At 45.9% G+C, this 121,658-nt stretch overlaps 3 protein-coding genes across 8 annotated transcripts; all 3 read left to right on the top strand.

Moving 5' to 3' along the window:
* Positions 1-19,600: 19,600 nt before the first annotated feature.
* SMARCAL1 (SWI/SNF related, matrix associated, actin dependent regulator of chromatin, subfamily a like 1) lies at positions 19,601-87,822 on the top strand. 3 transcript variants are annotated; one of them, XM_045033163.1, is made up of 17 exons: positions 19,601-19,707; positions 25,387-26,382; positions 29,066-29,116; positions 30,254-30,514; positions 31,565-31,615; positions 37,487-37,670; positions 40,281-40,431; positions 44,463-44,621; positions 46,105-46,170; positions 62,560-62,700; positions 71,005-71,223; positions 72,787-72,857; positions 76,668-76,770; positions 77,889-78,071; positions 82,016-82,116; positions 86,490-86,586; positions 87,513-87,822. In XM_045033163.1, exons 2-17 carry the CDS (start codon positions 25,476-25,478, stop codon positions 87,720-87,722), a joined length of 2,955 nt encoding a protein of 984 aa, XP_044889098.1. In that variant the 5' UTR covers positions 19,601-19,707; positions 25,387-25,475; the 3' UTR covers positions 87,723-87,822. The 3 variants fall into 3 exon arrangements, with proteins under 3 accessions (XP_044889098.1, XP_044889099.1, XP_044889097.1); XM_045033164.1 differs by lacking the exon at positions 19,601-19,707 and adding an exon at positions 23,997-24,098; XM_045033162.1 differs by lacking the exon at positions 19,601-19,707 and adding an exon at positions 25,138-25,193.
* Positions 87,823-96,467: 8,645 nt separating this feature from the next.
* On the top strand, positions 96,468-102,440 carry RPL37A (ribosomal protein L37a). Its single transcript, XM_045031752.1, has 4 exons — positions 96,468-96,620; positions 98,136-98,264; positions 99,506-99,588; positions 102,280-102,440. Exons 1-4 carry the CDS (start codon positions 96,618-96,620, stop codon positions 102,341-102,343), a joined length of 279 nt encoding a protein of 92 aa, XP_044887687.1. The 5' UTR covers positions 96,468-96,617; the 3' UTR covers positions 102,344-102,440.
* Positions 102,441-109,053: 6,613 nt separating this feature from the next.
* On the top strand, positions 109,054-120,104 carry LOC123378247. 4 transcript variants are annotated; one of them, XM_045031808.1, is made up of 7 exons: positions 109,054-109,187; positions 110,495-110,577; positions 111,179-111,279; positions 111,596-111,745; positions 115,923-116,092; positions 116,321-116,378; positions 117,678-120,104. In XM_045031808.1, exons 2-7 carry the CDS (start codon positions 110,503-110,505, stop codon positions 117,679-117,681), a joined length of 558 nt encoding a protein of 185 aa, XP_044887743.1. In that variant the 5' UTR covers positions 109,054-109,187; positions 110,495-110,502; the 3' UTR covers positions 117,682-120,104. The 4 variants fall into 4 exon arrangements, with proteins under 4 accessions (XP_044887743.1, XP_044887740.1, XP_044887742.1 ...); XM_045031807.1 differs by lacking the exon at positions 116,321-116,378 and adding an exon at positions 109,601-109,776 and having other exon boundaries at positions 109,061-109,187; positions 117,678-120,099; XM_045031806.1 differs by lacking the exon at positions 116,321-116,378 and adding an exon at positions 109,601-109,780 and having other exon boundaries at positions 109,061-109,187; positions 117,678-120,099.
* The last annotated feature ends 1,554 nt before the right edge of the window (positions 120,105-121,658 follow it).

Here is a 121,658-nt window from a genome sequence, read left to right as displayed (position 1 = left end):
TTGGCGAGGAAGCGGGGGGAGGGCGCTTAGTACCTGCCCAGCTGTTATTCCCCTGGACTAAAAACCCGTAGACATCGGACCTAGTCTTTGCTTGTAATTGACCAGGCAAACGTGGCTCTTACATGGGCACGTTTCCTTTCCCCTTTCCCCAAGCAGGGACGTCATCAAACGCCTTGGCAGCCTGCACCGCCTGTACTGAGGATGGCAAGGAAGGTTCTTTCTGCAACTGCAGGAATCTCCTTTGGATGCATAGGACGAGGCTCCTTCCTTTTCTCCACCACCAAACTCAGCTTCATTTTCCTCTTCTCTCCTCCTCCTCTGGCTGTTGTTCTCTCTCTCTCTGGCATAGACATTCAACCATTGCAAGTGTCTCTGGCACACACACAAAAAAATCTCCTCTCCGTCTAAGAGCCTCTGATGAAACACAATGCACCAGACACACGGGGATGCATGGGTTATTTTGCCTGCAGCTCCTACCGTGTTGGCAGCAGCGAGCTGTCTCTCTCATCAGCCTCCTCTCAGCTCTCCCATCCGGCTTGCAGTGATGATGCTGCTGTTGCTACCTCCCTTGGATGCAACGGGGAAGGAGGCTTGTGTGCAGTGCAAATGGGGATTTTGAGGAGGGGAGGGGGGCGTAACGTGGGTCTCTCTCCTCCCCTCCCCCCTGAAAAAAAATAAGAAAAAAGCAAAGAGGAAGGAGGCATAGATGCAAGAATTCGGGCTGCCCCAGCCTTTGGTTCCCCTCCGCCTAGGTTGCCGACCGCTTTCAATAGACCATCTTGGGAGGAAAAAGAGAAGAAAAGATGTTGGTGGGGTGGAAAGTGTGTCTGGGAACCCAGCAGCTCCTGGAGCAGCAGCAGCAGCAGCAGCAGCAGCAGGAGGAGGAGGAGAAAAGGGGCTGGCCAGTGCTGCTGCAGTTTCAGCACCACGAGCCTCTGGACAGCTCCCTCCCAGGCCTGGCACGTCAGGCAGCTGGGGGACTGACGCAACCAGCCAGGGAAGGGAGAGGGGAGGAGAGACTGTTCTGCTGGGTAGGCAAGCGCCTCCGAGCTGCACTCCAATAAATTATTCGTTCCTGGAGGTATTATTCTGATACGGTGGGGTTAGTGTTTGCATACAGCCTGCCTGTGAAGCTGTCTCGGTTGGGTGTTTTCATACAGCCCGGGTGTGTGTATAAATGTGTGTGTGTGTGTGTGTGTATAGGCATGTCTGTGTCTGCATGAACTTCTCTCTCTGTGTGTGTGGATGTCTGTGTGGAGGCGTACAAATGTGTGTGGCTGAATGTCGGTGTGTACGTGTGTGAATGTCTGTGTATGAATGTGTGGGTGTCTGTGTGTATGTGTACAAATGTATGTGTGTATGAATATCTGTGTGTGCGTGAATGTCTGTGTGTGTATAGGTGTGAACGTCTGTGTGTCTGTGTATGAAATGTGTGTGCATGGATGTCTGCGTGTGTATGTGTACGAATGTCTGTGTGTGCATGAATATCTGCGTGTGTATGTGTATGAATGTGTGGGTGTCTGTGTGAATGTGGGTACAAATGTGTGTGTGTATGAATGTCTGAGTGTGTGTGAATGTCTGTGTGTATGTGTACAAATTTATATGTATGAATATCCGTGTGTGTATGAATGTGTGTGTATAGGTGTGAATGTCTGTGTGTCTGTGTATGAAATGTGTGTGTATGAATGTCTGTGTGTGTATGTGTGTGACTGAATGTGTGGGTGTCTATGTGAATGTGGGTACAAATGTATGTGTGAATGTCTCTCTCTGTGTTTGAATGTTTGTGTGTATGTGTATGAATGAATGTGTATGTGCATGAATGTATCTCTGTGTGAATGTCTTTGTGTATGTCTATCAATGTCTAGGTATCTGTGCATCTGTGCACACATGTCTGTGTCTATGTTTTATGTGTGTCTGCATTTATATGTCTGTGTGTGTTTGTATCTGTATATATATAGCTCCTAAGTGACAGCATTTTAAACTCTGGCTTTCATGAACCCTGCAAAAAACAAAACAAAAACAACTAGTGACACAAGTATGATCACCTTTCAGAAACAGAGAACTACGGAATTAATTCCTTCTAAAAAGGAATGAATGAAGACAGTGCAGAATCAGATCATTATTAAATAACTAGAAGACCATGTGCCTCAAGGTGTGAAGAAATCCATCTTGTCTGAGTCTAGTTTTACTTCAGACTAGTATTTCATTCTGTGATGGGACCTATGAAATAATGAGTGGAAACTTTCAGGTGCAGGTGAAGTCACGATGTATATTATATGTGACAGATTTATTCTGTAGCAGTTATTCATTTTAGAGATGTTCAAAATGAAAAAATGCCACTGATGAACTTTTCCCTAGCAGATGAGTTAGTTGCAGAGGATTTCCTGGTTTAACAGGTATGATAATCAATATTTTTAATTTCATGCCAGGAGGGTTTGCTCATTAATAGATTTATTCTTTTCAAGTGTGTTGTTATTTAAGTATCCTTTACTATAAAACACAGCTTCTGGTGCAGAGTAAATACATTTGAACTCATCATTCTATCAGGTATTTGCTAAAGATAATTGACAACATTGGCAATATAGTGGCTAGTTTTGTAGTCCCTGCTTCATCTGCTTTGAAAACTCTAGATAAGGTTGCTGTGCCCACTCATCAGCTGGCTTGACAGCAATAGATACTGAAGTCCATTAGCTATCCGCCTTCCGAGTATGTCAATTGCATCAGCAGTGATCATTTTAAGCCATGTTCTCCCACCAATGGCATCCATCTAGATATGGAGAGACCACCTATAAAGAAGAGAGGGAAGGCAGCAGTCCCTTTAGATTCCGTCTTTGGCTTCACTGCTGAAGCCATGAACAAAGGTGCCAGTTTTGACGTGGACAAGAAGGATCAAATTCTTGCATGATTTAGAGTTATACAACCTTCACCATCCCATTGCAGTCAACAGACTGACTCATTTTGGAGGCCACTGAGCAGCTGTTGAAGTAGTCATCAATGACTTTTGGTGACAACAGATGACAACAGATGATTTTGATATCTCTGCCCCCTTCCAATTTGGTTCTTCCACCTACCCAACAAGGTGTTATCAAACCACAGAAGAAGGGGGGAAAATGACTACTTTATTGCGATTTCAAAGCTTGTGAAACCTTTGGTAATCCTAGGCAGCTCCTCTAGCCACTCCTTGCATAAAACTCCCTCCATCAACAGGGTTTCAATACCTACAACTGATAGAAAAAGAATACCAGTGTCACTCAAAGGTTATACTGGGTCCTGGACAGGGTTCTGAGATTGCCTTCTTTGGAATAAGTATAATAAATGAGTAAATGGTAGCACCACAATCAGTAGAAGATCCGATAGTGTTATCTAATTAAGACTAGAGCGAAACCGATTATTCACCACAGCAAAATGAAAACAGCAGATGCAATTAATTTGCAGCAAATAAATGACACATCAAAATGCTGTAAAGTTAAAGCATTCATCACTGCGGTCTGCCATGCCTTTCAAAAGCGAGTCTTTTACAACAGAACAAATTGGCCTTCTAGGACCTCCAAAAGTATATTAATGCTTCTCTGAATTTCAAATCCTCCTATTCTATTAGGGTCATTGGATAAAAATAATGTAAAGAGCTTTTTAGAGACTTTCTGAGCTCCAGACAGACTGGCGAGAGGTTGGCTTCTCCATGCCTGCATCCCAGAATGATTCTCCATCTCCTTCCCTTTACTGCCCTATTCAATTGTTTTAATGTCACCAATATTTTCAGAATGCCTCGCCCAATCATAGAATTGAAACAAACCCAACCGCCTTATAATAATAATGTGGCTATCATCTTTCCCCGTCCTCAGGTTTTTTCAAAGGGAGCATTGATGGGCAGCCAGTTATATTATATTGTGCATTTTAATGTACGGGCTATGCACCTGGAGCACAGGTTGGCTGCCCATAGATAGTTTTATAAACGTGAAGAAATAAATAAAAACATAGTAAATCGGAGGCTCTCGGAATGCTTTACAAAGACAGACATATTATTATCACTGTTTTACAAATGGGGAGAAAAGAGGCTATAACAGGGTATACCGGCCCTTGAAGAATAAAGGGGACCAGAAGACCCCATTCCAGGTGTTGGAATGAACAAAGGCCTAGAAAATGGCCTTGTAGCAGAAAAGAGGAAGTGGCCCCAGATAATTAAGAGTTGGATGGGGGGGGGAACCCAAGTCACTGTTTCTTTAAGGCCCAGGGCCAGGAGCACTGTTGTGTAGGGTGGGGTGGGGTTCCCATCTCTTCCAGCCAATGGGAAGGAGCTCTCTTGGAGCCTGGCAGTATATAGGCTGCTTTGTGTCTCAGAACAAGGGAGACTCTGGAGGAGAAGAAAGCCAGGGCCAGAGCTCCAGTCAGAAAGGGCTGAGACTGGCAGCTTCAGGTAGAATACATTGACAGAGAAAGAGGCCTGGGTGTGGCAGAAGAACCAAAGCTAACTATGAACTGTTGAATTATGATTTGGGACTTTAGGTTGGGGACTTTTTGAGGACTGTTTGGATTTTTTGAGTAAGGAGTCTAAGGACTGTGTGAACTTCATTTGATATTAAACCAGTCCTAGAAAGGATGCTGTGAGCCGCAACAGAGACTGTCTGGCATGCTTATGTGGGGGCTTACGGGGTGCCTGCAGTGACATCTGGCCATGAGAAGGTGCTCAGTAAGTGACCACCCTGCTACCAAGCTTAAGCCAACATTTTCAAACAGCGTTTCGGTTCCTAACTATGGATTTTGTGGCCTAACTTAGGGCACTCAGATTTGAAGCTGTTGGGCTAAATTACTTCCTAAAAGTAAAGAGTGAGTCAGTGGCAGTCAGGAATACAGCCTTGGCTCCCTCCCCACGTTACAGCACACAAAATCAATGGGAGCCATTCGTCCTGCAGTGAGAGGACCTGTCTTCGGGAGTCCTGACGCCTCGTCCCTTGCTCTAACCACTAGACTATAAGGGATTATGCTTGTTAGAGGCATAAACATGAGCTTTTGGGGCCTTCAGAACCTGCTGTGCAATTAATTCTTTTTAATGAAACAGTTTGTTAGATTTTCTCCACCCCCCGAAATTAAACCAATATGCTGATGTGATAATCTCTCTCCCCCTTAACTATTATTGATAAGACTAATAATAACAATGATGATCCTTATTAGCACTATTGAGCTTTTTATCCTCTTTACAGACATACTTTGGTCAGGGGGCCTTTAGAGACCTTGAGACAATTAACTAATCTGCTGATAAGGGGGACAAGGAAGACAGCTGGGATGCGGAGGGAGCTGGGATGCTACCATTCAATTACACACCAGGGTCTTCAAAAACCCTGATCAGAGAACAGTGGAGCAGAGAAATTCCACACTGCTTTGGGCCGAATCCTGGCTCGAGAGCACCGCCGGAAGAATCATGCTGTGTGCTCAGGAGCTCTGTGGAGTTGGAGGGAATCATCTGGACTAGTAACTTGTTTCAGTAGCCAAAGGCCCATCCCTTATTCTCTGTCACAGCGCAAACTGGGATTAGCCTCCGCACCTTATACATTAGCAACAGCGGCTGCATCACACTTGCAAAACCTCCCTGCAAAGGGGCCAGCCTTCAGCGGAGAAAACAGCAGGGAAGGAGAGAGAGCTTTGACCAAAATTCACAAGTAAACCCTCACTATAATCTCTCTGTATATTTGGACTGCACCTGTCTGTATGTACCGGAGTGCTCACTATCGAAAAGCCCATTTAAACCCTGGTAGGTCAGAGACAAAATTCAAAAGGGAAAAAATAATAGGTGTTAGAATGAATGAATGAATGAATGAATGAACAGCAGTGAACTGATTGAAACACAACCAATTCAAGTGTGTGTATGTGTGTGTGTGAGAGAGAGAGAGAGAGAGAGAAAGAGAGAGAGAGAGAGAGAAATAATATGCTGTCTGGGCAGCTAGCATCAGACAGCCAGAAAACAGCCATAGAAACCTCCCTTTGTATTCTCCATCACTCAGAAAGTAAACAGTCACCTAAGCCCATTTTGCCGCCCACCTACTCAGTCAATAGCAACACAGCGCTTCCTATTCTGCTTCAGGCTCCTTAATGGTGCAGCGGCAGCTTTGATTGCCTTGTTGGCCACATCCCTCTGGCAAACCATTACTGACGGCCTATTCACTGAAGTTTCCTCCTGCACTCTGAACAATCAGGAGCTGCTCATCAGCTAAGTACCCCTGTGAGTGCATGGCACAGCAAGACTTCCCGTATCTTTTCCTGAATGGAGATAATATTGATATAATTAACATAAGCTTGCTGTTGAAGCCAGTGGACAGATCCAGCCAGGGTTTATGGTGGGTTCTGTCCATGACGTTGAATGTCTGCTGAGGAGAAGGATGCTGCCAGCTAGGATGGCTGGAGGATGCACTGTTTCAGAGAACCCTAACAATAATCTGTCTGTTGAGTTAAATGATCTTCTCAAAAGCCCCTTCAGTTAATTTTGTAACTCTGTTTGCACCGTGCCCGTGTTGCATTTAGACCGTGGTGAGTAAGCCGTTAGCACGTTTCCATGGATTCCTTTTGGTCAGGCAAGATGGCGGCAGCTTTTGCAATTCTTCTCTCTCCCACCTCTGACACCTCCCCCGAACTCTCTCTAGTGTTCCCAAGTATGCTTTGCACTTACTTCTGTCCCATGCCGTTAGCATTAGGTATCACAGCCCGCTTTGGGCTGACACAGGGCACTCGCTTTCTGTTTGGGCAGGGGGAAAGGGGTGTTAAAAAATGTTGTGCAAATACTTTTATCATCAATTCCCACGATGGAGAATAACGCTCCCGATCTCACTGTATTTATATAACTACGATACTGAAAAGAACCCAAGTTCCTTTTCCCACTATAACCCATTTACTATTCTCTTTACGGGTGTCCTAGGGACAACTTCCTCCCTTTCTTCTTCTTATTTAAAATTCAAAACTGCAAGCTGAGAGCATGCCACTGCCAGAACCATCATTCCAAAGCATGGGGTTTTCTGCTTTCAAGCCCTAAGCCAATACCTGCCTAGAAATTTTGAAAACGATGGGTGACTCTGGGTAGATCTGTGACTTTAATTAAGCAATCAGACATGACAGATTGTGTATTTTAGGGGGATTATAACCAACCCTTGAGTAGCTTTAGAAGGCACCAGGCCAAAGGCCAAGCAGTTTTAACTACTCAAGAAGTGCAGTAATCATCTTGAAATGCAGAGCCTAGAGGGGCCTGGAGTTTAGACATTACAGAAATAACATGTTGAGCCCTTTGGTATTTCCTGAGCATTATAGACATGGTTGTACTGTCCTGAGTAAGGTCAAGTTTGATCCAGGGTTCTAACTGCACATACTGTATTTATAGCCTGTTTTAGTCAGATTGTAGTGAGGCAGAATGGCCTCCCTCTAAGCCTGAGACGGAGGGATCACTACACTCTCCCTGGTGGGCGGAGCCAAGCCAGCTCCGCCCCACACTCCAGAAGTGGGGGGGGGGACAGGAAGTATAAGAGGAGAGCCCTTCAGCTCAGTTGGGCCAGAGCCAGCGAAGGAGACAGACGTCTCTAGCCTGCTGCAGGATTCTGGACCAGACCTTGAGCTGTGTAACGCCCTGCCCCTGGAGGAGGAGACCGAGAGCGGAGATGAGCTGCTGGGAATGCCATCTGCCACTTACCTGGAGGAGACTGAGGACCCGCAAACTATGGAGCTACGCCAACGGATTGGGGTAGGAAGTTGCCCAGCAGAACCGGATATTAGTCAGGTTGTGCGGTCGCAGTACGAGTCAGTGTGCTTTGGCAAGATCGCTGCTGACCCAGTGGTGGGATCTCCCCCGCCACACACACACACACACACGCACACTGTTAGGGCCCTGGGCTGGGACTCAGTGGAGTAGGGGGAACTTGGGTCCTCCTGCCACCAACTCCAACCCTGATGTGGTGGCCTACTCCCACTAGGCCGGGAGCTTTCCGGCTTGCCCCAGTCGGAAGGCTGCAAGCCCCTAGACTGTGTTTGCTGTTTGCCTTAGCCAGGAGGCTAAGGTAAAGGCTGCTTAATTATTTATTGCTCAGGGCCAAGGGTGCTGGAACAATTTTTATAGCACGGGTGCTGATGATGGAAACCATGTATTTGGTGTTGTTATTACTACTTCAAGCCAGGAGGTGCAGCAGCACCCCTAATTCCAGCCCCACTGCTCAGGGCATCAGAGTCTGATCTGTATTTACTGCCTGCCTTAACTAGGAGGCTTGGGCCCAAAGACGGCTTATTGCTCTGTCCCACCCAGAAGGTTGGAGCCCAGACTGTGAGTACTGTCCGCTCTAGCCAGGTGGCTCGGGCTAAGGACTTCTAATTAACTGTTGTTTATTGCCTGACGCAGCAGGTCAGAGTGGCTTCCCTCTGAGCCTGAGACGGAGGCATCACTACACAGATCTCCTGTTCCTTGAACAAATGCTCATGTTGTAATAGTCTGATGTGGGACGCAGACCAGAAACAGTGCTGGGCCTGATCCTGAGATACAAGCCGCACCCTCAAAACCAACAGGCTTTGAGAAGGCTCAGCACTTCAGACATTCAGCATTTAGCAAGACTAGGCACAATAATCCACAGATTATTCCTGCTAGCAGCATGGTATGTGAGGGTGCTGTATAATTGTTTTAGCGGGCCAAGGACAGCACAAGTGTGCTGTTATACTGGAAAGTTTTAATGGCTGCAATCAAGCATATCTTTGACCTATCGAGCAATCGCAGACCGGGTTAAAGCTGTTGGATGTGCTAACCAACCTTCATTCAGGCTAAATTGAAGGAGCAATTAGGCCCATTTTATAAAGTGATAGTTAGAAGCAGTCGAAGCCACTGTCCAAGGCACTGGGTCACATGACGACTTGAGCAGACTTAAGCTGTGGAGTCGGGATTTCCCTGGGACTGAGGGGCTTGATTGGCTAGAGTTGTATGTCTGTCTGCATGTGAGAGGCAGAAAGCAAGAGAAGCAGTGGTGAGCATGATGCTAGGGGGAATCCCAGAAACAGATCTCCAGCACAGTACCCACTGGAAGGGCAACCTTGGATTTCTGAGCAAGGAAACTGCCTGCGCTTTGTTTCTACTGTGCTCAGAGAAACAGGTCTGTGTGTCCATTCTTTGTAAACAAACAGGCCTGCACCAAAGAAACACCTGACTCAGATCATCAATTTCTCGTCCTAATAAAAAAATGTGGCAAAGCCTCAGATGTTAGCTAATTTCTGGGGCCAAAAGGGGCATCAATCCATTAGCAGACCACACCACCTGTTATCCAAACCCCACTCAGCAATGCCCCTTGTGCATCCTCTTGCAGAAGTTCCCCAAGGTATTTTGGGTTACCAGAATCAAGATGGAAAATGCACACCCCACGTTCCCCCTCTGTCCACTAGTTTTCTGGAATGTGCCTATGCCCAAGGGGAAGCATGAAATCATCTCTCTGCATTATAACACTATTATAGCACAATGGAGGGAGAAGAGCCTGGACATGGACAACTAGAATGTCGGATGCTGTTTCCCAAAAGCCTTGCAGATCCATATACCAGGATTTTGCATCTTGGACTGCCCAGAAACCTCCTGAGCAGGGTAGCCGTGTTACTCTGGATCTGTAAAGGCAGCAAAGAGTCCTGTGGCACCTTATAGACTATGTATTGGAGCATGAACTTTCGTGGGTGAATACCTACTTCGTCGGATGCATGTCCTGAACTGCGTCATCTCATTTCTGGAACGGTAGACAAATATGCACACTTTGCATAAACGCAATACGTGCAGAGCCGTCATTTACAAGGCAGATAATCTTGTTCGTTTCATCACAACAATAGATGAGCTCTCCAGGCTGGCAGAGGCAGGAAGCTCTGTGGGGGCAGAGCTCTCAGTCCCAGGCACTAAGAGGGAAGCGCATGTCATGTCACTCAAGTGACTCCAGCTGGAGCATTTAGGGGAAAGGTTGGTATAGTGCAGTGCATTTGAGGGTGGTGGGAAGGGATGTACAATGGGGGATCCTCAGTCTGCAAAAATAGGTAACACTCTCAGGGACATGTATGCTCACACATGTTGGCTACCCATAATTCATGCAGCAGGATTGCTTGGTAAATCCTACTGATAAAACCTGGTTTAAAACACAGGGTACAAATTGTTGAGCTAACAGGTTGATGATGGCTAGGGTACCAAGATAAGCAGTTGTCTCAAGCCCTTTTCTTTGTAGGTGTTATAAATGCAGAGATGTATAGAATGCTAGTCAACAAATGAAAGGTGATTTTAAACCAACATGTATTGGTCCTTCTGATTATTTCTCTGTGCACCTTAGCATGAGGACAAATGCTATGTCTGCTGAGGAATGAGCCCAGGGTTCATATCAGAAAGAGAAAGATACCTATCTTATACAACTGGAAGGGACCTTAGAAGGTCATTGAGTCTAGTCCCCTGTGCCTTCACAGCAAGGCCAAGTACCATCCCTCACAGATTTTTTGCACCAGATTCCTAAATGCCATCCTTAAGGATTGAACTCACAACCTTGGGTTTAAACAGGCTAATATTCAAACCATTAAGCTATCTTTCCCCCTAACACCAGCTATGGAGGAAGAGGATAGAGTGGATTTAAATACAGTGGTGCCATAAAGAGTACTGCTGGAAACGACCACAAAAAGACACGCAAGCACAGTGAGCAGGACATGTTAGTGAATATACACCAGTGTCAATGAGAAGAGATTTTTGACCCTTGAGTTGCTGGTGGTCTCACCAGGGCATATTGTTGGCGGAAGTTTGTACTGACAAGGCCTGGGCTGTCTTTCAGTGGGGCTCTGTTAGGGGCATCAATCTGGCACATGTCAGAAGTACTACATTCAAAAGAGAGGGCAAGAACCACCACAATACAAACCAGTGGTGCATTAGAAACATGCGAGGGAGGAGACTCTCTTGCCTCCAAGAAATGCCCTAGATCAGTGATACTCACTCACATTAAGACTCGTGAGCTGCAAGTGTCTCCTGTGGCTCTTTGCAGCACATGATTTTAAAACACTGTGTGATTTAATTAGTGACCAATCAGGATGCTTTTACTATGATATTAACCAGTTGTAGACTACTTGGTCAGTCATTTTGCTGTGAGAATTCTAATATATTAGGACTGTCAAACAATTAGAAAAATAATTGCAATTAATCATGAGATTTTAAAAAAAAGTCTCAATTAACACAGTTTTAATTGCACATGGAAGCATGTCCTCTGGAATGTTGGTCGAAGCATGACGGTCATATGAATGTTTAGCATATCTGACATGTAAATACCTTGCAACGTCAACTACGACAGTGCCGTGTGAACTCCTGTTCTCACTTTCAGGTGATACTGTGAACAAGAAGCAGGCAGCAGTATCTCCCATGAATGTAAAAAAACCTTTTTTGTCTTAGCAATTGGCTGAACAAGAAGTAGGACTGAATGGACTTGTAGGCTGTAAAGTTTTACATTGTTTTGTTTTCGAGTGCAGTTATGTAAAAAAAATCATTCTACATTTGTAAGTTGCACTTTCATTATAAAGAGATTGCACTACAGTACTTGTATGAGGTGAATTGAAAAATACTATTTCTTTTGTTTATCATTTTTACAGTGCACATATCTGTAATAAAAAATAATATAAAGTGAGCACTGTACATTTTATATTCCATGTTGTAATTGAAATTAATGTGTTTGAAAATGTAGAAAAAATCCAAAAATATTTATAATAAATTTAAAACTGCATTTAATTGAAACTTTTAAAAAATCTAGTTAATCTGTTTTGCATTAATCGCTTGCGTTAACTGTGATTAATTGATAAGCTTAATATATATGAGTAAATGAAACAATTAATTCACACTATTGTGACTCTTTCAGGTAATGTTGATCACAAAGTTGGCTGCTGAACTTCTGAGATCTGAATATCACTGCGCAAGATTGACCATTTACTAATGGACCTATGTTAATTAAAGAGAGAGTTCAAAAGCATATATATTTTCCTGTCCAGATAATTAATTGATTTAGAATAAGATTTATGTAGTTAAGGGGTTTTTATAATTACATGTTGCACAGAGTGGAAAATGAAACCATTTAATAGACTACGGCTGTGATACTGCCAAGTGCTGAGCACCTCCAGGGAGGACTTAAGCAGCTTGATCTCCCAATGAGCCAACTTCTCTCTGCTGCTGACAGTCTGCAGAACTTAGGTTCCCAGTTGCAGTTGCTCAGCATCACTCAGAATTTGGCCCACTGAACTGAGGGTTCTCAGCACCACACGGGAGTGGGTCCTAAGTTACTTCAGAAAGGATTTTGTCAAGGTAACAGCATTTATTTTTCACTACAGAGCTGATTTTGCACAAGCAGTTTTGTATGCCATTAAAGGTGAGTCTTCTTCTTATTGGCTTTTAGCTTAGATCAGACTCAGGTCACTGTGGCACTGGGCCGGCTGTGATCTTATCCCTCAGCTCTATATTATTAATGAGATTTTTCCTTTAGGTCCAGATCCCTGAATTTTCATTCGAAGATGAACATCTGAACCCATTCAGAAGAGACCAGGGGAGGCAGAACATTAGCCTGGGAGTCTGTTTCTTTTTCAGATATTCATCAAAATCACAAAACCCTTACGTAAGAACCCCATTCTTCAGGCCGCATGCTCACACAGGAACTTCCACTGTAGTATCTACCTACCCGGACTGGATGTGTCATCGAAAGATCTTAAAGCACTTAACAAAGGTGGAGAAGAATCACTTGTCCAAAGGCAATAGTAGATCAGTCCAAACAAGCAACTTGTGGCAAAGGTAACAGTAACAAAGCCAGGATTAGAATCCATTTTGCCTGGCGCCCAGACCTCTGCTTCTGTACCAAGCCATCTTTGAAGATGGAGTTGAGTGAGGACACATCATATATATAGTTTGATACTATAATTCTGTTTGTTCCTTCTCTTTTATTAGTAGAGATGGTTGTGTGAAAACAGGATCTTTGTTTCTTAGAAGTTCATCAGCTCCTGCTGCTGATTGTCCCCTAGAAATCTGATTCGAAATCCTCAGTGTGGGGACATCATTTCCACAGCAACTAGTGAAGAAGCCCAAACCCCTCTGGGAAGGAATAAACTGCAAGAACTGATGAAGCTCCTAAGCAACCAAAATCCTGGATTTGGGTGAAAGTTTGCAATAAGAAGAAGAAAAGAAAACCCCAGAGAGTTTCTCTGGGCAGAAGGAAGGCTAGAAATGTGTTTTGGTTTTAATGAAAGTTGAGATTCCAGTGTACTCTCATAACGCTGGGATCTGGGGCTTTAAGAAAACCAAAGATCGTGAGACTTGGGATAAAAATCATAAGAGGTGGCAATGCTGAAAATCGGAGCATACTAATGGACCTTATTATGATGATCATTTATGGTTTGTATTACTACAGCACCTGGGTCCTGGTCTGTCTCACCCAGCCTGTCTCCCCCTTGAACTGCTGGGCCTCTGCTTTGTCCACTGCTGGCAAGGCCCTGAGAGCACCTCTTCCTCCTCGCCTAGCTGCTCCAGTCTGTCCACTGTAGGGTGGAGTCATTGCAGGCTACACCCTGCTCAGTCTCTGCAGCCCTGCTGAGTGCGTGAGAAAGACTTTAGCTACAGCGGGAACAAGCACGCAGGGGATCTCAATCCTCCCACCCCTTTCCTTTGAGAGGCAGACTGTTCATCCAGTCAGTAGCTAAAGGTATCCGATCCTGGTGAGACTGCTGGCCCAAAGAAAACACAGAGTCAGGTCCTGGCGTGCTAGAAGAAATTGATTTTTCCCTTTTTCTCTTTCCCGCGTGTTACATCCCCGTATTTTTTCTTTTTGATTCATTTTCTGTGCTATGAATAAATGACTGGTTTGCATGATCTTCACCTACTGGCAGACATATGTGCCAGGATGAGAGTGGGCCAGTACAACCCAGTATATTGTACTGACACTTCGATAGAGCTAACTTGTTTCCCTCCTGCCCGCGCTTAGCTCCATGTGTGAGCTGGGGAGGGTGTGACACTCACACACAGCTTGCCACGCTTGCCCCTTTCTCTTCCAGGGGTTGGTTCTCCCACTTCCCACCCCCGCTCTTATCCAGCCACCTTCCTCTGCCTCCAGGCCCCACGCTAAAGTTGTGCTCTTGAAGGGATTGTAGCACTGATGAATGGTGCCAGCCAGGTTGACAAGCCTGGAGACCGGAGCAGAGTCACTGGTCTATTCCCAGCAGTCATGCCAGGGTGATGGCTTCCATCTTGCCCAGTGCTGGAGATCTCAGGAGCTATGGCTGATGAACATCCTCTGTGGATGAGGCATAGGGGGGCACGTAACACACGCTGGCACTTCTCCCCACTGTCAGTATTGCTTAGCCCCAACCCCAGGAGGCCACTTCTAGAGATCACTAGAGCTGAGACTGGAATTCATTTTGCAAGGGCCATGTGGTCCTTGGCCTTCTTGCTAAGTCTGCTGGTTAAGGCCAATTTTTGTGTGTGTGATGTGTTTGCTTGCCCATTGTTATCATCACAGCACCTGAACACCAGTCATAGACCAGTACCCTACTGTGCTAGGCACTGTACAAACACAGGGGAATTGGACTGAGACCATCTACTTTTTGTCACCTAACCTACAATCAGATGCAACACCCTTCAGCCACACCTAACCTGGGATCAGTTTGAATCACCAACCTAGGAGGTGAAAGGGTCTGAGGGCTGTTAATTCCCTGAGTGTCTGTCTGTCTGTCACACACACACACACACACACACACACACACACACACACACACACACACACACACACACACACACACACACACACACACACACACACACCCCTCTCTCCATCAGGGGCTTTTTCTTGATCTCTTCCTTACAAGATCAAATGATTTACAAAGCAATCCTTTTTTTGCCCTGGGGACTAAACCTTGGCAAATCACTACTCACAATGTATATGACATCTGTTTGCAAAAATAACAGTGCACATGCAAAATGCCTTCCTTTCATGAGCAGTTTATCTTTAGCTAAGCTTATTCCTGGAACGAGTGTTACTTAATAGCTGTCAATATCTTAATCTAATTCATGCAAGCTGTCCTCCCGCTCCCTACACCAAAATCAGCCCTAACAATTTCTGATCTTGGAGTATTCCCGGGTAGCAGGATAACTGCAGTGGAAACACATTGTTGGTGAGTCTGGGGCTGGAGGTGAGACTACAGAAAATGTTTTTTCTAGGTTTTTTTTAAATTTTGCTTGTAATTAGTGGTGCTGCCTGTCTGAGAAACAGGTATAGATATCTAAATGACCTTTTAGATATTAATTGGTTCTAGTGATGTTTGTCTTTGTAAATTAATGAAATTCTAGAAAATCTGTAAAAAGTGTGCAGTTTGTATGCATATTAACTAAGTGGAGATCACTAACACCACATGACATTGTGGCCAGAAATAAAATCTGAGAGTATATGCAAATTTAGGAGAAGCTTCCTTTCCACTGATGTACAGAACAATCATTAATCCTTAGCTGGAGATCAAGGCTAAGTTACCTGGAGTGCTTTTTCAAGTGACTCTGAAATCTGCTTTAGCACCGGAGAATTTTTGTAGCGCAGATGAGGGCTTAGTCTTTGTCCTCCAAGACAAAGTTGTCACATTATGATTGTCTAAGTATGTTACATTGTATATCATAGACATGAGCGGCATTGCTTTTAGTCTTACAGTTCTCTCTGCATGATGGTGTACTGTGATGGAATCGTAATGCAACAGCATGCCTTGCTGATGCCACATTGGTTCTAAATACATTTGAGGACTGTTTTAGGCCCTGATCCTGCAATGAGTAAAGTTACTTACGTGAGTATTTGCAGTATTGGGCCCTTAATACCTAGCCAGTGTTCCCAGGATGTGAGGGCAGCCTTATCAAAACTGGCATAGTCTTGTGAAAACTGAGACGAGTACTGCACCTATGTGACCTTGGAGAAGATGTTTGATTTCCTTGTGCTGCAGTGAATCCAGTTGGACAACAGGGAAAGAGTCGGAGAGTTTAAGGCCAGAAGGGACGAACAGGTCCTCTAGTCTGACCTCCAGCACCCACACACCAAACCCAACAACCAAAATATCACAGCCCATAGGAGACTAGACTATGATGTGCTCCAGGCAGAGGATAGGAGGGACCAGTCTGAGCATCTCTTGTGATTGTTAAATAATTGTCCACTACAGGTTCGGGCTTTCTGTGTCTTCATTTTTGCATCTTCCACTTGAACAAGTGGGGAGGGATAGCTCAGTGGTTTGAGCATTGGCCTGCTAACCCCAGGGTTATGAGCTCAATTCTTGAGAGGCCCATTGGGGGATTGGCCCTACTTTGAGCAGTAGGTTGGACTAGATACCTCCTGAGGTCCCTTCCAACCCTGATATTCTATGGTTCTGACCACTATTGGCAATACCATAGGGAACTTGCTGGAATCCTGGTCTGGATCAGTATAGCTATTCCTGTAGGACAAATGCATATCATTATCTTTTACTGTTGTAACCTTTGTCTTTTCAATGCCTCTGTTACAACCTAGCTCTGTACCCCTTTGTATGGAGACCAGCCTGTTACAAGTGAATCTAGCCTCTAGATCCCACATGCTTCAAAGCCAGCTGGGCAGACTCTAGTCTCTGTGTCTAGGTCTGGGTCTGTCAGTGCACTCCCAGGCTCAGACCTTTTGTCTAAGAATTTCCTTGGGATCTGGGACACCACAGTCCAGCCACCCTAGGTCCTGAAACCAGTGCCTTAGACTTCCTAAGCCTCCCCAGTCAGGTACATGTGCTTCCCTCCTGAGGTTCACTGAGGCTGTGAGTGCTCTGGTCTCCTAGCTTAACCCCTTTGGGGACTACATGTCAGGAAAGCAAGGAACACAGGCTGAGCAAAGGAATTTCTTAACCACAATCACGTTACTCTTAAAATCATGTCAGAGTTACAGCTCTCTAAAAAATAACAAAACTCCAGAGACGTCCCCCTCCCTGTATCTGATTGCACCCCACTTGTCAATCTGGGGGCTGTTAGTGTTTCAGGCCAGGCTTAATTGGAAAGCTACAGCCCCACTCCCCAATCAGAAAACCCATTGTTCCCCAGCAGGGGTGTGACGGTAGCTGAGAGTCATTCAATGTCGCTAGCCCAAGGTTGTAGTCTTGATGGCTTCTCCAGGATAGACCTTCAGTGAGGTGTCACACTCCTTTCATTGGTGGCTATCTATAATACAATTGAACAGGCGGCCCTCCGGCTGCCGTCAGCACGTAATACAAAATGGAGTTCACAATACAAAATGGAGTTCAGTCTGATACAGATGTATCCCACTCTGTCCCAAAAAACCCCTTCTCTGATGCCCAACATATAATGTCCATCACAGACCGTAAACACTCTGGGGAAGACACCAATCTTTTTATTTGTCTGTAGAAAGCCATGTGCACCTGTTCCACCAGAGGAATAAAATAATGGCATTAATCACATTACCAATCCCCTGAGCTATCATATGCACTACCCCTCCCCCACCCCACTTCAGGCTTTTAAAACCTGAAGTTGCCGTAAATCTTTCTAACCATTAAAGGTTCATTTTGCTAAAACATCTTAACATCATGCTTGATTTCTGAATGAGATTGACTTAGTAGGAGCAGGCCTATAACTCTTATGGTTTCTCATTTCCTGAAGCACTGGAATTGTGCTTCCCCCAATGTTATTTTATTAAGATGTGATTTGTCATCATATTGCTGAAAACAAGATAAAATGCAGGGTAATTAAATTCCTTATTTAACTCGACAAGCATCTGCTTTCCGTAGTCACATTTCTAAACAGCACCTTTGTAGCTGTTACTCAGTAGCTGGTCATAATAATATTTATTATGCTCAACATGCGAAACTAAAATACCATAAACAAATGAATAAATTACTCCATATTGCAGATATACCCTACTACTTATGATACATTACAGTTACATAGCCCTGTCATGGGTGATTGGCTCTCTGAGGTTGACAGGCTGAGAATAAGCGTTGTAGCTGAGAATAAGCCTCTCAGCCCAGGTAGACAGACTTGCATTACGAGGGCTTGCACTAGCATGCTAAAAATAGCTCTGTGGATCCTGCAGCTTGGGCTAGCTCCTTGATCTTGGAGCCTTGAGGCCAGGTGGGCTTGAGCTTGGGTGGCGAGCCAGACCCTTCGCCGGTGCTGCAACGTCCACACAGCTATTTTTTAGCATGCTACTGTGTGTCTGTCTACCTGGGCTGTGAGGCTCACCCACAGCTGCAGTGCAGACATACCCCCATGACAGGCTCTACGAAGGAGAATGAGCCAACCCAGATGCACATGTGGATGGTAAGTAGCTGGGCAGTAGGAACAGGGCCTTGTAAAGGGTTATGAGGGCTCAGGCTGGAGCCTAGAACACACAGGAAGCTTCTGGAGAGAGTGCGTCCCAGGGGAGCCAGGTAAGAAGCTACTCCCAGTGGTGTCTCTCTGGAGAGCAGAGGCTCCTAGAGAGTGGAGGGTCCAGAGGAGAGCAACTACAAAGCTTTCCAGGAAAGGAGGCCTGGAAGGTACCCCAAGTTAGCAGAGGAGAGACTGTAGAGTTCCAGGCAGTGGGCAAGCCTGAGGCCTTACAGCAGATGGAGAAGGCTTGTTTACAAACCATGTTTGATAGGGTGGATTAAATAAACTAGACCCCTGCAGGGGCATTGTTCACTGTTACAAGCTATGAATGCTCAGAGTTTCCAAAAAAAACAGAATTTTATTGTGTGCAACAAAAGTAAGGTGCAAAAAACAAAACAGAGTAAAAAGAATCTAGTAACAGTGTCACGGGGCGAACCATACTTTGAACTCTCTAGTTCAAAATTAAACGAAACACAAGTAGTTCCGAGCCTGTGCGTTTCACAGGTCTATATATGTGTAGCTGTGGTTCTTCTTGTTTTCCCCTAGCATGGAGTGGTAGAGGTATAGGTGCACACCATGATGCCAGCTGGTGTGTTGGTGGGGAGAGGGTAGACACCACTGAGCATGGGGAAAGCTTCAGATCAAGGGTTCCAGTTCGAGCTATGGGAAAAGAGTAAAAGTGTGAACCTGTACAGCATTACTAAACACTAACAGGGAACATAATTGTCTCCAAGTATGTCAAAGGTGTAAAGGAATCATGCAGGTCGATCCAATGAATAGTGAGATGAAATGAGGAAAGGAAAGTTTAGGTGGAACAATATCCTAAAAGCAAAGTCAACTAGACTGCAGAACATCTCTAAAAACACATTTCAGATAAAGAAGAATCGCCCTTAGCTGCTAGCTGTATAGAACCTCTGACACACAGATCAGCAGTTCTCATTCCAACCAGTAGAGGGCAGTGGCAACGCACATGCACCAGCTGGCTCATTACATTATAGTGGTAGCTCAAGCCACTGTGCAAACACACTGCTGCATTCTGAGTAGCCTCCAAGTGATGCAGCAGCAGGCACCCTAAATGAGAGTTATACAAAGAGGGAATGACTGAGCCTTGTGATCAATGCTGCTCTTTCATCAACCAGAGAAGCTGCTGCTAATGACTTGGAGATCTCCTCCCACCTTGGCAGGCGGTGTGTCTCAGCTGACCCTGCTGGGCTTCCAGCTTTCTGTTGTTGTATCTGTGCTCCATAAACTTATAAATGGAGGTGGGAGAGTAGCTGGAAGCTGAGCTGAAATCTCCAAGGGAAAGGCTGCCTGAGAGCTACCAGCAAACTGCTTGCAAATGGCAGTTCATTTCACAACAGGTCTGTTCCTTGCACTCTCTGTTTGTTTCTCGTGCCTCACTGGAGATGCCTCATACAGAGTAAATGTCTTAACGTTTGACTGTATCTCTGCTTGACACTGCAACCCCAAGCAAATGCTCCTGTTTGGATCTGAACATTTTTGCAAATGACACTCGTGTCTCAAGTAGACATCACCCTCGGGAGGTCAGAGAGAGCCTCCTCCCCCACAAATAAGGGCTTGTTTTCCCTTTCCCAAGGCCTCTTTCCACCACTGACACAACCTTAAGTGCCCCTCACTAGAGAACTGGAAACAAGTAGCCCCATGAAATGCCAAGGTGGCTGGGTACTCTCAGGCTCTGCTCTCGCTCTGGCCCATAGGTGGCACTGGGATACAGCCTTGCTTAGGGCAATAAAAAGGTCTAAGGCTTGAGCTGCATGAGACAAAAAGAGTGTCTGTCATTTGCCTCTTTCTTCCTCTGCAATATTGCCACCAGGAATCTGCCAGCACACAGCTGGGGGTGCAGTAATTATAGATGGGCTAGAACCAAGTCCCTAGCTCTGAGCATCCTTTCCCGCCACAAAACAGACAGACAAAACCCCAGAGAAAGAGTTTGGAAGCTGGAACCAGATCCAAATTTTGCAGTTTGGGTTAATCTATTATGTGTATCTCTGTGTGTACATTTGTGAACAGGCAGATATGTATGTATCTCCATGTGCATGAACATATGCATGCAAAATGGTGAGTCATCATGGGGTTGTGTGTGTACACATATTCCGTGTGTGTTATCTAAGGGATAGTGCATCGTGTATAGTGCATTTATGTTTGTGCAGAGAAGTGTGTGTGTGTGTGTGTACACACACTGCCAAATGGATGAGTGAACTCCTATGGCTTGTGTTATTTGTCATGCTGCACCTTATTGTTGTTGATTTCCCCGCTTTTTTCAGGCTGACGAGCTCCTGACTATTGATGGCCGCTTCTTTTTAATCAAGAAGTAATTTAAGGTTTAATTACAAGTAGGGAGATGAATGAATAGATAATAATTTATAAAACTGCCAGCTGGCTTCCCTGCCCCCATCCTATGGGCCTGCCAGGTGGGAGAAAACTGCATGTGGAAACATGGTGGATCATGGGCCTCACGCTCAGCATTGTGGGACAGAGACAGGGGGCAAGGTGAGAAGGGCTGAGATTAATGGAATCATTTAGTGTAGTTCCCATGTTATATGCCCACGTTAGTCCTGCTAAGAGGACACAACATAGGCTATTCAGTATTGGTATCCCCACTCAATCCAGTCCTCCTACAGGAACTGCTTCACTGGGTTCTCATGCATAACGAATACAGTGAAACAATGTTTCTCTACTTTTTCACACCGGGGATCCTTTATTCAACATCCAATGTTTTTCCAGCTTCCATGGCTCTAGGGTTAGAAGGGACCACTGTGATCATCTAGTCTGCCCTCCTGCATAGCTCAGTCCATGGGACTTCCCTGAATTAATTCCTGTTTGAACTGCTTCAGCACTTCACGCTGGGATACAGACTCCCTTATACTTTCTTTTCTCCAGTGTGAGTTTCTCTCTGTGTCCTCCTTTCCTTCCCACATTCCTACACTGTTCTCTCTCCTTACCATGCATGTTGGCAAATACGTCATTCAGCCTTATCTATAGCCTCAGTGCTATACAAGTAAGAGTTAAAAATGTGTCCAGGATCACAGTGCTAACACCATATACGGTAACTTTTGTGTGTGTGTGTGGGGGGGCTGATTCCCCACTCTGACACTTTGAGTGCTGAAGGTGGGGGCCTGCAAAGATTCTAAAAATTAATACTGGCCACCAGCTAATTAAACAACATGTGCACAAACGTCTTAGGACACAAAAATTCAATCCTGTTTTTAAAAAAGGTAAATTTTATTAAAAACAAAAAGAAAGAAAATACATCTGAAAACTCAGGCTATTGCTAGATTTAAAAAACCCAACCACTTACAAGAATTAAGCATCAAGAATAACTTGCTTGAGGTCCAGCTTAAAGGTTACCAGCAAAACAAAAGCACTTGGGGTTAGCACAGAGGAGTCCACAAGCCATAAAAAAATAAGAGATAAACCTAATTGCGTTTTCCTAGACACTTCCTGATCTACTTGCATTTCTGGGGTTGTAAATAAGTAGTTTCTAGGTATGATTCTGATGATTTTTTCATACCTGACCCCAAGCTTCTTACACCATAGTCTCTGCCCTTTTCACCTCTCCCCAGAGAATAACAACAGACAGACAAAAGGGGAGTCTTTATTTCAATTTTAAAAAAGTTCTAGCCTTTCCATCAGGGCTGGCTCCAGGCACCAGTGCAGCAAGCAGGTGCTCGGGGTGGCCAACGGAAGGGGGCGGCACATCCAACTCTTTGGCCGCAATTTGGCGGTAGGTCCCTCTGTCCCTCTCAGAGGGAAGGACCAGCCACCGAATTGCCGCTGAAGAATGAAGCTGCTGCCGCCGATCATGGCTTTTATAAAAAAAATTTTTGCTGCTTGGGGCAGCAAAAACACTGGAACCAGCCTTGTGTCCCATTGGCTCTTTTGGCCAGATGCCCATTCACTTCCTTTTATCTATGCATAGCACCAAGACTTTTTAACCCTTGACAGGTAAAGCAAGTAGTGAACAGCTACTAAGAGGGATTTTATAGCTAACTGGCTGGATGGGTGTCCATAAAAGGAAGCTATTACTGCCTTCCCCCACCCCCTTCATTTATCACAGTGCGTTTTGAGAGGTTGACAGAGGGTGCTTGACCTTGAAGGGTCAGGGTGTGCCAGGAGTGGGGGAGTGAGATTTTCTTTGCTTTAGATTGTAATTTGCAGTGTTGTCCTAGCTGTGTTGGTCCTAGCATATGAGAGAGACAAGATAGGTGAGGTAACCTCTTACTGGACTAACTTCTGTTGGTGAAAGAGACAAGCTTTGAGCTACACAGAGCTCTTATTCAGGTCTTCTGGTGAGGCCTCGGGTGAGGCTGGCTGCCAGGGCCGGCTCCAGGGGTTTTGCTGCCCCAAGCAGCAAAAAGAGAAAAAAAAAATCCACGATCGCAATCTGCAGCTCTGTCGCCGCCGCTTCAGTCTTCGGCAGCATTTCGGCGGCTGGTCCTTCGCTCCGAGAGGGAGTGAGGGACCTGCCGCCAAATTGCCGCCGAAGACCCGGACGTGCCGCCCCTCACCGTTGGCCGCTGCAAGCAGCTGCTTGCTGGGCTGGTGCCTGGAGCCAGCCCTGCTCGCTGCCAGAGAGCTGGGGGTGTGCTTCTGAAAAAAACCTGACAAAAGCTGTGTGTGTAGCTTGTAAGCTTGTCTCTCTCACCAACAGAAGCTGGTCCAATAAAAGATATTACCTCCCCGACCTTGTCTCTTAGATTGTAACAATATTTCCAAAGCTTTGCAACCCGCTGATTGCCTTTCCTTCCCCCCGGGGAAATGTTATGATCTAAGAGACAAGGCGGGGGAGGAAATATATTACTCTTATATTTGCACTAGGGTGGGGTGGGGTGGACATTACACACAATTCGCAGGGTGAGGAAGGCAGATCCCATACTGTTATTAGCAGGGCCGGCTCCAGGCACCAGCGAAGGAAGCAGGTGCTTGGGGCGGCCAGTGGAAAGGGGAGACATGTGCTGGTCTTTGGCGGTAATTTGGCGGCGGGTCCCTCAGTCCCTCTCTTCCTCTTTGAGCTGCTGCCGAATTGCCGCTGAAGAATTTTCATAGATTCATAGATTCTAGGACTGGAAGGGACCTCGAGAGGTCATCGAGTCCAGTCCCCTGCCCTCATGGCAGGACCAAATACTGTCTAGACCATCCCTGATAGACATTTATCTAACCTACTCTTAAATATCTCCAGAGATGGAGATTCCACAACCTCCCTAGGCAATTTATTCCAGTGTTTAATAAATGAAGCGGCGCGACTGAGCTGCCGCGGAAATGCCACCGATGGGCTTTATCTTTTTTTTTTTTTTTCCTCTTTGCCACTTGGGGCAGCAAAAAATCTGGAGCCAGCCCTGGTTATTAGCAACTACACACTACTTGTGCTATTATTAATTATATTACATGGGTGAAACTGAGGCATGGAGGGAGATGATGCCACTTGGCCACTCGGTCAATGGCAGAGCCGGGTGGAGAACCCAGGAGTCCGGCTGCCTCTCCCCCGCCCAAGGTGTAAGCTACTCGCTAGACTACCACTAGTGACGTGACCTTGGGAGACTACATCTCCCATGGTGCAATGGGACTACAATTCCCTGCATGCAGCGCGCGCTCCGCCGGCTAATTCCCCCCCCCTCCCGGTGGGGCGATGCCTGCTGGGAGTTGTAGTCCGGACAGATGCGCTCCCCTGACGGGGGCTCCGCGCCTCGCTCTGCGTTGGGATCGGGCTGGAGCGGCCCGGGTGCACGCGCAGGTACCAGGGCTGCGGCCGCCGTGGGGAGGGGCGTGTGGCCCCCCTCGGCCATCTAACGCCGGAGGCCTCGGAGCAGGCCGGCTCCGGGACAGCTGGGGCTGAGCCCCAGTATCTGGGGGTGGACGGGGGGAGCCCCAGTATCTGGGGGTAGCGGGCAGGGCGAGCCCCAGTATCTGGGGGTGACGGGGGGAGCCCCAGTATCTGGGGGTAGCGGGCAGGGCGAGCCCCAGTATCTGGGGGTAGCGGGCGGGGGGAGCCCCAGTATCTGGGGGTGACGGGGGGAGCCCCAGTATCTGGGGGTAGCGGGCAGGGCGAGCCCCAGTATCTGGGGGTGACGGGCAGGGTGAGCCCCAGTATCTGGGGGTGGACGGGGGGAGCCCCAGTATCTGGGGGTAGCGGGCAGGGTGAGCCCCAGTATCTGGGGGGAATGGAGGAGCCCCAGTACCTAGGGGGGGAGCCCCAGTATCTGGGGGTGGTGGGCAAGGGGAGCCCCAGTATCTAGAGAGGGGGTGAGCCCCAGTAGCTGGGAGGGATGAGGGGGGTGAGCCCCAGTAGCTGGGAGGGGTGGGTGAGTGAACCCCTGCAGTGGAGGGGTGAACCCTACTAGCTGGGAGGGGTGGAGGGTGAGCCCCAGTAGCTGGGAGGGGTGGGTGAGTGAACCCCTGCAGTGGAGGGGTGAACCCTACTAGCTGGGAGGGTGGAGGGTGAGTCCCAGCATCTGGGAGGTGTGTGGGAGTGAACCCCTGCAGTAGAGGGGTAAGCTCCAGCAGCTGGGAGAGGGTGGGGTGAATGAGCCCTAACCCTTGAATTTTCCAGAGGAAGGGGCTGAATTGCTACCTGTAGCTATGGGAATGCCATTGGTGCTGGAAGTGTAAATTTTCCAAGGCAGAAGGTGACCCCTTGCCTTGCGCCATGGATTACGGGGCTCAGTTGTGTTTGCCACTTGCTGCAAGAGGCTGAGCTGGAAGGATGAAGTGTGGTCATACAATGCTTTTTATTTTCCTTAGGCGTCAAGGCCCTTGATTTACAGGCTAGTTGCACGGATGAGAGATTTCTTCAGTCATTTTTTCTGATTGCATCCACATAGGGCTGGCGGTATGTTGTTCAGAGCTCTAGGGGAGGTCGTGGGCAGGGACTCAGCTGGATTTCCAGGATGTGCACAAATCTTGGAGGGGTTGAGGAAAGACTTTGGCAGTTGGAGTGATTGGGGGTGGTTTTGTTGTTCTCCCCCCCCCACCCCCCGGTGCTTTACCAGACATCTTTGTTTTGTGTTTTGGGGTTTTTTTAGGTTCATCTCCAGTCCTGTAAAAGGACCAGTTGGATTCCTCGCTAATATTCAACACACAGGTTTCAGGACTATCATTTTAATTGTGGAAGATGTCACCTGGCCTTACGGAAGAACAGAAAAGAAAAATTGAGGAGAACAGACAGAAGGCCTTGGCTAGGAGAGCAGAGAGACTAGCAGCCCAGCAAGGAGGGCCTGGTGGGCTCACTAGCCAACCATCCAACCAGCAGAGTCCAGGCTATCGAAGAAACGTGGAGCATCAGTGTGTGAAACAAGAAGACAATCATGTTAAGTTCATTAGCCAACACCACCAGACTCCCAATAGCCATGTGGCGCAGAAGAGCTATGTTCATAAAGGATATAATCACTTTAGCGCACCCCAGCAGATGGCTGGTTCATGTGACGTGCAACAGGAGAATTGTTCAGAGGGCTCAAACCAACATTCGTGGAGTCAAATGTGCAGCACTAAACAGTCCCTCCCGATACTCCAGAATTCTTTGAGTTATTCCCATCAACATTATTCAGGTTCTGAGCAACCCAAGTACCACCCACCATTCAAAAAACCTACAGAACTTTCTCATCCTAGATTAACTGCTGATGAGCACCCTGATGATGTTAAAGGTTTACAAAGTCTGAACAGATCTGCCAGTGGACACGTTGACATGAAATACATGCCATCACCGAGCAGTGCAACCCTGAGTGATTCTGAAATGTCAACAAATGCAGGGAAACCAACCTGTGGGCCCTTCCCCAAAAAGGATAGCATCTCACAGTTCTGTGGCACTATGCGGCCACCCACTCCGTTGAAGGAGGGTAAGATGCAGAAGGTGGCCAGTGCTGGTGGTGTGGGCTCTACCTTGGAAGTATCCTGTCATAGAAAAGTACCCAGTGTTATCAAAGGAAGGTGCGTGAAGCACAGAGAAGACCGATTCCGGGTTGAAGTAGGCTACAATGCAGAACTTGTCGCTGTGTTTAAGAGCATACCTAGCAAAGCTTATGGTAAGAAAACATATAACAATTTCTTAAGGTTGGTTTATGCCCCTGTTATTGTTAAGAAAAATCAGTATATCAGTCTCTTTAAGGAACTGTACAGAAATCGCCTTACCCATCACAGAAATGCAGCTGTTTGCAGGGGTGGAATATGGCAATGATGTTGTATATAGTTTTTAAGGGGGATGTGAAAAGTAAGGCAGTTGAAACAAGAAGAATTCATTTCCCCCCCCCGCCCCCCCGCCTGTATGAAGAGTCACCTGAGATGTTTTGTGACTTCAGGCCGTCAGAACTAGAGCTGGTTGGAAACTGGATTTTCCACCTTGCAAAACATTTTGAGCTTTTGGAAAAATTATCCTGATTTGGGATTTTTTTTTGAAATTTTTCACAAAATGAAATTTTTAAAAATAAATTATTGTGTGAGTAAATCAAAATGTTTAATTTCAGTAAATTTGAAATGTGTCGATTTTGACCTTTTTAAAAAAAATATTTAAAAATACATTTTGAAATGAAAAGTCACTTTGAAACAAAAAAAATCAAAGTTTTTCGTTCCAAAAATGTCAAAACAGGATGTTTTTCCATGTGTTTCAAAATGAAATTTCATTTAATTTGCTATGATCGTGGGGGCGGGGAACAGTATTTTGGAAATTGGTATTGGAGAAATGGTCAGTTTCAGTTGTTCTTGGACAGTTGGTTGACTCATAGTCTTTAAGGTCAGAAGACCATCATGATAATCTAGTCTGACTTTCTGCACATCACAGACCATAAAACTTCACCCACCCTCTCCTGAAATAGGCCCATAACTTCTGACTGAGGTACTGAGAACCTCAAATCTCAATTTAAAGACTTCAAGTTACAGAGAATCTACCATTTACTCTAGTGCAAACCAGTAAGTGACTCATGTCCTGTGCTGCAGTGGAGGGCGAAAACCCCCTAGGGTTTCTGCCAATCTGACTTGGTGAAAATTGCCATATTTGGGATCGGGAAGCAATCAGTTAGCCCTGAGCATGTGAGACCCACCAGCCAGACCCCTGGGAAAGCATTCACTCTAGTAATTCAGAGCCCTCCCCATCTAGTGCCACATCTCCGCCACTGGAGACATTTGCTAACAGCAGTCACTCATGGACCATATGCCATTGTAGGCAACGTCATTATACCATCCCCCCTCCATAAAGTTATCAAGCTCAGTCTTGAAACAAGTTAGGGTTTTTTTGCCCCCACTAGTCCCTTTGGAAAGCTGTTACAGAACTTCATTCCTTTGATGGTTAGAAACCTGCATCTAAGGCAGGGGTGGGCAGACTACGGCCCGGGAGTCGTATCCGGCCCTCCAGACATTTTAATCTGGTCCTTGAGATTCCGCCAGGGAATGGGGTCCGGGGCTTGCCCCACTCCGCACGGCTCCCAGAAGCAGCGGCATGTCCCCCCTCTGTCTCCTACACATAGGGACGGCTAGGGGGCTCCACACGCTGTCTCTGCCCCAAGCGCCATCCCTGCATTTCCCATTGGCCGGGAACCACAGCCAATGGGAGCTGAAGGGGCAGCACCTGCAAACAGGGCAGAGTGCAGAGCTGCCTGGCCGTACCTACGCATAGGAGCTTCTGGGAGCTGCTAGAAATAGCACCGCCAGGAGCCAGCACCCATGATCCTCTCCCATACCCCAACCCCTGGCCCCAGCCCTGATCCCTCTCCAGCCCTCTGAACCCTTCGGTCCCAGCCTGGAGCACCCTCCTGCACCCCCAACACCTCATCCTCAGCCCCACCCCAAAGCCTGCATCCCCAGCTGGAGCCCTCGCCCCCACCCCCGGCACCCCAGCCCAGAGCCCCCTCCCGCACCCTGAACTCCTCATTTCTGGCCCCACGCCAGAGCCCGCACCCCCAGCCAGAGCTCTCACCCGCTCCTGCATCCCAACCCCCAATTTTGTGAGCATTCATGGCCCACCATACAATTTCCATACCCAGATGTTGCCCTCGGGCCAAAAAGTTTGCCCACCCCTGATCTAAGGCTATGTCTACACTGCACTTTCGTCAGTAAAACTTTTGTCAATCGGGGTGTGAAAAAAAAATACTCCTCCCCCCCCCCCCCCAACTGACAAAAGTGTTACCACCGAAAAGCAGAGGTGTGGACAGCACTTTGTGGGCAGGAGACGTTCTCCTGCTGCTGAAGTTACAGCCCCTTGTTGGGGGTGTTTTTATTTTGTCAGCAGGAGACCTCTCTCCTGCAGACAAAGTGAGGCTATGCTGCGTACCTTACAGCAAAAGGGCTGTAGATGGCTCATGTGTATCCATATGTTCTTGTGCCCATATTGGCCCTTAACTCAAGTCTGTAATCAGCACCAGTCTAACCCTATGGTCTCCAGCCGTCCTAGTGTCCTCTAGGTTCTCCTCCTTAACATCCAAGGGGGCTCACAAATATTTGTTCCCACCCTTATTTGCAAAACCCTTTGTCCTTTTCAGTCAGTGCTGTGATTTACTTCCACACTCCTCTCATATTTGTGTGGATGTTTGTTTTGCTATCCCACTGCTAAGTCTTCCTGTATTTCCAACTGCCCTACAGTTGTAATAACAATGCACAGTGCTTCTGACAGGTACTTGTGAAGTGTCTGCATAAACAGACCAGATTCTTTTTAATTACTAAGCCTTTAACAGCAGTTTGTTTCTATTCCCAAATGACTCAAATTCTGTCCAATTTCAGATCCTGCTACGAAGATTTGGAATTTTAGTTTAGAAGACTACAGAAGTCTCAGTAAGTGAGCAGACCTATGGAGTGATATGCAGGATCAAAGTCCCTCTCTCTCATCTTTGCATGATTATTGTTGGCGTGTTATTGCTTGAAGTAACGATGGAGCAGCACGGTTCAAACAGAAAACCCATTCTCCAGGCATGGGGCTTTTGAGGGTCTGCTGTGAGTCTCTGAAGTTAGTTAGAATTAACTGGGTTTCCAGGTGTACTCTAAATGCTAAGTATATGCTTTCTGTATCTTAGGGGCGAACAAACCACAGTATATGGTTGAGTTCATGCAAGTAGTTCATATGGGTTCATGCAGAGAAAGTGAAAAGATTCCAGAAGTGCAGCCTGGCTAATACTTTACTGAATGATTTACTCTGATGCCATCTTTTTAAACAGCAAACTTACTGTAGGTTTCATGAAGCTGTTTCTTTTCCTGTTTATTGGGAGTGTGGGAAGTGAAATGGCATGATCTTCTTGGCTTTGTGAGGTTGCCATTGTGGTTGCCTCAGAATTTGGAATATCAGGGGATGGTTTTCTCCGTTGTGGACTGAGGAAGATTTGAGATGGTTGCAGCCATTCATTTCCGGTGGGCTTTTCAAAAGCACGCAGTCTTGATCCAACTTTGCTTTCCTTGAAGTCAATGGTAAAACTGCTGTTGATTTCAGTGGGAGCAGATTTAGGTCAATGCTTTGGGAAAAGTCCACCCTTCGGGCCTAATTTTAACCTCCCATGCAGATTGCTGTATATTTAAGCGCTGGCAGGTGCCTCTCTTCTGTATTTTATACTGCGTAAGCAGAGTCCACAGCTTACAGTCTAAATAGACCATTTAAAAATAGCACATTGCCAGCTCTGCTGCTCTTCTGTTCCCATTGTCTGCTCTGAAGTGGGAGAGTGGGTTCACCCTGCTGCTGCACCTCACCTCAGCTCCCTGATCCTTGCTCTGTATGGGACAGGGCCAGCTGTCCCCTTTTAGAGGAGTGTGGCCGGCTCTGCTGATCTCCTTTCCCTCCTCGTCCCAAAACATCATCCTGCACCTTTTGTCTGGGTTCAGTTTGGCTCCTGCTCTTTCTGTCCCTCTGGGGAATCAAAGTTTTCATGGTCTGCCCAATTTTTCATTTATTCTTTCCCATAAAGCCATTATTTTTCCCCCTAGTGGAAGCAGTGAAGCCGCTTTCCTCAGTGACTTTGGTACCATTTGAAGAGATGGCTGCAACTGGCCCAGCCACGTGTTCTCAGTCTGTCAGCAGCGGGCCCAGCTTGAAATCCTTCTTAAAGACATTCAGCAGCTGGAAGAAACCCTCTGCCACCGTCAGGGGGAAGTGTGTTCTGATCTCGCGCTCCCGGTTTGAGGTTGAGATTGGGTATGCTGCAGAAATTATTGAAGTGTTTAAACAGATGAATTCCAGGAATTACGGTGAGTCTCTGGTTTAATTGCTGCATTAATGTAGTGGTGTTGTTGGTGCTGGCTATATACACTAATGCTTATGAAGTGCTTTTGCATTGCAAGATGAAGGGTCGTATACAAGACCAAATCTGCTCTGGACAGGTTGAAAGGAGAGGATCTGTGTCAGGGAGGGTTTTGGTATCTGTAATAATGCTGGGATACTTAAACATTGTGCCCACTGCTTTGCTCTGTGGCAGCATGAATGACTCCTCCATTTTGTTCAGAGACAAATTCCAAAAACTATATTTCGATGCTGGTTGTGCTGAATTTGACCAGTGGTGCCCAACCTCTGCATCTCCCCACTTAATTTGTAGTTTTCATAATCAAAAATGACAGAACGGGTCAATGTGGAAATGTGCATGAGAATGAACTAGAATTGGTTGAGTTCACCAGCAGCCATGCTAATGTTTAGGAGGAGTTCTAATAGCACTCAGAACTATAAAGGGAGTTAAATATCCCCATCCTCACTTTACAGACAGGCAAACTGAGGGACAAAGAGGTGAAGTGACTTGCCCAGTGTCACGGCAGGCCAGTGACAGAGCGGGGAGGAGAACCCAGGCCTCTTGACCCACAAGCCTGTGCCCAGTCTGCTGCATCATGCTGCCTGCGGATCAGCTTTTTACTCACCCTTGACTTACAGGAACATGCAACTGCTGCCAGAACAGCAGTCCGAGTTTGGCCCTGGCATTGTACTTTGGGTACCCATGAATGAGGCAGCCCTGCAACTAGCTATTACTCTCTGAAAGTCAGCTGGGGTCTAATTGTCCATGTACTTTGCTGAGAGCATACGCTCCCTTCCTCAAAACCATTTGGTTAGCATGGGATAGCAAGGTGTTCTAAAAAAAACCAAATAGATGGCTGGCCAAGGTGGAACCTGTTTCAAAGCAGTTGTGAAATAGAGAGAATATTGAATGCTTCTGTCACTGCATGTTTATGGAAGAGTCAGGTGGTGGTGTGATTTTTTTTTTTAAACATCCTTTCTAACAACATTTGATTATTTTATTATTGTGACCCTTACAGACATGAAGACCAGAAAATGGAGTTTCCTGCTGGAAGATTATCCAAGGCTAAGTGAGAAGCTGCATTTTCCTAGTGGGGTCTGTTCTCTTGGGACGGTGACCGAATTCTAATTCCATTTCTGGGGATAAGTGGGGATTGAAGTGGTAACGAACTCCCAGGCTGGCTGTCCTATTGCCCATGTCAAATAGATTTTTGTGTGGGTTACACAGACCCAGAAACCTGGTTGTAATGTGTGTGTATATTAGTAATAATTATGGTAGCCTGTCAGAGGCCAATTCAGGGCCCCATTGTACGAGGTGCTGCACAAAGGCATACGCAGATGTGATCTCTGCCAGGAGTAGAATTTCTATAGTTTTTATTTCATATATTTTTACTGTGTGTGATGATAATTATGAAAGTTAATTAATAGTGTGTGTGTGTGTGTGTGTGTGTGGTGTCCTACAATAACTTACTCTCAGTTCTAGAGTGAATTAAACAATGGAGAGAGAATGACTTTCCTCACTATCTCCCTCCTTCCCCAGATCTGGTCGCAAGATGGAACAGGGGCTGCTGGCCCTTCATGTCCATCTCTGCAGAATTCTGGGTCACTAGAACTGTACAGTTGCACTCCTAGGGTACGTCTCCACAGCAAAGAAACACCTGCGGCTTGGCCGTGCCAGCCGACTCGGGCTGTGGGGCTGTTCTGTTAATCTGTAGACTTCTGGATTCAGGCTGGAGCCCAAGCTCTGGGACCCTCTCACCCCACAGGGTCCTAGAGCTTGGCCACCAGCCCAAGCCCAGAAGTCTACGCAGCAAAGAAACAGCCCCGTAGCCCAAGTCGGCTAGCACAGGCCAGCCGTGGGTGTCTGGTTGCTGTGTAGAAATACCCTTCGTGTCTTCTACCCTGGCCTGTCCCTAGCAGGGCCAACGAGAGCGGGGGGGAAGCCAGTACAAATTACTGGGGCCCAGTGCTTCGGAAGGGGGCCCGGTGGTCCGGCTTCCCCGGCTTCGTCGGTCCTGTTTAGCTGGTCCGCCCATGACGGGGGGCCCGAAAAAATTTTTTCACTGGGGCCCAAACCCGCTCTCAGCGGCCCTGGTCCCTAGTTCCCCACCCTCCTCCCTTGTGCTGGCTTATTCTGCAACTTGCTCACAGTCACCCCAACCCGTGGTGAACAAGGGATGTGCGTGCATGAGTGCTCTGCCCACACCCCTGCAAGTAGCCCATTGCAGAACTTAAGTACTGTGTTGAATATTGTGCTGGTGATTTTCACCTTCTGAGTTTTTCAGATCAAGTTTGCTCAGTTTATAAGTGAACTGATGATTTTTCTAACTGCCAGTGTCAGAACCATAGTCTAGGTGCTGACTGTCAAGGTGGATTTGTTCAGCTTTATACGGTACGACTAGAAATGAAGTCTCTGTAATCGGAATTCAGCCAACAGGTTTGTAGTTGATGTACAAGGCAGACTAGAATCCAGGTTGCTCTCCTATGGCTGTGTTGACTGCTGGGCAAATGAGACCCTGCTTGTTTCAATAAAGTGATCACAGGCAGGCTCCCACAGAGCAGTCACATCCTGCATGTTTTCATTTTCCTCTGAAAAGCCCAAATGCTAAGATGATGGGCACTTAACATTTTTTAAGTAAAATATGTTGAGTGAGAGAGCATTGTTCTTCTACTTATAAGTATGCTCCAGGGGTAGTCTATAGGCACAACTTTCACTTCTGGGCACAATCAGACATGTGGGCTCCTCTCCCTTTGCACCCATGTGTGTTGTTGAAAAAATTCTCACCCACACAGCAGGGTGTAAAATTGTATTTCTTTTAAAAAATGTATACGCTTTGCAAATAGCTCTCTCACAGCAGTGTGCTCCCAGCACGTCTGCTTCTTAGTTATGTGTGTTTCGTTAATGTCTGGAAAGTACTTTGAAGATGAAAAGCGGTGCATAAGCACTCAGTGTTATAATTATTACTTATCATTCCATTCTGCTTGCTGTGGGCCCTCATACTTCCTGAAATATAAGGCTGCAGAGTTAGAGCAGGATAAGCTTTAGAAGGAAATTGCAAGATGCCCTATAATGGTGCTATAACACTGTTGTGGAGGATTGTACAGTCATGGTCCAAAATCCTGCAGCTTAGTGCTGCTCTAGTACCGTACACCATTACAATGGGTTAATGGAACATTTTTAATAACTGAGTGCCTGTATACTCTAGTGAGGAGTGCGTTAGAAATACTAATAGTAATCAAGGAGCTGGATGCTGGATGTAGCGTTGGAGGAGAGGTCGTTTTATGGTGGTGAAGAGGCAAAAGATTTTTGGGTGAGCAAGCCTTCATTCTGAAACTACCATATAAAGACCAGTATAAAAACAGGACGGGAGAACAGAGTTACACAATGGAGGCTAGTTGAGGATGCCCGGCATCTTGCAGGATTGGGCTTGTGCAAAGGTCCTGATCTTGTCCTTGATGAGCAGTTCCTGCTTGATGCTGAGTTTGCTCGGTCTTTTCAGTCGGCTGGCTTTGTTGAGGTATGACGGCTTGCACCACCTTGGAAGAAGCATTCAGTGTCTTGCAGGGCCAGGTCCAGGGAAAGTATGGGCTGGATGAATGGACTACAAGGTGGACAGAAAGCTGGCGAGATAATCAGGCTCAACGGGTAGTGATCAATGGCTCCATGTCTACTTGGCAGCTGGTATCAAGCGGAGTGCCCCAAGAGTCGGTCCTGGGGACGGTTTTGTTCAATATCTTCATTAATGATCTGGAGGATGGCATAGATTGCACCCTCAGAAAGTTTGCACATGACACTAAACTGGAAGGAGTGGTAGATACGCTGGAGGGAGGGATAGGATACAGAGGGACCTAGACAAATTGGAGGATTGGTCCAAAAAAAACCCAGTCTGATGAGGTTCAACAAGGACAAGTGCAGAGTCCTGCACTTAGGGTGGAAGAATCCTATGCACTGCTACAAACTAGGGACCGAGTGGCTAGGCAGCAGTTCTGCAGAAAAGGACCAAAGGGTTACAGTGGACGAGAAGCTGGGAATGAGTCAACAGTGTGCCCTTGTTGCCAAGAAGGCTAACGGCATTTTGGGCTGTATAAGTAGGAGCATTGCCAGCAGATCGAGGGACATGATCATTCCCCTCTATTTGGCATTGGTGAGGCCTCATCTGGAGTACTGTGTCCGGTTTTGGGCCCCACACTACAAGAAGGATGTGGAAAAATTGGAAAGAGTCCAGCGGAGGGCAACAAAAATGATTAGGGAGCTGGAGCACATGACTTATGAGGAGAGGCTGAGGGAACTGGGGTTATTTAGTCTGCAGAAGAGAAGAATGAGGGGGGATTTGATAGCTGCTTTCAACTACCTGAAAGGGGGCTCCAAAGGGGATGGATCTAGAGACTGTTCTCAGTAGAACCAGATGACAGAACAAGGAGCAATGGTCTCAAGTTGCAATGGGGGAAATTTAGGTGGGATATTAGGAAAATCTTTTTCACTAGGTGGGTGGTGAAGCACTGGAATGGGTGACCTAGGGAGGTGGTGGAATCTCCATCCTTAGAGGTTTTTAAGGCCTGGCTTGACAAAGCCCTGGCTGGGATGATTTAGTTGGGGATTGGTCCTGCTTTGAGCAGGGGGTTGGACTAGATACCTCCTGAGGTCCCTTCCAACCCTGATATTCTATGATAAAGGCCTCTGTGGATGGAGTCCTAGGAGAACACTTGTGAGGGGTTTGCAGCCCTCTCATATGCACCTGTCCAGAAGCTCTGTCCCTCTTCACTTACCCCAGCAAAAAATTAAATATGGCTCGGTGCCTGTGGCTTATCTTCTGCAATGATTTCCCTTTGTCAGGAACTGTTCTGAGGGGCTAATATCTATTTGCCCAGTTACTCAGTCATCTTTAGGTAAAAGGTCACTTCAGTCAAAAATGACTCTTGGATGAATCACGCTGGCTGCAGACGCATCCTAACGATTTTTCTAGCTTTTCTGCAGAACAATAGCATCAGAATGACCATGTAGAAAATTGTAGCAATTATAGTAACGCAGTAAGTAAGTTTGTGAGTGTAATAAGAGGCTTTTGATATACTTAGTGGGAGAGATTTCCCGCTATTGAAAGAGTATAGAGTAAACTGGAGAGCTGAGGAAATTCAGACCATCACACAAGCACAAACTGAAATCCTTTCAAATATGGATTTTTTTACTTGTGTAGTAGGAATCCAGTCTGCTTCTCTGCTCTAGAGAGAACTGAAACTAAAATAAAAATCTGCAGTCTGGAGGCATATTTGGTGCCCACACAGTTGTAATACATAAAATCAGTGAGCACAAATTTAAATTTGAGGAGCTCCATATGTTTGTACAACTGGAAGTGTTCTGTATTCCCTCCCACCCCCAATTTCCTAGTTTAGTCGTTTCAAAATAAAGAGGTGCTTTCAGAAATAACGGAGGCTGTATGTGCACTGCACACATGCTTGGTATAGCGCCGTGTGTGGGTATGTGCGCGTGTGTTTGGTATAATGCAGAAATGTGTTCTGATTTCTCTAAGTGGTCAAAAAAAATTGTGGTAAAAATCAGTTTAAAATGTGCGCTAGAACCAAGAAATTGTGTTAATTAATTAATTGTATTAATATTATTAATTCTTAATCATTTTTTCTTGGAGTAAAAAGAGTTTTTCACTTGGCTTTTATGTGGGAGAGGGAACGGAGGGGTGTGAAATAAGGGTGTCTGAAAATTGAATGCAATGAAATTTTGACCACCGACTTGTGGCTTTAAAAGATTAAACCCCAGATGTTTTTTGCACCAGGGATATGTGGGAGCTTGGTACAGCATCGGATAAAGGTTTGTGTTGCATATCATTGCAAATTGATGTATGGATGAAGGATATAAATGTTCTGATGTTTAGTGATAGTTGCATAGCAGAGAGTAAAATCCGGTACAGCTTCCCTAAAGATATGGTATGTCCATGCATTAAAGAATGATTTTTAAAAGCCCTGGGATGTTGCTTGAACTAGGCTTCAAAGCACAGTCCTGGCCTAATGTAGTTGTAACGTCTTCTGTGAAGTGGTTATGAACCAAAGTCATGGGCAAGTTCAAAAAGTGTAAAATTGGCAAAATCTCTCTCCCAATCCTGAAACCCGCCTAGAACCGCCCATCCTTTATTAGATCAAGCCACATCTTTCTTGAAACTGGTTACTATTTATTTATTAATTATTTAATACATGCAGCGTGGTAGTACCCAAAGGCCCCAGTCAGATAGCAATTGTGCTTGGGGCTGTACAAACACATACAGCCTGAAGACAGTTCCTGCCCCAGAGAAGTTCAGATGAGTGACTCACGATGGAGGGCAGCCGCAATCCAGTGATATGCAGTTTTTACGCAGGGATACATTGACAAGGAGAGATTTTAGGCTGAGGATGTGACCCTGTTCAGATAACAGCAGTTCACATCAGTTCTGCTCAGATAATTGAGGAGGAACTCTCTGCAGAGGGAGGCCCCGGGGGTCTGCTACTTCAGAGTTCTGAGGCAGCACGAGATCAAAACCTCTGTTCTACAGTAATTAGGGGGACTCTGTTATTCAGTAATAAAAACAAGGATTTGAACAAGGTGCTGTAGGTTGCCTGTGGGGTAATCTGTGCCCTGGCTGTTAAAATAAATTATTAAACACTTCCTGTTCACACTGGACTGGGGACCGGTGCTAGCAGCAGTTCTCATGGGAAAACAGGGTCAAGCAGCGCTGTGCTTGGCAACTGTATCTGCACGTGTGGGTAGCTAACAGCCCAGGGTTCAAAAACAGATTTTAGGTAACCTAGTTGGGCCATCCCCATTGGATCAGGCAAGGCTTTATTGAGCTGTTTCAGGCCAAGCGTAGTATCCTAATGCTGGTGGGGCAAAATGTCCACCTGGCACTAGTGTATATTCCATATGTGATCCCCATTCAGCTAACAGGGTTTGTTCTTTTCAGTGGAAGCTGTACAGCGCCTTCCGTCGGTAGAGGTGGAACCGCTGCCCAAGCCAGTAATACAAGCCTTTGCTGCCCAGTTTGCCGAGCCTGCCTTGCGTGTCTCAGACATTCCTGAAGCTGACCTTTCGGCGGTGGATTCCAAAATTGTGATGAGCCTCATGCCCTTTCAGAGAGAAGGCGTGAAGTAGGTCCCATTCGTATGCCATGAAGAGCTAGGTCTGGCATTTCCCATCAGCGCAGTGTTTGCATTTTTTTCTGTGACCCATCAGAGATGGGCTTGGATCCAAATTTCACCAAAGGGGTGCTGGGCTTTAGTACAGACTCCATTCGTCTTTGAATAGAAGGGTAATGAAGCCCATGACACATGCCTACCCAGTATGTATCCAGAATTTCTGAGGATGACTTGGGAAGGAAATCACATTTACCAGGGCACATGATAGTGTGAAATATTTCCAAGTCATGTAAATCTGTCCCTTCGGCACATCTTTGATTTGCCTCTCTGGGCTGAGTATGTGCACATGCATCATTTGCTTTTCTCATAAATTCAGCCTGTGTACCCATGTGCATTAGCTGATGTTTTCTTTCTTTCTTTTGTTCTTTCTTACAAGCTGCACATATCTGTAGGGGAGCAAAACTGAATCCAAGGAAGGTTTAAAACAACTGATTATATGTGGAGGAAGCAACTTAAATTTTTTTTTCTCATTTTTGGTCACTATTTATTAGTATCAAGCAGCAAAATGTTACAGCTAAATCCCCAGCCCCTGATATTAGCATAAGGCTATTAGTAGTTTTTCTAGTCTGATCAGGGTAAACTCTGGAAGAGTAGGTGAGTATTTAGTAGTATCATGGAAAGAGCAGATTCAAACATCTCTAATAGTCTGGTTCAATCCTAGCAAAATCAGAGTAATTCAGAAGCAGGACTGAAATGGTTTCTTTGACCACTCTGTTTTGTCACTGTACTGTAGCACGCTGGCATCTGTAAATCCTAAGATTGCATATTTGTTGCTCAGTCTCAGTAATGCCAATGGAAGTGACCTATACACTGAATGGAGAATTTGCAGTTCAGAGCCTTCTGTAATACCCAGTACAATCGAATGGCCTAAGAACAAGGCTTCATCTTAATTTTTGGTTCAAGCAATGATGGAATAAAGTGAACATCTTAATCATTTGGGGCCCAATAATTAGGCAGGCAAAAAAAGAATTTGAAGAACAACTAGCAAAAGACACAAACTAACAGCAAAAAAAAAAAAAAAGTTTAAGTACATCAGCAGCAGGAAGCCTGCCAAACAATCAGTGGGCCCGCTGGATGAGTGAGGTGCTAAAGGAGCACTCAAGGAAGATAAGGCCATTGCAGAGAAGCTAAATGAATTCTTTGGTTGTTAGCCAAGATGGTCAGGGATGCAACCCCATGCTCTGGGTGTTCCTAAGCCTCTGAGGGCCAGAAGCTGGGACTGAATTACAAGGGGTGGATCGCTTGCTAAATTGTCCAGTTCTGTTCATTCCCTCTGAAGCATCTGGCACTGACCACTGTCACATGGCAGGATAGTGGGCTAGATCAGGGGTCCCCAACGCAGTGCCCATGGGTGCCATGGCGCCCGCTGGGGCGTCTAAGTGCGCCCGTGTACTGTCTGGGAGATGAGCATCCGCCGAAATGCCGCCAACAAGCTGCGTCATCCAGAGGCGTTGCTGCTGAAATGCCACCGGTTTTCGGCGGTATTTCAGTGGCAATGCCTCTGGATGATGCTACTTGTCGGCGGCATTTTGGCAGTGACGCCTATTGACGTTGCCGCTTGTCGGCGGAATTCCGGCAGATGCTCGTCCGCCGCCATGGTCCTCCGTGGCTCGTCGTCTGGCACCCACCGGACGAAAAAGGTTGGGGACCACTGGGCTAGATGGACTGTTGGTCTGACCCACTATGGCCATTCTTATGTTCAACGTGATCTCAGTGGGTCCATAAAAGTGCAATTCCAAAGTGAAAAGCATTGATGCAAAAAAACTGTCTGTGTGTCTTCAGAGCCCTGTCTACTGATTTTAGTGACTAAAGTAAGTTTCTTACACCTGCAGACCCAGCACAGCTAGGCTGTGTGAATGGGATATCTTTCCCCCTTCTGCACCCTCAGTTACATTGCTTACTAAGTTCCAGTCAGCTAAACCTGTGGAAATCCACTGGAGACAATGGGACTGCCCAGTTGTCATTGGAGGTAGAATTAGAAGGCACTGGGGCTGCACAGATGTTGCTGGAGGTCTCATTTGGACTGCAGAACCTTTACTGCTGATAATGCTGCTTAAGAAGGAGAAACTTCAGCTTGACTCAGGCTGAGTTTTTCAGGAGCTGGGTGGAATGAATTGGTTGGTCAGTCCAGTTCCCACTGCACAAATGCTGGGCTCACAAAATTCACCATGACAGTTGGGACTGACTGCCCCCCTTTGCCGTCTCAGCAGCGAGAGACAAAGGGTTGCATAGACCGGGGAGACTGGACTATCTGCTCGTCCTGGAGATGGTCCTTGTCGGTCAGGTTGAGGCATCTTGGCAGGACTGCACAGGGAAGCTTGTGTTGCCATTGTCTGCACTGTGCCAGTTGAGAGGCTAAACAGAGGGCTTCTGTCTGCCGGATTGTCAAGTTGCCACTCTAATGTACTTTAAAAATAAAACCAAAGTGGCTGCAAAGGAAGCCGTTTGCTGTTTCCCTTCCCTCTTCTTTGGCGATGAGCTTCTCAGACTGGGGAGGGATTGTGCTAACCTTGGCTGGGAAGACGGGGAAAGGAGTCACCCTTCTGCCTTGTGTTCTTTCAGTTTTGCCATCTCCAGAGAAGGCCGTTTGCTTCTTGCAGATGACATGGGCTTGGGGAAGACTATCCAGGCTATCTGTATTGCTGCATATTACCGAAAGGAGTGGCCATTGCTGGTGGTAACACCTTCCTCAGTGAGATTTACCTGGGCAGAGGTACTGTATATTTAAATAGAACTTTTGGGGGCTCATCTGTGGTTTTTTGTTTGTTTGTTTTTTCTTCTATGAGGGGTGGCAAAACTGCCGTCCAGTTAGAAAAATAAGGGGAAAAATAGGAAGAGATGAGGTTCCCTTATCCCCTGTAATTGCAAGAAGCTGATCATATGACACATGCTCGCCTGAGTCTAATGGATGATCCTCATTCTGTGTTCCAGAGGAAGGTTAGGGAAAAGATCTTTGACAAAATGGCCTGAAGGAAAAATTCCTCTCTGACCCCATATATGGCAGTTGGTTTAACCTTGTGCATGTGAACCAGAATCACTGTAATTAAGCATCTTAATTTCATTAATGCCCAAGACACCATTGGTATCCAAGCAACTGTCCGCTTCTTTTGAAACCTACCAAGGTGGGTTCTATCAGTGTCTCAGCCGCTACAGAATTCCAGATGTGGAAATTCTGCCCTATATGTTCTGCAATTTCCACTGACCCCAGCAAGCCTTTTTCAGGGCAAAATTTGGCCCATAACCCTACTCTACAAAACCCTCAAAATTCTTTGATATCATTTCCCTCCAAGCTGCGTGGTCGCGTGGCTTCCCAGGAGTGATTCAAGTGCCGCCCACGTCCGGCAGCGTGTGTTCAGGTGCCCCTCACCCCTGCTGCTTTGCAGCCATGTTGCTCCTGTAGCTGCTTCTGGGACCCTCCTGCTGGCTGTGCAGAGTGGGAGGGAGCGGGGTGCTGATGTCAGGGTGTTGCCCCCCCCCCCCCCGCCCCGCCCATCATCTCCACAGAACAGGGAAATGGGGACAAGGCTCAGGACTCGGAGCAGGAGAGAGCTGCTGCGGTCTGAGGTCCGGTGAGTGAGTGCCTTAAAGAGACAGTGCATGGTCTCTGAGAGTTCCCCAGCAGCCAGCTCACACAATCTCTGTTACTCACATTCACACTCTGTCTCTCCCCCTGCCCATGCACCCCATCTCTGCAGAGTGCGGGAGGGGAGACAGGGCTCAGGAACAGGAGAGCTTTCAGTGAGTGCCTTTAAGAGACAGTGCACGGTGTCTCACAGAAACTTCCCCAGCAGCGCGCGCGCGCACACACACACACACACACACGTTGTTGTTGTTGTTTTCTTCTTCTTGGTACTTCCTGCAATGCACACATATTCTCTCTAATTTTATTCTTTCAAAGTGGGCTCTTTTAGTTTTTTGGCTGGTCTATGCATTTCATAATTTTTATTTCTCTTTTACACTTAAATTTAATTCTTTGAGTAGTGAGTCCTAAAATGTCTAACCTGTCCTGGCTGGAGTAATTATCCCTATGGTAACTTTTAAAAAATATTTATTGTATCTAGGTTTTTGTTTCTACTGGCAGCACACGTCCACACAAATTACCTCGGTGCACATAACGAAATTTATTCCGCACATGGATGGAAAAAATTAGAGGGAACATTGGTCAGGACCTGGAGATGGACGCTCTCAGGGATTGGAAATACACATAATTGAAAGAAAGCAGGGCTGCAGGGTCTGTCCTCGGAGGGCAATTACTGTGCAATTAAACAGCCTGTGCTAGCAAGGTGATTTTGAGGCATACTGTCCTTAACTGTGAAATGTTCATTAATGCTGGGAGAAAGTGAAGAGTAGAAGCGCTCAGGCCCTTAGGCTAATAAGTTTGATGCCTGACTTGGTGGGGTTCTTTGTTCAGTAGCTCACTGTGCTGATGGCCGTAGAGTAAATTGATTGGATTTTGTTGCGTGGTGGGACCTTAATACTACAACAATTTGTTCTCTTTTTCCCCTGCCAATGGTATAACAAAGCACCGGGCAGTCAGCCGAGCTACGGAAGACTAGATTTTTGCCTGGTGAATGAGGGAGTAAAATTACTTATATTTGGGATATGGAGGAGAAGGCAGTGGCGGTATCCTTCAGAGGCTGATGGAGATCGGGGCCAACATTTTAAAAAGTGGCTATTGCTTTAGGATATCTCAATTTTTGGGTGCCCAGCTTGGAATGTCTTTGGTCCTGATTTTCAGAAGGGCTAAACGTTTGCAACTCTAATCTTGTTCTGGATAGGCTCTTATACCCGCACGCATCACCGTGGTATCTGAGCACCTTCCGGTCATGTATTAACAATTCACATGGTTTTTGTTCTCTCATCCTTTCCTCAAGGGGAGAAGTGTGTGCAGTGGAGCATTTTATTAGTGTAGATTTAAAAAAACAAGTAAAAATCCATGTAACTATGTGTATATGTTAGAGAAGGCAAGGTCAAAATAATTCACCTTGCACTTTGAGTGGAAGGTGGTGAGTTTTTTGTGATAGTCTTTAGTTCCTGGGGGAATTTATTCCATAGTCTCAGACCAGCCCCCGAGAAAGCTCTGATTATCTGTGGCAGAGATAGCTTTACCCTTTATTGTAGAGAGTTCCACTGTGCCAGAGAAGTGCAGTGTTGACCGTGGTCTTCATCCTGGAGCTTTAGGCTCTTTTAGATAGGATTCAGCCCTCTGAGTGCCTTGAAGTAAGGACTGAGACCTTGAACTTGAGTCGATATTCTATGGGGAAACCAGTGTAAGAACGGGGAGCAGGTTTGATTTGCTTGCAGAAGCCGGTGTTGCTGTGGAGACCGCTGCAGTGTTCTGTAGTAGTTGCAACTTCCAGAGCGCCGAAAGCTTTGTGCCCAAATCTGTCACATCGCTGTAGTCCAGCTGAGAGGTGACGAAGGTGTAAATAACTGAGGCCAGGTTGCGACAGAGTCTCCTAGCCAACCAGAGATGGTAAAAAGCATTACTCCTGGATGCTGCTATGAGAGTACTCATTGTATGCGAGGAATCCAGGAGCCTTCTAAGGCACAGACTGAATTAACCAATTGCGTGTTTGTGAACCTTCAGCCAAAGGAGACTGCCCTGTGCCTGCAGACTCTTTAACATGCTTTCCCCTGCCCCTCAGCATCACCCCTGTCTTGCTCGGGTTCAGCTTCAGGCAGCTGCTCTTCATCCGTGGGATGATCTCATCCAAGCACTAGGCTCTCTTGGTGGTAGTGGTGTGGTTGTATGTGGTGAAGATAGGTAGAACTGTGTGTCCTTCTCTTACTGCTGGCACTAGAATCCATGTCATCTGCCCAGTTCACACAGTGGTTTTATGTAGCTGTGTAATAGGACCAGTGAGAGATTTGATCCTTGTGGGACTGCACAAGTGAGAGCTCTAGTGGTGGAGATATGATTTTCCCATTGTTACTTTTTGGCTATATCCCTGCAGGAAGGACTCAAACCATGTTAGCGCATTGCCCAGACCTCCGCCACTTCTTTCAGGAGAGGCAACAGTCTCTCATGATCAACAGCACTGAATGCTGCAGGGAGGCTGAAGTAATTGAAATAAATGGGAACTTTCATTGCTCGGCACCTGAAAAAAGCACAAGTAATTCAGTTGCCACCATAGAGCAGCAGCCAGTGGCTTTGTTAGACTGGTTCTTAGAAGGGAAAAAAGACCTTTAAAAGACCCGGAGAAATTGTTCTTCATCTGTATCACGGTGCAAAGTTTTGTAAACTTTCCTGCGATGTAAAATATTTGATGCTTGTAAGTGGGTGGCTTTCACAGCTTCATGTTTACTATTGGTGTGGGCGGAATAACAGTGTATCTCTCTAACAGTGGCCATGCCACTCTGTTGCTGCTCTGGCTTTTGGGCACAACTAGCAACATTGGTGGACAATCACGTTCATTTCTGATCGCACCCAGAGTTCTTGCTGAGTAAGAAGCAAAGAGAAAGTAGGCTTAGATCTTCCTAGTGGAAGGAGTGTGGTGTACTGCCCAGAGCATGGGACTCCACTTCTGATGCCTGCTCTTCCAGTTACTGTGTGGTCCTGGGCAAGTCACTTAAACATTATTAGACCCATTGTCAAGTTAGGTAAAACTGAAGCACAAACTGGTTATTTCCAAAGATGTGGTTATGAGGCTCCATTATAGCTTGAGAATGTCTTTGGGATCCTCAGAGGAAAGAGACTAGAGAGGTTCAGCACCCTATTAATCACTTCTTCTCCTTTCTCAGGCATTTCATAGGTGGCTTCCATCCCTGAGCCCAGAGAGCACCAATGTCATACTGACAGGCAAAGACAACCTGTCAGGAAAACTGATAAACATAATCAGTTTCGACCTCCTCAGCAAGATGGATAAGCAGCTCAAAGACACTTTCCAAGTTGTCATTATTGTAAGTAAGCACCCCTAGTTATTTAAATGGGGTTAGGAGGCACATACAAGCTGGGTTCTCTTGGGTTGTTAACAGGCGTTTGGAGAGAGTGAAGCCTTGTAGTGACTGGATGCTCTACACAGCAAGTTGTATATCCTTATATATTCAACCATGTATTGGTTTACTTTCATGGATGGCTCTATAATCTGTATTTTTCAGATACCATAGAGAGAACCATTATAGAAAACCTTTAGGTAGACTTCAGCTCTATTCCAATAAATTAAAATAAATAAATATATGTATATATGTTTAACGGGACCCTTTTAGAACTCATATTGTTTCAAATCCAGCTTAGATCAATGGCAACCAAAAAGTCATTACACTTTGATGCTGTTATCTTATGTGAAATGAGTTTAGTGTTCTCAGTCTGGTTTCCAATGAACAGATGTTTCTATCACAAAAAGCACCATGACTACGGTTGGTGGCAGTGTCAGCAGAGAGGATGAGAACAGACTGGGTGCTGGAGACTGAACTTTTCTCTCACCTCTGTTGATTTCGCAAGGGTCCAGGCTGAGACACAGTGTCACGATGGAGGAAACTCAAATTGTCATTTTTTCTTTGGGGATAGAGCATCTATGCCTCTAGAGCAATCACTCTGGTACCTTTAATCTGCGCTAAATTGGCAGGTATTTTATTCATGCATGTGTATGTGCAGATTCAAATTCTGTATATGTCCTGTAGATGCAAATGGCCCCACTGAGTGTTTAGCCTCCCTGCTTTTTTATTTCCAGTCCTCCTCTGCTTTCTGCTGGCATAACAACATTACCTTCTTGCTAACCAGGATTGAGAAAGCTGTGTCTTGGGGGCTAAGTGGTGTCTCGTCCTCTCCACTTGTGGCTGCTCGCTCATCCACACACAAGATGAGAACGTACCATTAGAGGGTACCAATTTCCTCAGCGTCTTTAAGTTCTGCCCAACTACAACAAAGGAAATGTAGCCTATTCTGCAAGTGTTATTTCTCGGCCAGGAGGTTATTATCCACCTGGAGAGCCCTAACAGCAAAACAGTTGGTTCCTAATTAGATTTCTGCACTTCTGATGCTTTTCATTAACCCCTTCATTTTAGGGAGGCAGCACTGCGTGGGGCTCCCCATGAGTTTTGCATTTAAAGAAAGGACACACAGTAGCAAATGAAGCTCAGTGGTGGAAATTCTTTGCCTCTTTTCATTTCTTCTCTCCACTTGCTTGCTTGGCTATGATCATTTATGATTCGTGTCTTAATGTTTGTTTCCCCTTCCTGTTAATTTGCAGACTGTCCTACCCCCTTCATGATGGTTTCACATTCAGAATATGATGTTGGCCAGCCCAGAGACTGAAACCTGCTCGGGAGACGATAGGCTTGAAGTATTATGCAGCATAAGATGCTGGGAATTTGTTCTTTATCCCAGAGGTGGGCTATGACTCAGGGCTTAGCTCTATTCATTTTCTTGCCTGTTTTGTTTCAGGATGAATCTCATTTCCTAAAAAACACAAAAACTGCACGATGCCAAGCTGCAATGCCTCTTCTTAAGGTGTGTATTCTGTATGCCACGCTCTTGTCAATTTCCTCCTAGAGACTCCTACCAGTATTGGTTTTGTATACCTGATGTAGGAACGAACAGCCAAGTTCTGTTACACGGCAGGGTAAATCCAAGTAACTTCTTTGATCCCAAGGCAGTTACTTTGGGCTTACACTAGTGTAACTGAGCGCAGAATTTGTCCCCAGATCTCAACTGCATGTTTGCATGCACATGACTGGCAGAAGGGTCTAATGGAGAGAGCGCAGGAGCTCCCAGTTTCTAATCCCAGTATTACCACTTGACTTGCTATGTGACCTTGTCTCAATTTCCCCATCTGTAAAATGGGGATAACGATATTTCATCCCAGGGTGTAGTAAGAATGTATTAACATCTGCACAGTGTATTTAACGCAGCATTACATTTCTTACAAGCAATAAGTTGGGGCTCTTAAGTTCTGCTATACTCCTTCCCTGGCTTTGTGCTAGGGCCCTATGTCCCAACACTGCTCGCTTCCCATCTGTTTGTGCAACTGGTGTTTGGAGCAGCCGAAGCTCCATTGCTGGTAGAATTTATACAATTGAATGGAGGAGTGGCAGGAACTGACTGGTACAGCCCCGGTTTTTGCTAAACAGGTACATTTGTTCAGAAAGGTTTAATAGATTATCAGGTTTGGAAGGGACCTCAGGAGGTCATCTAGTCCAACTCCCTGCTCAAGGCAGGACCAAACCCCAGACAGATTTTTGCCCCAGATCCCTACATGGCCCCCTCAAGGATTGAACTCACAACCCTGGGTTTAGCAGGCCAATGCTCAAACCACTGAGCTATCCCTCCCCCTGGGAGAACTACTACAGTATGTAATACAGACAGATACATGCACACACCAGATTTTCATTATAAAGCCTTTTAACTACTTCAGGTTTTCCTAACGTACTAGGTATGTAGAACCAAACCTACACTCAGTGTTGCATTCCTGGCACCTGCTGTCTCATCACTGACAGACCACTGGGCCAGTGGAACAAAGGCACTTCAGAGTCTGCAGTAGAGAAGGGGCTGGGTATCTTTCCTAGGCACAGTGGCTGGCAGTAGTTGAATTCATCTGTGGGGACAGGAGACCTACGCTGCTTTTTTGTTGATGGTAGTGTTGACTAACCTTGTATTCTGAAGATTTGTAATGACGTGTTCACACGCTGAAGGTTTTTTCTTGTTTTTCTAATTATGCTGTTCTCCATGAAAATGTAGATTGAAAAAAGGTCAAAATCCTGTTTTCCATTGGTTTTGAGACTTCAATTGGAAGTTGAGCACATGGTGCAACTTTCTGTGCAAATTGCAATAAGTAAACCAGGGCACTTTTCCTGTTGTAGCACTTTTAAGTAATGGACAACACCAACTTGTGTGTGCACACCCTTCCCCTATGCTGGTTGGAGCATCAGACTTGCTCAACTGAGTGTGTAAGAGAGAGCACACGCCTGATTCTCTTACGACAAAAGGAGAGTCTCCTTTAGCTCAAGTGACAGCTGTGCTCAACCTTTAGCTGTGCTGTTGGATGGATTCGAGTTCTGTCACGGCTTACAATTATGAAGTCCTGGGTGGACTACAGATGTGTTATGATTTCACCAGATGGCTCAGGTCCCAGAAAAGTGTTGTCTTTCCTATTTTGAACTGTGTGAGGATCAGCTTTCAAAACTTATTTGCGGGATGCATGATACAAGGTAAAGAACCAAAGATGGGCCACTTTAAAAGGAGACCAATGTCCTTTATTAACCTGTTTAGAGTTTAGTTTTACACTGATAAATCACTGATCACACATAATGTAGAGCTGAATTTCAGTCCTTTGGAGGTACACTGATTTTTGTAGTGTTCAGCTTTCAACTGAAAATGGTAATAAGCAAGGAAATGGAGGCCAAAATATGTAAAACAACTCTATATCCAATGTCCAGATGAATGCCATTTTGATCGTTTCAAATCCTGCTGCTCTAATCTTTTGATTTATGGTGCAAATATTAAATATTTTCTCGCTTGAACAAAAAAGTGAAGTTGTCTTTAGTTAAATGTTAACCTTTTTGCAGCCGTAATCCTAATATGCATCAAATAAGCACCGAAATGCCTAAAACCTCTGGATTCTAAATATTTAAAGTGCGTTTTGTTTGTTGGATAAAAGGGTTAGATAAATACACATTTATTATTTATCTTTAAATGTTTTTGAGACCTGGGGTGAGGGTCTGACTTCTGTTCTTGCCTGCTTACACCATGTAAAAGGATCAGAGCAGTGTGAAGTGGTCTGGTGCAGGAACTGCAGAGGAAGGGTCCTAACACAGTCTCACAAGCCCTGGTGTGCCAGTGGGGGCGTTGAATGTGGGAACGCTGTGTATTGCAGCCCTGCTGCTGACACGGTGCTGTGGAGATAATGGGAAGTCCTGGGGAGCTGCTATAGTTTAGAGAGGCCCCTAGAGCTGTCTGAAGCTGTTGTGTGCTCATAAGTTTTGCTGCATTAAGTGTGTGTGTGTGTGTATGAACGAACCGGGTTGAGGGGACATACCTGTTGCTAAAAATAGTTAGTGGCCAACGGTGGGAGGGGCTAGCCATCCCGAGCACCTTTCTCTAATCTTGGATGGGCATGTGCTCAAGAGAGCTAGCCCATCCCACCACTCTGTTTTTAGCCCACTAGTGCAGAGCTAGCACAGGTATGTCTCAAGCTGGGAATCATCCTCACTCCCGACTCAAAGTGTAGACAACCCCTGAGTTATGCTGTGGGCCTCTCTAGCCCCCTCAGGGTCGGGAGTGCCTAAATCTGACTTTGCTCCCTTGGCTGTGAGTTCTGCACTGTGCCTCTTGGAGAGGCAGCACAGAATCTCATTCTGGGCGTTTAAGCCACTTTCTCGAATAACAAGTAGGTGGACGTCTTCCAAAGCATGAATGCTTAGATTTCAGCTGATTTATGGGAGAGGAAAAAACCTCTAAGAAATGTGATCTCTGCTTCTTATTTGCTATAAATATTTATATGCCCATAACCGCCATGGCCAGATTTAAATTGAAATGTTTCTGAGGCTGATAGCGTCCCTTCCATGGGTATTTAATAGGTCCTTTTTAGTGTACTAGAATCTGGTGCGGTAGCTTCCATATTACAGTGGCCAGTAAAATTTAGAAATTGTTACGGTGGTTTAGACGAAACTGCACAATAATCAGATTAAATCAATAAAGAAGATTTAAGTTTAGTATGAATTTGAAAATTACCTTGCTAGCAACAAGGCTGAATATCTGCTTCTGAAATACTTTGCTGTGGATTTGTTTTAATCTTTAATATCTTGAGGTCGCTGATCATTTTTCAACATAAAGTGGTATTTTTACCGTATAACTCATCATTTTTCTGCTCTGGCGTAAATGTTGCCATGGAGCTGGCACAGGACACTGATGTATCGAGTTTTCCACTCTACCCATGTATAAAACATGTGACTGAAATCTCACTGTCGTGGATTGGTAGAAATAATGATTCATATAAACAACTACGTGTCTTGGTCTTCTGTATTGTACACCAGAATCCTATAAGACAGATTTTGCTGCTTCTCTGTCAAGTGCCGGGGATGGGTAGGGAAGGGTTTAGTTCCCCACAGTTTGGCTGGAGAAAGTGGGGCTCCTGAGGCCGGGCACACTGTGTTTTGATTTAGTACTTCAAGCAAATGGGATACATAGAATCACAGCATCGTAGGACTGTAAGGGACCTCAAGAGGTCATCTCGTCCAGTTCCCTGCACTCATGGCAGGACTAAATATTATCTAGACCATCCCTGGCAGGTGTTTGTGTAATCTCTCAAAAATCTCCAATGATGGAAATTCCACAGCCTCCCTAGGCAATTTATTCCAGTGCTTAACCACCTTGACAGTTAGGAAGTTTTTCCTAATGTCCTACTTATACCGCCCTTGCTTCAATTTAAGCCCATTGCTTCTTGTCCTATCCTCAGAGGTTAAGGAGAACAATTTACCTTCCTCCTCCTCCTCCTCCTCCTAACAACTTTTTATGTACTTGAAAACTGTTATCATGTCCTCTGTCTTCTCTTTTCCAGACTAAATAAACCCATTTTTTCAATCTTCCTAATAGGTCATGTTTTCTAGACTTTTAATCATTTTTGTTGCTCTTCTCTGGACTCTCTCCAATTTGGCTACATATTTCCTGAAATGTGGCACCCAGAACTGGACACACTACTCCAGTTGAGGCCGAATCAGCACGGAGTAGAGTGAAAGAATTACTTCTTGTGTCTTGCTTTCAGCATTCCTCTTAATACATCCCAGAACGATATTTGCTTTTTTTGCAACAATGTTACACTGTTGACTCATATTTAGCTTGTGATCCAGTATGACCCCTAGATCTCTTTCTGCAGTATTCCCTCCTAAGCAGTCATTTCCCATTTTGTATGTGTGCATATAATTGTTCCTTCCTAAATGGAGTATGTTACATTTGTCCTTATTGAATTTCATCCTATTTATTTCAGACTATTTCTCCAGTTTGTCCAGATCATTTTGAATTTTAATCCTATCCTCCGAAGCACTTGCAACCCCTCCCAGCTTGGTATCATCCGCAAACTTTATAAGTGTACTCTAGTCTATGCCATTGTCTAAATCATTGATGAGGATATTGAATAGAACCGGACCCAGAACTGATAACTGCAGGACCCCACTTGTTATGCCCTTCCAGCTTGACTGTGAACCACTCATAACTACTCTCGGGGAACGAATTGTCAACCAGGTATGCACCCACCTTATAGTAGCTCCATCTAGCTTGCATTTCCCTAGTTTGTTTATGAGAAGGTCATACGAGACAGTATCAAAAGTCTTTAGTAAAGTCAACATATACCACATCTACTGCTTCCTCCCATCCACAAGGTTTGTTACCCTGTCAAAGAAAGCTGTTAGGTTGGTTTGACGTGATTTGTTCTTGACAAATCCATGCCGACTGTTACTTTTCATCTTATTATCTTCTAGATGTTTGCAAATTGATTGCTTAATTATTTGCTCCATTATCTTTCCGGGTACTGAAGTTAAGCTGACCGGTCTGTAATGCCCTGGGTTGACCTTATCCCCTTTTTATAGATTAGCGATTATCTTCAAAAGGTCATGGAAGACGGGAGAGATTCCAGAGGACTGGAAAAGGGCAAATATAATGCCAATGTCTCAGATACCTCCTCAATCAGCTCCTTGAGTATTCTAGGATGCATTTCATCAGACCCTGGTGACTTGAAGACATGTAATTTGTCTAAGTAATTTTTAACTTGTTCTTTTCCTATTTTAGCCTCTAATCCTAGCTCATTTTCACTGCCATTCACTGTGTTAGACATCCAATTGCTACTAACCTTTTTGGTGAAATCTGAAACAAGAAAGTCATATAGCACTTATGCTATTTCTACATTTTCTGTTATGTTCCTTCCCCCAACCCTCCCCTGTCCTTTCTTGTCTTCTTGCTTAGCATGTTTTCTTGTTACCCTTTATGTCTCTAGCTAGTGTGACAGACCCAAACCAGTGGGGTACAGGAGTCTGGTAGAGGGCAAATATACTGGTCACTGGATGAGTAGTTTTCTGTTCCCTGAGTGACCAGAGCAGGGGCTGCACTAGAGTAATCAGGAACCTGCTAGAACCAATTAAGGCAGACAGGCTGATTAGAACACCTGCAGCCAATCAAGGCAGGCTAATCAGGGCACCTGGGTTTAAAAAAGGAGCTCACTCCAGTCAGGGAAGGGGGAGCCTGAGGAGAGGAAGTGCGTGTGAGGAGCTGGGAGCAAGAGGCGCAAGGAGCTGAGAGTGAGAGGGTGAGGGTGAGGACGTGCTGCTGGAGGATTGAGGAGTACAAGCATTATCAGACACCAGGAGGAAGGATAAAGGAGGTGTTTGGAGGAGGCCATGGGGAAGTAGCCCAGGGAGTTGTAGCTGTCATGCAGCTGTTACAAGAGGCACTATAGACAGCTGCAATCCACAGGGCCCTGGGCTGGAACCTGGAGTAGAGGGTGGGCCTGGGTTCCCCCCAAACCTCCCAACTCCTGATCAGACACAGGAGGAGTTGACCCAGACTGTGGGGAAGATCACCGAAGTGAGCAAATCTGCCAATAAGCGCAGGACCCACCAAGGTAGAGGAGGAACTTTGTCACACTAGGTTAATCTCATTTTGTGCCTTGGCCTTTCTAATTTTTTTCCCACATTCTTGTGTTATTTGTTTCTATTCATCCTTTGTAATTTGACCTAGTTTCCACTTTTTGTAGGACTCTCTTTTGAGGATCAGATCATTGAAGATCTCCTGGTTAAGCCAGGGGGGTCTCTTGCCATACTTCCTGTCTTTCCTACGCAGTGGGATAGCTTGCTCTTGTGCCCTTAATAACGTCTCTTTGAAAAACTACCTGCTCTCTTGAACTGGTTTTCCCCTTAGACTTGCTTCCCATGGGATCATAGAAGATTAGGGTTGGAGGAGACCTCAGGAGATCATCTAGTGTAACCCCCTGCTTAAAGCAGGACCAACCCCAACTAAATCATCCCAGTCAGGGCTTTGTCAAGCCGGGCCTTAAAAACTTCTACGGATGGAAATTCCACCACCTCCCTAGGTAACCCATTCCAGTGTTTCACCACCCTCCTAGTGAAATAGTGTTTCCTAATATCCAACCTAGACCTCCCCCACTGCAACTTGAGACCATTGCTCCTTGTTCTGTCATCTGCCACCACTGAACAGCTGAGCTCCATCCTCTTTGGAACCCCCCTTCCAGTAGTTGAAGGCTGCTATCAAATCCATGCTCGCTCTTCTCTTCTGCAGACTAAATAAGCCCAGTTCCCGCAGCCTCTCCTCATAAGTCATGTGCTCCAGCCCCCTAATCATTTTTGTTGCCCTCCGCTGGACTCTCTCCAATTTGTCTACATCCTTTCTGTAGTAGGGGGTCCAAAACTGGATGCAGTACTCCAGATGTGGCCTCACCAGTGCCAAATAGAGGGGAATAATCACTTCCCTCAATCTGCTGGGAATGCTCCTACTAATGCAGCCCAATATGCCATTAGCCTTCTTGGCAACAAGGGCACGCTGTTGACTCATATCCAGCTTCGTGTCCACTGTAATCCCCAGGTCGTTTTCTGCAGAACTGCTGCTTAGCCAGTCAGTCCCCAGCCCATAGCAGTGCATGGGATTCTTTCATCCTAAGTGAAGGACTCTGCACTTGTCCTTGTTGAACCTCATCAGATTTCTTTTAGTCCAGCCCTCCAATTTGTCTAGGTCACTGGACCCTATACCTCTCTTCCCAGCTTAGTGTCATCCGCGAACTTGTTGAGGGTGCAGTCTATCCCATCATCCAGATCATTAATGAAGATGTTGAAGAAAACCAGCGCCAGGACCGACCTTTGGGGTACTCCGCTTGATACTGGCTGCCAACTAGACATCGAGCTCTTGATCACTACCGGTTGAGCCCAACAATCCAGCCAGCTTTCTATCCACCTTATAGTCCATTCATCCAATCCATACTTCTTTAACTTGCTGACAAGAATACTGTGGAAGACCGTATCAAAAGCCTTGATAAAGTCAAGGTATATCACGTCCACTGCTTTCCCCATATCCACAGAGCCAGTTATCTCACCACAGAAGGCAATCAGGTTGGTCAGGCATGACTTGCCCTTGGTGAGTCCATGTTGACTGTTCTTGATCACCTTCCTCTCCTCCACGTGTTTCAAAATGGTTTCCTCGAGGACTGCTCCGTGATTTTTCCAGGAACTGAGGTGAGGTTGACAAGTCTGTAGTTCCATGGTTCTCCTCCTTCCCTTTTTCAAAGATGGGCACTATATTTGCCTTTTTCCAATCGTCTTACCTACCAAGTCTCTGAGTCAGCCTTCTTGAAATCCATTATCTTTATTGTACTGTTTTCCCTTCTACCATTCCTTTAGAATAATGAACTCTCTCATTTTGTGATCACTTTCACCTAATCTGCCTTCCACTTTCAAATTCTCAACCAGTTCCTCCCTATTTGTCAAAATCAAATCTGGAACAGCCTCTCCTCTAGTAGCTTTCTCCATCTTCTGAAATAAAAAACTGTCTCCAATACATTCCAAGTATCGGGGGTAGCCGCATTAGTCTGTATCCACAAAAACCACAAGGAGTCCGGTGGCATCTTAAAGACTAACAGATTTATTTGGGCATAAGCTTTTGTGGGTAAAAAAAAACACTTCTTCAGATGCACGGAGTGAAAACTACAGCTGCGGGCATTATATAATGACACATGAAGAGAAGGGAGTTACCTCACAAGTGGAGAACCAGTGTTGACAGGGCCAATTCGATCAGGGTGGATGTAGTCCACTCCCAATAATAGATGAGGAGGTCTCAATTCCAGGAGACGCAAAGCTGCTTTTGTAATGAGCCAGCCACTCCCAGTCCCTATTCAAGTCCAAATTAATGGTGTTAAATTTGCAAATGAATTTTGGTTCTGCTGTTTCTCTTTGAAGTCAGTTTCTGAAGTTTTTTTGTTCACGTATAGCTACTTTTAAATCTGTTCTAGAATGTCCAGGAAGAGTAAAGTGTTCTCCTACTGGCTTTTGTGTGTTACCATTCCTGATGTCCGATTTGTGTCCATTTATTCTTTTACCTAAGGACTGTCCGGTCTGACCAATGTACATGGCAGAGGGGCATTGCTGGCACATGATGGCATATATAACATTAGTAGATGTGCAGGTGAATGAGCTTCTGATGGTATGGCTGATGTGGTTGAGTCCTCTGTCTGTATCCACAAAAACAACAAGGAGTTCAGTGGCACCTTAAAGACTAACAGATTTACATTACATTCCAAGAACTTGTTGGGTAATCTGTGCTCTGCTGTGTTATTTTCCCACAAATGTCTGGGTAGTTGAAGTCCCCTATCACCACCAAGTCCTGTGCTTTGGATGATTTTGTTGGTTGTTTCAAAAAACCTCATCCACCTCTTCTTCCTGGTTAGGTGGTTTATAGTAGACCCCTATCATGACATCATCTCTGTTTTTTACCCATTTTATCCTTTCCCAGAGACTTTCAACAAGTCAGTCTCCTATTTCCATCTCAACCTCAGTCCAAGTGTATGCATTTTTAATATATAAGGCACCTCTTCCCTTTTTTTTCCTGCCTGTCCTTCCTGAGCAAGCTGTACCCTTCTATACCAATATTCCAGTCATGTCTATTATCCCATCAAGTCATCTGTGATGCCAACTATGTCATAGTTGTGTTTATTAACTAGAATTTCAATTTATTCCTGCTTATTCCCTATACTTCTCGCATTTGGTATACAAACATCTAAGATCCTGATATGATTTCCCCTCTGTTCTCTCTTGTCTCTCCCTTATCCCTGCTATAATATGCTAGCCAATAAGTTGAATTAACAACAAGATCATCGGGGCCTGATTTTTTGTTTTCAGTTCCCAGCCTCTACTTGTGCATGTGCAACTCTGCACTTGTGTGCACTTGTGGTAGACTTGAACTCCTGCATGTGGAAACAGTTAGTGGGGTCTGGGCACAGCTGCTGTGTCCCCCTTCCAGGTTATGGAGGCTGGGTTGAACCCTCACTGATTAATCTCTTGGCATGTGGCACAATACCTGTGTACCCCACTTTAAAGCTCAAGCATGATCTGGGCCAGTCTGCACTGGGAACTGCATGAGGCCTGTCCATAGCACTGTGATCTCATGGTACTGGTTAATGCTATGAGCTCTTTATGGCCAGACGGCTCCAGAATTCCCTGTTTTAAAGGGGCTAAATCCTCTATTTCCACATACACCAAAGGGTCTCCTCTTGCTGCGAGGCTTCAGACACTGGGTAAGCTGCCCTGAGTTCACCTCTGTCAGGGCTGGCTTTTAAGTCCCACTACCCAAGAGGTGGGACAGTCAAGAGCTAGGCTAGCTATGTCTATTCACCATCTTGCTGCCAGTGATCTTAGGATGTATCACCTGAGTCCAAGCTCGGGTGGCTAGCCCAAGCCTCTTCCCCTGCAGCAATGTCCCGACTCTAATTTTTAGCGCGCTAGCTTGAGTGAGTCTGTCTACTCTGGCTGGAAGGCTTGCTTTCAGCTGCAGTGTAGACATATCCTTATAGGCCTATCCCCAGTATCAGCTGTGCCCTACCCCAGCCTCTTTCTTCATGAGGCTCCCACTAGCCTAGACTGCCCCTGTAGCTGATAAGCATTGGAGAGGTAATACATATACTATCAAATTGTCTAAAACTATAAAGATAGAGGGGAAATGTACAACGGATAGCAAACAAAGTATTGGGACAGACTGAAACTTCTCCACTTCGTCCATGGAGGGTTCTCCCAGGGACCCCTGCTGAAAACAATTCCACTTCCTCCCACACGTCAAAATGTTACATGTTTTGTTCTTATGTAATTGCATGTGATATCACAAGGCAGTGGGAATTGGGGAAGGTCTCAATGGAACATGAATGGGTTTCAGAAGCATCACTGTGTCATCAGTGAAGAACTCAGAGACTGAGAAATAAGACTTTAAAAAAAACACCTGTATCTAGCCCAAGATTCCTACGGTGTAAAATGGATGTCTGCTTCCACTTCCTTCCTCATGACCTTGATCCTGCAAAGTTGAGCAAAAGGAGCACTTAACGACGACGAAGTCATTGTGGAGGAACTAAATGAAACCTGAGCTGTCCTTTGTAGGTGACAAAACTGAGGAATTGTCACAGATTGAGGTGTCACTAGAGGAGGTTTTAGAATTAATTGATAAACTTAACAGTAACAAGTCACCGGGACCAGATGGCATTCACCCAAGAGTTCTGAAAGAACTCGAATGTGAAATTGCGGAAGTATTAACTATGGTTTGTAACTTGTCCTTTAAATCAGCTTCTGTACCCAATGACTGGAAGATAGCTAATGTAACGCCAATATTTTAAAATGGCTCTAGAGGTGATCCCGGCAATTACAGACCAGTAAGTCTAACGTCAGTACCAGTAAAGTAAATAGTACAATAGTAAAGAATAAAATTGTCAGACACATAGAAGAACATAAATTGTTGGGCAAAAGTCCACATGGTTTCTGTAAAGGGAAATCATGTCTTACTAATCTATTAGAGTTCTTTGAAGGGGTCTACAAACATGGACAAGGGCGATCCAGTGGACATAGTGTACTTAGATTTCCAGAAAGCCTTTGACAAGGTCCCTCACCAAAGGCTTTTATGTAAATTAAGTTGTCACGGGATAAGAGGGAGGATCCTTTCATGGACTGAGAACTGGTTAAAAGACGGGGAACAAAGGGTAGGAATAAATAGTAAATGTTCAGAATGGAGAGGGGTAACTAGTGGTGTTCCCCAAGGGTCAGTCCTAGGACTAATCCTATTCAACTTATTGATAAATGATCTGGAGAAAGGGGTAAACAGTGAGGTGGCAAAGTTTGCAGATGATACTAAACTGCTCAAGATAGTTAAGACCAAAGCAGACTGTGAAGAACTTCAAAAAGATCTCACAAAACTAAATGGTTGGGCAACAAAATGGGAAATGAAATTTAATGTGGCTAAATGTAAAGTAATGCACATTGGAAAAAATAACCCCAACTATACATACAATATGATGAGGGGGCTAATTTAGCTACAGCTAATCAGGAAAGAGATCTTGGAGTCATCTTGGATAGTTCTCTGAAGATGTGAAAAAAGCAGGGTGCAGCAGCAGTCAAAAAAACAAACAGGATGTTAGGAATCATTAAAAAAGGGAGAGAATAAGATGGAGAATATCTTATTGCCCTTATATAAATCCGTGGTATCCCACATCTTGAATACTGCGTACAGATGTGGTGGTCTCATCTCAAAAAAGATATACTGGCATTAGAAAAGATTCAGAGAAGGGCAACAAAAATGAATAGGGGTTTGGAATGGGTCCCATATGAGGAGAGATTAAAGAGACTGGGACTTTTCAGCTTGGAAAAGAGGAGACTAAGGGGGGATATGACAGAGGTATATAAAATCATGAGTGGTGTGGAGAAAGTAAATAAGGAAAAGTTATTTACTTATTCCCATAATACAAGAACTAGGGATCACCAAATGAAATGAATGGGCAGAAGGTTTAAAACAAATAAAAGGAAGTTCTTCACACAGCTCGCAGTCAACCTGTGGAACTCCTTGCCTGAGGAGGTTGTGAAGGCTAGGACTATAACAGGGTTTAAAAGAGAACTGGATAAATTCATGGAGGTTAAGTGCATTAATGGCTATTAGCCAGGATGGGTGAGGAATGGTGTCCCTAGACTCTGTTTGTCAGGGGGAGGTGATGGATGGCAGGAGAGAGCTCACTTGATCATTACCTATTAGGTTAACTCCCTCTGGGGCACCTGGCATTGGCCACTGTCGGCAGACAGGCTACTGGGCTGGATGGACCTTTGGTCTGACCCAGTATGGCCATTCTAATGTTCTTACGAGTACATGTGTAGCTTTACTCTCATGAGTAGGCACACTGATCTCACTCATGTGAGTAAAGTGGTCCACGTTTTCAGATGGCTGCAGGATGGGGGCCTGTGTTGGTATTATGGAAGTCCTGAAGCTCCATGTAGCCTGCAGCTCCAGTACTCTGTGTGTGCTCATTTCAAAAGAAATGTTTAGAAGAGAGAAATAGGTCAGAGTATATTAGCCAGTGCTGAAACTTGAATGTGATGGAGAGCAAAAAAATCTCTATTTCCAGTGGGGAAGAGCTAGCTCCTTTCCCGTAGGCATTCTGAATCCACGGGGACAGAATAAGTTAAAAATCATCACCCTCCTGCCTTCAGGAATCTCCAAACTCAGGAGCCCAGAGAGAGAGAATCTTGTTCTGGAATCACAGAAGACTTTGGCCCTCCAGGCTTATGCTGGTTCTTCAGTTCTGATCTTGAGAGCTTGTGATTCCGCCCCCCCCCCCCCCGTCTTCCCATCCTACCACAGCCAAGTTGAACCACTGCCATTAAAAAAAAACAACTCCTCTTTATTTTGGTATCACTTATACCTACTGGAGAAAAATCACTTGCAATATTTATATTTGTGGGATTCTGTGAAGTGACTTTTGGAAATGTTGCCAAGCTTGTGGAACTCTTCTCATCATGTGTGGGGTCTCCTTTGTAAAGTACTTTGAGATCTACAGATGAGAGGCTAGATAAGAGCTAGGTATTATTATTATAGGCCTTATGACTACCTTATTGGATAGACGAGGGCTGCAGGACAGGGTGCAGGTTCCCAATGAACAGGGCACCAAGTCTGGCTTCCCTTGCACAGTTTCCCAAGGACGGAGCTACAAGAATGGCATCCGAGAGCGTGGGGAGGAGAATGCCAGTCTGGAAGGTTAGGATCCAGGTGCTGAGTGGCGTTTTATCTCTGCTGCTCTTTATGGTGACATGTTTCAACTGGTTATAAAGATTTGCTCCTGCTAGAAAATCCTTGCTGGTCATTGCTGTCTTATTTTGCACTTCTGCTCCACCAGTCATTTTACCAGCTTCTGCTGCTCCACGTTGGTAGATTACGCTCTATTTTCCTGGGTGTGAAATCCCACTGCTAATACCATAGGAAATTTCTCAGGAAATAAGACTTAGGGTATGTTTACACATACAGCGCTGCAGCAGCACAGCTGCCGTGTGTCTGATGAAGGCGCTTTATGCTGATGAGAGAAAGCTTCCCCATCCGCATAATAAAACCACCTTTGCGAGTGGCAGAAGCAACGTCAGCGGGAGAAGCTCTCCCGCCGACATAGCGTTGTCCACATCAGTGCAACTTATGCCACTCCGTGGTGATTTATTCACACCCCCCGAGCAACGTAAGTTCTGCCGACGTAAACTGTAGTGTAGACATAACCTAAGCAGTGATCAACAAGGACTTAGCAGGAACAAATCTCCATCGCATCAGTTTAAAACAGTCACCACAATCAAAACAAATGAAGAAACCCCCCATCTAACCAGGGGTTCAACCGGCTCTTAACTTTCTCCCCCCGGGCTCCATAGCAGCCCTTTTTATAGCTCTCCCTCTCTGCACCTGTGCAGGGGGACAGGGAACAGAAGCCAGACTTAACCTCTTGCTTACTGGGGACTTGGTCTTCCCTCTGCCCCTTGTCACAGGGTAAAATGTAGAATCTGGGAAGAGGAGGCTGGAATGGCCATGTGGAAGATAAAAGCCTTTCACATCTGTTGCTAATTTTATATTGCATGGAATCCTGCTTGTGTCAGTAGTGACTGAAAGTTGTTGCCATCTGCTTCAGCTCTTCAGTAGCTCATTTGAAATGAGCGGATTGGTCTTAGTTCAGTTCCTAGTGAGCAGGTGTCTACATCACAAAAACAGTTAATATGTCTGCTCCTTAGGTCAGGGTCTACACAGTTTTCCCGTGTTTTGTACTGTGCTGAGCACCCTAGTGCTCTGGGATTAACAAACTACAGCATTTGGACTAACTGGTGCCTTGTTAGAAGTCCTTGGTGAGAAAAAGGTAAGGAGTGATTGAGCAGGGAGACTGAACTCCCCTCTAACCCTAGGTGGTCCAAGGTGGGGCATGGTGGAGAAGGTTGTATTGCCACTGTCCGTGCTGTACCAGTTTTATGCAAAGAGAAGTCTCCAGGGCTGTCAACCTGGCATGTTCTGACATGGGCAGGGACCCCCAGCGGGCCAGCCTTTACTCCACCCATGGTCTTCCAGGGATATTTTGTTGGTGGCTCCTTCCTGGAGCTGTGAGAGCGGGCACATGACTGGCACAGTTCACGGATGCCCCAATGCTCGTCCTTTCTGCAACAAGCAGGAGATGCTGGCACATGCCTGCCCCCTGCATGAGATGTTGCAGCCCCTCTTTCAGCTCCTTCAGAACCTCCTGCTTAGGATGTGGTTGCACGTGACCATGTCAGCCTCCTGCTGGCACTGGCCAAGTTGGTCATCCATCAGTCCGGGAGAGGGAGGCTCATCGGGGAGGTTCTCTGTGACTGGGGTCTACTTTTGGTTCTTACTTGTCTCGCGTCTCTGGGCAGAGTTCCTCTGGGGTGCGTCCACTGAATCCTTTGTCAGGGGTTCACTGCTTAGTGTCACCAGCTGGTACTCTCGTTTTGAACCGTTGACCTCTACTCCTGTCTCTGTTTTATTGTTTGTTGTCCCACTGAATCACATGTGCTCTGTGCTCCCTCCCTCAATTGAGGTGGCTGGCCTTCTGTCCCAAGTGCGGTTAGGCACCCCTCCCAGAAGTCAACTGAACTGGCATCTCTTCTGTCTGTTCACTTTATAAAAAACCTGCTTTTTATGTTAGTGAGACTTTTCTGACCTTAGCTGTGACCACATCTCCCGCTCGGATCTGCTTAATAGGGAAAAAAATCCCACTTATTTTGACTTCAGCCTATAAATATCTGACAAAGAACTGCTGAATTAATTTCCGGTAACTGATAAGTGAACGCTTCTTCCTCCAGTCTTGGTCAGCAAGTGAATGAGTCAGTCTAGTGAATAGATTTGGGCGACTGGTAGATCTCGCTGAAAGGATAAAAGAATTTCATTTTCTTTTTCATATCCGTGTGAATGAGCTGTCGGTATAGATGTCATTCAAGAATCTCTTTGTTATTTTAATGATCCTGCATTAAAGCATGCAGGAAATTACAAGGCATGCGTAATTTAACTATTGCATGTGAAATTATAGCAGTGGAAATTCATAGCTCTCGTGTAATAAGGGGATTAGATGTTATTGGAGGTAAGAGGGCAAAAGTGCAACTTGAGGATTTTATGTTTATAAAATAGAATTTCTCTTCCCTTTGCAATTCTTTTTTTGTGGTGATTTTTTTTTTAACTGCTGACTTTTCCCATTTGATTTATTGCATGCAATTTTCCTGCATGACTTGTTTATTAGCTATTAGGTTTTGGCATCTAACAGGCTGTTTATAGAGCCACCAAGATTGGCAGGTTGACCTCTTCTAGCCCTGAGTCAGGCAGCATAATTTGCCTCTTACAGTTTTATTTTGTTTTCAGTCTGAAACTTTTCTTGTCTCTCTGCCTCCCTTTTGTGTGTGCAGGACAGGGTATATTTATGGCTTGCTGCGGCATGCTTGTTGCAACAGAATTTATTCTGGAGGCGAGGATGTGCCTTAGAGGTGTGTGAAGCCTTCCTGTGAGATCTGATGCTGATTGGAATGTTGACCCAGGTATAAGATGTGAACATGCATGGGGGTGAATGCCAGTTGTCAACGTGCCGTAATAAAAATAGACTTTCCTTTACCTCTGAAGCCATGACTGGCAGTGTGTTGTACTCCCCCCCGTGGAGGTCGGAGCCCTTGTCCTCGGAGCATCTTGACATAGCAAAGGCCAGGAGTTTTTTGAAGACGATGCACTCCTTCCTTAGGAGAGTTGAAACTTGACCTTTATTTTGTGGGTGAGATTTATGGTTCGCAGAAGCTGCTTAAGTGACTTCCTAAACTCTGCTTGTGTTTTTTATCTGTATAACAATCGTGTTCAATTTTGTTTTTGCAGGCTGCCAAAAGAGCGATCTTGCTATCGGGAACCCCTGCCATGTCGCGCCCCGCGGAGCTTTATACGCAGATTGTGGCTGTCAGGCCAACCTTCTTCCCTCAGTTCCATTCCTTCGGACTCCGCTACTGTGATGCCAAGAAGGTACCGGAGTGTATTATCTATGAAATGCTAGCCTAGGACGTGCATGTTCATGTGATCACAAACAGCTGTACAGATCTGGCAGGGTACTTATTCCTTTGCCAAAGTGGAGACCCTCACCCCACTTCCGCTCCTGCTGCGTGTAGCCTCTGCCTGTAATTTTAGGACGAGTCTCTTCTCTTGCTCACAGCGGTGTTTTGAAAGCTCTCATACTGTGAAGCATTTTGTGCTGTGTGTAAACTATGTACTTGGGCTGGGGGAAGCAAAGCTACTCAATTAAAATCTGCCTTAGTGAGAACCTGGCTTAAAAGACCAAAATCAGTCATCACAGTGGTAGGCGAGTCTGATATGAGAGGATCTGACCCTGTGGCGTCTGACTGTGAGGAGCGGCTGCACGTTTGGGCTGGCCATCTGGAAACCAATTTCTAATCCCATGTATGTTAACAGCCTGAAGAACTTTACTGTTTGAACATTGCAGCTCTGCTTTTGCAAAGTCCAGAGGCAGAGGAGCAATGGAGACTATAAGCCACCTGATCTTGGGACCGCCTGGCTGCTGGGCTGGGGCCTAGTATGTATTAGAGTAGCCTAAAGGCTGCCTTAATTTACGCCAGCTGCCACTGGCTCCCAACGGTCATTACAGCAGCTCTGGATCAATCAGACCCAGCCATGCTGGCAGCAAGGAGGGGTGTGGAGTGGGAGCTTCAGTGGTAATGTATTGACACTGTTGATTTAACTTAAGGTCACACTGCATGGGGAGTCAGGAGAGCGGGCCTACCTGCTGGGTTCTGTAAGATCCCTGCATTAGTGTTAGCAAAGTGCGGCATACCTGGCAGAGAATGGAAACCTCCCATTTCCCCAGCCACAGTGGGATCCCTCGACACACGTGTGACGGTTCTCGGGGTATCCAAGGACTGAGTCATTTTGTTACATTTAGAGAGAGGAAGTCTTTTTCTTGTGATCGCTTGGCATCGGCTCCTTGGCGCTGCCAGCTTTTCAGCCATTCAAGCACTCTCCTCTGGGCTTATGCCACCCCTTCCTTTGCCTTGTAGGTGCGCCCCAGTCCCCTTGAATCATTCCCCTGTGGTATCCACCCCTAATGCCAGCTACCCTCAAAAATACCACGTCTGCTGTCCCTGAAGAAACAGTGAACACACTAGCTTGTAAGATTCAGCTCAGGACCTGCACTTTACTTAGCACCGAAATATATTGATAGTGAAAACAAGAATAAGTGTATTATCAAAGTGTAGAGATTCTGGAGAGAATGAGTGAGGATATTGGAAACAAATGGCTACATATAAAACAAAATCCTAGCATAACGCTTCTTAGAGACTAAACTCAACTATCAGGTTAACCTCCTGTGTGAAGAAGTTTCTCACCCAAAGTCTTTTGCAGCATTTTCAATCAAGATGAGCTCAGATCCCATTTTCATAAATGTGAACACACTGCCCATTTAATTGATATGGGGGTGCTTTCTTTGCATCCTAAATATGCCCCCAAAGTTCATTGTCTGTCCTCCGAGACAGGATAACCACCTGTGGCTTGGATTTTCTGTATGCTGCTTCCCTGCTGACTTAACATCTCTTTGTTAATATCTGACTTCGTATGTAAATAGGCATCCATTGTGTTAGTTTATGATGCTTAATTTAAATCTGGACGGAGAGAGACACATTTCTTACTCCTCTCTGGAGGAAAATCTGTTCTCCCTTGACTTTCAAGCCATATTTTCAGTATAGTGACATACCGTTCACAACAATATTAATGACCAATGTAAACTCGGCTTTTATTTAAGACCTCGTGACCGTCTTTGCTGAGCCTGAATGTACAGACCAGAATTGGGATATTCTTGGCGTTAAGGGGTTCTTGGGTTACAACGTGAAGCTCATTCAGAGGGGAACTGTGCATTCAGCATCTCTTTAATGCAGCTCCTTAATTCTTCCTGTCTGAGCAGTGTCGGGAGCACTTCCTGGGGGGAAACAAGACATGGCCTAATCTCTCTGGCTTTCTGCAGAGCAAGAGGCTGAATGGTCGTGTGTAGGACTAAATAGGTTTGGTATTGCATAGACCTTTGGGGTAGGGGTCCACATGACTAACTATTGCTTCAGCTGCAAGCCATATGGATCTCAGGTTGGACGTTGAGTTGGACGAAGAACACTGAGTTGACGGAAATAAAATAGAGCTCCTCACGTACCCACTAGGAGTTCAGCAGCAGGGAAGTATTAAACTGGGTCTCATAAAGGTCAGTGCTTGAACCACTGTATAAATGAGCTTGCAACCTACAGTAAAACCAGCAGGAAGGGTCACCATCAATTTCAACTCCCTGCTTTAAATGGCTGCTGCCAAGCATTCCCAAGGTTTCCATTACAATTTCTTTTCATTGTGAAAGACCCACCTTTACTAGGCAGCTGAGTATTGCTGCTCCTTTAGAGTGGTCACTTGAGACAGGTTGTGCTGTCGTTAATGCTGGTGAATGATAGCGGCGACTGCAGTGAACCTAGAAAGAATTCAGTCGGCGATTCTGCAAAGAACCTGGGGTGCTTTGTAACGGGAAAGCAATGTAGATGAGATGTGAGGGAAGCAAATGAGATTGCTACATGTTAGGACCGTAAGTAGTCCACGAAGGCGGTGGGGACAGGGCAGGAAACCTGGGGGAAGTTTGTTGATCTGCTATAAAATGACAGTTTCTCTTGGTGTCAGGCTGGCTTTGGTGCAAATCTCTGTAGTGAGAATAATTCAGAAGGGGCTGAGGAAAGGAGGCAGAGGCTAAAATCAGGAAGAGAAGCCTCTGAGGATGCAGGGTTTTGGTTGTTCCGAGTTGAATTGCCCTAATGAGAAGGGGTCCTTCCCTTCAGTGTGCTCTGATCCCAGAGCACAGTAGGGCAAATTAAGAACAGATCAGTGTGAGGGCTATGACCTACTTTTAATGGGAGTGTTTTGTCTGTGAGAGTGGAACTTAATACATGGCCTGCGGCCATGCTTCCCTTCAGCTACGTGCTCTTTGAACCTCACAAGTTCAGCACAGGCAGGCCTGGTTAGTACTTAGGTGAGAAACCTCAAAGGAAAATAGCCAGATGTTGCAGGTCAGGACTGAGCCAGTCTCTCAGGATAGCACTGGGGTGCGGGGCTGCTGTAGGTATGGCCTTTTTAGCTGAGACACAACCAAGGTCCTGGCCGTTTTTGGTTCCTTTGCATTCCTCACAATAGTCAAGGTTTTTGGCCCGGTGTCCTGGCCAGATTCCAATTTTGGTAACCATTCTGCATCCTTAAAATTCCTCTTTTCAGTTTCAACTGGAAGTGGTGGTGGAGTTTACTTGCCGTCCTAAGCAGCTGGTGTAGCATTGCTGTGCACCGTTGAAACAGGTGCTGCTTAAAACCGCAGAGGCAACTAGGCTGTGGCAGTGAGTGGAATTAAACGGAGTGAGAGAGAGTTTGAAAAGTGTCTTGAAACCCATTGGAATGAAAGGTGCTATATAAATGAGTTGTTGTTATTAATAAATCCTGTTGTAATCGTTACATTAAACAAAAATTGACAAACCTGAACCATTTTATTTAAAAATAAAATCCTAGCAATTCAGCATTTAAAAAGAATTGATTTCATTTCATGGCAGAAACCTACAAATCTCTGGCAGATGCAATAAGAAAAGATGTAAAACAAGAGTTTTATTGGTTCATGATCCAATTCCTTGGCACTTCTGCTTTTAAAACTGCAACAAATGAAATGTCACCTGTTTTTATTTACAAGCTCAACTCAGCTCAGTTTCTTGAAGTAGAGGCTGTGAAGCCATTTTTCAAACTGGTTGAAGTTGGCAAATAACAAATAAAAAAATTAATGTTGAGATCAGCATGTGCTCTGAATTTGTAAGGGTTTGGCAGCTTCTGTTAACACTGTAATAAATTTACTGACTTGAGTGAGATGCTTTAACACTTTGATAAGAAATTCACAGTTGATGCATTTGTTCTGGGATATTATGGACCAAAGCCAGATGTGTGTGTTGGCAGAATAAACTTCTATTCATTTTTTCCTCTGTCTTTCAGTAGAAGACATCAAAGTATGTTTAATAATTCTAGTAATAGACTAGTTTTAGACACCATGTCCTATTAAACATATTACTATCACGTACTCATGTTAACTATATTTTTTTTAAATGGCTTTTTTTCAATTTTCAGTTTTTTAGAAATGACCCATCAGAACTCACTGCCAGGATTAGTTATTAAAATTCATGTATAGCTATGATATAGCGATAAAGTTACATTTGCTACTGTGTGACCCAGTGTGATGCTGATGTAACACCATTGAAATCAGTCATGTAACACTGGCATCTTCATTGGCTAGCTGTCAACAGAGCCGATACAATGCAATCAGTGGTAGTGCGTCATGATTACGGCAGCATCCTTTTCTTTCCTACCCATGTGCTTCTACCCTAAGCAGCGTCATCCACCTCCAGATGCCATAAAGGACTTCAGTGTCTATGGCCCATCTGATTCCGGCCCATCCCATCCCAAATCTTATACCTCTCTTCTGTCATCATAGTATCTGTGTGTTTTCCAGTCATGCAGTAAGCAATGTGACCTACATCTGTCATATGTAGTTCGTTCTCTCTCTCTCTCTCTCTCTCTTTCCTCCCCCCCCCTCCCCCCAGCCTGGGGGAGAATTGTGTGTGAAGTGTTTTATTTTGGTAAGGTTTTACTTTTTGGGGGAGGGGGTTGTTTGTTTTGGGGTTTTTTTTTAAATGAACATGCTGGTCTCTGTGTGTTTAGAGAGGGTAGGTTGAAGAAGTGTGCCTGACATTTGGGACGGAAGTTGTGGGGTTTGTGATAGTCCTTAGTTCCTTAGATTGTAAGTGCCTTGGGGCAGGGACTATCTCTCTGTTCTGTTTGTACAGCACCCAGCACATTGGGGTCCATGACTGGGGCTCCTGGGTGCTACAGTAATAATAATAATGTTTGTTATTCAGTCAATCATAAGACAGAAAATATTATATTGCCTCTGTATAAATCCATGGTATGCCCACATCCTGAATACTGCGTGCAGATGTGGCCGCCCCATCTAAAAAAAAAAAAAAAGACTGGGACTTTTCAGCTTGAAAAGAGTCAACAAAGAATGGGATATGATAGCGGTCTATAAAATCATGACTGGTATAGAGAAAGTAAATAAGGAAGTGTTATTTACTCCTCCTCATAACATAAGAATTAGAGGTCATCAAATGAAATTAATAGGCTGCAGGTTTAAAACAAACAAAAGGAAGTATTTTTTCACGCAATGCACAGTTAACCTGTGGAACTCCTTGCCAGAGGATGTTGTGAAGGCCAAGACTATAACAGGGTTCAAAAAAGAACTAGATAAGTTCATGGAGGATAGGTCCATCAATGGCTATTAGCCAGGACGGGCAGGGATGGTGTCCCTAGCCTCTGTTTGCCAGAAGCTGGGAATGAGCAACAGGGGAATGGATCACTTGATGATTATCAGTTCTGTTTGTTCCCTCTGGGGCACCTGGCACTGGCCACTGTCAGAAGACAGGATACTGGGTTAGATGGACCTTTTGGTCTGACCCGGTATGGCCGTTCTTATGTTCATAGACCAACCCCTGAGGAAGCTGGAGAGGATCTTCATTCCTGAGCTTTAGGCTAGATGCTGGGCCTGGCCCATTGAGCGCCTTGAAGATAAGGACTCAGACCTTGAGCTGACTCCTTGGTTCCTCCCTAGAGACCTCTAGCGAGAGTGAGAATCGGTGCCAATCACAGTCATGATTTTGCACAAACAGCTTTCAGTATTTTTTAAATTGAAAGTAAATAAGTAACAAATAGAATATGGTTCCATTTGTGAAATTGCAACAGAAGTCTCTGCTCGCTGTCCCTGTAATAAATCCGTCCCAGTGCTAGAACAGCAGAGCAGAATTGTATGGGAGTTCTGGTGAGATAAAGCAACTTTCTGTTGAAATTCCATGTAAACATTCTGTTCAATTTTGATCACCACATTATGTAAAATTAAATGTTGTAGCGATTAACATGCTTCAAAGAAGGGCATGAAGGCAGATCCCAGAACGAAAGACTAAGCTCTGAAGTAAGTTAAAAAACCTTTTGCTTATGTAGCCTGAAAAAGGGAAAACGTTCTGAGGCATTTTAGTTGGAGAATATATCAATTTTAATGGTGTTGGTTGTCAACTTAGTTGTTCTCTGCTGAAGCAGATAAGAGAACAATATGGGGTGACATTCAGGAAAGCACATCCAAAGCCGTCTTCAAAATCACATTTCCAAATACACTGTGCTCCAGCCTGGGAAAAAATACTGATGATTGCACTGAGAGCTTTACATCTTCAGATCACTTCTCAAACATTAACTCTTTCACCCTCTCTCTCTCTCTCTCTCTCTTTCACTCACACTCACACTCACCCACCCACCAGAGAAGCAGGTAATTGCGTTTTACGCCATTGTTGGTGTTTGCACTGTACTAAAAATAACAACAATAGGAGTACATGCAGCTTTACAGACAAATAGAGATCTGACCCCATCCCGAGGATCCTACAACCTAAATTACATTTTATATGGTGAAGGTTGGTGATAAAGATGGGGGGGGTGACAGGGCAAAGGTTACAGCAGAGATGAGCTTGATGTTATGAATAGAGCTTGTTCCTTCCTTCCTGTACACCAGATCTGGGAGGATATGCTAGGCATAGTGGTAGCTGCTTCTGGGAGAAGGCAATAAAGGGAGCGTTAAGGCAAGCTGCTGTGGCAGAATGGATGCCATGAGTGCTAGGTGCTTGGAGAATGAGCTGATTTATGCTGAGACATGACCAAATGTAGTTGCACCTGCTTCCTGCAAGCTCCATGGAGGCCTCTGAGCCAGACTTGGCAGTAGCAGAAGTAGGTGCAGTGGTGTACATCGCACATCAGGTGTAAGCTGATCGGGAGACAGGCAACGGGGGAGATGTGCTGATTCAGCATTCAGTGGGTGTGCAAGACAACGTACACACTGAGGGTCTGGAATCAGGAGGAAAAACAATTGTGCCACCCATAATACCTCCCCCCCCATACTGGACACAGGTGCTGGTAGGTGTCCTAAGGTAGCAAGCCTGCATGTATTCCTCTTCGAGCTGGGCACTGGCCCCTTTGCTTAGGTGGGTCTGGAAGCCCCTGACACCAAAACCCAATTACACACTGAGGAGTTTTGTAACCATTTATCTAAAAGCATATTAGGCAAGGGAATGGGTACAGAGCAATGGGCTGAAAGGGGATGGGGGACTTAAGGGAATTCAACAACTGTGAAACAATAGCACAAGCCCTTCTCCCTCCGCTGGAGGTGCCCAAAACCTTCCTCTTTCCCCCCCCCCAAGCTTCTGCCCCCCAACCCGAGGCCTCTGCTACTATCAGTGATGCACACAGAGTTGAGATGCACTAGTCTGGTGAAAGACACTGCACCTCTGGTGGCTGCTCAGTCTGGATTTCTGGCGTGGTGAGCGGTGGCGGATTTAGAGTTAGTGGGGCCTTATGCACAGCTTCATCGTCCCCCCCCGCCCCCCCCCTCGGGACCCAGCCAAGAAAAAGAACATTCTCTCTTATCTCCCTCCTGTTGTTCATTCTTTTTTTCTTCATCTTCCTCCTATAGTATAAGTAATGGGAAGTAAATGAAAATGCAGTGAGGTACTTTGATTGAGGCGGGGGTTGGGGTGCAGGAGAGGGTGCAGGGGGTGGGCTCTGGGAGGAAGTTTGGGTGCTGGGTGCGGGCTCTGGGCTGGGCAGAGGGTGGGGGTGAGAGAGGGGCCAGAGAGCTCTCGTTCCCGGTCAATGGGAGCTGCGGAGTCAGCACTCAGGGCAGGGGCAGCATGTGGAGACATTACCCTCCCACACACACACACACCCCCAACCCAGGGTGGCAGGGACATGCCGGCCGCTTCCGGGAGCAAAGCGGCGCAGAGGGAGGGAGGCAGAGCGGGCAGAGAGCCGCCTTAGCCCTGCTGCATTGCTGCTGGCACGTCTCTACACGCCCCTTGGGTGGAAGGGGGCAGTGGGTCTCTCTGCATGGAGCCGCCCCCCTCCCTCGGGCCTCACTGAGACGTGCCGCTTCCAGGAACGGCATGGAACCACCGACCACGGCATGCAGGCAGCCTGCCTGCCTGAGCCCAGCTGCGCCGCCGGCCAGGACTCAAGGGCAGGTCGTCAGATATTTTTGCTGCATTTCCTGAAGACAGGCAGACTCTGGATTCACCTGTTCTCCTGTGGAAGTTTGTTCCCTAGCCAGATCCCCTTGACCGAGAATGACTTAAAGGCTCCAGGGACTTTTGTTGCTGATGATCATGCTTTGCTCTTTCCCAGATGCCGTGGGGCTGGGACTACTCCGGATCTTCCAACCTCGGAGAACTGAAGCTTTTGCTTGAAGAATCTGTCATGATCCGCCGCCTGAAATCGGACGTGCTCTCCCAGCTTCCGGCAAAACAGCGCAAAATGGTCGTGGTGGCTCCTGAAGGCATGAATGCAAAGACCAAGGCTGAGCTGGCTGCCACTGCAAAGGAGATGGCCAAAGGGTACAGGAGTGTGAGTCAGAAACTGTTAACAGGATGAACTGTTGGTATTTCAGGTGCTCACTTAAAAAAAAAAAAAAAAAAATCAGTGGAGAGCAATTCCCAGATTCTTAGATCATCATCGAAATGCACAGCAGACGTTATCAAGGGTACTGTTTTAAATGGTTCTCTTGGGTATCCAAGAATGCACAACATCAATAATCATAACAGGTCAGCTTCTTCTTTCCTTAGTTTCAGCTGTTTCATCTTCTTGTCATGCTGCATATCACTTTCATTTCCCCTGTCATTCACCTTTTATCTCCTCTTCACTCTATTTACTGTCTTTCACTCCTCTGTATTTACTCTCCTGTCTCGCCTCATAAGCCCCACTTACCTTACAAATGTAACTGACAGGGTTGTGAATCACAGTTGAGGCCAACTATTTTTGTGCCTCTGTGGACAGAAAATGCATATTACACCCGTGTTAGAGACCTGTGCTGTTTGTTTTACAGACTTTCCTATGGTGCTTATCATGTTCGTATCTAAGCTTCTGACAAACTTCACAACACCTCTGCTGCTATTCCCATTTTACAGATGGGACTCTGAGGCCTAGAGAGAGTCGTGCTATGGCTACACTGGAGCTGGAGGTGTAATTTACCTGTGCTAGCTCTGATCAATCCTTGAGGATCTGAGGCAAAAATCAGTACTTAGTCCTGCTAGTGAAGGCAGGGGGCTGGACTTGATGACCTTTCAAGGTCCCTTCCAGTTCTATGAGATAGGTGTGTCTCCATATATTATTATACAGTAGCAGTGCTGTGAGTGGCAGGATGGGCTAGCCATCCTGGGTATGTAGCTAGGGTTTCTACTGGGACTGTACTCTGGCAGCTAGTCTGTACAATTGCTTGTGCTGCAGCAACCATGCTGCTATTTTTTTAGCATTCTAACTTGATCAAAACTAGTTACTCGAAATTACACCTTGAGCTCTGCCGTAGATGTACCTGAAATTACTTGCTCAAGGTCATGCAGAAAGTCTGTGGCAGAGCAGGGTCTCGCAAGTACTCTAACCACTGGACCCATCTGGTAGAGAGATCTGTTCTAAAACTTGGTTCTCTAATGTGGTTATAACACATTTTTCTGTCCGCACCAGTTAGAAAAAAAGCAAATTATGGCGTGATTTGGCCACAACTGTGCTTAAATATGGCTATGCTTGTAGTGCAGACAAATCCCTCTACACACAGAATCTCTTGGGGGGGGGGGGGAGATAAAAAATGCAATTCACGTGAGAGTATTCCTTCAGTTTTCCGAACTTTAATTTTATGCTGGGGGCAAATCTACTTCTCCCCACTCTTGGGTGGTCCCCAGTCAGAGTAGAACTGGTGCAGTGCCACTGGGGTAGATGGCAGGGGCAGAATTCTGGTAGCGCATGGTGAAAGATTTGCCCCTCCGCGTACTATGTTTTGTAAATACCAGTGTTTAGGGAGAGTCTGCTTTTCCCCAGCACAATGCCCAATGGCAGCAGCAGATATGCTGGAGCGGCTGGCACCCGGGAGGGAAGGCAGATTTGAAAATGACATTCAGTTTTTTCCCCTCTTCACAGAAACAAAAGGAGAAGGAAGCGCTACTCCTCTTCTATAACAGAACCGCGGAAGCCAAAATCCGTTCAGTCATGTAAGTTGTGTGACAGTCATAGGATCAGAAGGGACCTCAAGAGGTCGTCTAGTCCAGTCCCCTGCACTCAAGGCAGGACTAAGTATTATCTAGACCATCCCTGACAGGTGTTTGTCCAACCTGCTCTTAAAAATCTCCAATGATGGAGATTCCACAACCTCCCTAGGCAATTTATTCCAGTGCTTAAGCACCCTTCCTAATGTCCAACCTAAACCGCCTTTGCTGAAATTTAAGCCCATAGCCTCTTGTCCTATCCTCAGAGGTTAATCCAGTGCCTCATTCTGACCTATCAAAATGTATTTGACTAGTGAGAAGAGAGAAATTGAGCCTTTGGGATAAGATTGCAGCAAAATCAAGTGTAGCTAACAAAATTAATTACAACACACAACATTGTCTTCTTCCAAGGGCTCTGTACCTGCCCAGTCTTCTGATTTAATTCCAGATAGGCCCAAATTGAGATCCCAGAATCATAGAATATCAGGATTGGAAGGGACCTCAGGAGGTATCTAATCCCACCCCCTGCTCAAAGCAGGACCAACCCCAACTAAATCATCCCAGCCAGGGCTTTGTCAAGCCTGACATTAAAAACCTCTAAGGAAGGAGAGTCCACCACCTCGCTAGGTAACTCATTCCAGTGCTTCACCACCCTCCTAGTGAAAAAGTTTTTCCTAATATCCAATCTAGACCTCCCCCACTGCAACTTGAGACCATTGCTCCTTGTTCTGTCATCTGGTACCACTGAGAACAGTCTAGAGCCACCCTCTTTGGAACCCCTTTCAGGTAGTGGAAAGCAGCTATCGAATCCCTCCTCATTCTTCTCTTCTGCAGACTAAATAACCCCAGTTCCCTCAGCCTCTCCTCATCAGTCATGTGCTCCAGCTCCCTAATCATTTTTTGTTGCCCTCCGCTGGACTCTTCCCAATTATTCCACATCCTTCTTGTAGTGTGGGGCCCAAAACTGGACACAGTATTACAGGTGAGGCCTCACCAATGCCGAATAGAGAGGAATGATCACGTCCCTCGATCTATTGGCAATGCCCCTACTTATACAGTCCAAAATGCCGTTAGCTTTCTTGGCAACAAGGGCACACTTTTGTCTCTTACCCAGCTTCTCGTCCACTGTAACCCCTAGGTCCTTTTCTGCAGAACTGCTGGCTAGCCATTCGGTCCCTAGTCTGTAGCAGTGCATGGGATTCTTCTGTCCTAAGTGCAGGACTCTGCACTTGTCCTTGTTGAACCCCATCAGATTTTTTTTTGGCCCAATCCTCTAATTTGTCTAGGTCCCTCTGTATCCTATCCCTCCCTCCAGCGTATCTGCCACTCCTCCCAGTTTAGTGTCATCTGCAAACTTGCTGAGGGTGCAGTCCACACCATCCTCCAGATCATTAATGAAGATATTGGTCAAAACCGTCCCCGGGACCGACCCTTGGGGCACTCCGCTTGATACTGGCTGCCAAGTAGACATGGAGCCATTGATCACTATCCATTGAGCCCGCTTTCTAGCCAGCTTTCTGTCCACCTTATAGTCCATTCATCCAGCCCATACTTCTTTAACTTGCTGGCAAGAATACTGTGGCAGACCGTATCAAAGCCTTTGCTAAAGTCAAGGAATAACACGTTCACTGCTTTCCCCTCATCCACAGACCCAGTTATCTCATCATAGAAGGCAATTAAGTTAGTCAGGCATGACTTGCCCTTGGTGAGGCCATGCATATTTTCCTGATCACTTTCCTTTCCAAGTGCTTCAGAATTGATTCCTTGAGGACCTGCTCCATGATTTTTCCAGGGACTGAGGTGAGGCTGACTGGCCTGTAGTTCCCCAGATCCCCCTTCTTCCCTTTTTTAAAGATGGGCACTACATTAGCCTTTTTCTAGTCATCTGGGACCTCCCCTGATCGTCATGAGTTTTCAAAGATAATGGCCAATGGCTCTGCAATCACATCAAGGATGTTTAGTTCCATATCTAAAGCTACACAGTGTTTGGGGTTAAGAACAAGTCCTCTGGTTCGGGCCCTTCTTTGGTTTAAAAGGAACAAACCAGTGCAATCATCAGTGTAAAGAGAATTTTAAAAAACTAACGCTGCAGCCTTGCTGCAGAAAGCATTGAGCCAACCTATTTGTCAACCAAATTTAGTCTTTAGTTTTATAGTGCTCACTAGAGATGCCATGTTGACAGCCCTGAAGGTCTTGAATGTTCCCCAAAGCCCATGTGGGATCATGGTAACAGTGGATGCTTCCCCCATGAATGGACTTTTAACTCTTTCCTCTGGAGAGGCAATCTCTTTGAGTTGGGCTGGAGGCCCTTTCATCCCTAGCTTTTTTTGCTGAGACTCTCAACAGATCAGTTAGGATGTTGGTTTTGTTTGTTTTTTATGGGGACTTGTATAATTTGCCACTGATTTTTATTTCTCGTAGCCAACTGACCGGCCATCCTATTGGAATGACCAGAGTCATGTGTACTGCATGACCTCGCAGCCACAGAATTTGCTGCAGAATTGCCGCCCAGAGGCTCTGCTTTTATTTTTAAAAACGTGTTTCTTGGTTTTATGTTGGCGAAGAAAACCACGTGAACTGAATATACAACCATATAGTGTTGTTTTCCTGCATCTCCAGAGGTCTGAAAAAAATAGCACCGAGAGGTGGGAACTGCCCCATTCATCTTTAGGCAGTGCCACCTATGAAATTGTAAAGATTAAAATTTAAATGCTAACCGTATGAATTACGAAGCTGCTTGACTGGTTTGGCAGAGCCACCTAGCTAATATTCAGAAGTAGCTCAAGTTAATGTCCTTATCCTACCATCTCAGTATGCCTCCCACAACATCTCGAGTGCCAAAATGTCCAACTTCCCCCAACAATTTCTCCAGTGCAGCAGTGTATTGTCTATACAAAAATCTGTTGTGTGTTAAACTGAAAATGTCAGAACAGCATATAAAATAAATGTAATGAGTTGAATATTATACCACAGGCGTCATTGAGCTGATTGTATTATTCGTTTTCAGCTTCATTTCAATGTAAACCTTCTCTTGAATTAAATTAAACTAAAATAGAATTTCCTATAGATTCACCAGAATGTCACAGAATTCAGCAACTTGGCTGCAGAACTTAAGTCCATCTTGCCACGGAGTCGTTTGTTTTTTTCAGTCATAGCTGGTCTGGGCTGTGCTGAAAATAGTGACTTGGTGAAATGCTTCATAGTCCTGATTTTAGCACCAATTCGTCGAGTCATCTGTCCTCATTAGAAGCTGAAATTTGATTTACCTGTTCCCAATAATTTGTAAATAATGTACAATCGCTTGTTACATAGGAAACTTATTGCATGTCTTAGTGGGTTGAAAAATAAGTTTCAAGTTGTCCTGATAAATTTCTTCTTTAGAGAAATTTCCTTTTTAGAGTGACAACAGCATTAAATAAATGTATTATGGGTAATTGCCTCCTGGATAACATAATGTGTTCCACAAGATGCCTAGAGTTAGAAATACAAATGAATGAATGAATGGAATAGACAGATAAATGGAAATGACTTTAAGTTGGGCCACTCTGTTTCATCAAGTGTGACTCAGTGACATACAAATAAAAATAGATACATTTGTTATTCAGTGGCCAGGAGTCCAGAAAAATGAGTGATGTGTCCCAAGGTTGTTTTTTTTTTAAATATGTGGATATTAATTATTGAAATGCTGGTTTTTGCTGGCTAGTTTCCTGATTTCTGCCTATAGATCAACAATATCTCTTAGGATTCGAGGGTGATGTGTGCATGGGACAACAGAGATATCAGTAATATAACCTGAATTATTTGTTTTTAATACAGAGAATACATCCTGGATTTACTGGAAAGCAGGAGAGACAAATTCCTGGTGTTTGCTCATCACAAGATAGTACTGAATGCAATCAGCAAAGCACTGGAGAACAAAGTAAGTTCTTAAATCAGGTTCCTGTTAATTTTATCATTGATCCAACTTCAAAGCTCTGGAGAGTTCTGGCAGGTCACCTACTTTATGAAAGCTAGTGACACACACAATTCTCTAATTGAGATATCTCTAATGTGCCCCTGGGCCACGATAACTCAGTCTCCAGAATGAGACTGCCCAGAGGGATGTATGTTTTGCGTATGTGAGTATTGCTGCAGATGTTTCTTGGTATTCACCACCTGGAGTGGTGTGCGTACTGTGCTTTGAGAAGTGCTGTTTCAGTACCATACATTGCCATTGTTGCTTTTCATGCCTCTTGGGAGAAGGTGGGGGAGAAGGCAGTGACAAACCAACCCCAGCTATATCTGCATGCCTTTTGTTTCTTGGGTCCATGTTGCTCTGATTTTTGTGCCTGACTATTGCATGGAGGCTCGAGTCTACTTACTAACTGCATAGTGATCTTTCTCCTATGATGAGTGATGTTTCTAGTGATGAGTAGAAGTCAAGTTTCTATGCCTGTTTCATCTGATCTATCAGATTTTGAAAGCTGATGAGGTGGCTGTGAGACCTGATAGTGGTAGATGGGAGGTGGTTTTGCTAATTTCTCACTTAGAAATCTCTGAGGGCAGTACTGAGCAATTGCTCATCAGCCCTGACATTTATAAAGTACCCATCCCATCACCACTTCTCTTTGGTGAGGAGACCATTGGAAAATTGTTAGCTTTGCAGCTGCAGCATCAATATGTGGGCAGTACTGCACTCTGCACTGAGCCTTTTCGTCTACGTCTCCTTTTCGCTGACCCGGACTCTGCAGTCTCGCCTTCCCAGTGTCTAAGCATGATAGTGACCTGGATGAAGGGTAGCTGAGGAGATGGTGGCTGGTGATGCTGGTTCCTATTGTGTGTTTATGCCCAAATCTAATGGCAGCATTAGAAAATGCTGAAATAAAATTTATTTATTTATTTTTTTTTACCCCGCCAATGTATTTAAAATAAAATGTTATGGGATAGTTCAGTAGGTTTTTTGATCTTCACAAGCACTGGTGGTGGTGGTGGGGAAATCCTCTAAAACTTGGGGAAATAAAGACATGCTAATGATCTTTCTCCACGCCCTCCTCTCAGCATGTTGGATATATTCGTATTGATGGCGCCACATCTTCAGCTGAGCGTCAGTCTCTGTGCCAGAAGTTCCAGTTCTCCGAGAAGCACTCTGTGGCTGTCTTATCCCTTACTGCTGCCAACACAGGGCTGACCCTCTCTTCTGCCGACTTGGTGGTGTTTGCAGAGTTGTTCTGGAACCCCGGTGTAAGGAACCTACGTTACTACCATAACTTAAAGTAGTGTGTGCCAGTGGAGAGAGCATGGTACTGGGACTCCGGAGACCTGGGTTCTATTCCTAGCTCTGCCACTGACCTGATGAGTAACCTTGGGGAAGTCACTTCCCCCCTTGGTGCCTCAGTTTTCCCATCTGTAAAATGGGGCTAATGATGCTAACTTCGGCTATAAAGTGCTTTGGGAGCTACTGAAAAAAGTGCTATATAAGAGCTAGGTGGTGTTACTATTCTTATTACCGTCAATCATATTGCTAAAAAAGGGGACTGTTTGTAGTGTTGAGGGGTGGAAATGGAATAGTGTTATGGTTGTTCTTTGGAGGTGGGGGAGCATCATCCAGGATTACTGTTTCCTTCCTCACTACTCTTTTCCACTCCCAGCCCCCCAAAAATCTTTAAATTGCTGCAACCCCAGCTGACCAGACTGGCTGCTGCTGCCAGTGAAGTCAGCCAGTGGTCAGAGGGGATCACTCAAAAGCGATACAAACTTTTGTTCTCTGTCTTGGCAGCACTCCAGTACTGGATCACGAGAACTGCCTCTAGACCAGCTGGTCAGTTTGTAGATTTTTTTTTTGCTTTGAATAGGCCCATCATCAATACTGACCTTCTGCTCCCCTCTCTAGGACTAGGGCAGGGGTCCCCAACCCCCGGGCCGCGGACCGGTACCGGTCCACGGCCCATTAGGAGCCGGGCCGCGAACCGACCCCTAGCACATCAAGCGGCGTGTCTCTGGCGGGGCCACTGAGTCCCGCCCCACTCAGAGCCGCGTGGTGAGGGGGCGGGGCTGCGAGCTCTGGGCTGAGCTCAGCTCCCTCCGCTCGGCATGGAGCTCCCAGCCCCGCCCCCTCACCACGCAGCTCTGAGCGGGACGGAGCTCAGGCCCCGCCGGAGACATGCTGCAGCTGTCGAGCGAGGCGCTGAGGCTCCGGGTGAGGAGGGAGCCGGGGGTAAGAGGCTGGGGCCAGGGGGATTGGCTAAGGGGCAGGGAGTCCTGGGGACAGTCAGGGCACAGAGAGGGGGCGGAGGTTGCGGGGGCGGTCAGGGGGCAGGGAATGGGGGGGTTGGATTGTGGGTGTTCCGGGAGGGTCTGTCAGGACTCAGCGGGTTGGGGCAGTCAGGGGACAGGGAGCAGGGGTGGGGTCCCAGGGTGGTGGGGGTCTCTGGGGGATGGTGAGGGGGCAAGGAGCAGGATGGGTCAGGGATTCTGGGGGGGGCGGGCAGTCGGGGGGGCAGGAAGTGGGTGGGGGGTCAGATAGGGGGCAGGGCTCCCACTAATTCTGCATTATGGTCAGTTGTATAATTATTTCATTATATATTACAATAATAATAGAAATAAAAGTACAAAAATAAATGTAATGCGCTTGAATCGTCCCAAAACCATCCCACAGGTCCGCGGATTTTTTTTTTTCTACGAAACCGGTCCCTGGTGCCAAAAAGGTTGGGGACCGCTGGACTAGGGAGCTCTGATTATCCATCACACCTCATTTTAAATGGCATTTTCCTTTAATCCCAGCTACATGTGGGGGACTTTGCATCTAGCAGCAAATAACTAAGGGATGAAGAGGTTATCTGAGCGCCCACCTCGTATTCCAGGCACTGTGTCTTTAGGCTTGCAAGTTCATTTTGCTTCAGTATTTTACTATGTATTAATATGGACTCCTGGGACCTGATCCTAGGGGTAACTTTACTCCACTTGAAGTCAAAAGGAGTTAGGGTGTGTACCCTCTTACAAGACGCACTCTCCCCCTTCCAGGATTGGGCCCTGTGACAGGGTGTACCAGGTCTTCGTGGCCCCCCGCTGGAGACCCCGCTGCACTGCTACACCCTGCCGCAGGAAACTGCTCCCAGAGAGGTAAAGAGCAGTGAGTATTAGACCTCCAGGCTTGCCTAGATAGTTGTCATGGGCGCAGCCATTTTGGGGAACCATTGAGGTCTGGTCCTCCAGCATATAGAAGGGCTGGGGGGGGGGCCCCCAGCAACAGCCAGTCAAGGCCCAGCAGTCAGAAATAAAAGGAGCTACCTCCTCCTGCAAGCAAAAGCAGGTCCTGGCTGGAGCCAGAGGAGTAAGGAGGGATGATGCTGCCTAGGCTACAGCCAAAGGAACAGGCTGGGCCAGGACCCATTGCTGGCCACAGTTAGTGGCAGGAGTTCAGGAGGAATGCTCCTGATTTGAGTCAGGCACGCCGTACCATGAGGATATTTATTGCCGGTTCGCCTTACCGGAAAGACACATTTTCAGAACCGCAGGGCTCTCCCGAGAACCGCAGCGGCGAAAGGAGCAGAACGCGGGGCCGCTCTGGCGTGGCTGTACCACCCCCAGCCCTGCCCCCAGCCCTTCCACGCAGCTGCGTCTCCTGTCTGGGGTCTGTAAAACCCCACCAGGCGACAGGGCTGGGGGTGGTATAGCCGCACCAGAGGAGCTGCTGGCGTGGGGCTGCTGAGTGGCCCCACGTTCTGCTCCTTTTGCCGCTGCGGTTCCCGGGAGAGCCCTGCGGTTCAGAAATCCGTACCGGGTAATGTGGGATGGAGAGGGGATGGGGGGGGCTGGGTTTAGGTTAGGGCAGGGAGGGGTCACATGGGGAGGTCACCTGCCTCTCCTTTAGCTGGTGCACCCCTTGTATCCCTCCCATGAGTCACCTATGCATACTGCTAAGCATTAAAATCTCCTTGCACCAGTGGATTGGTGACTCATGAGGTGGCAGTATTCTCTGAGTCAGTACTGAACCAGTGTTCCAGCACAGCACTGGAAGGGAACAGGCAGGCCTGCAAGTGCTGTCTTTCATTTTCAACATAAAACAAAGGGCCTGACCGCTTGTCCTTAGAAATCCAAGCATGCTGCCTTCAAGAGGGCTAGGGACTAAGCCTGGATCCCTGCCCAGATTCCATCCTGCCTGCCTCACCATCCATTTGAGTTGGATAATAATAATAATACCTCATTCTCCTAGCACTCTTCACCAGGTAGATCTCCGTGCACTTTACAAAGGAGGTCGTCAGTATCATTAGCCCCATGTGAAAATGGGGAAACTATGGCACGGAGAAGTGAATTGGCTAGCCCAGTATCACCCAGCAGGCCAGTTTCCGAACTGGGAACTAGAATCCAGGTCTCCTGAATCCCAGTCAGTGCTCTATCCACTGGGCCACACCACATCTCACTCTACTTCACTTCTTGCTCTAAATTGCAGAGTAGCACAGCTGTGCACCATTAAGCAGCTGATGCATTCCTCCCCTAAGGCAGCGGCATTTCAGTAAATGATCATTATATATACAAACTGTGGAGCTGTGGTTGGGCCCTCTGAATGTGATGTGCCATTTGAATTATCAGTTACCGGCGGCAGGACTGGAATTCCAACAGCCCCCGTATGCCTCGGAAAAACTATATGAGTATTTGTTTTTTCACAGTGTCAATTGCAAATCCCACACACACGCACACACTTCTGGCGATGCAGGAAACTAAGTGTTTTAGCAGAGGAGCTTTCTCTAGGGAATTCTTTTAGCAGCTGGTTGTTTAGAGGACATCAGAGGAAAATGTCTGAGATGAAGGTAGATCTTTGGGGTGCGGGTGCTAGCCAGGGACTAAGATCTGAATTCAGATCTCTGCTCTGCCACATGTTTCCTGGGTGACCTGGGGCAAATTGATTCAGCTCTCTCTGCCTCAGTTCCTCATGAGTAAAAGGGGGAAATACCCGTTCCGTCCTCCCGCCCATTGTGCAGCTTGGCTGTTTAGGTTATAAATTCTGGGTGGGCAGGGCTGGCTCTCTGCTATGCCCTGATCTCAGCTGGGGACTCTTGGTGTTAATAGGGTACAAATCGGAGTAGTTAAGCATCAAGAAAAATGGGTCTCTATTTCCTGGGGCCGGTTTTGTAAATTCTTGTGTGTTACACTGTTTCATTGTGTTTTCTCTGTTTGTTTAAATACAGGTTTTGATCCAAGCAGAAGATCGGGCTCATCGAATTGGACAAACCAGTTCTGTTAACATTCATTACCTGGTGGCTAAAGGCACAGCAGATGACTACTTATGGTAGGGAGTGGAAAGGACTCTGTCTAACTCTTCATCTATCTCTTTGGGACTTGTGTGACTTGGGATACGTTACTTAACCTCTCTGTGCTTGATTCCTCCTCTGTACAATGGGGGTGGCAGTAACATGCTCTCAGGGTACCGAGAGGAGTGATATTTGCCTTTGGGGTGGGGCTTTCTAGAAGGGCAAAGTCTTGTTAACAGTCTGGCCTTGTAACTGAAGGTGCCAAGCCAATGAAATAGACCTATTTATCAGGCAAAGAGTGGTTGTTGAGATGTTTGAGAGGGCTTAACGTATCTAAATGTTCACAGGCTGGGAATAGGGAGAGGAAGTTTGGCTGCTTGGTTGCAACAGGCTCTGAGCACTTCCTGAGAGGTGAAGTTAGCAAGGACTTAGGGTGTTCAGCAGAGATAAGGCCCATACAGCTCCCTGGGTCGTGAGTTCTTGGGCACACAAAGGAAGCCTGCTCTGCTGCCTCTCATGTTGCTCTTCAGCAAAGCCGTCTGACCAGCTCACAAAGGGACATTGATGTGCCCCAGTGGGAACTCAATCCATCCTTCTTTGGCTTGCGGGAAGGTTGATGGGATGCAGGGCTGTGGGAGTATAATGTGTTGGGGAGAGATCTAGGAAATCCTCTGTGCTGTGAGGGAAGGACCTGCAATCGATGAAGGAAAATTATTCACCAGATGGTACTTTGAATGTCCGAAATTATATCTTTCCATTACCTCATCTGAAAGAGCAAATGAGCTGAAGTGAATTTATATAGTTCCCAGAATATCATGATTGCAAATAATTACGGCCTTGCATCAGGGGAAACTGACACGTCGCCCACATTTCAAGGAAAGCTAATGACAGTAATTTTGCGTTTCATTTGTAAAATGCGGTCCATGCAACCGCTAGTGCTTGACTGAAAGGAAATATGCTTTTCAGAAGAGGACATACTTATCCTTTCATCCTCCCTCCCGCCCATGCCAACTCCTGGAGAGATGAGGGCATTTTATTAATGTGAAGGGTCTTTAATGGTGCTAGGTGAGGTTCACTTCTTCATAGTTTCTTGTCATGTGTTGCAAATCCTTGGAACTGGAGATGGGGAATGGAACCTGTTGCTCCCAGTACCGTCCTGTGGAACCACTTTCCCACTTTGAACTTTACATCTTCCAAATCTTTGTAGGCTGCAATCACAGCCTCTGATTTGTCAGTTAATTACACTGCAGGCATGTAGCTCTCAACCTTTCCATCCAGATCAGTCCATTTAGCTTCTCTAAACCTTTCTAGTGTGTTTTTTCTGAATGCCTCTGTTTAATATCTCTGGTCCTGAGGTGCCCAAAGCTTAACACAGCATTCTAGGTATGTGCATACAAACAGAAGGCAACCTAGTGAAATTGACTTTGGTTACTAGAACTGGCTCTGCTAGCATGGGATCTATCCTAAGGTGAAAGGGCTGGTGCATTTCAGTACTCCGAAGACAGTGGTTTTTCATTGGCCCATGGTAAATGACACCACAAAACCAGTGATATACCTGAGATACATCAATGATGTTTTCATCCTCTGGACAGATGACCTAAACTCCCTCATATATTTCCATCACAACTTCAACCACCACCATCCATTGTGACGTTCCCCTGGTGTTATCTGGACCGGTGATCTGCTAGGTAACTCCAGTCGTCGACTCTGGGAGCCAGCCTTACTCTGCTCTGCTGTGAGAACCCCCACTGCCACGCTGTTCACGCACAGCCTTTAGCATGTAAGCTGCTCCCAGTTAAGTGAGTGAGCACTTCTGGCCAGCTGCTGCTTGGATTGTGCAACCGAATGACACTAGCCAATATCTCTGGTCCCAGACACAACCCTAGGAACCTCCGTCTTGCAGTGTCCAGTTATGCCCACTGGACGCTGCAAGCTTATATGAGTTCATCAATTTAACAAAGAAATTGATATGTTCCAGGCTTGTTGTCCCAAGGGGAATCTCTGACATGCATCAAACCAAACGCACTGCTTCAGGTAGAATAAACAAACAAATTTATTAACTACAAAGAGAGATTTTAAGTGATTTTAAGTCAAAGCACAACAAATCAGATTTGGTGAAATGAAATAAAAGCAAAACACATTCTAAGCTGATCTTAACACTGTCAGTTCCCTTATAAACTTAGATGCTTCTCACCACAGGCTGGCTGGTTGCCCTTCAGCCAGACTCTCCCCTTTGATCAGCGCTTCAGTCACTTGGTGTGATGTCTGTAGATGGAGGTGGAAGAGAGAGGAAGAGCATGGCAAACGTTTCTACCTTTTATGATGTTCTTTCTTCCCTCTTGGCTTTGCCTCCCCCCCCCCTTCAGGGTCAGGTGAGCATTACCTCATCGTAGTCCCAAACTGACCAAGGGAAGGGGGGTGACTCACTCAAGAGTCCAGCAGATCCTTTGTTGCTGCCTAGGCCAGTGTCCTTTGTTCCTGCGAGGCTGGGCTGGGTTTGACCCGTACATGCCCTGATGAGGTGTGAACTGCCCCTCTGTTCCTGGAGAGTTTTGCTGGGGCTTGTTTTAAGCCATGAGGACACATTTTCAGCCTCATAACTATATACACGAAATTGCAACCTATAACATTACTGTAACAATAATTACTATAACATCACCATAACAACAATACCCAGTGGATCATGAGCCTTCCGAAGACACCCGACATCACAAACTTTGCATTGGATACTACACAATCATTTTATAAGGATGAACATGGGGGTGCAAGGTGTTCCCGTGAGGCACAGAGCGTCACACCCATCCATCAAACTCTCTCTAGAACATTCCCACATCAGCATCAATTTCCTGAACACCATGATCAGCTTCAACAATGGAACCCTACAGACAACTAGATACAAGAAACCCACTGAACCAGTAACCACCCCCAGTATACCAAGAAATCTGTGGCCACAGAATTTGCTTCAAGGAGAAAGTCTGCGATACACACCTTTACACGCTTAAAATCGCCTTTACCAAGCAAGGATACGCCACCAGAAAAGTAGATCACATCATGGAATGGGCCACTCAAACAGAACCTGCTTCAGTGTAGGGGGTGGGAACCCTCCAACCGCACACCCCTAGGTGTCACCTACCACCCACGCTGGAACCCATACAAGGCATCATTAAACAATTACAGCTCATCCTCAATGGGGACCACATCCTGAAAGAAATCTTTCCCAAACTCACTCTGCTGGCCTTCAGCCAATACCCTAACCTCACCAAACTCATCAGAAGCAAGCTCCTCACAGATCAGGACACGCCAACTCATAGTGGCAACAGCACCTGCCATAACAACAGATGCAAAACCTGCAGACATATCTCCACTGCTACAATGATAGACACCCCCGACACACACCTGTCACAGAGTCAGGGCCCTGCACCCCCCACTTCCTGCAATTCACCGTGACTCTCAGCCAGACAGTAAAACAGAAGGGTTATTAGATGACCGAAACACAGTCTAAAACAGAGCTTGTAGGTACAGAAAACAGGACCCCTCACTCAGGTCCATCTTGCGGGGCAGGGAGCCCAGACCCCGGTTCTGGGCCTCCCTCCATTTCCCCAGCCAGCTCCAAACTGACAGTCCCTCCAGCCCCTCTCCTCTGGCCTTTGTCTCTTTCCCCGGGCCAGGAGGCCACCTGATCTCTCTGTTCTCCAACATCTTCAGTAGGCACCTTGCAGGAGAGGGGCTTCATCACACCACCTTTCAAGCTCCAAGGGTCCTACACATGCCTATCACAACATGTTGTGTACTTCATCTAGTGCACAAAATGCTCCAATAGCAACTATGTGAGTGAAACCAGACAATCACTGTGCTCTCAAATGAATTTGGACAGGAAAATGATAAAAGGCAAAAATGCCATATCACCCCGGGGCAAGCACTTTTCTTCATAAAATGATCACTCCATATCAGACCTCTCTGTCCTCATCCTCAAAGGAAACCTGCACAACACCTTCAAAGGACAAGCCGGAGAGCTTAAATTGATAACTCTGCTATACACCAAAAATCAGACGTAATAAAGACTGTTGTATGAGCCATACATCCACTATCTGCCACCCACTAACTCTCCTTTGTCGTATTATTGGAGAGGTGTTAACTGCCCACTTCACCTCGGAAACGGTCTCTCGCAACATGGGTTAACTCCCTTGTATTTAGCTTGACACTCAGTACATTCTTCAGGTCTGGGAAAGGTAAGCTCGAAAGCTTGTCTCTTTCACCAGTACAAGTTGGTCCAATGAAAGAGATTCCCTCACCCACCCTGCCTCTCATGATAAATGATTGTGTGTTCCTCTGCCTAGAAAGAAGCTTGTGACATCTTAAATGTTACCACTTTCCTTTCTAGCAATATTTGGTGCTTGTTATCTTCCTACAGGCCTATGATTCAAGAGAAGATAAAAGTGCTGGGCGAAGCTGGTCTTTCTGAAGCCAGTTTCTCTGAAACAGCTGAAGCCACTGATTACTTCTACAAGGTAAGTGATGTGAATGTGAGACATTAGCCTGAGTCATTCCTGGGAGGAGTTAAACTGACTTGGGCTTTGTATATCTCTAGAGTGACATATTAACAGAAGAGAAGATCTGAGTTCGTGCCAGTTCTGCCTTAAGTGCAGTAGGCTGGGTCATCCACCTTCCTCCCCGAGCCGCGCGGCAGTGGCCCCTCCACGCAATGATCCCAATCTTGTTGTGTGGAAGGAGACTCCGGTGCCTCTGCAGCACCGTCTCCTAATCCCCTCAGGCCCTGTGGAGGTTTCTCCATGTGGTAGGGAACCACATGGGAAAGAGGATGGGGTCAGGGCAGAGGGTGGGCAGCCATATTGTCCCCCAACTCTCACTTTGCGAGTTTGTGCTGGCAATGTAAATACAGCTCCAGGCTCTATTACCTTTTCTGTTGAGCCCTCATCCCCTGGGAGACCTAGGTAGCATGGCCAGGGAGCTGCCAAGGACCAAAACCAGCAGGGAGCACAGGACCTCTGTGCGTGTATTTCACTGGCCTCTTGCAGCTCCCCTGGATCATAAGGATCCGTTGGAGCAGCCCCCTTGCCTTCACTGTGAGGGAATCTCCATGAGGAAATTCTTCTAGAAGTTTCCATGGGAAAAGCTCCCTCTAGTAGCTTTTCCTTGCTCTGCAAGGGGCCACAAAATTGTGCGAATCAACCCCTTCCGCTTTCTCCATCTCTGAGAAAACGGTGATGTGCTTCATTGCAGAGGGCACAATGGCAGAGCTGAGTTCAGGCTGAGTCCCTGCTGTTCTCTCATGGGTACCTCGCGCACTGGAATTCCATTCTCCATTGGTCAGGGGAGCTGTGAGAGAAACGGGAGCTGTGAACTAATTATAATCACCGGCTGTTTGGCTTGTTTGTTAATACCCTGTGTGTGCCGAACCGCTCTACTTTCACAGCGAGACCCGAAGCAGCAGACCATTTACAGCCTTTTCCAGAGGACCTTCTCTGAGCAGGGAGACGACCTCGACGAAGCTTTGCTCGTGGAGGCGGCTGACGCTTGCCAGGAGTCTGACTCCGGAAGTGCCTCTCGGGATGCAGAAATGGACACCTGCTCAGCGAGTCCACGTAAGAAACAGTGTCTTGAAGATTATTTTCACAGACAGTAACTAGAAAGGAAGAGACACTTAATAGATTTTTTATTTAAAAAACAAAAACCACAGAATCATTGTATTGTTTGAGTTTCCAAAAATAAAACACAAGAATGGGTTTTGGAGAAGATTCAGTGTCTTTCTTCTATAGTGTTCGCCCCGCCCCCGCCCCCAAAGGATGGAAGGGGAAGGTAAGGTGCTCATCTGGGTCAGCGAAAGGAGGGCTGGGTGTCAGCAGATCCTGAGTTCTAATCCTGTGTCAATGACTCACAGTGGCCTTGGGCAAGGCACGTCCCTTCTGGGCCTCAGTTTGTGCACCTGTTTTATTTTAAATAACGCTCACCTGTTTACATCACAGGAGTGTCACAAGGATGAACTAGTGAATGGCTACAGACTGCCTTGAACAGGCAGAGCACCGTATAAATGCAAAATATTATCACCCCAAAGAACTTTACACACTGTATACGTAGTTCACCGCTGACATGCAGTCTGGGGCACAGCACAGCAGAAGTGAGAGGAGGAATTTTGACCAGATCTCTAGATCTGCAACAAGTGCATAGGATCTTTATCATCTGTGCAGAGCAGTCAGGACCTTGAACCCAGATTTTCAGAATTGCCTGGGCTAACATGCAATGACCATCTATTTGCAATTACTGCAGACCACGGTTATTAAATCTCATCCTGAAGACCCACATACAACAAATTGCTTAGAACTCAATATATCTATCTTGGGATGGTGAAGGGCTGATGTGATCCTGCCAAGATTTGAACCCATGACTACCATTGGGCTAGTATTTAAAACCGGAGGCTTAGGCCACTTTGCCATAGCCTCTTGTTAAGCTTTTTTTCCCTGTGTTCTCTCTCCACTGTACCTGGTTTTGAGTGTGTGCATGCTCTCACTTGTTTACAGCAGAAACAACAAATCAGGAAACTGAGACTTCAGACTAAGCCTCTTGTGCAAAAAGAAATTTATTCCACAGTGCTCTAAGTGCCCTGTGCGCCTGTTTTTTTCTTTGATTTGGAGTCTTGTCTCACTTCTGGGCCTTGAAACCTTAAGAAATATGAGACTGGCAACGTTAGTATTTATTTAAATTATTTATAGTAGCTGCAGCTCCGATCTCATTGTTGAATAAGAAAATCACCTTTAAGTGCTTTAGCTCTGATAAGGGACACTTGCTTATAGGCCATGTACCAACCACTCCTCTAATGGGCATTTTATGTCCTCGTAAGGGTGCTACTATATTGGCACCTTTAGGACCTGTAACTCATCACCAGTGCAGCTCCGCTGTAGTAGTGGTGGAGGCTTCTCGGGCGTCTTTACCACTGTTGTCGTCCAACTCTGCTCCGATATAAAGTTAGATGGGATGGTGGTAAAAATGTCTAGCTCCACTCTGTGCTTACACCCTGCACAATTGCTATTGTGCTGCAATGGTGGTGAATTACAGATCCTGAAATGGGCCAGTGTAGCAGCAGCCTGACAGTGTGCAGTGCCTTTCTAGTGGTGTTTGTGACATAACCCCTGACAACCGATTGGAACCAGTTCCTTTCACAAGGGCACTGAACAGCCATCAGATGATTAGACTTATAGGTTGCTACCACCTTGGGTGAAACTTGAATATGCAGTCTAGGGATGACGGGCACTTTATCGTGTTACTAATCTGAGGAATCCAGGCTCCCGATATCTGCCTAATAATCTTTCTTTATTTGTATTGCGGTAGTGTGTAGTCAGTACAGCTTGTTCCTTTCTTCTCGGCCTCCTTTTTTAGAACTAGAAGATGCCCGGGAATTGGCTGGGCATGTGTAATTGATAATGCCGTGTGCTATGTAAGAATGAATAGGGGTCAAATTTATGAATTCGCCAAGATGCCAGTTAGATACATCTCCCAGTTACCATGTGTGGAGAAGGTGGAGGGGAACACACAAACAGTTCTTACACTTTGCCTCTCACTCCCAGGGGTTAACACTGTTGTTTAGACAGGGTGCTTAGCTGCAGATGGTTACCAGACAATAGTAAAAGCATTATGTTGCTTGAGACTGCTGCCAAGTGAACAAATTGACAATGACAGTGCTTTCCTTAATTAAGGTTTTATTGTATCATTGACTGCAAATACCATCACATAAGCATGGAAATGGCCTACAAGATTCATACACAATGGGTACAATGTGCTGGCTGGTGAGTCTTGCCCACATGCTCAGGGTTTAACTGATCGCCATATTTGGGGTCGGGAAGGAATTTTCTTCCCGGGCAGATTGGCAGAAGCCCTGGGGGTTTTTTCACCTTCCTCTGCAGCATGGGGCATGGGTCACTTGCTGGAGGATTCTCTGCAGCTTGAGGTCTTCAAACCACAATTTGAGGACTTCAATAACTCAGACATAGGTTAGGGGTTTGTTATTGAAGTGGATGGGTGAGATTCTGTGGCCTGCTTTGTGCAGGAGGTCAGACTAGATGATCATAATGGTCCCTTCTGACCTTAAAGTCTGAGTCTATAATGTCTTAGCGATTCATTTATGACTGTGCAAAAGGGGGTTTCAGTTGGTACAAAGTAGATTTAAAGGTTTGCAGGTGGCAAGCAAGAGGGAAGAAGAGTCCAACTGTGGACATTGGATCAAAAGTGCCAAATGTCATTCCTACTGTAGGAGACTCTGACTACTAGCCCAGCCATCTGTCTGTGCCTAGCTGCTCTCACCACTAGATGACATTGTTGGATATCTCTCCCTAGTTCTCAACATCTTGCATCTAACCCTTTACACCAGGCGCCTGCCCGCAGGAGCCCATTTGAAACAGGGTTGTTTTCTGTAGGCTGCAGGAAGTGGTGAGAAGGATGGGGAGATTCTTCGTGCACAAATGGTGTCTTCTCAGAAGAACAATTCTCTTCCACTCATACGCGAGAGGAGCGGCAAACAGCATTTTTCAGAAATCTGTTGAAAGCGTCTTTGGAGAATTCTGCCTCCCATAAAATCTCAATTTATTTTTATCTACACACTGATAAATCTCCAATCCCATTAAAGGACATCAGGTATTCTCTCTCTCTCTCTCTCTCTGTAATGGGACTCATAAAATCTCAGCTTGATCTCTGCAGAGTTGCTGAGACTCTTCAAGAACACTTGAAATTCACTTTACCCTTTCTATATTAAAAAGAAAAGAAAATCTAACCCTGGAGAAAAGTGCTTTTAGCCATTAAGTCAAGGGAGCTCATTGCTGGTACACAGCCTGTTATACCCTCCAGGTTATCAGAAAAGGTCTGTCTACCGTGGGAGCTGGGGTGTGAGTCCCAGCTCCAGGAGAAATACCTGCGCAAGCTCTCAGTGGGCTAGAGTGTAGCCACCGAGAATGTGCCTAAGATCTCCAGCGAGGACATACTTGGGCAGTTAGCCCATCCTGCCGCTCATGTTGCCATGGCTACGTTCTGTTTTTAGCTCTCCCGCTCGATGAGAGCTAGTGCGGGTGCATCTCCTCAAGCTGGGAATTGCACCCCAAGCTCCAAGTATAGACACACCCACAGATGATACGCCTGGTTGTTGTTGGAGACCAGTAGCAGGACATTCCAGAAAGTCCAAGGCCTCAGTTCTTGGTTGTGTCCAGTCCATTCACTAAACCACAATGTACCAAACAGGAGAGAGAGAAAAGGCAAAAAGCTGGAAAATGCAAGAATTGGAGAAGAGAGACTTTTTTGAAGTAGTAGTAGTAGTAGGATGTTTGTCCTAGGTCACAGGGATGTTGGTTCAGCGCCCCATGTGACCTTGAGCACAAGTCACTTAGGGTTTAGTCCAAAACTCAATGAGGTCAATGGAAAATCCCAATGGAAAGCCACTCACTTAATGGGACCCTTAATCATTCTGGTCCTCAATTCTTCATCTGTAAAATGGGGACAATATTGGATAATTTCCTTTCTCCTGCTCTTGGTTTTGTCTTTTTTTCTAGTTAGACTGTAAACTCTTCCAGGTTAGGACTGTCTCTTGCCACTTGTCTGTACTGCACAACAGGGCCCTGATCCTGGTTGGGGCATTTAGGTGCCACAGAATAGCTCACTATATAAGAAAAAGTATTTAAACAACAATAAAAATCTTTCTAATGAGTTTAAATGCAGAGAATATTGAAATGACTAAACTTGAAATCGGGATTGCTCCCAGGAATGGTGCATTTTACTTTGTAACTTGAACTTTACCACAAACTCAGAGCATCTCATTACTCTTTACCTGCTGATACACGGCTGCATTCCCTTCATGGCCCTGCAGAAGAAATGCCATTTCAAGATCCCAGCTCCGGTCCTATTGCTCTCTCTCTTAAGTCTGTTTGTTCTGTTCCTGGCTCCTGTTGATTTCTTGTTGGGTGTTATATGCGTTTGGGTCCATACATTATCCAGGTTTTAGGACAAAATGTCAAATTGCACAAGGTGCTTATGAACGGAGGAAAAAAGCCCTTCTCTTCTCTGAAAATATCATTAGAGGGTTAGGGCAGATGTCCCAAGCTCCAGCTCTCGTGTATGCTGGGAAGTTATTGTTATTACTACATATAGTGATTCATGACAAATAGTTTGCCATGTGTATTAATAAAGCGGACCTTGTGGAAGTTTGGCTAGACTTTCTTCCCTCTAAGTACTTTCAGAAATTATGAGTAGTTGATGGCTTTGAATATAAAAACTTTTAAGAATTCTGTTTTGCATATTGTCAAACTAATCAGATTATATAGGTTCATAGATTATAACGCCAAATCACATAGATTCATAGATTATAAAGGGACTGCTGTGGTCATCTAGTCTGACTTCCTGCATGACACAGATCACAGGACTTTTCTGAATTCCTATTTGAACTAGAGCATCTCTTTTAGAAAAATATCCAACCTCAATTGAAAAACTTCCAATCACGGAGAGTCCACCACAAACCTTGGTAAACTATCTAACTTCAGCCATTGAATCTTGTTATATCTTTTGTCTGCTAGATTGAAGAGCCCATATTATCAAATTTGTGTTCCCCATGTAGGTACATATTAGGGATGTAAAATATTAACCGGTTAACTGATAAGTATTGGTCTTACCGTAATATATTGCAGTTAACGTTTAAAACAGATTGGTAAAATAATTGTGACATTTTCCATCCCTCCTTGTGCTGTCATTCCCTCAACCTGGCTGCGTTCCCTGCCCCCACGTCCGAGCACACCATGTGCATTAACAAATCTGTCTCTTCCCTATCCACATCCTGCTCCCCCCTCAGCGGCAGCGCCCAGGACAGGACAAGCCGAGCTGCCCTCACACGGTGATGGCTTGGGAACCCGGAACAGTGGTGACGAAGGGCGGATGGAACATGTTGTGCTCTCGGGCCAGCGATGCCAGCTCCCAGGGCTGGGTGCCTTGCTCCCCACCAGGAGCCAGCACAGGGAACCCCGCCGGGCACTTCCCCTTCCCCACAGACACGGACTTGCTGCCTGGGGAGCAGTCGCTACCCCCCACTACCTCGCCCTCCTGCGAGACCTCTGCCCCCCGCCCTCCCCAGGAGACTCTACTGAGCCCCTGGACCTTGTCCAGACTCCTACCATGCCGGCAGCTGCACCGGGCCCAGGTAGCCCCTGGCTGTTGCCGCCAGGTGCAGTCATGGCAGGCTGAGGGGGCGGGTGGTGCTGCCAGTGCCACTACTGGGGGGGGGGGTGTCTCGCTGCCTTCTGGCCCTTGGGGCGGCCAGGGAGCTGGGCAGCAAGGGGGATGTGACCAGAACTAGCCAAAGTCCCACGATGCACCAATGGAGACCGGGTCACATGACAGGGGAGACAGGTGTCGCCATGACACCACCTGGCCACATGACAGGTTCTCCCCTTCATCCTAACACTCCCAGATCACGTGTGGTCTCTCCCTCCCCCCACCCCCTCCTGTCGCCATGACAGTGCGCAGAAGGGGGTGGTGACGGGGTACCAACTAGGGATGTAAAATATGAAACGGTTATTTTATTAATTTCAATGGGTACTTTTAAAAATATTTACATCTCTAATACGCATAGACTGTGATCAAGTCATCCCTTAGGCTTCTCTTTGTTAAACTAACAGGTTGAGCCCTTGGAGTCTATCACGATAGGGCATGTCTTCTAATCTTTTAATCATTCTCATGGCTCTTCTCTGACCCCTCTCCAATGTATCAACATCCTTCTTGAACTGTGGAAACCAGAACTGGACACAGTATTCCTGCAATGGTTGCTCTAGTGCCAAATACTGAGGTCATATAATCCCGACTCCTACTTGAGATTCCCCTGTTTATGCATCCAAGGATGACATTAGTCCTTTTGCCAACGGCTTTGCACTGGGAACTCTTGCTCATCATGTTATAGGACTATAACAATGTTTAAAATGGGACTGGATAAATTCATGGTGGCTAAGTCCATAAATGGCTATTAGCCAGGATGGGTAAGAATGGTGTCCCTAGCCTCTGTTCGTCAGAGGATGGAGATGGATGGCAGGAGAGAGATCACTTGATCATTGCCTGTTAGGTTCACTCTCTCTGGGGCACCTGGCATTGGCCACTGTCGGTAGACAGATACTGGGCTAGATGGACCTTTGGTCTGACCCGGTACGGCCTTTCTTATGTTCTTATGCTCTTATCTGATTATCCACACGGATGCCCAAGTCCTTTTCAGAGTCACTGCTTCCTAGGATAGAGTTCCCCCAGCCTGTAAATATGGCCTGTTTTTTTGTTTTTTTGGGGGGGGGGTTTGGTGAGGGGGGAGAAGAGGGAGGCCAGCAGGAGAGAAAACTCATTGCTTGCACCCAGTTTACAAGATGATCCAGATCACTATCATTACTTAATTAAAACAAATAGGATTATCCTATTATGAGTATTGACAGAACTCAACACCACGGGTATTGGTTTGTTTTTCTTTTATCACTGTTTTTATGTTGGAGAGAAATTCCATGTTAATTTCCCAGTTATTTGTGGGATGCTTTCTGAGCCCCAGGGACTCATTTTTGATCAGAGCGAGGAACACCGGGGTCTTATGCCTGTTTGCCTTTATACAGATTTGATAATCAATGGGTGCAAATAATGTTTTAAAAAAAAATCTGGTTTTGAGAAAGAGGGAGGGGTAACGTAAGAGTTGTTATAAATTATCATTGACTTTTTGTCTCTTAAAACTGCAAGTTTGCTGTTCCCTTTTTATTGTTCTAGTATCTACTGTGTTCTTTCATTTTCTTAAAAATAAAACCAGCTAACCACTCTATCCATTTTCTTTTTATGGGCTCTTTGGATATGAAGTCAGAAATCTGCATTCTGTGGCTACATCTCCAATCCAATAAAATCCATGGTGATATAGATCAATTTTACTGCCTGGATATTTGCTGTATCCCTGCATGAATACATTTCTACAATATTTTCCAAATGATGGATCGTTCTAACTCAAGCTGCAAATAAATTCCATTTTGTGAGTTTGAAGGCTTTAGATAACCCTGTTACCGCTGGACAGATTTACAGAATTAAGCTGCGTAAGACTAAAAAGAATGACTGAATGCTTTGTGTGGGACTCAAACTCTGTGAGGGAAGAGAATTCTGAAAGAGTGTCATAGGTATCTTTGCAGCAATTGAACCCTGTGATTGGTGGCAGGATACCATGGAAGCAGAACTTCATTTCTGTGGTACTAGTTGCATATCCTGATTTTTTCCTCGCCCCCTTACCTTTTGTTAGGCTAAGAAAGATAAATATTTAAACTTCCTTTCATCCAATATACCTGCTGTAAATGTAATATCCTGTACTCTTAACTCCACCTAGATTTAGATCATAGTTGTATAATTAGGCTAAATTTATTTATGATGTAACATCATTGATGGTAATGAACCCATCTCCTGTTGAATGGTCTTATTTGAACTCCACTGTTCACCTTTTCCTGTTGTTCTTCCTTAATAGCCTGTCATCCATCCTCTTGTCTGCCATGCATATAGCTAATCTCCTGTATAAATAGGATCTGATGTATTGAAGCAGCCTATTGAGCCATCAGACCTGCTGGCTGCACAGGTTAACACATACCGAGGGGGAAAATCCATACACCATACAGCTAATCCTGCACTTGTGTGGAAGGAGGCCACACCCCAACCCCCTGCACCAGCCCGGAGCCCCCTTCTGCACCCTGAACCCCTCATTTCTGAGCCCACCCCCCCCGACATCCCAACCCCCTGCACCAGCCCGGAGCCCCCTCCTGCACCCTGAACCCCTCATTTCTGAGCCCACCCCCTGACACCCCAACCCCCTGCACCAGCCCAGAGCCCCCTCCTGCACCCTGAACCCCTCATTTCTGAGCCTACCCCCCTGACACCCCAACCGCCTGCACCAGCCCGGAGCCCCCTCCTGCACCCTGAACCCCTCATTTCTGAGCCTACCCCCCTGACACCCCAACCGCCTGCACCAGCCCAGAGCCCCCTTCTGCACCCTGAACCCCTCATTTCTGAGCCTACCCCCCCGACACCCCAACCCCCTGTACCAGCCCGGAGCCCCCTCCTGCACCCTGAACCCCTCATTTCTGAGCCTACCCCCCTGACACCCCAACCGCCTGCACCAGCCCAGAGCCCCCTTCTGCACCCTGAACCCCTCATTTCTGAGCCTACCCCCCTGACACCCCAACCGCCTGCACCAGCCCAGAACCCTGAACCCCTGAGCCCCCTTCTGCACCCTGAACCCCTCATTTCTGGCCCCGCCGTCCCTCATCCACTCCCAGGCATTCGGGCTAAACCCTTTCCACGCAACACCTACAGCTCTAGCTCTGCTGCAGAGACTCCCTGGGTGTAGCACAAGGGACGATAGAGTCCCACACCCCCCGAGTGCAGACAGTCCCACTCCGAGTCCCGTCCTCTCTATGGTCTGATCCCTCCTTCCTTCCGGCCAGGGCCAGGCTATCGCGCATGCGCAGGAAGTACCTCCTTCTTTGCGTCCAGGCCCGGCAGGAAGATGGTGAGTGTGGCTGAGGGGCCCCCTGGCTTCTCTTTCCCGGCTCAATCCGCCGCCATCCGCCCTGCCGGCCGCCTCATCCGCGCAGGCGGAGGCCCGGGCTGGTGCCGCGGGGCCTGCGCTCCCCGGGGCGCCGGGTATTGGCGGGGCAGCTGGAGCCTGAGTGCTGTGGGTGGGAGCGGGCGGTGGGGCAGAGCCGGGAGCCTTGGGAGGAGCGGGCCTCTAGTGGGGGGGGGAGGGGCGAGACCCGGGACTGGAGGTTCTGGGCCGAGCGGGTCGGGGGGGTAAGAGCTGGGGAGGGCGGGGGCGGTGCTTTTCCTGCAGGCCCGGGGGGGGGGGGAGGGGGCGTTCCCTGCAACCCCCACTCCCCACCCCCTGGCTGGAGCCGGGGTGCCAGTCCGTGGGAGTGGGGTGCCCCGGGACTGGCCGTGGCTGGCGGGTGTTTCTCCGAGCCTGGCTGTCCGGTGATCAGGATGGCGGTGGGGCGCTGGGAGCCAGGAAACGGGGAGGGGGGGGGCTCTGCTCCCCGCTTTGCTGCGGGCTCATTTGTATTGCGCGCTCTGGCAGTGAGCGTCCCGAAGTACAAGGCACCGCTCTCAAGGCTGTTCCCCCTTTCTCTGGGGTTTAGGGTCTGGACGAGGGACAGAAACAGGTAGCCCTGGGAGAGGATAACACATTCCTCTCTGCGTGTTCTGATTGCTACCCATGTTTTGTGGGCCTCGCACAGGAAAAGAGGGTCGGTCTCCAGGAGAGATTTGAAGGGTAGAGTGTGGGCCCTGGTGTACTAAATTTTGGAGGTTATGCTGAGCCCCGGGGCAGTAAAAATGACTTAAGACTGTTGCAGAAAGAAATAACATGAGAATCAAAGCTAGCATTGATGAGGAACTTGTAGAGAGGGAACAGACTCCAGATGTAGGCAAGGGCTTGATGTTAAAACTTGAGATGATGGGTAATGGCAAGGCTAGTCAGCCCACACTAGCTATGTGAATTTGAGCAAGTCATTTAATCTTTGTCTAGTTTTCTCCCTATTTCTGACTTGGGGATAAAAATCCTTAGTTTTCCAAGACTTAATTTGATTGTCAGTGTGATCCTGAGAATATCAGGTGAAAGGCTCTGTAGCTATGCAATGATGCTATCCTCATTTAGGCCCCAGTCCTGTCTGTGACTGCATTCAAGCACACTGATGTACCTGTACGCAGCCATTGCACATTTGTGATCCTAAAAACACTACATACCAGAGCAATACTCATGGAGCTGTGGCTATGGAATAATTCATATAGGCTTGAATTTCCAAAGTGTTGGACAAATTTTAATTAGCTGCAGTGCAGTACAACTTTATTTTGTATGGCATTTTGGTGGAAACTATATTCTAAAAAATACTGTTACATCGTTAATGAAAATAGATTCCAGCAGTGTGCAGATAACTTTGCTTTAATTCTTTGGCTGCTGTTAAGTAAACTGCTAAACAGCCTCTGGTTTTAATTAAGCTAATGTGTGTGGTGATTTATATCCTGACAGGCTAAGCGCACCAAGAAAGTTGGAATTGTGGGTAAATATGGTACCCGTTATGGTGCTTCCCTCAGGAAAATGGTAAAGAAAATTGAAATTAGCCAGCATGCCAAGTATACCTGCTCCTTCTGTGGCAAGGTAAGAACTCTCTCTGATTCACCCCTGCAAGTTCTCGAAGTCTTACAGCAATGAAATTTAGAAATGGGACTGCTGCTTTAGATTTCTCTACTTCTTAATATATAACAGGTTAATTACTGTCTGCCTAAGCATGGTTTGCAATTTTCCAGCAGAAGCTTTTTTTCTGTGCAAAAAATTTAAAAATATGCGTGGCTTATTTATTATGCATGCCAATGGGGTAGAGTTCCCCCAGGAGTAGATCTTGTATGTGACAAAGTTTTGAATTCAGGTCTCGGAAATTTGAAAGGCCATTCACTCTTCGCCCTAGTAATTTATCCAAAATTTTCAGATTCAGATGCCCACAGTTAAAGTAGCCTCATATTCAGGTGTGCTGAGCACACATATTTACTAATGATTTCTACCTTCAATGCCGGACTATGAATTTAGGTACCCAAGCTTAAGTGTTGGACTTTAAAAGCTAATAGAAAGCTGAGGTCATTCTGTGTGTGAATTTAGTGCTTATGAAATATGCCCGTTTGATAGCTTTGAAGGCATTGAGTAGATATGCATGGGCTGCAGTTCTGCAAGCTGTCCTGCCAAAACGTTTCAGCCTTCACCTGGAGGGAGCAGCTTAGTATCCCAGACCCATTCAATCTTGGGTTTGGTTTTTTTGTAACTGGAATCAAATAAGGATTCCAGTTACAGTAGTGGCTTTTTATGATGTAGATATCTGTCCATTCACAGTTGGATTGATACTGGAGCACTTTTCCTACACTATAGGCTTCTATATCAGTTTAAGCTAAAGTCATTTTACAAACATGTGAGCAGAACACAATATTCAAACGGCTTTCTAAAACTTAAGCTAAAACAACTTGTAGAGTAAATGACTAGCTATAGATAGAAACTAAAGCCAATTCAGCTCCTCTGATTTATTCTTTTGTTTGTGGGGAAAAAACAGCTGCAGGGTGTTGGTTTTTTTTAAACAGTATTTACTACAGTGATAACTGTCTCTCTATCTGCCATATTACACGCTGTTACTGAAGTTCTTTGGCCTTTGTCAAGACACCTGTGGAAAGTCTGATGTCTTCATATTTCTTCTGGCCCTGGTTGCAAATGTTGCTGTTGTGAAACCTTGACATTTAAATCCTGTTTCCATTGTGTTGGTTTTGGAGTTATGCTGAAAGGTCATGTTTTTAATGAGCAAGGATATCTAGATTTCTTGGTTTCTTCAACTGAAAGTATATAAATACTTTTTGTTACAGACCAAAATGAAGAGGAAAGCTGTAGGTATCTGGCATTGTGGATCCTGTATGAAGACAGTAGCTGGTGGTGCCTGGACCTATAAGTAAGGAAACAAATAATAACTGGCTCTGTTGTATGGTAGTTGAAGAAAAGTTCAACATTTTTGTTGCTTTTCTGATGACTGCCACTTATTTAAGCAGGTCTCTTCCTTGAGCTAGCTGCATGGTTACAGTTAATTCAGAGTATGAGAAGTTCATATTATTCTGTTCAACGTGTAATTAGCTTGCTTTTGTGACTATTGAATCTTATCTGTTGTGCTGCTCTTTTCCCACTTTTGTTAAATCCCCCTGGAGTTCCTCACAGTCTTCTCTGGTCATAACAGAACAATAGTTCTTTGAGTCATAGTTAATTGAAATTCCAGGAATTCCAATATTTTTTAAATAAGTTTAAACTTAGGATTTCTTTTAACATCTGAAAGTATGGAAATACATAGTTTAAGGTCCCCTGACAATCTTAATTCTGCCCCAGTCTTAACACCAGCCTTGAACTTTTTCCCTTTCATCTGGAGGTCCTAAGAATTTCAAACTGGCAGTCTCTGACATAGTGTTCATATCACTACCATCCTTCCTTCCCTTCCTTATCTGCAGCCTTGGAAGCAAAAGTTTGAAATATTGAGAATGTTGCAGTATGTATGTACATATATGTATGTTTGACACCAGTTATAAGTAGGATCTAAATGTTCCCGAACGGTGCCTTTTATTCACTGATAGTTGTATAAATGGTGGCAAACAGTCTCAGTGATGTAGCATGATTGCCTTCCTTACGGTAAAAAGAACAGGAGTACTTGTGGCACCTTAGAGACTAACAAATTTGTTTGAGCATAAGCTTTCTTGGGCTACAGCCCACTTCATCAGACACATAGCTTGGAACATATAGTGAGGAGATATATACACATACAGAGAACATGAAAAGGTGGGAGTTGCCCAACCAACTCTAAGAGGCTAATTAATTAAGATGAACTGTTGTCAGCAGGAGAAAAAAAACTTTTGTAGTGATAATCAGGATAGCCCATTTAAGATAGTTTGACAAGGTACTTAAAATGGGGGGAAATAGATTCAATGTGTGTAATAGCAGCAAAGAGTCCTGTGGCACCTTATATAGTAACAGACTGGAGCATGAGCTTTCCTGGGTGAATACCCACTTCGATGTGTGTAATGGCTCAGCCATTCCCAGTCCCTATTTAAGCCTAAATTGAAAGTATCTAGTTTGCATATCAATTCAAGTTCAGCAGTTTCTCCTTGGAGTCTGTTTATGAAGCTTTTCTGTTGCAAAATTGCCACCTTTAAATTTGTTAGTGAATGGCCAGAGAGGTTGAAGTGTTCTACTGGTTTTTGAATGTTGTGATTCCTTACGGTATTCGTTCAATCAGGATTTTTACATTAGGAACCTTCTAGGGGCTGTGCATACTGCCTGAACTTTGAGTTCCCCAACCACTGTATGATAAAGACTTTGTCTACATCAGGGGTCGGCAAGTGTGTGCCGAGTCTTCATTTATTCACTCTGATTTAAGGCTTTGCGTGCCAGTAATACATTTTAACGTTTTTAGAAGGTCTCTTTCTATAAGTCTATAATATATAACTAAACTATTGTTGTATGTAAAGTAAATAAGGTTTTTAAAATGTTTAAGGAGCTTCATTTAAAATTAAATTAAAATGCAGAGCCCCCCGGGCCGGTGGCCAGGACCCGGGCAGTGTGAGTGCCACTGAAAATCAGCTTGCGTGTTGCCTTTGGCACACGTGCAATAGGTTGCCTACCCCAGTCTACATACAGGTTTTGTAGCAGTGTTTAACTATTTTGGTAGAAAAATCACACCATTAATCAAAATAGTAAATTGCCACAACCTGTGCAGCGGAGGTGCCTTACCCATGTGGCTTATACTCCTTCCCTACAAAGAGAGCTGTACAGGTATCAGGTATAAAGCACATTTGCACCGTTACAACTGCATACACACTAGTGATGTTTTACTGCTTTAACTATAGCAATATAGTTAGTGGTACAACTTTTGTGCAGACATGACCTTAGTACAGAGGTCCCCAAACTGTGGGGTGCGGCGGAACATTGGGGGGGGTGCGCGGCTGGGGCTTGGGCCAGCCCCCCTAGGGGGTGGGGAGGGAGCACCACCCAGCCCCGCTCCATGTCCTGGCTGCCAACCCGGCCCCAGCTGTGACCCCAGCCTAGCCACCCTTACCTCTGTCTTCATCCCCCTCTCCCAAAGCCACAGCCCTAGCTTGGGGAGGGAGGGGGGCAGGAGGGCGGACAGAAGTAAGGGAGGGATGTGAGGTAAAAAGGTTGGGGACCACTGCCTTAGAATAAAATAGTAGGTTTTTTATTTTTTCCCTTTTTGGCATCACTGCAGGGCAGAGTTCAGATTGTTTGGGTGTTTTAATTGTACACTGCATACCTTGACATGTTTGGATTTTTTAAATTTAACCTCAAACTCATCAAATTCAGAATTATTAGTGTTTGGGGGAGCTAGGACCAGAGATGCCAAAATGCAATAATCCTTGAATTATTGTATGATGTCACTACAGCACAGTTCAGGTTGAGATACAAGACATATCTGCGTACACCTCAGACTCAGATCTGTGTTCTCAGGGTCATGAGATATTAAAGTGGATTTGGACTAAGATATAACTGCTTCACTTCAGCTGATAAGCTGAGTGCACAGGGAATGCAACTGATGAGCATTGCTGGTTGCTTCAGTGTAGGAGTGACACTCTGGTTTTTCTTCCAGCACCACCTCTGCAGTGACAGTCAAATCTGCCATCAGAAGACTGAAGGAACTGAAAGACCAGTAGAAGCTTCTACCTGTTACCATGATTCATACCTTCCTTCTCCAGAGTCTGAAAATCTCTACCATTCTTTTGTCAATAAAAAGGGTGTAGTGGAATGGAACCCTTTTTTTTTTCTCTTCTGTACAAAATTATATCTGGTCTGCCATGCTATGGTTGTGAATCTGCGTAGCTGTGGATTATATTATTATGGAGGCACTGATAGCAAATGGTGTATCTATTTGTTATGGTCATTCTTAATCGGGGCGGGAGGTCTGCCGAAGCCGCGGGAGCAGCAGACCCTCCGCAGGCATGCCGCCAAAGGCAGCCTGCCTGCCGCCCTCGCAGCGACCGGCAGAGCGCCCCCAGTGGCTTGCCGCCCCAAGCACGCACTTGGCGTGCTGGGGCCTGGAGCCGCCCCTGTTCTTAATGACACTGTAACATCAGTAGTAGCTCAATCAATCAGTACCATTCCACTCCAGTTAATTTGCATGCTGCCATTCTATTAGTTGTACAACACACTGATTCGTTCATCTTTTTATAAGAGCTCTAAAGACAAGCCTAGGCAGGTTCTAATGGGATACCAGGTCAGTTGTGACATAGCAGTAGTCAGTAACTTGTGTCTCTGGGGAAATCTTAAATGGGAGGGGGGAGAGAAGGGGCAGATCTCAAGTGCCGTGAACATCTGAATGTAGGTTCTGTCTCCACCCCCACCCAGCTGCTGCTTTGGGGGAGTGGGGGGCGCATTCCGTAGCATGGAGGGGGAACAAGCCCTGTTGACAGAATCCCGCTGGAGTTGGAGTAGGGATTGAAATCGTGAAGAGCAGCTGTCCTCCCACACTCTCTGACTCTGGCTATGGATCCCACAGACAATGGGCTACTAGTGCCCATGCTGTGTCCTTTTCTCCAGTATTGGCCACCTGGTGCCTTTCTGTTCAGGCTGCCGTTCCTGGTTGGCAGTAGGCCCCTGTGAGCTGCTGTACTCCGATGTCAAAGCGTTAGTCAAATCTTCCCAAATCCTATAAATAGCTATGAGGAAAATTAAATACAAAAAGTTTCATGCTAAGTCAAAGATCCATCTTCCTGGAAAGGAAAACAAAGTTCCGGTTTCTAGACCCAAGAAGCATCACTGCCAAATAATTTCTTTCTGGGTGATCAGACTGTAATATTTTGGTACCTGGGACCAGCTGGCACATGTGTTTGAGCCATCTTTCAGTCACCACTAATAGACTGGACACCTGCACCATCCCTCTGGTATTTCTGTGGGCATACAAATAAGGAAATGATTATCTGATGAAACCAAGGTGCTTCTAGTCACACAGGACAGTCACCTGTTTTTGTGTAATTTTGAAGAGGTATTTCTGTCCCAGTTTGAGGTTACCGTGTGAACCTAGTCCCAAAGACTTCGTTGTGTAACTATGACTGCTGGGGCTGCAGTTCAGGAGTCTGAGACACCCAGTCTCCTTACAGAGCAGTGGTCTACATGAAGGCTGTGCCCCAAGGGCTTGGAGAATTAAATTCAGATACAGTAGAACCTCAGAGTTACAAACTGACTGGTCAAACACGCACCTCATTTGGAACTAGAAGTACGCAACCAGGCTGCAGTACAGACAACCCACCCCCCGACACCCCAAAGCCAGTACAGTACTGTGTTGAATGTAAACTTTAAAAAAAAAAAAGTTTAAAGAAAAGATTTGACAAAGTAAGGAAACTGTTTCTGTGCTTTTCATTTAATTAAGGTGGTTAAAAGAAGCATTTTCTGCATAGTAAAGTTTCAAAGCTGTAAGTCAATGTTCAGTTACAAAGTTTCAAAAGCACAGCCATAATGTTTTGTTTAGAGTTGCAAACATTTCAGGGTTACAACCTCTGTTCCCGACTGGTTTGTAATTGAGGTTCTACTGTACTTTTAAATAGATTTTTAAGGCCTGAAGAAGAATGATGATTAGGTGTGCTGAGCTGCAGAACAGGCCAAGAATGGCACCCAGTAACTCCTGCATCACGCCTGTAACTTTTTGTTGAGCTAGAACAGGCGTCCCCAATGTGCCTGCGGGTGCCGTGATGCCCGCAGGGGCATCTAAATGCACCCACATCCTGGCCGGCGGTGGAGCACCCACCGAAATGCCATCAAATTTCTGCGGCATTTCGGCAGCGACGCCTCTCGATGATGCCGCTTGCCGCCGGCAAGTGATGTCATCGAGAGGCATCGCTACCGAAATGCTGCAGAAATTCGGCGGCATTTCGGCAGGTGCTCCACCGCTGCCACGGTCCTTTGTCTGGCACTCGCCAGATGAAAAGGTTGGGGACTACTGAAAGCTAGAGCATATCTCATAGAAAGATAGCTTCAGAAAAAGTTGTTTATGAAACACCTAATGCTGCCTGGTGTCATCAGAATCAGACAACCTCTTCTGCTGTTTACCTGCCTCAGAACTCTCTTCCCCCCGCATAATGCCCCATTGAGAAACGCAAACCCTGTCACAATTTAGATCCTAGCAAAGATTCTTAGATGAGTCTGTCAGCTTGTCGCTGCTGTGGGCTGTCTGATAACAAGGTAAACCCCACCATCTTACCTATGTATTTCTGAGGTTCAGCGATCAAGTCCAAGGTCCCACAGGCTGAGCTGGGAATGGAACCCAGGTCTTCTGAGTCCTGGTCCAGTGCTTTAACTACAAGGCCAGCTGTTTTAACAGAGCATAGGAATTGCCACCCTGGAACAGAGCAGAGGGCCATCTTGCCCAGAACCTCATCACTGGTAGTGGCCAGTACCAACTGCTTCAGAGAAAGAAGCAAGAGACACTGCAGCAGGCAGCAATGGAATAGCCTGCCCATAGGGAACTTTCTTCCCAGGTAGTTAGAGCTATAGGTGCTGATCTATTGATTTCAATGGGAGCTAGGTGCTTATGTACCTTTTGAGGGTCTGGGCCTTAGTGCCTGGTTTATGCTCTGAAATAGGAGGGGTTTTATCCCGTCCAGTGTAATAAGCTGTTTTCCTTAGTCAGATACACATATAATCCTTTTCTAACTCCTCTGTTTTTGCCCTGAACAATATCTTGTGTCGGTGAGTTCCACAGGCTAATTATACATTGTGTAAAAAGTATTTCCTTTTATTATTGACGTTCTTTTCAATTTCATTGAATGCCCCTGGGTGCTTCTATTATGAGAAGGCGAATGGCAGTGCCTGATGTATCATCTTTATGTCAGTCAATATTTTGTGTATCCCTAACATGTTCTGTCAGCTAAACAATCCCAGTGTTTTCACTCTCCTCAAATGGAAGTCTCTCCAGGCTTCTAATCATTCTCATTTCCTGTCTCTCCACCTCCTCTGATTCTGCTATATCCTATAGGTGCTAGATCCCACAGCCAGTCCCGAGGGTGTTGACTGAACAAGGTTCAGGTATGTAAAAGCCGTGGGCTCTGTTCTCCAAGGACAGCTGCTCAGCAAGCAGCAGGATGACAAAATTCAGCCAAAGCAGGCAACCGTCAGTCTTTGCACTGCTGCTCATAAGCATCAAATTAAGTGCACAAAGGCTGCTACCCCTGAAGGAAACTAGCTAAGCCTTTGCCAAGAACCGAGGGCTTGATTCTGTGCCTCTTGAAGTTGATGGCAATGCTTCCAGTGACTACAAAGGTGCAAGATTAGGCACTATGCCTGGTTGTGTCCTGCTTGCATCTGACTGCCCTTTTCCCGGGCCAGTGCAGTTGCTCCTAAGTGTGTATGATCTTAGTCATAGGGCCAGACTTATAAGGGTATTTAGGTGCCTAGTGGGGTTTTCAAAAGCACCTGAATGGATACCTCCCTTTTAAATCATCCCTTTAATAAATCTGGCCCACTGAGGCTCAGTTCAGTATTAGCAGGGGATTCCCTGCTCTCATGCCACTTTCCCAGTATTGCCAATACCAATTGTTCCAAAATCACACCCTGAAAAAATTATGCGATTGGCTTTGAATATCTTGAGATCTTATATATGCATGTATGGTTCCTTTGTAAAGGGAAATCATGCCTCACCCCTCTATTAGAATTATTTGAGGGAGTCAACATACGTGGACATGGGTAATCCAGTTGATACTAGTGTTGTACTTGGACTTTCACAAAGTCTTACAAGGTCCCTCACCATAGACTCTTACGCAAATTAAGCAGCCATGGCATAAGAGGGAAGCTCATCTCCTGGATCAGAAACTGGTTAAAGGACAGGAAAGAAAGGGTAGAAATAAATGGTCACTTTTTAGAATGGACAGAGGTAAATAGCAGTATCCCCGGGGGATCTGTACTGGGACCAGTGCTGTTCAATATAGTCATAAATGATCTGGAAAAAGTGAACTGTGAGGAGGCAAAGTTTGCAGATGATATAAAATTGCTCAAAGCAGACAGAAGAGTTATGAAGGGATCTCACAAAACTGGGTGACTGGGCAACAAATGGCAGATGAAATTCTATGTTGATGCTAAGAAATGCATATTGGAAAACATAATCCCAACTTGCCACCCCAAATGGAGTTTCCCAAACACTTCAATTTAAACACACTGGATTAGATACAACAATAAAACAAGTTTATTGACCACAAGGGGATAGATTTTAAGTGAGTACAAGTAATGAGGCATAAAAATTAGAAACGGTTACAAGAAAATACAGTTAAAATGCTACTTGGTGTAAAATCATGCCTTAACAATCTCAGATACAAGCAAAATTTCTCTCCATGTGCTTTCAGCAGTTTTACTGACCAAACGTCTTAGGTCAGAATCTTTTCTCCCTGAGTTAAATGAATGCTTCCTTTTTTGCTTCTGGTGCCAATCGTGTGATGGGCAGGGAGAGAGAAAGAGGGGATCCCTTGGCATGTTTGCCCCTCCTTTTTATAGTGTCAGTCAGTGTTCCGTCAAATTGTTTTACATCCATGTGTGGAATGAATTTTGTTATAACCATATAGAGGTGGATGTGCACCACCAGTAGAAACCAAAAGCCTAGATATAATATATATTTTTTTTAAAAGTTACCATAAGGATAATTACTCCAGCCAGGACAGGTTAGGCATTTTAAAACTCACTACTCAAAGAATTAAATTTAAATGTAAGAGAGAAATAAAAATTATGAAATGCATAGACCAGCCAAAAAACAAAAATAACTCACTTTGAAAGAAGAGTCAAGAAGTAACAACAACAATATAAGTGTGTGTTGGGAGGTGTGTGTATGTGTGTGTGAGAGAGACAGACCCACACTGTGTGTGTATGCATGACAAAGACACGTGTTGCCCCTTTAAGTACACTGACCCCACTTTAAGTACACTGCCCTTTTAAGTAGATCAGCAAGTTCAGACACAGCAGCAGCTGCCAGCAAGCTCCCTCCCGAGCCCTGTCATGTACCCACCCCTGGTATGTGGAGATGGGGTACAGGGGTGGGGGGAGAGGGACACCCTGACATCAGTGTCCCCCATCTCCTGCACAGCAAGCAGGAGGCTCCCGGGAGCAGCTCGAAGGCAGAGGGCAGGAGCAGTACATGGCGGGTGGGAGGGACACCAGAACTGCATGGCACTTGATAGCCTGCTGGGCAACCACACAACTTACAAGGAATTTAGTTCAGTCCTAATCTTGAAAAACTTTTCCAGCTGGTACTAGGAGACAAAAGATCTATGGAGAAAGATGTTCCCTGCTTTCCCTCACCTGTTTGAGCTTTATCTCCCCTTTCTGCTTGATGACTCTGTTTATTGCTTAAATGCAAATTAAGCAGAGCACACACTCCTTTGTTTAGGACAGACCTGTTTTCCAACCTCAGTTTGGAACATGTGTTAATAACACCATACAGGGGAATCTTCTAACTTCAAATACGATCTGGCCACACATATTTTGCCAGGAAATTATGAGTTTTCAACTGATACCGCAAAACATACTCTGTACAAAGATTATTACAATAGTGTGTGAGTACAGGGGTACCTTCTGTCACCGTGTGGAGAAAGTGAATAAGGACGTGTTATTTACCTTTTCACATAACACAAGAACCAGGGGTCACCCAAGAAAACGTATAAGCAGCAGGTTTAAAACAAACAGAAGGAAGTACTACTTCACACAACCGGTGGAGCTCATTGCCGGGGGATGTTGTGAAGGCCAAAACTACACCTGGGTTCAAAAAAGAACTAGATAAGTTCCTGGAGGATTAGGGTGACTAGATGTCCCAATTTTATAGGGACACGCCCGATTTTTGGGTCTTTTTCTTATATAGGATCCTATTACCCCTGTCCCGATTTTTCACACTTGCAGTCTGGTTGCCCTAGGAGAGGTCCATCAATGGCTATTAGCCAGGGCGGTCAGGGATGCAAACCCGATGTGCCGGGTGTCGCTAAGCCTCTGACTGCCGGGTGCTGGGAGCGGACGGCAGGGGAGGGATCACGCCCCATAAATTGCCCTGTTCTGATCCTTGCCCGGCCGCTGTCAGGGGCAGGCTACCGGGCTAGCTGGGCCATTGCTCTGGTCAGTGGCCACCTGGCTCTGGTGCCTTTCAGGTCTGGGGGTTCCAGGCTGCTCCTGGCACTCGCCAGGGCTCGACACCGCCCGCGAGCCGCGCTCTCCCCGGGCCGCAGGGCTCCCGGAGCTGGGGTTTCGGCAGCAGGCGGCGTGTGGCTGTCCCTCCGCCCAGCAGGGGGCGAGCGCGCCACCGGAACGAGCGCCTTCGCCGGCGGGGCCCCCTAGCGCGGCAGCCGCGCCCCAGCTCTATGGTTGCGGCCGCGGCGCAGGGTGATGCGCTCACTGCACGCGGCGGGTTTGAAAGCGGGCGAGGGGGCGGCGCGCGGCAGGTCCAGCCGGCTCCGGGTGGAGGGGAGCGAAGCAATGGGCTAATAGGCAAATTAGACCGTGTGCTCATTTGCATGTGATGATTGACAGCAGTGCGAGGTCAGTGCAGCCCGCGCCATCAAGTGGGGCTGGGTGGGAGCCGCTGGGGTCTGGGGCCGAAGGATGGGGGAGGGGCTGGGGCAGAGGGGCTGAAGTGGGGGAGGGTTGGGGGGCTGGGGCTGAAGTGGGAGAGGGCTGGGTCCTGCGGGGGGGGCGGGCGGAAGGCGGGGGAGGGCTGCCTATGGCAAAGGGGGCCAGAGAATGGTGGTTGGGGGTGGAGGGGCTGAAGTTGGGGGGTCTGGATGGAGGGGCTTGGGGGGGGCAGGAAGTAGCTAAGGGAAGCTGGGTTTGTGGGGGTGGCTGAGGTAGGGGAAGCTTCGGGGTTGCTGGAGGAAAATGGGTTACAGCTGGTGGAGTGGGCTGGGGCCCCCAATATCTGCTCCTCCCTGCTACTTACTTACTCCTCTGTCTAGCATCCCACTTGCCAGCTCCTCACTGTTGTTCTTCCCATGCTCTGGTCCAGCCGGGGGCACACTGAGACCGGGGCTGCTTGGCTGGCAGATTTTTGAAGGGATTTAATGGTGGTCCACTGGAGACCAAGCTGAGCTTGGTCTGCTCATTTTACTGGTGACTCAAGAAGGATTTGCAGGCAGGTTTGTAGAGGGGAGACGATAATGTGTTTTCTACAGAGGTTCTTGACAAAGGCTTTGCTCCCCTTGAAATCAGTAGCAACGTTCTAGAGTCAGTTCAATAGGAACAGGCCCCAAAAGCTCAGTGTTATCTGAATGGACTTGTTTACTCAGTGATGTGCCACCACTACTTTACCAAGGGGTTCTGGCAAATTCTCCCTTAGTCTGGAATAAACTCCTTGACTAGGGGATTTTGCACTTGCAAAAGAGAGGCTGAAGAATCTATTCATTTATTTTCCAGTTTGAACGCCAACACTTTCTTATAACAGTAACTGAGTGAAGAGACGCCATGCTACCTGGTGAACAAACATGATGCACTTTGCCAAAAAATATGTAGACTTTACTCCTGGAAAATATGCAGAGTACATTGAGGACATGGCTAAGTGGGATCCTTGTGGGTGAAGACCACTCTTGCTGTATCCTTCCATGGGAATTATTTTAAATATCTGACTCTTGGTTCAATCTGGTTAATTTCAAAAGCCAAAAAATCTGCTCTTCAGAAGTTCTTTCTATGAGCTTCAGGGATAAGTCATTTCTGGCAGGGATGATTTGCCAGGACCCAGAGCTTTGAGCTCCCTTGGAGCCAGGGGAAATCAGCCCAACTTACCTTTCATTGAGGTGGTTGAAATTTCATTAGGGGCTCCTCTTGCACACCACTGAATGTATCCCTTTTTACAGGGTCAAAGATGGAAAAGGTACAGTCCTATTTAACGTTGGATGACGATGACTTGCTCTCTGACCTCAGCAGTGGGGACCTAGAGGTAAACTTTTGTGCATGAGGGGATGTATTTCATTATGGTCTCTATGTGTGTGGGGCTTTCATTACAAATCTATTTTTAGTGGTTTAAACAGGCTCTTGACTGTTGAAATAGCATCAGGCTGATGAGTATGCTTAAAAACTAGTGTCACCCCAGCTTGCCTGTTGGCCATGTTGGTGTGACCTGGGTTTGCTTAGTGGTCTTCTGGTTCCTTGCTTGCAGGCCTGTGCTAACTCTGGTTGATAGACATCTCCTGGTCTAATAACAGTTAATGTTATCATAAAAATAGTCATTGAAATAAAACATCACAGGACTAATGAAGATGTAACCCTCCACACCCACTCAGTGTGGTGCTCTGTCCCTCTCTGGTGTTGGCTGGGTCACATGTAGAGGTTGATTAGCCTGCTATAGCTTTGGCTAACAGAGCTGGTTCTTCTATCTCAGACACGAGAGGCTTTCAGAAACCAAGTTGGAAGGTTCAATCCCTGCTGCTGACAACCCACCCAGTGTTATGTCTGTTTTAAAAATAAATCTTCCCACCTCACCGTGGTGTCTGGCTTGTTTTGTGTTTACTTGAATTCTTTTCCCTATTTTGCCTTTCTAGATGTTGCTATCATTCCTGGTGGGTAAGGTACATGAAATCGAAGTGAGAGTGAGCACAGAGAAGGATGAGATCATGAGACTTGAGACAGAAATAGCACAATAGTACGTCTCCTAATACATCTTTTAATATTACTAATTAATTAGCATCATGTTCAGCTTTGTTTTAATCACGACTACATTTTAATAGTACTTGCAGACTGCACTATTAAGTCAGAAACCTGTGTATGTGGATTTAATGTCAATGTGATCTCACAAGGTCTTTGGTTGGCAGGAAACTTTCTGTAAATGAATGTGAAAGGGCTTTTTATAGACAACTCAATGGTTGAATTTTGATGCTGGTTTGTTGTATAAAGCACTTTGTAGTCACTAGAACAGTGACTGGGAAGTGAAATAATGCTTTTGTACTCTGATTTTGTAGTGTCGCAGAAAGAGACAACTGTCTGTCACTGGCAGCACAGATTGTGCATTTGCATCCAGTATTGGAAGAGGAATTCAAGACTCGAGAACAACTTCAAGCTGTTGCATCTGAGCTGAAAAGGCTGAAAAAGGATATTGCTCAAGATACCAGGTATAGATCCTTCCAGTTAGAGCAGAGGATGTTTGAGAAAAATATATGGCTTGCAATGTACTTCTAATTATGATCTTGGGGTAATTAGCAGAGTGCTACCATGGCCTCTTCAAATAAACTGATTAAACAGGCACATGTATCACAACAGAACTGTTTATAATATTGGTACGGAGACTGTACATATGCTGTATGCTTAAGATTGTTCATTATGTGAAATCAAATAGCATTTGAGCAGTTAGTTTCCTGGGAGTAATAGAGAATAATCAGAGGGGTGGGCTGGCTGGTGAACTGCCAGGAGCGCAAGGGCTGCCCCTTATGTACCTGATTGATTCAATTGTGGGATGGGGTTGAAGCTGCAGGTATGTGATGTTCTCTCTGCTTGGGTAGAGAGGGGACATTGCCAGGTGGATTCTGTGGGGCCTATTGCTTGTCCTGCATTAAATACCAGCTGTCCCTTGATCCGGACTAGGAGTCTGCTGAGAGGTTTGATTCCTTTGGCTAGGTGTGTCTTTTGCTATCCACAGTATAAACAAAGCAAGCCCGCATGGGTTAGCATAAGCAAATGGCTACTGATAATGCAATGTCCCTTAAAAATCTTCCATTCTTCAACAGTTTTGAAGCTTGATGTGTGGCAACAGTCAGATTCACTTAGACCTCAGTGATTCTTTGTAGATTCATGTATCAAAATCCTACAGTGATGGGCATGTTAGAAATGTCTGAGACAGAGCAATGGTAACAAACTTTCATCTAAGACTTGGAGATCCCTCCCCTTTACTCTCCCTCAAATGCAGAGGGAGTCTGTCTGCTGGGTTGATTGCCATTTCAAATTAGGGAGCTTCTACAGCATATTTTGGAGGCAACATTTTTGGCTCCCTATATTATTTTTAGAAGATGCTGTGTTTGATCCTTGTTTCCTAGTGTATCAGCTTTGCCCTGCTCACAAAGTGGCAGGAAAGCTGTCCTAAAGAGTCAGTCAAGGATTCCCCCAGTGTTGGGGAATCTTCCAATGACATAAAGCAGGTGCCAGCTGGCTGTGCACAACCCACTTCTCTCCCACCCTCCCTCAACACGTGAAGGCGGTATGTCAGGGTGCAGAGATGTGGGCTGAGGGCATGGCAGGTGGTAGGAGAGCTGGGGCTGGAGCACAGGTTTCTCTGTCTGCACAGTGGTCCCTAAGAGATCGCTACTCCCAGCGTGATTTTGAGCAGGCTCTAAGTTATGCTGGGGGCCATTTTGTATACCTGTGATTTGGGAGATGGAAAGATGGTTTCATGCGACCTTGCCATCCTCTCTCCCCAGCTGTGCCAGGCATAAGCTCGGTTCAGCTGAGGGTTCAACCCGTTAGGTCAGGGGTCGGCAACCTGTCAGAAGTGATGTGCCGAGTCTTCATTTATTCACTCTGATTTAAGGTTTTGCGTGCCAGGAATATATTTTCACGTTTTTAGAAAGTCTCTTTATAAGTCTATAATATATAACTAAACTGTTGTTGTATGTCAAGTAAATAAGGTTTTTAAAATGTTTAAGAAGCTTCCTTTAAAATTAAATTAAAATGCAGAGCCCCCTGGACCGGTGGCCAGGACCCAGGCAGTGTGAGTGCCACTGAAAATCAGCTTGCGTGCCGGTTTCGGTACGCGTGCCATAGGCTGCCTACCTCTGCGTTAGGTTAATACCTCTTAGCTCTCTTCTCCAATCAGGTGTCAAAGCTAACCTGCAACCAACTGTCTTCTGAAAAGTGACTGTTCAAATGGCACATTCCCGTTGCTCCTGTCCGCTCTTTGCGTGTTTACAGAATTGTCTTTCCTCAGATGAGTGACAAAAATAAGTCTTAACTCCTCTTAGTTTTGCCAAGCCAGCACACTTGGAAGAATCCAGCTCTCCCTCTCCTATCTTATTCATCATCAGAATTGTTTACAAAGTTGCACTTAATTATACCCAAGCAGCCCCACTGAATGCAATGGGTGGCATGGGTGTCACCGATGGCCTAGTTTGGCCTATAGAACCTCTTTTACCATGATGTTTGGGGTGGAAAGACCCCAAGCACCCCTCCCCTCACAACCACCCAACCATGACTGTCAGAGCCCAGGCTGAGTATGTTGGGCTGACAGGAAAAAAAAATCCTTTAGCTTATAAACTGAGTGCATTTGATCTGCTGTCCATTAGAAACAATACACACAGAGCCCCACAGTGCCATTTTTGCAGTCATATTTTAGAGTAAAATTGCACATTCAGATGATCACTTCAGTGATAGACATTCCAAGTGTGATGTGTGGCACTCTGTGCTTTTAATGTAATGTGGCTATATACAAAACCCCCAAATGTCCGGCATGATGATGTTCACATGAAAATGTGATTGTACTTGTATTGTAAGCTCTGTGAGGCTGGGACTGGCTTTTTGTGGTGTGTGTCCGTGTCCAGTGAGTAGGTCTGCCCCTGATCTTGACTGGCCTTGTAGGCGCTACTGCAGTATAAATAATCTGTCTGTGATACTTATCTGCTCCCACTGCCTTTAGTGTAGTATCTGAACATTTCTCTTTACTGTATTTGTCCTCACAACCTCCCTTTGAAGTGCTGTCAACCTATGTTACAGATAGAGGGAGGAAACTGAGGCACAGAGAGACAACGTGACTTGCCTAAGGTCACACAGGGAGTTTGGTGAAATAGGAATTGAACATGGTACTTCTGAGTCCCAGGCTAGCACCCTAACCACTGGACCATCCTTCCTCTTTGAGTATGGAAGTCCTGTTAATTTTCCCTTGCAGCCTTAACAATGCTACATCTGACTCACAAGGGCGATAGCAAGCCTTCCTGGAGTGCTTTAGAAAAGCATAGCTGTATGTGAAATGATCCCTTTAAAAGCTGCCTCCAACCCATGGAATTGCCCTCCAGATGAGTGACACCTGCGCAGTCCTGCTTATCTCAGAACCCATTCCTAGGACAGGCACATTAGTCAACTTCTCCCACAAGCACCTCAATGCTTTCTCCCATGCTGTCCCTTGCATACCCCCAAAAAATTCTTAAGGTCACTCTCTTATGCTCCTTCACATCCCTCTTTGAGACTCATGTCTGCTGTGATGCCTGTAGAATGTTGCCAGTTGGTAACAGCAAGATGTGGCAAACTGTGTTGTGTGCGCAGCTAGTCTGAATGTAAGCCAGCGTATTGTTCTTGTAGCACCTAGGAGCCCCAGGCATGAACCAGGCCCCATTGTGCTAGGTGCTATACAAACACAGCACAAAAAGATTGTTGCCGCTCCACCACCGCCACCTGTTAGTTTCATCCATCTGTTGCATCTCATCCTTAATCAAGCAGCTCTTCAACTCAGGAATTGTCATTTTCCTATTTGTTTGTACAGCCCCTAGCACGATGGGGCCCTGAGCCCTGACTGGAGACTCCAAGGATGCTACTGGAATGAAAATAACTTCTTCTGAAATATCTCCTCTCACCTATAGGAGGCTCCTATAGGTAAGGGTGAGACGTACTGGCTCTATTATGGCTGTCTTTAGCTAGTTAAGGTTTGTAAAGAGCTTTGAAGTGGGAAGTGCTATATAAGTGCTGCATGTTGTCGATATTCAGCGTGTAGGGGCTGTCTTCCATCACGTCTCACAAGCATTAAATTCACACACACAAAAAATGGAAAAGAACGTGAATGGAACTTTTGTTAGCGCTGTTAATCTTATTCTTGCTGCTGTTGTGGCATGAACTTTATGCTGCAGTATTGCAAATGGCCTATTGGGGGAGTTGCAGCTCCACTAATCCTGTGATTTACCTTTACAGTGAGACTTTTGCTCTTGAAAGACAGGCTGGATACTTTGATTGGACACTTATGGGTATCTGGGATATCCACAGTTGTAATTATTGATAACAAATTTTCTGGAAGGGACATTAGACCACATGCTTCAAGGGCTTGAGACAATCTCTTAACTATGACAGATCAAAATGAGATCTACATGTGGGGCAGATTATCCCACATCATCTACTGTGGGATTCTTAGACCTTCCTCTGAGGAATCTGGACTGGCCCCTATTGGAGACAAGATACTGGGCTAGAAGGATCCAGTCTGGCAATTCCTATATTTGTGTTTTCCTACTAGGATTTTTGTAGTGCCTAATTGAAATACTAGGGTCAGTGAAGACTTTAGGCGCCAGTTTAAGATCATTCTATTTCTGGTTACCTTTTTAGTGAGCAGCCAGATGCGGCCAAATTAGAACAGTTGATAGCTGAATCAGAAACCACGATAACCTCTCTCCATCAGAAACAGCATATGTTTAAAAGCGAGAGAATTCATCTGACTAACATACTGGAGACCACCCAAAATACCCTTTCCGAGGCACAGGCAGAAAGCCATGCAGGTAATTGACTTTTCCTTTGCTTGGATAAATTAAAGCAGATGTGTTGTCTTGAACTCTAGGCATTTCTGAAAAAGACACTGTCACCTTGAAACCTAGTCACTTTCAAAAAATGAATTGAAAATAGGTTCAAGCCTGGTGCCCATCCCTGAGTCCCTCTGTCAATTTCTGTGGTTTCACAATAGCATTTTCTTTTTTAAAATAATTTCTCTCCCTTGTTGCTGCCTGAAGGACTCCCACAAATGGACTCTTGGAGATTGCTGGTAACAACACTTAATCACACATCTAGGTATTCATTTTTTTTTTTAAACTTGAAGTGTCCCCTTAACTTCTGTGGATAATAATAAAGATGCACATAGTTTGGATCCACATCAAAACTTCCCCAAAGATCTGAGGAATTTGGGTGTGATTAATAAACTTCTATATTGAGCCTCTATAGAAGAATCCTGTATGGATCATTTCCTGATAGAACTTGAGAGTGATTCCTCCAAGGATCTCAACGTACTTTGGAATAACAATAAAATGGTTTCAGAATCTCCTCGAGATAGTGGACTTAGCCAGGTCCAGACTGTAAGGCCCAGTGAAGTTCTGCATTTGGTTGTTAAATTTGATGGCAGTCTACACCTTTGTTACTTCCTCTTCAAAGCCAGAGATGTGTGGTGTGCAAGGTTGGCTGAGTCGGATATACAAAGCAGTGGTTCATGATCTGGCCATGATGGTGTCTTCTCCAAAAGTCAAGGTCTGTCCCCAGCAAAGCAATTTTTGAAAAGACTGGCAACCTTGTAACCCTCCCAGCTAGGGGCTTATTGATCCATGGGTCAACCGAACTCACAGACTCTTTTTTGAGCACATAGGGCTCTGCTTTCTGTACCCCTTCTCATGAAAGGTCTTGCTCGTAGCGGACAAGTCAGCCACGAGAGTCTTTGAATTGCCGGCCTTTATGGCTAATCACCTTTTACCATTTTCCACATAGGCAAAGTGATAGATAGGCACTAGCCCAAGTTTCTGACCGAAATTATATTGACTTTTCATCTCTGTTTAAATCCCTATCTGTGATTTGCCCCAGAGACCCATAGGTGTCCTGGGGAGTCCTGGATATGCATGTCAGGAGCCATTAGCTACTAATCATTTTTCAGTTTAGAGGGAGAACAGGCTGTTTGTGGCCATCGGAGAAAAATCCAAAGATCAAGCCATTTCTGGGAGGAAAAAACACTGCATCCAGTCTTACTATCAATTTAGGGCTCGTTCATCTAGGGAGATACTTGCTATCAAAGCAGCTACCCTTGGTGTGCAGCCTCCTGTGACGTCATTAGGGCTGCTGCATGGGGTTCAGCTCACACCTTCATGAGTTGCTATTTTGTAATCTCAGTAGGGGTGTGTGTGGAGCTCTTGCTATTCCTTGAGTGGCTGTGGCAGATGTCCTTCAGCCTCTTGCCAGAAAGGGTACCCAAGCCATGATGATTTCTAGCTCTGTGCACTCTCCCATATTGCCTTAGTGAACATTCCTCTGCCCTAATTACTCTGATAAATTGGTAGGAGTAACTATCTGAACAAGAAAGGACCTAATGACTGGCTTTCATCTCCACAGCTGATCAGGAGCTGCTTCGCTTGCAGAAGGAATGTACTGAGCAAGGTAATGTGAAGTCTTTGGGGAATAATGAAGCCGACAGACAGCTGGATGCCTGCATCAGAGAGCTGGGAGTGCTAAACCTCCTCGCTAGGAAGAAGTGAACTTCTGTCTCCAGCAGGGGATATGTGTTAGTCAGCAGACCTGAAGTTCCGAATTCCACTTGCAGAAGATGTAGGCAAGTAGGAGGTGTGTGGCCACCAGTACACTGAGCCGCTGTTGGAGGAGTCATGGGAAGAGACACCACCTGGAGCGTAGCTGTACCAGGTTAAGCAGCCTGACCGCTCCCCAATTTGATTTCATTTTACTTCATTCACCTTCCAGCTGTCCACCAGGACATAGCAGCAAAATATTTGATTGTTCTTCCCCAATCTCGTCTTCTCTGGGTGCTGCATGGGGGACATGAAGCAAAACCTGCTCTATGATGAATTCTGCTACTCTCTGTTTCATGTATGCAGGGTTTTATTTTCATAAATAGTGAGACTAGTCCAATGGTTTGTTGTCATTGGTGTCAGGGATGCAGAGACTAAAGGAAACCAATGGTTTTAAGCCATTTCAGCCAAACTCTCCTGGCATCAGCCACTTCCATGTCAGCTCACCCTGGTTTGTGTGGCTGCTTCCCGTCCAACCATAGATTTCCATTTCCAGCTAGTAGTCTGATTTCCCTGTCTAGATAGGCCATATCCACTGCACTGTTGCACTTCTGTTGCTGTCTGATTCCACTTCACATGGACCTATTGCCATTCTTTGCATTGGATTGCCTTGAAGTTTCTCCATGTTGAGAGTAGGGTATCTCCCAGGCAATCTGTGAAGATCATCAGGTGTATGTGAAACACAACTGGAGACAGAAGCCATTTGCTGATCTGGAAGCTGGCCAGCTCATGGGAGACAATGTACAAAATTGTGGCTAGGTGTAATTGTAATGCAGTGTGGCTAGATTTCTAGAAAGCTCTGAGCAGAGACATGTTTTTGCATAACTTTGAAATAAAGTCAACTTTCTTACATACGCAGCTTCTTTTTAATTCAATCCTTTTGTTCCCTGAAAGGGCTCAAAAGCCCTGCATGCCAATGACTTTTGTCCTGTTATCAAAAAGCAGCATGGGTGATGCTCAGTAAGGTGACTGATACAGTGCACTGAGGATGCTGTATAAATGCAGCAGCATCCATCAGGGACCTCAGAGCACTCCACATGTTGCTATACAGAGATCACAGCAGCCACCCTATGGAATATGGTAGCAGTTTAACAGTAGCCAGGAACACTGTACAACAGGTTTATAGACAGGAAGTGAAATTACTATTTTTAGTGAAGCTACAGGTAATCTTTAGGCAGGCACAATGTAATTGCTCACATTACGAAGTGACCAGGCCATATTATTTGTATTATTGTAGAGCCTATAAACCTCAGTCATAGACTGTACAGCAGCTAGCACACTGCGGTCCTAAGCACAGGGCAAAAAAGTTGCTTACATGGATTTTGTGTCCCTGCTGTAGTAGAAACTGCCATGGGATGTCTAATGACCAGTTGTGGTCAGCACTGTGGATCCATCTGTCATATAATATACAGTTCCAAGGCTCCCCTCCCCCAATAACATTCTTGAGTATTGACCCACTGTTGTAACTCCAAGAATAGGGTACCACTCACTCCTTGAAATGCATGGATTTTCCCGAGCAATACAACTGCTGACCCGGTCCCAACCCTGCTTTAAGTATGAGACTTGATTAAATCACAGCCCGAGGTGGGATGGCTGCAGAGCCTGCCTATAAAGTAATCAACTGTCCCCTAAGGTGTGAGTGCATACAGCTGGTCATAAATAGTCGATGGACTGTTCAGAAATCACACCAGATCCCCCACAATCATGAGATGCTAAATTCTGTTGGGTTTTTTTTTTCATCCTTTGCCATCCAGATTTTGAGCTTTCAGAGTGCACTTTTTCACGTTTTCAAACTCTTCTTTGAAATCTTGAGGGCTAGAAATGTACTTCTTTTTGTTTCAAATGAAAGCAGAGATTCTTATCTAATCACTTGTCTCCAAGACCTGGGGCTTTTAAGTAACACATCATGTATCATGAGCCTTGCAATAAAGTTGTGAGAAATGGCATCATTGATATGTTAGCTGTAGGTATGGGAAATTATGCTGCAGTTGTCTATAATTTCATAAATAACATTGGGAATGTAGATATGGTAGAATCAGTTATGGGTTTTTGATAAAAACCAACTTGAACTAATCTCTGATATTAATAGGAGGAAAGAAACCTTTGCTTACTTAATGACTTGGGGAGATTACACTGATCCTACTGTACCATTATGTGACTTCCATTCTCTGGGAGAAGGCAATTCATTCTCTTGTAAACCTGATGCTTTGAAGATGGCATATTTTACTTGTTGAGGATAGGGAGGAATGGGAGACTAATAAAGTACAGAACGAGCTTTGGTTTTTGGTTTACTTGAAATGAATGACTGCCCTTTCCCCTGGTAGAGCAGCAGTGCCCACCTTAATGTGCTTTACAGACCAGTTCCTGTCCTTCCCAACCTGCTTCCTGCCTGGTGCCCTCTTGGGTCCATCCAGACATCCCTAATGTGCCCATTATTGGTAGCCCCAGCAGAGCAGCCAAAACTGAAAGAGTGATGGAGACTAAACTCTGCCTCCTTACAAGCTTCCTTCCAGGGCGCTGTTGTGGCCCATGGATGGGGTGAGCAGTGGTGGGAGACTTGCCATGCTGCATTTTTTGTGGTTAGAGGAGTCTAGTCCTGTTTGTCAAGAGTTTTGAAGGGGAAAAGTTCTGTATTAGTGGTAATTGTATTTCAGGCTGCAGGTGCGCCAATCCAGCACATTTCATGAATGCAAAAATCATTTTTTTTTCCAAAAATGAAGGATAAGTGTGTGAACTTTCTCATCCTTACTGGTGCTAGAGTATTAATTTTAGTCTGCGCTACTACAAACGGCCTCTTGGGGGGGCACTGCAGCTCTACCGAAATCCAGTGTTTAAACACCACATCTTTAAACTATAGTGATAGTGCTTTGTTTGCCTGAACATCTACCATTTAGTTTCTTAGCGCAGTGTGTTTCCCTTTTAAAAGACGTATAATGCTGAGGTGCTTTGTAGATTAGAACAGCCCTTTGTTTCAAAAGGAGGTTTGGAAGCCCAGGAGCCTGAGCATACTGTTATGACTTGCAGTCCTTGCAGAGTTCGGTTTCCATGTTAAGAAGCTAACCCTATATTTTTTTGCACCACCAAAACATCCGCTGACTTCAGTGGAAGACTTGCCTCCTTAAGGACTGCAGGATTTGGCTGATTGACCACCACAGAGCTTTATTTCATCCGGGGATCTCAAAGTCCTTTATAAATATGAATCTTCTCAGCATCCCTCTGAGGGATTACACTGGAAAGAATTAGGGGTTGTACTTTGCTAAACTCTGCCGCAGCTCTAAGCTCCATTCACTTGGGTCCACAAAAGGCCATGCAAGGGTTAATACATTGATGTTTTAAAAGGGCAGTGAGAACTTTAGATGGAAAATGTTTTATTATGTGTATTGCTGTAGCTCCTAGGAGCCCTAGTCATGAAGCAAGACCCCACTGAGCTGACGACTGTACATACACAGACAGGTCCTGCCCCCATGAGCTTACGTTCAAGTAAGTGGAGTCTTATCGCCTTGTTGCACCGATGCAGCTTTTGAAATAATGGCCTCTGTCTGGGTCCCTGGGGGAAAAGAATCAGACTTCGAATGTCGTGATTCTGCAGATCTGGCTAAATATAAGCAGCACATTGGAACTGCTTTGAAAGAGAGCAAGTTAGAGCAGGCCACCTGTCGGGTAGTGATCCTTTACCTCCCACAATGCATTGTCGACCAGCCACGCTAACCCAAGGGGCAGCAATTAACTCGCATCAAGGCGCAGTGATTGACTGCGGTGTGTGTGCAAAGGGGTGAATTGTCAGGATAGC

The sequence above is a fragment of the Mauremys mutica genome, chromosome 10, assembly GCF_020497125.1.
Source record: "Mauremys mutica isolate MM-2020 ecotype Southern chromosome 10, ASM2049712v1, whole genome shotgun sequence".
Taxonomy (NCBI): domain Eukaryota; kingdom Metazoa; phylum Chordata; order Testudines; family Geoemydidae; genus Mauremys; species Mauremys mutica.
The sequence above is the reverse complement of the archived record's forward strand: the minus strand, read 5'-3'. Positions and strand labels throughout refer to the sequence as shown.

Bases quoted from the DNA above. Each gene is read 5' to 3' on its own strand.
- SMARCAL1 (XM_045033163.1), top strand. From the start codon at position 25,476: ATGTCACCTGGCCTTACGGAAGAACAGAAAAGAAAAATTGAGGAGAAC. The intron at 30,515-31,564 runs GTGAGTCTCTGG...TGACCCTTACAG, and splicing joins GATGAATTCCAGGAATTACG to ACATGAAGACCAGAAAATGG. The intron at 86,587-87,512 runs GTAAGTGATGTG...CTACTTTCACAG, and splicing joins CCACTGATTACTTCTACAAG to CGAGACCCGAAGCAGCAGAC.
- RPL37A (XM_045031752.1), top strand. The intron at 98,265-99,505 runs GTAAGAACTCTC...TTTTTGTTACAG, and splicing joins CCTGCTCCTTCTGTGGCAAG to ACCAAAATGAAGAGGAAAGC. The intron at 99,589-102,279 runs GTAAGGAAACAA...TTTTTCTTCCAG, and splicing joins GGTGGTGCCTGGACCTATAA to CACCACCTCTGCAGTGACAG.
- LOC123378247 (XM_045031807.1), top strand. From the start codon at position 110,503: ATGGAAAAGGTACAGTCCTATTTAACGTTGGATGACGATGACTTGCTC. The intron at 110,578-111,178 runs GTAAACTTTTGT...TTGCCTTTCTAG, and splicing joins TCAGCAGTGGGGACCTAGAG to ATGTTGCTATCATTCCTGGT. The intron at 116,093-117,677 runs GTAATTGACTTT...TCATCTCCACAG, and splicing joins ACAGGCAGAAAGCCATGCAG to CTGATCAGGAGCTGCTTCGC.